Source organism: Pteropus vampyrus, unplaced genomic scaffold (genome assembly GCF_000151845.1).
Source record: "Pteropus vampyrus isolate Shadow unplaced genomic scaffold, Pvam_2.0 Scaffold22, whole genome shotgun sequence".
Lineage (NCBI taxonomy): Eukaryota > Metazoa > Chordata > Mammalia > Chiroptera > Pteropodidae > Pteropus > Pteropus vampyrus.
The window spans coordinates 2,012,826-2,136,012 of NW_011888803.1; the positions used below are offsets into that span (position 1 = coordinate 2,012,826).

Consider the following 123,187-nt stretch of genomic DNA (forward strand, 5'->3'; position numbering starts at 1 on the left):
CAGTATCTCTCCTTTCCCATAGGGGAGGCAGCCTCCCTTCCCCAGACCCTTCCGGGAGGTGGAGGCAAACCCAAGGTGAAGGGGTCAGCCCAGAGACCCAGAGACTGGCGACAGACACGTTCTGGCGGAAAGTTGGCAGCCACCGCCCCCCTCGCCCGCCTTCCTCCTGGACTCTCCACCCCTCGCTGAGCGATACGACAGAGTGTGTGTGTGTGTGTGTAAGGGCGGGGGGGGGGCGAGTTGGGGGACTGGCCTTGTGTTTTGGAACAGCTGCTGCCGGCGCTGGGCCCGCCTGGAATGCGGGAACAGGCTGCGCACCAGGACTTTTATGGAAACTTGCTGCTGGAGACGGCGACGGCGGCGACGGCAGCCAGAGGGCTCCCAGCGGCTGGAGCGGCAGCGGCGGAGGCGCCCAGACCCCTGCCCACACCCCAGTGCAGAACGCGCACAGCCGCTCTGCACGCCACGAGGACCCTCGCCTGTCTCCGGCTCCAGGCGGGTGAGAGGAGTCGGGGAGCGTGGGGGCGGGGGCGGGGGGCGGCGGAGGTGTCGGGTCTCTCGGAGGGGGCGGGGGCTGCAGGGAGATGCTCCCCGCGCCGCGGCTCCTGGCCCCGCTCCGCCGCGAAACCGGAGCGTGCCCGGCTCCCTCCAGCTGTGGCCACGCGCGGGGTCCGGGCCTCGGCTGAGTGCGGAGCAGGGCCAGCCTGGCCGTCCGGCTCCGGGGGCGATTTCCTTGCTTCGCTCCCCTACTTTGGCTACCCTTGCGTCCTGTCGGTTGAGTTTTGGGTGCTTTCTCTACTCCTGCAGGGGAAGAGCCCTCCGTGAGCGGAGGCGGTGCCAGTCCCTGTGCCCTACCCTTGGGGTCCAGGCAGATAAAGTTCAGGGTCGTCCCCCACCACGTGCCCCTGGCGCGGTCTCCGTCTCCGCCAGCTGTGTCTGTAATTTTTAAGAGAAATCGTTCCTGATCTGCCCCTGTGGAGGCTGAGGAGTGAAATGTGATTTAAACAACCTAACACCTACCCCGTCCCTCCAAACTATTCTTTCGCGGTTCTGTCCGAGGTGAGATGTTGGGGATTGTGCAGATAGAACTGGAAGTTGGAGTGAATCGTGTAGTTACTCCCTCTTGAAACCTTCCTATATATTTTTGCTACCGCCAAGCCATTCCAATTGTGTATAAACTGAGAAATGCTCTACAAATGCTAAAAATGTATTATTGGCATTTGTAAAGAAAATAACCAAGTTGAGAAGTGAGTTAATTATTGCAATGGCTTGGAGATCTTCATTTTATATTTATTAAAGGTCCATAACGTGAACAAAGACTTTGAGTTGGGCTTCGGAGAAGAGAGAGGTGGTGGGAGAGGGAGGGAGAAGGAAAGGGAGAGGGAGAGAGACAGAGAGAGAACAAGGTAAAAATAGCATTAGGCCATGTCCTAACAAAATGTCTGCCCTTGGGAAAGAGGCAGGTAGAGCATTATAAGAAAGCAGTAAGCCATTATAAGAAAGAAATTAGTTCCATGAGCAAAATAATGGGAGCATCATTCATCAGCTAAATTTTGTTAGTGAATTCATGTAACGGGCTTATTGGCTTGCGAGTCACAACATAACTATGTATTAGGTAGTGTGAATAAATAAGCTTAAATATTTATACCATCTTAGTCACCATCATTGAGTGAACCAGTTATTTCCCTCTAATCCTTTTACAGGTTAAATTGCTGTCATAAAACAATCTAACTACACTCCGAATACACATAAATCTCTGAAATTCTTTTGTTTTGAGATATGGTAAGGTGGGAAAATGTGTAATTAGTCAAACAAGGACAGGGTTTTGGGTGGGAGAGTATAGTGTAGTTAGTTGATATTCTTCCTCACAGTATTAGGCCCTTATTTTCGAAAATATTTTATATTTTGATTGAAATAATTTAAAATGTGTGCAATTCTGTAATTTATCTACAACTCCCTTTAAGAACCCTAAACAAAATCCACACATACAAAATTCGTTTTAACGCCAGTTTCCCCAAGTACAGTATTGGTGTGATTCAGTTTTAATTTCAGATTCATTTTCGAATTCATTTAAAACTGAAATGTAGTGAGTAGCAATTTTTCCTGCTCATCTTAAAATGGAATCTGTGCTATTTTTGAAAATCTGATATATGAGACTGATCATTGTCAAAATGTATGTCATCTTGAGATGGCTATATATAGTATCAATGAAGGAATGCATTATCTAGGTTTTTGAACAGTATTTTTCCCCTGAAATTACACTTGAAGTATTTAGGTTAGTGTTTCATTTGTGAATATGTATATTTGGGAGAGATTAATTAGGGATTTAGATTGCTTAGAACCTGAGCGGCCTGAAATGACATACTTCATTTAGGAAAAAAATACATAAAATCTACTATTACCTTCAAAACACTCCAAAGGCAAATAAAAATATTGTTTAAAATAAAAATACATGTTTAAAATAAAAGAATGCAGTAAATATAAAAAGTATGTAACAGATGGGCAGATGTCTAGAAGTTTTTATAGAGGAGAGGACTCAGTACATTTTATAGCATGTAGGCCATACACAAAAACATATTGGTAGTCTATAATTCAGAGGGAAAATGAACTAGGGGTTCTTGATTATTTCATATATTTCTGTTCTTATTTATTCATTATGTGGTCTATATCACCTGTGTAGTTTCTTCCATTGTTCTTGGTTTTATAATTGCAGAATTACATATTATTTATCTATACTTAGAATCGTTATATTTAAATATTCAGTACATAATTGGGCTTGACATATGGTAGTATACTTTCTACACTCTTGGATGGGGGGTGGATCTTTACCCAAAAATCCAATTTAAGTTTTTGTCACATTTGTTTTTTTATTATAAAGTTACTATAACTATATTATATTTGTGGTTAAAAATTATGAAGAATGGGAAAAGTGGCTCTCAAAATCTGACTTTTGGTATTTTGATATATTTCCCTCTTTTCCCTAAGTGTAAGAATTTTTTCCCCTTGCATTGTCAAATCTCAATGAAATTATGTATGTGAAAGCATCTGATGCAATATCTTCCATCTAATAAGTGTTCAGTAGCTGGTTCTTTTTCTCTCCCAACCCTTACTTTTTCCCCTTCTTGTTATCTCTTCCTTTTTGCTCTCAGATCAGAAGACAAGTAGATTGTGGTTCTCTAGGTCAGGTTTTGAGATTGGTGAAATTTGACTTCCACTCTCCTTTTTGTGCCTCTTTCCTGTTCTTTCCCTTTGAGTCTCCCTCCCTTTTTCTGGCTAAAATAGGCCTCCCCTGTGTCTCCATTTTCTCAATGCTGCCTGTTTATTTAGATCAGGGGCCACAAATTGGCAGCCAAAAAGCCACTTTCAGCCACAGACAGACATAAAAATCGGTGCATTTTATCTTAAAATATGAATTTCCAGCTTCTCTCGAAAAATTGGAAGATCTTGGCAAAACTGGGTCCACATTTCTGCATAGCAACAATACCCTGGAACTTAGTAGTGGCTCCTCCCTCAAACAAGACACACCCTCTTAGCTATTTTCTATTGTTTTACAGCTAGTCATCACTCAGTTACAGTACCTGTCAATTATAGTATGTAACAATAACTGACATAACCTGACCCTAGACACTTGAGCACACAATCCCCTGGTCTACGTATTAGGGCAAGTCTGAAGTCATGATAGGATGGCAAATCGCTGGACTTGGCATTAGGAACCTGAACTATAAATGTCGTAGATATATTTAGGTTAGCAATCCTTCCCTTAAACAACGTGATCATAGGAAAGGGAAGAAGAAAACATTCGTTGACATTAATTGCTAGTGTCAATTTGAACTGCAAGGGAATGTGTATTACTAATTAAAACAAATAAAATATTTTAACTGGTGGGATTTTAGAAAGCATGAACGAGATATTTCTGGGAAAGAAATTTTTACTAGGAACTCAAAAAATTCGACTCCCTCCTCATCCTAGATGTGTTTAGGAGAGTTTTTGCGACCCCTAGAGGTTGGCCAGAAAGATGAGTTAGCTACTATTCGGTCCCTCCACCCAACCAAATTGTTTGGAGCCGGAGGCCTGAGTCTTCCCTTTTCCCAGCTGTCTTTCATTGAAAAGCCATCTTCCATTTGCAAAGAGGGTGAGGAGGCCCAGTCTCCTCCAGAGATTACCACATCCATTTGCTTGGGAAGCCACCTTGCTGAAGCCCTAACTTTCTGGTTTTTCACGATATCTAGTTTAATGTAAACTCACTCCATTTTATTTTATTTTCTGTTATTTCATTCATTCATTCATTCATTTGTGCATCCTCATCATAGGCCTTCCTTTTGGAGATATCAATCATAAGTTTTATTCTGGCCGATTTTGGATCCGTTTTCCTTTTGTCTCCTTGTCATCCATCCACTTCTTCAAAAATGAATTGAGTTCACATTGTGTCCCAGTTGTTGTATGAGATGCTACGGATAATGAACAGAGAGTGGAGCACAGTTTTTACCTTTCAGGAGCTCATAGGATGGTGAATGCTCTTTGAAAAATATCACATACAGTTGTATAAATGCAAAGTATTACATATTATTGATACAGAAGAATGGCAAGACAGACTGAAAATAAAATTCTTGGTTATCAATAAGGAATTGAGTATCAGTATTTTACCTATTCCATATATCACTATATGGAATAGGTAAAATAAGACCTAGTTTCATATTTTTGAATTGTGATAAGGTTTATAATAGGTTTTATAATATAATTTTTAAAATATAAGGTTATAACTTTCATTAAATTAATGAAGTCACATTACATTTGTTTTTATTTCTTGTACAAGTGAAGAATGATAAAAATGTAGATTCATGTTTTATGACACTCAAAGCAATGTTTGTTCCAAAGACTTTAAAGAGATAGGTTTTAATATACTTGTGGTGTATAGTTAAGCGTTCTGTTCTAAAATCTCCTAAAAACTGAGACAGAGAATTTACTTGAGTTAAACAAAATGCAGATTTAAAGCTGTCACTGTCTTGACAGTTCTGTTCTCCTTGAGAAAGCAGATAATACATTAACATAGTGAAAGTTATTGTAAATGATAGGAAGCTATGATTTAAAATTCCTTTCTTGATTCCTGCATTTTTGTCTATCTTGAAATTTTTTAATTGCATATCTAAAAAAGTCAAGGAAAATTAATTAAATTTAGAAAATTTAGAGGTCAGACATAGGTCCAATGAAATTCTATAACAGGAACATCAGCATGCATATTTTAAGATAGATCTGCTATACTTAATATTATATCCTACTGTGAGACTTACATATTTTCTGATGGCTTGAGCTTCATACCTTAGTATTTATCTTGGAAATTATTTTATAACAGTCCCAAAGTATACTCTATCATTTTTTTATTTTCACATATTTATATATTGCACATTACTTTATAAAGCTTTAAGATGAACAATCCTCTTATCAAGAAGACTTCAACAACTAATGGCTAGAAATTAGTTTGGCACTGATTTAATGAAATACCAGGTTTACATATTATTTGAGCATTTTCACATTCAATGTCTTTATTTACTTATTTATTTTATTTGACATTCGATATTATTTTATATTAGTTTCAGATGTATAGTATAGTGGTTAGACATTTATATAATTTACAAAGTGATCCTCTCAATAAGTCTAGTACCTACCTGGCACCGTACATTAAGTATACTCTATTCTTGAAACATATTTCATCAGGCCATTAAGTCATTTTCAAAAACTTCTTGAAGCCTATCTCACTAATTGTTATGCCAGTTCATACCAATTAGTATTACAGTTGGAGATATATACATATATATATATATATACACATTATATATGTGTATATATATATAATATATACACATTATGTATATATATATAATATATATAATGTTTCATGTACTTAAAAATTAAGTAAAAATGGAGACTGGTAGAGTGAAATGAGTAGTTCACTAAAAGTCAAGTCTAGTACCCTGCTCTGCTACTGAACAGTCTGCAACCTTGGATAAGTCACTGAAACTCTCTGTGCCTCCCATTTTTTCTTATGGTAAATGAAGGGGTTGGACTAAGTGATCTTTAAGGTTCTTAGATAATGAGCTCTAAAAATCCATGATTCTTAATCCATGTATAACCAGACCCCAAATGTAATTGTGATAGGTAATTAAAACCTGTTTGAACTGAACTCATTTTCTGACACCTCAAACATGCTTTTAAGTTTAATTTTAATGGTAACCTTGTCCATCTATTTGCTCAAACTAGAAACTTTGAGTTAATTCTTGACAGTATTCTTCTCTTCATCTCTACGCCTCCAAATCTAATTGGCCAAAGTTCTTGTAATAGTGCCCTGACTGCAGTGTAAGTTCCCTGGAGACACAGATTTATCTTTTTGTTCACTTTCATCTCTCTACAACCTAGTGTCCTTGCCTGAATGTAGTAGGAGCTTAATAAATGCTTGTTAAATGTGAGTCACCGTGTCCTATCAAATCTTCTTCAAAGATGCCTCTTCCAAGTCGTCATTCTCAACGCTACTGTCGTAATTCAGGCCCTTATCTTCTCTTGTCAAGATATTGTACTTGTCTTCCTCCCTGTAGCCTTTCCCTGTTTCACGCTAGTTTTCTGCACTGCTATCAGTGTCTCTTTTCTTTCTAGAATGTATATATGATTAAGTCACATTCCTGTTTTTAAACAAATCTTTTGCTGGCTCTCCATTGCTTTTTGGGATCAAGTCTAAACATTTTCTTAATATTGCATTCAGGAATCTTCCTAGCCTGTCTTTCTGTTTTACCATAGATTCATTGGACAGCTTATGGTTCCCCAAATCTGCAGTGGTGTTTTTGTTCATGTTCCTTCTTTTACTGGATGCCTTTACCCTCTTTTCCACTTTGGGAAATCTTGCTTATCCTTCAAGGTCTAAATCAAATGTCACCATCTCTGTGTAACCTTCCTTGACCTCAGCCCCATCCTTAACCCCACGAACATCTTTTCCATATTTTTATAGCCCTATATAATACTATTATAGCACTTACTACTTTGTATTATAATTAGTTGTGGTCCCATCTATTTCTTCCAACAAAGTTACTTGATTTCAGAGGCTTTCTCATACATTTTGTATCCCATGGCCAGGCATAATGTCTGAAACATAGTTGGTTCTTTTCACAAAAACAGTATATTGTAAATACAGACCGTGAAAAAAACCACAACCTTTTTGATAAATTATGGACATGCTATAGCACCATTGCAGTATTCCTATAATGGCTACTTAAGTCTTCATTTAACATGAATGCTTAATGTGCTAGAATGGCACTATTGACTCTCTTTATTATCCCAGCCTTTTTTCTTATGACTAGACTATTGTTGATTCACACGTTCAACTTTATCCTTTTGTTAATGTTTTCTCTCTACTCATTCTTGATAACAATTCAGCTGGCTTGCCCGAGATCTTAGACCCTTAGAAAAGTGCAGTGGGCCGAGGTGCATTACCATTGCCTGCTCAGACAGAAAAATCACTTAAACTAGACTAAGACGAGTCTGTGGGATTTCAGTTATAAAATCTTTTGGCATTCAGGTTATTGAGTATAGGAATTAAGTTGTTAAACTAATCTTCATTTAGCATTCTAAAATACAGTGACAATGAGAACTGACATGATCTGATAGAATGTTCTTTACTATAATTCAGCATACTCAGAATGTGGTCTTAGAATCCCTGGGAGTCCCCAAGACTTTAGGGACCCATGAAGTCCTTCTTTTTCCAATTACATATCTCTGTGAGGCCATATTTCTTTATATATTTCAGTAGTTAAAATAACATATCAGAATAATTTTAATACAGATATGAGACTGTACCTATCTTTTATTAAGTCAGATATTAATGAGATATGCAAAAATGTCACCCTTCTCCTTTATTCAGCATGGAGACTGCAGTTCTTTCTTCTAATGTATTGTAGCTTTTTAAAAAATCCTGGCATTTTATTTATATATGTAGCTTAATTTTATTAATGACTTCATCAAGTGAGAACTTACCAATTTTCTTTGAATGATTTCTTTAAAGTCGTCCCGAGAGAAATAAAAGGCAAGAGTTATGGGGCCTGATTCTGGGCATAATTCCGAGAGGATAGAAGGATACATTGCATGGTGCCTAGGATGTCGTGGTTGCAGCTGTAATAGGACTTAAAACATCTATAAAGTATTTGTGTGTTATGCTGAAATAGATGTTACACAAAATAAATGAACAGACTTTGTATTTTTTTAAGGCAATGGAAAATGCTGATAATTGTCGAAGCTTGATAATAGGTATATGGGGTTAATTATATTAGTCTCTAATTTTACATATGTCTAAAATTTTCATAATAAAAAGTTAAAGAAGATAGATTAGGCTGATATGTCTGAGATGTTTAACAAGTTTAACAACATAAAATAACTTTAAAGTCTATGTCAGATACATCTAGAATCCTATGTTCATTTAGAGGCATCAGAGCCTGAAGGAGGAAAACATCCATGCTTACAGTGAAGTGGAGAAAACCACCATATCTATTATAATCTGTTTAGAGAAATACTTCAGTGGTAAACAAATGGCTTAACAATCATCTTGAAGGTGGAAAAAGGCTTTTGAATATATTTGTCTACGTGGGAGGTAGCAGGAATGGAAGGAGACAAGGGAAACCAGAGAGGCTGAGGGAACCTGAAACCAGAGGCCTCACAAGTCCAGATCAGAATTTTAATTCTGATTCATGATGCAATATGCAGTTACTATCCTCAGAACTGGAGTGTAGACTAGAGGGGTAGAGAGTGCAGTGGCCTGGTTAAAGGCAGAAAGAGTAGCAAACTCTTATCCTGTAATAAATTAAAAGAATCTTGGCCAAAAGATACTCTGGAACTTTTGAAACCTCATTTTACTAATAATGATTAAAATCATTATTCTCATGATATTTATCAGTTAAGAACTTTGAAGAAACTGCATTTAAAACAGCTTCCCTATAGCAACTGAAGTAACTTTATGTCCTCATCACACTTGGATTCTGGTACCTGTTGAAAAGATTTCATAATTTGAAAATGTTTACCAGTATTCTAAAGGAGAGAAAACTGTTAAAATGAATACTTTGAATTTCATAGCTTCTCATTTTGTTAGTTTGTTAATCAAAATGATAGTGATGCAGAGGAACACTAAATATATATGAGTATTTCTGGCAAGCATAATTATATGAAATTAGAGGAGGAGCTGGGCCTCTGTGTTAAATAAAGCAGCAAATTCCACATGAGACTAGTAAGTTAAATGTTTATTAATATAGATAAAAAGCATGCATGCGGGAGGGGATGCTAAAATGAGTCAAAGATTGAATGAATATTTGCAATTTGAGACTGTTTCCAAAAGATTAATTTTAAAATATTCTGTAAATGCCCAGTAGCAGGTTTAAAAATAGAGTACGGACAATTTTTTAAGGGAATAAAAGTTGAGTTAAAGGAGTGAAATCTTTCAGACATCTTAATTTTAATAATTATTACGTAGGTGTTAAAAATCTTTCCATGATGGCTTTTGGGGTTTGTTTGAAATTATAATTTATTATTTAACGAGCATTCAGCTAAGCACTGGAAAGGAACTGATCTCCTGTAATCTGGCAGGGAAGCATAAAGTCTACCAGATGTATAGATGAAAGTCTGAGTGGAAGTAAGAGAAGTGTGAAATATGGACTGAGAATGGAAGTCATTGATTCTAGGTCATCTAACTGGAAGGTTGAGGTATGATGTATGCTTCCTTTCACTTCTGTATCAGGTACGGTTGATGTTAGAACTCTACCTTTCTACAGCTGTGCCACCCTAAATATGCCTGATTTTGTCTGATCTTGGAAGCTAAGAAGAGTCTGGCCTTGCTAGTACTTGGATGGGAGACCACTTAGGAATACCAAGGGCTGCAGGTGATTAAAAAAAAGAAAGAAGAACCCTACCTGTGTTTCTAGATAGCAAAGCAGACTGGAACACTACAAATCCTGTTCCAAGGCTTTTGTTAAAAGTTGTTGCCAAGAGTCTGTTAACAGGAGAATAGCGATAACATCCATCTGTTTGGTGCTGTATTTCTCAGTGCCTAGCAGAGTGCCTGGCACATAGTAGAAGCTTAATAAATATTTGTGTAATGAATGTTGTATTCTGTTTATATCATAGTCCTACATAATGATAATCATAATGATGGTCATACATTATATCCGGACAATCCTTAACCATTTATGAAGTGCTTCACCTTGAAGCTGGTAGGATTTACTTATTCAGTAAACAGTTACTATATATGTCTTCTATATACCAGGCACATTAATAAGTGCTATGGATATAGATACGACAGTGTATAAAATACAATCTCTGCTCTCAAAGAGCTCACATTCTGGTAAAGGAAGTATCATCACCGTACATTACGGTAAATACTACGATCATCCAGGTAAGCACAGGGGTGCTATGGAAACACACGGGAGAAGCACCTAACCCAGTCTTGTGGAGTCAAAGAAGGCTGCCTGGAGAAAAGTGACAATTTATCTAAGAACTAAAGGATGAGTAGGAGTTAGCTAAGGGATTAAGGGAATGGGAAGGGCATTAAGCTGAGGGAGCTACCTGTGCGAAGGCTTCAGGTGTGCCAGTATTTCAGTATGGGTGGAAGAGTGGGAGTGATGTGTAGGGAGAGATGGGGCTAAAGAGGTCATTTAAAATACCAAAGTGCATTAGATCACTGAAGAAAAAGTGTAGAGTGAGAAGAAAGTGCAAAGACTGAAACTTGTGGCAAATGCATCTGAGAAGTGGAGAGAGGCAAAGAAGATCTTGTCCAAAGGAGATGGGAAGGTGTGGTCAGAGATGAAAGCAAAGGGAGCGAATGGAGCCAAGCAAGGAGGATTTCCCAGATGAAGGAGTGACCAAGAGTGTCAGATGTAGCAGTGAAATTCAGGAGGGAACTGTCCCTTGTATTTGGTAATATAATGAGAAAATCATTTAATATGCCTATTTTATACATAAAACTGAAGTTCACAGAAGTTACCTGTTTTGTCCAAGACCATACATCTAATAAACAACCTACACAGAAACTCTAATCCAAATTTTCTGGCTCTAACGCCAGTACTTCTACCATCATTGTCTTCAACAATTAATGGAGAGATTATTATTAGGATATATTTATAATTCTGAATATTTTGTTACAAAGGTCTTTAAGCAATAAAAGTTGTAATGGAATAATTTGGATGATTTCAAATTATTTTTAATTAGCTTTTTTATCAAATTGAAGAATGCATGGGTTTGTAAATTTTTGTATGAGAGAGGGTTTATGAAAAGTTATGACAAGATTGAACTTGTATATGCCATTTGTTCTGAATTTTTCATTTTATAATATACATTCCACCACATATAATTATGATCATTTACATATTGAGCAGCCGTTATTGAGTCCAAGGCATGGTCCCTACTTGGCTAATGTAAGAGAGGGAGGCACTTTTGGCAGAGTTGAAGATAATTGTGGCATTCTGGGAGGAACGACCTGAGTGTTTAGGGCATTAGAGTATTGTGGAATAAAGATGGAGAGAGTATGAGGAGAGGATTTAAGAAAACTGAAAAATTTCAGCTGCGGTTGAGAGCATTATAGCTTCATTCCTTGACTAAAGGTCAGTGTATGTGATTCCCTTCCACAGGAACTTCCATGATCCATTTATGATTTAGTGTTGAGGTTCAGTAAAATGTGTGACATTCAACTAAGTTTTGAATATTTCAGAGTCTATGTTATGACTTTGTTAGAAACAGTTAATATTTTAAAAAGCCTCTGTATAACCAAAATTCTCACTGACATTATACAACTAAAAGTGAATTTGGTTACTCTAGGAGTACTGAAGGTTAAATGTTTAATCATGTCCTATTAGATAAGAAATTCACAAACCTTCAGTACTTTTGGCAATTAACAGAATGATGAGATATATCAGTGTTTTCTTTAAGAGAATGACATATGTGTGAATACTTGATTCTTCACTATTATTAATTACAACAATAGGAGTGCTACTTGCATGTTGCTGACTTGGGCACTTTTTAAGGATCAGAGGCCAACACAGTCCCTTGACTTTTTCACACATGAATGAGTTCACTAAATGAATTCTAAACCACTACCAGCTGAGATAGCTGCATTTCATTTAGTACCAGAGAATTATTTAAAAACCTAACTGTGCTCTGCTTAATTCCAAGTAATTCTAAGAGACTAACTGCTAGCATGTATTAATTTAAAAAAGACATAGTGTTGCTTAAATAAAAAGCGCACCACTAACATGGGACCAGCTATCTATCTGTCTTTCACTTACCCAGCACCATGTTCTACTGCCAGTTGCCAGCTAAAGATTATGAATTCACTAAATGTAGAGAATACTGTTAATTATGTCTTTTTTGGCTTCCAAAATATTTATACTGCTCAGGATTATGGTTCTAAAATAATTGGATTAAAGGGTCTGTTGATTACACCAGTAGGTAAAACCTTATGTTAGTTGGTATTCCCCTCCCACCCCCATCCACACCACATACGGCAGTCGTACTGCCTTCTTTGGCATCAGCGTAATACAGTGGGTAAGAACGCAGACTCTGTAGTCAGACTGCCTGTTTACATCCTATGCCCACCACTCATTAATTGTGTGGTCTAGGGCAAGTCACTTGACTTTCCTAAGTCTCAGTTCTCACATCTGTAACAATTTATGAAAACTTCAAATTCTCTTAAATTCTAAGACTTTATTCTCGTACTAATATTATAAAAAAAATTTAAATTAATGGAGTTGGATACTTTTTTGAGAGATTTGTAATATAATTTATCTTAAAGGGTTATTGTGGGGAGTAAATGAAAATGCTTGTTAACCACATTACCTGGCACATAGTAAAGGCTCAGTAAATATTAGCTTGGATTATTTTCATCACAAATTTTACTCATACTGTGATCAAAGGTTGTGTTAGTGAGATAGTGGGTTTAGAGAAGACAATACAAATCAATGACTGTGGAGCAGAGTTCTTTCCTCTGAAGTTAGTACACTAAACATAGTCAAATTCATACCTTTAACGTTGGTTTAGCACAGAAACAATTGAGTTAGCAATTGAAATACACTGTTGTTTCTACCAGACAGAGTCACACCTTTATAAAATTATCTATAAAGGAATCCTATAAATATTTATCTGCTTGATTTTAAAATTATTTTCTCCCACATAAAACTATTTAAGAGATGTGAATCCTATTTGTTTGTAATCTACACCTTAAAAAACAATTCCATAATACAAAAAGCTAATAAACTTATTTCGCTAAAACTTTTTTATCCTCTAAATGCAAAAAAGAGGAAACTGTCAGCAAAGGATCACTTGCTTATATTTTAACCAAAAAAATAAAAAGCTTTAGTACTGTTCAAATTTTCACAGACTTTCAAAATGAGAGACTACTAAAATGACATTTAAAAAACTTAAGTGATTTTACTCATAGTAAATTTAAAAATCAATCTTATTTTATTCTGAATCTATAAGTCAAGATATAATTTGAAGATTTTTAAGAAAGTAGATGAAGAGTGGTAGCTGATTCACTTATTCTCCAGGACTACTCTTGACAGGTTAATTCTTCACTGTCACCAGGCCACACAATTTTCTTTCATTTCACCAGGAAGAAAAATCTTCTTGAAGTTCCAGCTGGCCAGTTAATTCAGCTAAAATGATAAATCCCTGTAATCCCATGTGAGATGGCTCCAATTTTCCTTATATGCTTTGGTATTACTTTTTTAAATTACACAAGTAATATGTTAATGTATGCTCACTGGCAGGGAAATGTAGATTTTTACTGAAGAAGGTGCATTGTAGTGAGGGAGACCATGAGTAATGAAATTAATCACAATTATTGATACCTACTAATGTTAGGTATTATTCTAGAGTTTTTCACATGTGTTATTTCACCTAATTCTAACTAGGAAGGAACAGAGTTAGAATTTAGATTTAGGTCTGATTATCAAATTGTAATCACAATGTAGGGTGAAGGCTTGTATTAGAATGGGGTCAGTGGAAATAGTGAAGTAATGTATAAGAACAAATTTGAAAGAAACATTCTCAAATCTTGACGATATTAAAATTTAAGAGATATAGAAGAATAAATCAGAAATAACTCTAAGGTTTGAGAAGCTATGAGAATGAAAGGTAGGTTTTGTTCCTTATGCAAGAATAAATATGTAATAAGTAACTCTAGATATGATAGGGCAAGAGAACCAGACTAGAGCTAGTTGTTATTTTTACCTCAGGCACATAGAATTAGATTACTCATAAACCTTGGTTAATGACACACTCACACCCATACATGGCCTGCTTTTATTAGGTAATTGTTGTTAACAATGTAATAACCACCCACAGATCCACTAAACAACAGTTAAGACCTTATTAATAATTACATGGAATCATGTCCCACCCACCCCCATCATATTGTCCCCTCCTGCAAAGAAAACTTTAGCCCCAGATGGCTTCATTGGGAAGGTCTTGCAAGCATTAAGGAAAAAAATAATACCAGTTCTACATGAACTCTTACAGAAAATTAAAGAGAAAATACTTCCCAACTCATTCTGTGAGAGGAGTGTTATTCTGTTAACAAAAGCAGGTATTACAAAAAAATAAAACTACAGACAATATCCCTCGTAAACATGGATGCAAAACTTAACATAATTTTATCAAAATGACTCTATCACTATGTAAACTTCATCATGACCAGATGAATATTATTCTAGGAATGTAAAGTTGATTTAACATTTGAAAATAAATTAATGTAATTCACCATAATAAAAATAAAAGCCATATGATTATCTTAATAAACAGAAAAAACATGATTAAGTCCAACATCCATTCCTGAAATTACTGCAGCACGATAGGAATAGAAAAGAACTTAATTTGATGGAGGGCATCTAAGAAAAATCGATAGCTAAAATCATACATAATGGTGAAAGACTGAACATTTTCCCCATAAGATCAGAAACAAAGCAAAGAGGTCTGCGCTCAGTACTTCTATTTAACATTGAATTGGAAATTCTAGCTAATACAGTCAGACCAGAAAGAGAGATAAAAGACATTCAGATTGGAAATAAAAAAGTTAAACTGTGTTCATGGATGATATAATCATCTATAGAAAAACTGATGGAATCTAAAAAAATAAACAATAGAACTAATAAGTTACTTTAGCAGGGTAGCAGGATATAAGATCAAAAAACAAAAATTATATTTCTATATACTAGCAACAAACAATTATCCATTGAAATCTAAAAACAGTAGCATCAACAAATATGAAATTATTTAGGGATAAATCTCACAGAAGATATGGAAGACCTGCATACTGAAAACTACAAAACATTTCTGAGAAAAAAATTGTAGAAAATGTAAATAAATGGAGAGATATACTGCATTCATGGATCAGAAGACGTAACATTATTAAGATGCCATTTCTCCCCAGTGGAATCTGTGGAATCCATCTACAGATTCAGTGCAATCCCAATCAAAATCTCAGCAGGCATTTTTACAGAAATCAACAATCTGATTCTAAAATTTATATGTGAATGCAAAGGACCTAAATAGCCAAAAACAACTTCGAAAAAGAATAAAGGGTTACACTACCTTTTTCAAGGCTCAATATGAAGTACACAAATCAGGGCTTCGTGATCATTATTAAAAAAAAGAAAGAAAGAAAAACACTGGTATCAAGGGAGACAGATTGATGGAACAGAATGGAGGGTCCAGAAATAGACCTACGCATGTATGGTCAGTTGATTTTGACAAAAGTGCAAAATCATTTGAGTGGAGAAAGGATATGTTTTTATCAGCAAAAAATCCTGGAAAAATCGTTATCCATATGAAAAAAACCTTGCACCATATACAAAAATTAACTTAAAATGAATCAAAGGCCTAAATGCAAAAACCAAAAACTATACAACTTCTAGAAGAAAACGTAGGATAAATTCTCTTTAATTGTAGAGTAGGTCAGTACAAAACCAAAAGGACAAATCATAAAAGTAAATATTGATAAAATGGACTTTATCAAAATGAAGAACTTATGCTCTTCAAAAAGAGCATAGGAGACTGTTAAGAAAATGACAAGACAAACCAAAAACTGGGAGAAAAATCTTTGCAAGTTATATATCTGACATAGGTCTTGTATTCAGAATATATAAAATATTCTCAAACCTGAAAATGGAAAAATAAACAATCCAGTGATAAAATGGACAAAAGATTTGAATAGATACTTCACCAAAGATCTTTTACAGATAGAAAAGAAACATACGAAAAGATGTTGCATTACCATTAGTTATAAAGAGAAATATAAATTAAAACTGTAATGTGATGTCACTACATACCTTTACAATGTCTCAAATTAAGAAGACTGTACCAAGTGTTGGTGAGGATGTAGAGAAAGTGTTACCCTCATATGCTATTGGTGGGAAGATAAATGGTACAACCACTTAGAAAACAACTTGGCATTTTCTTAAATGACCTAGCCATTACACTTTGTTTACCTATGAGAAATAAAAAAGCATATGTCCACAGAAAGACTTATCCATGAATATTCATAGCAGCTTTATTTGTAGTAGTATCTGGAAACAACCCTAATGCCCATCAACAGACGAATAGTTAATAAATTGTGATATATTTATACAGTGGAATAATATTCAGAAATAAAAAAGAATTAACTATTTACATATCAGCAACATGGATGAATATCAAAATAATTATGCTGGGTAAAAGAAGCCAGAGAATAAAGTGCATACTATATGATTCCATTTATAGAACATTTTTATTTTTTATTTTTTTTTACAGATTGCAAGGACCTTATCAGCTTATAGTCCCTTATTTTTTATTTTTTATGCCTATAGCACCTGGTCTTCCTAGGTGGTCTCCCATCCAAGTACTAACCAGGCCCAACCCTGCTTAGCTTCCGAGATCAGACGAGATCAGGCTTGTTCAGGGTGGCATGGCTATAGACCACTTATAGAAAATTTAATCTGCAGTGACAGCATATCTTCCTGGGGATGGGGTTAGGAGAGAGAAGAAGAGGAGTGAGGTAAGGGACCTGAGAAAACTTTTGGAAGTAATGTTTATATTCATTATATTGATTGTGGTGATGATGTCGGAACTTAGCAAATTTTTCACTTTAAAAAAGTGTAATTTATTGTATGTCAACTATACCTTAGTAAAGCTGTTTTAAAAAAAAAATTAAAGCCAGAGATAAAACTCAAATTTATTTCATTAATCCAGAAGTATGCAAGAAAAGGGTAATAGAAGAATAAAAAAAGAGGGGGCAAATAAGGAATGTATCAAAATGGTAGACATATACAGTCATATAAATATATTAAATGTTAATGGACTAAACACTGCAATTAAATGACTAATATTACCAGAACTGATTTTTTTTTTTTTTAAAAAGCAAGGTCCAATTTTTTTTTTTAAAAAGCAAGTGTCCAAGATATGTACTTCACATGTAAAGGCATAGATAGTTTGAAGTCAAATGGCTAGAAAAGTATATATCATGCAAACTAAATTTAAGAAAGTTGGTGTGGCTATTTTAATATCAGAAAAGTTCAAGACAATGTGGTAAGAAGAGGGAAATTTCATACTGACAGAAGGGTCGATTCAAAGAGAAGATATTATAATCAGTGTATATGCACATAAACGAGTTTGAAATTACATGAAACACAAATGACAAAATTAAAAGAAGAAATAGACAATTCCACATAGTCGAAGATGGATAGAACTAGGCAGAAAATAAATAAATGGTAAAGACAGAAATCTAAACACAATCAACCACCTTGACTGGTTGAATACTACACCCAATAACTGCAGAATACAAATCCTTTGCAAGTGCACTCGATACTTTCACCAAGCTATTGGGCCATAAATTTGCAAGGATCTTTTAATACTATGCACCCTGTACCTTCTATACCCTAAATCTTGGGAAAAGGAGCTGAGGGTATCAAGATTTATTACTTGCCTGGATCATGTCAATACTTCATAAGGAGCAATTAACATGCTCTTTCTGTTTACAAAAATGCATAACATATTTTAAAAGTTAAGTCATTAAAATTTTAATTTAATACTAATATATTTTTTTCAGGTGCAAAATTACACAAAACTTGACAATCACCCTAAGACCACATAGGGCGAACATGAACGATATTTCCCAAAAGGCTGAGGTAAGTCTCAGAAGTTAAAAAAAAATGGGGGAGACATAAGCTTGACTGTAGAACTGCTGAAATGGCAATTGTTTGCTGGAAAAGTCATATTCAGCAATTCATAAAAACAGCATCAAGATGTAAAACATAAAAAGAGGTACAATTCACAGGCTGGTCTTGGGCCTATTGTTTTAATCTACGAAGGACTCTAATCTACGAAGCACAACTATTTAATTTGTGAATGATAGTGAAGTGGATGTTTTGGCTAGCATCTTGAATAGAATTTTAATATCCTGATATGTCTTAGAAGTTGTTTTTTTTTTTTTTCAATATTAAAAAACAGATGATGTATATTCTTAGGAGAAAGCGATAATTCACTCTCAGGTGAGGATCTTTTTAGCACTTCCTCCAGCAGCTGCAAAAGAACTTCTCTTAGCCATTTTCTGGTTCTTGGCTGCAGTTGCTGAGAGTTGTAGCAGAAAAGCTCACCCCCAACTTCATTGATATCCCAAAATTATAAACTTTAAAAAAAAACCTTAAATGGTCACTGACACTATAAGTAGATAATAAAATAGAGACTGGGTATGCTACAGATTAATTAAGCACTTTGTCATCACTAGGAGAAAAGGTTTGGTGTTCTGAGGCACTGAAGTTTTATTTACTAAAACTTCTTTTAGAGATCAGCTTGATTTTCAAAAACAAAAATAATTTCCTTTCCTGGTTTTAGCGTGGAGGAAAATCTTTTTTCTAGTCTTTTATCAGATTCCTCTTACTTTAGGAAGCTCTTTTGCCATTTGAGACTTTCTCTCTTAGAACTCATCCTCCTTGGAATAATACAGCCTTCTTAACACATTTTTAACGTTAGTTTAAAGAAATTCTGTATGGGTAATGCAGTAGAAACAATATAAATCACTGCTCGTGAACAAAGATCCTGGCGTGCCTCAGCCACAAATGAGAAATAAAGACTGTCCTTCGGTTTTGCTATGTTAGATATGGAAACAAGCAAGAATGTTAACATGCGAATTAGGTTTCAAACTTTAAAATCTAAACTTTTGCCTTATTTTCATCTTCATCTAATTTATTGGAATTAGTCTTGGTACCTCGTAAGCAAGTGATGGAGTAGAATGATAAAATACAGATTGTTTTAACTTAGAACACCTTCTGTGAAAAGTACTTACAAAATGAGACTTCTTTACTATATCTTAATAAAATTTTTACTCTCGTATTTTCTGTAATTTCCTTTTTTTATACTTAGATTTTAGAAAGTATGTAATCAGATTTAATGATCAAAGTTTCAAACTCATTTCTATTTTCTGTTTCAATAACTAGTTCTTAAATTGCTTATTCTAATCTACCTTTACCTAATTTCTTCTTTTATTTTTTTAACTTTCCTCTCTTTATTTTCTTCTAATGAAGATTCTGCTTTCTTCATCTAAACCTGTCCCAAAAACCTATGTGCCAAAACTTGGCAAAGGTGATATAAAGGATAAGTTTGAAGCCATGCAGAGAGCGAGGGAAGAAAGAAATCAAAGGAGATCTAGAGACGAAAAGCAAAGAAGAAAAGAACAATATATTAGAGAGAGAGAATGGAACAGGAGAAAGCAGGAGGTTATTTTATTTTATTTTATTTTATTTTATTCTTGTGCAAATATTCATTTTCATCTTTTTAATTTACATTCATTTATTGTTCACATTAACCACATTTCATATTAACTAATTGAAATCATTTGCTGTATTTATATGCTAATTTCAAATTATGCATGTAATATGATTTTGTCTAAATTTGTGACATGTTCATATTAATTTATTTAACTGTCTAGATTAAAGAAATGCTTGCTTCTGATGATGAGGAAGAGGTATCTTCTAAAGTAGAAAAGGCTTATGTTCCAAAGCTAACAGGTAAGAAACTTGAAGGGTAAATTGTAAATGAAATTGCAAAAACGCAAACAGCAAAATATCAAGCATATTTCATATATTCTTAGGAACTGTTAAAGGTAAATTTGCTGAAATGGAGAAACAAAGACAAGAGGAACAAAGGAAGAGAACAGAGGAGGAACGAAAACGCAGAATTGAGCAGGATATGTTAGAAAAGAGGAAGATACAACGTGAATTAGCAAAAAGGGCTGAGCAGGTATACACTAAATATTAAGTTGGTATTTGCTTCAGAAACTAAATGTATAGAGTAAAATTAATCATTATGTTGCCTAATTAAAATATTTTAATATAACACGAACCTATTAAATAGCTAACTTGAAAACAAGATCTTAAGCAGAGATATTTAATATCAGATGCGTAGAAGAATAGGGCAGAGGTGTCCATGTTAAAGTTGAATACTGAGATGACTTTTGTTATATACCATCTTATCATTCTGTCCACATTCCTTACACCGTCCACATTCTTTGTTTTTCTTGACATATTAGAAGACTTTACAAAGACGTAAGGCAATTTCACGTATAAACTATCCACAAGCACCTAACAAAATGCTGGTCTTTATAAGAGCAATCAATAAATACTTTTTGTTTATTATCAAACGCTAAGGCATAATTAGCATATCTTCCTACTCAAGAATTTGAAACCAATTAAAACATATTTTGTTTAATAATGATATTATTAGATAACTTTTTCTTTTAAGTTGGGGATGGTAATAGGAGAGGGAAGCAAATATGTGACAGCCATTTCCTGATGCCCATAGCCACAGAGGACAAATTAGAATTAAAGTATTATTACTACAATTTTATAAAATCTCTTTATGAACTTCAGATTCCCATATATTTTATCTCAGAGCATGAGAACTAAGAGGCTGGTAAGTATTTTTAAAATGCTCAAGAATCTGATCTAATTTCCAGAAAAAGCTTACCTCACAAAATGATTAATGATTATAATGACATAGAAATTTGAAGTTCTAATATTCATAGTTATATTTTAAGTAAAGAACTGATCAAGTCCCAAAAATTTATTTAATATATTGATATTTGTTTTACATCATAAATTATCTGTAGTCATAGAGTTGAAAAGATGACAGAAGACTGTTATATTGTTTATATATTTCAACCTGATCTACATTGGAAGATCAAAAGAGATGATCAGTATTTTGAGCTTTATAATAAGATAATGTATTTATCTCCTAGAGTTGTAAATAAGATTATATGAGTTAATAAATGCAAAACACTTAGAACAGTGCTTGGTACAAAGTAAGTGGGTTATAAATTCTTAATGTTTCACCCAAATAATAATACATATAGATAAAATATCATAAAACGATTTTAGTTTTCCCTTCTTCTCTCATCAGTGTTTTAACAAATATCTTAACATAGTCTTCACAGTATATTATCTCTTTAAAAATCATTTTGATTGTGAGATTATACTTGCCTTTTTTTTTTTTTGCCTACTCTTAAGTGCCTTAAATCTGTTTGCTGTGCTCCTTTCAGCTTCTACTATCTTTCTAAAAAGTGACAAAGAAGGCAAAGCATATACCATACTTGTATGTCAAAGAAATTTATTTACGCAGACTTTGCAGATAACCACTTTTATGGCACAGATATGGTGGCAAATAATGACATATACCAGATGAATTATAGAAAATAATTGGAATTTCCAAATTTGTACCTCTGTAAGAAAGCATGGTATTATATACTTCATCTCTGCTACCTCCAGTCATCAAAGATTAGTATACCTTTTGCAATGAAATTTCACAGGGGAATACAATTATAATAAATGAGTATTATAAATTATATTTCAAAGATAAAATAACTATATGTAATTATATTTATAATATAAATTATAAAATAAAGTAATAAAATTATAATAAAATATATAATTGAAATTCATGGTATTAGGCAGCACATAGTGGATATGCACCTGGGCTTAGTCTGCTTCTTTTGTCTTCTGTCCTTTTTCAAAAAACACTGATTACTCACTAGACTGTACGACCCATCACAACCCCAAGAACTAAATGTGTAGATGGTGGTTTCTCAAAGGAAAACTGTATTGAAGAGGTGAATTTTAGTATGGTGAAGACATAGAATACTCAGAGAGCGATAAAAACAAAATATAATCATGAAAAAGAACCACTTTAGTAACCCTAGATACTACATGGCAGAGTGCCATAGATCCTGGTTAATGAAATTTTTGACCTATTAAATTATTTGAGACTATATAGGTAGAACAAAATAAACTATTAATAGCAATTTCATCTTGCAAATATAGCAAGTCTTTTAAAACCTAATTAAGTACATTTTCCATTCAAATCTAATAAAATTTCATCTACTTTTGAATATAAGTATGATATAGGTAGTCAAGAAGAGTCTTAATGTTAGTTTGAAAAATCCACTTGTACAAGTCCATTTTCAAGAATGCTATAGAATGGATTCCTGTGTCAGGAGGGTGGCTGAGTGACCTCCAAGAAATTACCAGTTCTAAGATTCTAAGATCTTATGATGAATTAAAAATGGGTATACTTTCATATACTGGATATTAGAATCAAAGATCAATACAATTTGGGGGAGAATCTTAACTTTGTATAATCTGGTTATCTTTAAGGCTACTCTGATGTGCAAGGTTAACTAACGTCTATCAATTTAGAAAAAGAGAAGTTATTGGTGGGGGATTAGGATGTTGAAAAGAAAGGGAAGAAAAGGAAGTTGGTTTGGGAAGGAACAAAAGGAGTTTTCTTTCCATAAATCAGAAGAAACAGTTGGGAAGCAGCTCTTCAGTGATGGCTTCTGAAAGTCAACACAATAAAGTTAATACGTGAATATACTAACAACATGGCCAGTTGGGAAAATTCATCTTTTTCTTTGTTTGTTGAAACCCAATGAAAAAAAAATCTTTCATTGTTTTGGTAATGGTTTAAAATGAAGAAAAGAAAAAAGAAAGAAAAAAACCTAAACAACCTAAGAAAAACCCCTCTAACCTCCAGATGTAGTTATTTAATCTTACAATAAGCTAATAAAAATCTGAGATGATTATAGCAGCAAGAAAAGAAATTTAGTGTTAAGAGATTCAGAAATTCTCTTCCCTATACTCTCAAAGTCTGGCTTCTCACGATATCTCTAGAACTTTTATTGAGAGATTAGTGTGATTTTAGAGGAATCGTTAACATTCTTTTGAAGGAAAAAATTTTGTAATTATTATAGATCCATTAAAATTTTTCTTAGTATAATACATCATTCAACAAAACTTTTATCATTTACACAGCAAATCAGTGTGATAAATAATTTTGTAACAAAGCAAATTATTCTGAACAACACAATTAAAAATAAACCATTGAAATATAAAATAGATTTATTATTAATGATTTGGTCAAAATAATTTACTTTTCAAGAAATTTGGTATCTTAATAAAATGTATAATTTCTTCCTTGGAAGAGAATATAGAAAAGTGGGAAGATGAGAGAACAGGGACTTAGCCAGCCCAGTTCACAGTATGAACCAAGGTACAGCAGAACTCCCTTAAGACTACGTGAGGAGCAAACTGCTTTCAGGCTATTACATTGGTTGTTAAACAGTAGAACAATAAACAATCTGAATTTTTACTTTCTAACTTTTCCCATTTTCCCATTGTTTATGTTTTCTTTTCCTGTGATCTCAAACATTGCATTATTTAACTCACCTATCTTCTTTTATGTACATTGGCCTGCCCCTTAAGCTAACATAATGATGTTTCTTATGAGTAATGGCCAAATTGAGCTTCCTCCTTTTGAATGAGAACCTTTCCTACTTAGCACTCATCAAAATATAAACAGTTATGACTTCTAGAATTGTTTTCCCCTACTAAACTAGTCTTGTGAAAGCCTACATCTTTCACTGCATTTTATTATTGTGTCAGCTATGTTTTTTCCATATATTGTAAAATATAGTCATGATGGTTATTTGATTATTTGATTACTAATGATAGGTTTTTCTTTGGCTGGGGCAGAGACAGAGATTGGAGAAATGTTTCTGTATCTTGGTTTAAATGGATAATTTAGCTAATAATCACTGTTTGTAACTCATAGACAGGTCATAAGATTTTAGTCCATTACCCAAATTCCAGAATTATGGACGTAGGCTTTATTTTAATTTTCTCTTAATATCATTCTCTAGATATTGATATCTATATCAAAATACAGAAAAAATGATGTAAGGTTTAATCTCCATTTAAAAAGATAGGCTAATTTGGAATAACCAAAATATTTCAAAAATTATATTAGAAAATTTACAAGTCAAAACAATTACTTTTCCATTGTATGTTTAAAAGCAAAAAGCAGAAATCTAATGAAATGTAATGATATGAAATTCTCATTCAATAGATTGAGGACATAAACAATACGGGAACTGAATCAGCATCAGAGGTAAATGGACATTTACTTTAATGAAACAGTCACCTAAAATTATCTGATTCACAAATAATCTTTTAATTAAAAAATTAAGTTTTTATTCTTCTTATAATAAGTACAGCAAACTGACAAAAAGGACAAAATTACTTTTCAAGGCAAGATCATATTTTTGCACTTTCTAACACTATAGATTAGTGTTTTTAAAGAAAAATATGTTTTTGCTTTCATGGTTACATTACAGACTCAGTCTCAGTTTGAGATACTCTGCCAAGACTATATATTTCTTGAACTGTTATCAGTAGTTGAGATTGTTGAAAGCAGACATTTTTAAAAGGCAGTTTTCTTTTCATCATTTGTCTTCTTTCCTCAGAATTCCTGATAGTTTATTTTGGTTATCATGAACTAGTAGAGTACAGTAGCTATTACCATGAAGGAATGTTCAACAACCACAAAAATTTTAGTTACTGCTTTTATCTAACAGAAAAGTTAAAAGTCAAATTGATGGTGTGCCTAAAACTACAGCCACAAAAATTGGAAGCAATTTTATTTTAGGAGCATGTGTTACATATTATAATTCTTCACTTTATGTTTGAAAAAAAATTCAGCAACAATAGATTGTGTAATAAATGAATTAAAATAAATTTTAGAAACAACAAATTTAAGAATATTTTAATAAAATCAAAAGCCAAAGTTTCACCTATAATATGTTTCATATCATTTGGAAATACTGTTTTTTTCTCACTAAATATTAGTTTTATTAAACATTTAAAAACTTACATGGAGAGAAAAATCATATGGAGAAGCGTTTTTACGTGTGTTTAAATTTAATCTATCCACCATCAAATTGATTTAAAGCACTCTCACGTGCACATGACTTTTTGTAGGATTAGTTCACAGATAGCTAAATTCTGATAGTATCATACACTTTTATCCAAACAGCTGTATTAACACCATCTTCTAGGGAAGAAGATATTCCTTGAACCTTGTCAGCAGTGGATTTCCATGAGAGTAACTCACATTGTACAATAAATTCAAAGAGCTCTTTGATAGAAATATGTAAAATATGTATAAGTTTTCATTCTTCAAAACATTGATGGCAATGTAATGACATTCACCAATGATGGAGATAAAAGTTCCATGAAACCTAAATTTTGATTAGGAATATGCTAATTATCTATTTTATAAATTAGGAAGGAGATGATTCACTACTTGTAACAGTGGTACCTGTCAAATCACATAAAACATCTGGAAAGATAAAAAAGAATTTTGAGGATCTAGAAAAAGAAAGAGAAGAAAAAGAAAGGGTCAAGTATGAAGAAGATAAAAGAATAAGATATGAAGAACAACAACAATCTCTCAAGGAAGCAAAGTGTCTTTCACTGGTCATGGTAATTTCTCTTTTTAAGGAACAAATCAGAGCAGTTAAGTTGGTTAGCATTTCCGTTTATTAAAAGATGGGTTTTATAATGTTTTCTTAGGATGATGAACTGGACAGTGAGGCAAAAAAATCAATTTCTCCTGGAAGACTAAAATTAACTTTTGAAGAATTAGAAAGACAAAGGCAAGAAAACCGAAGGAAGCAAGCTGAAGAAGAAGCAAGACAACGTTTAGAAGAAGAGAAGCGTGCTTTTGAAGAAGCAAGGCGGCAAATGGTAAAACAAACATATATATGTGTGTATATATATAAATCATTTTATAATGATATATGTAACATCTGTATATTGTGTAAGTTATATATAATTTTATATTATAATTTATAAATGTTATATATAAAACATTGAATATTAGGGAGGGTAGCTGGTTTTAGATAAGGTTCATTCCTATAAATTCAGGGAGATTTTTTATATAAAAGGGTCTGATTTGGAAACTGTATACATGTTCCATATATAATATGTATTTGCATTTTCCATTTTCCATTTTGGGATATTTTATCTAACATGGTTTAGTTTTTATAAATCGTTATAAATATGCAAAATAATTACTCAGTGAACCTGGTTTCTCATCATCTGTTAGTTCAGCTTGCAATGTATCTAATGGCAGGATGCAGCATACTTTCAAGTCTATTTATAAGCGTATGCTTAGTTTCAGTCCAGTTTTTAAAAGTTCGAGCATATCAAAATAATTTCAGTATATATATGTATATATATATCTGTAGTGTAGTGATTAAGAGCATAGATTTTGAAACCAGACTGCCTGGATTCAGATATCTACTATTTAAGCATGTAACCATGGAAAAGTCTTTGCTTCCTCATTTGTAAATGGTGAAAATAATTGTGCCTACTTCGTAAATGAGTTAATAGAAAGAGGTTAAAGTAGTGCCTGGCATATAATAAGTGCTTTAAATGTTAACTTATTATATTAATAGATTTATCAATGAAAAATAAAATTATAATAAGAAACACTGATTCCATATTTTATTATAAGAATTTAAAAGCAGAACACCTATAATTTTTTAAAGCTTTCAGAATTTCTTGTTTAACTTCATTAATAATGTTCTAAGGACTATATCTCCAAAATTAAAATTTTCTAGACATTTGTTTGAAAATGTTATTACTTTGGGGTAATTATAGTTGCATAATACCTGTACACTTTAGATATCACTGGTGGTCGGTCAATTTAGTGAAATGAAATAGAAATATCATTAATTAACCAAGTCATAAATTTTCATGAATAATTTAATATTAGAATTTTAATTACAAAATCATAAAATTTGAATTTTATATAAAATAGTTCCAAATAATAATCTTTGATCTGATTTGCATAAAGAAAAGTACCCTAGTTCATAGTAAAAAAAAAAAAAATCTATGAAATTTACAAAATGAGAACTTTATTTTACTGCCAGAGACTCTGTGTAGGTATATTTGAACCTCAATTTAAGTACACATGCACACACGTGTGTTATGTTTGTTCTGGGAGAGTTAATGTTTAGTAACTCTTAAATAGCCCCTTAAAAATTTTAAATGCTCCATCTGATCTATTTAAAAATTTGACTTGCTTGTGAAGTTTTATTTAACTTGAGTGTGTATTTATTTGGAATTTCTCCAAATTTGAATATTTTATCATATAAGACATAAAGGAAGAAGGGGATTTTGGTCAAGTATATTAAGGCAAAGAAACATTCCCGTGTGAGGTGGCTGATTCTGTGCCTTTTGATTGATAATTCATTCTTGTCTACAAATGAACCTCAGTTCTTAAGTATTGAGCCGTTTCTCGGTTAGGTAAATGAAGAGGAGGAAAACCAAGACACAGAAAAAATTTTTAAACGGTACCGACCTGGTAAACTCAAACTCAGTTTTGAAGAAATAGAAAGACAAAGGAGAGAAGACGAAAAAAGGAAAGCTGAAGAAGAAGCCAGAAGGCGAATAGAAGAAGAAAAGAAGGCATTTGCTGAAGCAAGGAGAAACATGGTAAGACAGAACATTCAATTTGGCGGGAGGAATACCCTATTATTCTGAAATTCGTGCTAAGAGTAGGGATGGCAAATAAGTGTTCAACTCTCTTGTGGCATAATACCAATCAGTTAAAGGTGTTTGCTTCAGTGTAGTACTGAGAAGGTTCTAATTAAATTGCTATGCCTAGCATAGAGGGAAGGTATGTTTTCCAGAACTCACAAAGTTATACTTCTTATACCATGTTAACGTTTGTAAAATGTGCAGTTATCTGACAAACTATTTTCAAGCAAGTTGACCTGTGAACACTACATCTCCGTCTTGAAACATTTTAATTGGTTTCATTAATATCAAAACCTAGTTTTCTTCCTATGTCTGGGCAAGCTTCCAAGTGTTTATTTGGCTTTACTACCCACCCAGATACTCAGATCAGAAACTTGGGAGCCTTAAAACACTTACACCTTCTCATTCATGCCTCGCATCCAGTTATTCACTGTTTCATTTATCCTACTTCCTATCACTCTAGAGATCTGTTTTCCACCATTTCCTACTTCCATTACTATAATCCAGGTCACCTTGCCTTAGGCCAAGCATGTCCCTCTCTCCTTTCCTTGTGCTCTGCTGTCTCCTATTCATATATTTCATTTACTCTGAGAAGCCTTCCCTGATAACACAAGTTCCAGAGAGCTGTTCCTTTTATGTACTGATAGCATTTGGTACTCCCCCAGCATAACACTAATGTTGTATTGTTGCTTGTAGCTGTCGTTCTTACTCAGTGAGGCTGTGACTGTTCATCAGCCATGTGGAACAATGCATTCTAGCGTAACCAACTTACTATACATGTTTTCGGAATAAGTGATATTAAAACTATATGATGTGTTTTATGAGGTAATCCTTGCTTCACAAATGGTTTCTACACAGAAACTCCACAAACACTGTGAAAGTATTTAATAATTTTTGGAGAATAAGCAGATTCAGAAGTGGTAGATGAGAAGTAGCTATGATCAGGAGATCTAATCCTGGGGGTAGATTTTTAGGTCAGAACTGTCTTTTTACCATGATTCACTAGTGGAAAAAGTACAGAGAAGGAAAAGGGTATTAAACTAAAAGTCTAGTTTCCTAGGGACATTTCTGTATCAGGAGAGGAAAGAGAGTTTTCTCTTAATTTATATTGTTTTCTTATCCAGGGCCAAGATTTAGGGTATTATAGCTTGATTAATTTGTGTGTGTGTGTGCATGTGTGTGTGTGTGTGTGTGTGTGTGTGTGTGTGTGTGTGTGAGAATTCATATATTAATAAAAAAGTTTTTGGCATTTTTTAGATTGTAAGATCAAATATTGTTTCTGAGTTTAACTGGTTCTGTGGTAAAGCCTGTCATATATAAATCTTGGAACAAATAATTACCCTCTGCCTTTCTCATACTCCTATGTTTATTTCAGACACAGGGTGACAATTCAGGCCAGAAGTTTATTTATATATTTTCAGAAGATAGAAAAAGATAACTGGGTAATTGTTTTTCATGGTAAACTATATTCCAAGTCAATGATTTCAAAGCAAAGTTTCTAATTGAAATTTAGAGATTGCCTATATACAAGGAATGATAAAGCTGCCATTTGGGAGCTTTACAGGGTGTCAGGCTCACTCCTAAGTGTTTCCAAATTTTAATTCTCATGACAACTCTATGAAAGTTGTCACAGATAAGTAAACTCAGACTTCATCTAGATAACTTGCCCAAGATCACATCTAAATGGCAGCTAAACATGTAATTCATGAAATTATAAAAAGGCAGTCTAAATCTTTATTTATTTTTTTGCTAGAAAGACTTTTAAGTTTTGAATCCCATCTTTGCCACTTAGTTATTTGTGCAACTTTGGACAAGTTACTTTTCAGTCCCTAAGTTTCTATAAAATGGAGATATTAATAATTCCTGCTTTGTAGGGTTAGAGGATAAAATAAGTCAGCACATATAAAGTGCTTAGAATTGTACCTGGCAGCTCTAAGTAGTAACTATTATTACTGATTTTTTAATTAGCCTAACAGTAAAGAAATAAGTGCAATAAAATCATAGCATTGATTTTCACCTGATTATAAGGGATCCTGATGGGTTATCTAATTCACTCAGACAAAACCATGATTGAATTGAAATGCTCTGTTTTAATTACAAGAATGAAGATTCATTTTAATGCAATTAAAAGTGTTCAATATTAGAAAATCTTAATGTTTAATTCAATTTGCTGAGAGTATAAAGTCAAAGTATTTCTTTGTGTTTATTAGAATGGAGAATAGATGGTTACCCGGTTCCTCTTGAATCACAAAATTCTTAGTCTTACATTTTCTAATAACCCATCCATTGTTTATTGTTTTATACATTTGAAGAGAAATTTAGGTCTCTTGGTTTTCAGTTCAGTGTGAAACCTTTCTATCAATTACACAGTTTCTACAAGAAATATTCCCTTCTTAGTATGTATAATTCTAGCAAGAGCGATAAAGGAATTATTTTCAATAGGCAGTAGATGACGACTCCCCAGAGATGTATAAAACAATCTCTCAAGAATCTCTTACACCGGGAAAACTGGAAATTAATTTTGAAGAATTATTAAAACAAAAAATGGAAGAAGAAAAACGACGAACAGAAGAGGAACGGAAGCATAAGTTAGAGATGGAAAAACAGGAATTTGAACAACTGAGACAAGAAATGGGAGAGGTAAGATTTTAAGAAATATCCATTTATAGTCCACAAATATTTATTAATCTAAATATTTTTCATATATTACCTTATAACAACTTTCTTACCATTATTATTTACATAAAGAACACACAACATACTTCAGCGAGGCACTTGGTACAAGTTTCAGCGTAGTTATGTGCATTTTCTATCCTACCATAACTCTACTCTCTTCCTTGCCAGTTTAAAAAATATATGATTGCAAGTGACTGAGATATTACTATAATATCTTAAGTAAATATGTCTTCCTATTTGTGTGTGGTTATGTCATGATTGAGAACTGTCGTTCTAGAGTACTTAATATACTCATTTATACTTTTTACTATCTATCTTTGAAACAAATAGAATTAAATTGATAAATTTAATCAAAATTAGATAGAACTACAGGAGTACCATGGATACTAATAGGAATATCTGTTTGTCAAGTCTTTGAATTATTTTATTAAATTATTCTTAGAACTTTGATGCTGTTACATATTTCAGTAGGATTGTTCTAGTATTGAAATGAAACACGCACACATACACACAGACCGTATAGGGCCATCTTCATGAGCATGCAACTTGTGCCCTCACAGAACCCCATGCTCAGAAGGGTCGTGCTTAGGGTTTAATGCTCTGAGGTTGTCATCTTGAAATGTTCAATAATTTTATCTTTGAATCTGTGTGTTGTTAATGAAAGCTGATTGGACAATGGAGCATGTGCTAGTCTTGGAGCTTCTGCTTACCCACACATTCTACTGTCTTCCTGCCTCCCTGGGTTCTCAGCAGCCTCTTCCTACCTCCTGATTTTCCCTTTTCTCCTTCCTGCCCCTGGATGCTGCAGCCCTCCATCTGGATGGCTAACCAGTTGCATAGGCAGAAGAGGGAAGAGGGATCCAGCATTCCACCATCATCCTTGGCCCTGGCAGCAACATGAACAGGGTTGGGGAAGAGTGTTCAGCCCTGACTTGGGGTGAGGGGAATAGTGGCTGTCCCAGCCTCGGACTGGCAGTGACACAGTATGTTGGGTAGGTGACTCGATGGGATCCTCTAGCCAGCTCTTGATCTAGGAACTGAGTGGGTTCCTACACAACAGTTGTAATCTCTTAGAAGTTTTCTCTTTGCCATGGTTTGAGGATTGGGCCTGTGGGGATATTTACCTCTGTGCCCTCACTAACCAGATTATAAATGCTATATAAATATATGGGTAATAATAAAATATAATGAATATGCTATAAGGAATTTTCCCAGGTCTAGCCTTAAAATAAAAATGGCATTTATTTTATAAGGGAAGCTGAAAATGAATTGTCTAGAAAAACTAACTTCTAAATTAGAATACTTTTCAGTATACTATTGAGATGTAATCTAATTACTATATGGCAGAATGTAACCGTCAGACATTTTGGTGCTGAGTGACTTACCCCACCTATGTCTGGGAGTTTTCAAGCAAGTAGCACACCAATTCCAAGATCAACTAGACTGTAGCTGATTAGTTCAATCATAAATTTTGATCAGAATGATTTGGACACTATTGTGATTTGGACACCATTGTGATATGTCGTCTATCATAAATTTATTAGTTTCTGGTATTTTAGGAGTTGTCTGTTTCCCACTAGACCAAAGAGTAGAGGAAGTATAAAGGAATAATTTTTTTTTCCCTTGGTTGAACCAAAAAATTATGCCTCTTGTCACATGATCCACTGTGACTCCTCTTCCTACCCGCTTTTTATTTTTGCCTTTTCTCCTCAGCCTAGAACTCTAGGTCTTTGGGAAAAGTATACCAGGAATAATTGCAATACTTTACCACTCCATATAGTGAGATTAGGGTTTAATGTTAAGAAGTATATGAAGAACTAGTAATAAAATAACAAGGGAAAGGAATCTGAATAAAAAGTATTCAGGATAAAATGGTATAAAAATTAGATCTCAAATTGGCTGACTTTCTTTCTTGGCAGAATATAAAATTGAGAGTACAAGTGATATGTAGCAAATGTAGGGATTTTACCAGACTGTATCTGTGGAACTGCTTATGCTTAATTCAGTTAACTTCAATATTGAATGATATTTAACTTTATTAAGACTATCATCAAATCAAAGGCAGGAAGAATTTTAGAGATATTTTAAATGAAAAAAACTCATGTCCAGCAGGTTAACTAGGCAAAGACCACACAGTATGAGAACTAGAACTTATATATGACTCCTAGCCCAGTGTTGTATTTCACCTTCCCCTAAACAAAGATCTTTCTACAATTCCTATTAAAAGCTAATCTTGATATGCATATTTGTTTTAGCAGATTATTATAAAATGTTAAATGAGATTTTGAGCCACATTCTCTGATGAAAAATTATTTTAAATAAGATGTTACCTGAAGTCTTAAATTTGCAGCACTACTTTTAATTAGTAAACTTAGGTATTGTGTTTAGGGAGGTTATTTAACCTAATTTTTGGCTTCGAATAGGAAATGGTAAACACTCGGGGATGATTTATTGCACAAACTAATTTTCTGGTACTTAATATATAAAATATTAATTTTTTGAAGGAAGAGGAAGAAATTGAGACCTTTGAACTGAGCAGGGAATATGAAGAATTAATCAAGTTGAAAAGGAGTGGCTCTATTCAAGCTAAAAATCTAAAAAGCAAGTTTGAAAAAATTGGACAACTGTCTGAAAAAGAAATACAGAAAAAGATAGAAGAAGAACGAGCAAGAAGGAGAGCAGTTGACCTTGAAATTAAAGAGCGAGAAGCAGAAAACTTTCATGAGGTATACTATTTTCTATTTAACATAGTTATGGTACAGACATGATGATGAACTCAGCAGAAATAACACTGACTTTGAAATGTGTTGGCACTTAAAGTTAGCCGTAGCTGTATATAATAATCTGGGAACCTAACAGCAAAAGCATATTAACATCTTTCAGACTATTACCAGAATTAGAGCCAATAGTGAACATCAAACATTCACTAGCAAAAAATAGTTCAAAAGTATTTATTGGCACAGTTTTAGTTTGAAATCAGTAGACACAGTGTATATTTGAGTTAAACTCCAGAGACCATTCATACTTATTTAAAGATAAGGCCAATAAACCCTACGTGACCTGTAATAATCCAGTGGCAGAGCCTACATCAAAATGCAGATAACATGAATTTGAAGTACTTCCAAATGTAAAATGAGGCAATCACTAAATGAACTGTAATGTCCCTTCCAGTTTAAGGACTAGTTCCATGGTTATGAATATTGGTTTAAACAGGATTTGGAAATCTTTTTCTGCCAGAATTTACCATGTTATATTTAACAGCATTTAACCAATATTCTTCTAAAAATGCATTTTCATCAAAAACAGGTGTGGGAAGTTGGGAGGGCCTTCAAAGACTGAATAAAAAGAAATTATGTGCAGATTCTCAGGACTATAAGCAAATTCATTATTATTAAGGCAAGGAGAGTGCAAGAACAGCAAAAGATGCAAGCACAAGGCAAGACAATGGAAGTTCTGAGATACCACGTTAAGGAACTTTTATTGGGGTACATTGAAGGGATTTTAAAAACATGGAGTGATGGTATCAAGTAAGCGTCTTCATAGCTAGATCATACTCAATCTAAAGATAACTGTTTTAGATTTATGCATTAAAAATTACTTGAATGCCTACTATGTCCCAGGGACTGTTTTGGACAATTGAGACATTGAGCTTTATTTGGATAAAGTAAAAGCAGTCTAAAATACAGGTACTGAGTTCAGGTGAGAGGCAGGAGCTATGGATTAACTTTTATGGATAGTATTTGGAAGTACAGAAGTAGATAAAAGCCATTTGAAAGAGTTAAAAGTTTGAAGGTGAATAAAACTCTGGAAAACACCAACATTTAATGAATGTTTGGCCACAAGACCAGCTGATTGTTCAGAGAGATAAATGTATCACAGAAGGTAAAGTTCCATCAGCATGCACTTGCTTCCCTTTTTTTGGTAAAGGTAGTGAAACCTCAAGGTAGTCATACTTAGCCATACAAAATATGTAGGTAGGAATAAATGAGGTTGTTGACTTTGTTTTATTGCTGTTACTGGCTCTCTTTCTTATAAAAGGATTTAAGATTAGGACATGCTGATCTCCCATAACCCATGAGGATGTCCTGAATGGTGTTTCCTGTGAATGACGTTGACATTCCTCCTATCATATCCCTCTAGATTAAGCGTCATTGAGACATCCTTTAAAAAACGTGCTTTAGCATAGTTCTGACATTGAGTACCACCAACTTTCATTCCAGAATAAGACACCCCACCCCCCTTTTGATCATATTAGTTCTCTCTTTAGAAAATGTCAGTGTTTAACATGTCTTCTGTTTATATGACAGACATCTTTCAATGCCTATCTCATTCCTGTAACCTTCCCTAACCAAAGAATTCCATCCCAGCTCCTGTAGCCCTTAACCTGTGCCATTCATTTGGTACTTAGATCACTTACTTGCCTTATAGGGTTTGACTTTGTAGTTCGATTTTCCAATAAATATACTCCAAAACCATTTCTTACACTCACTTTTGCCTCAAACTTACTGCCTAGTTCTACTGCCTTTAACATTCATGTGCTGAGGGTATCAATGCCCTATGAAGAATGCACCTCGAGGGAACAAGTTATTCCACTTACTATGACTCTTTTAGTGGAAGCATTTTTTAACCAGACTTTTCAGGGATTCCAGAAAAGATAATAGTTCTTAATAACAGAAAGACAGTTCACTTTTCCCATTTAGTCTATGAGGAATTCTTTGACATACCAAATTTATTTTCTAAAGGCAGGTTTAATGTAGCTAAATGAACAGGTTAGGAATTTGCACAAACTTTTATATTAAAATCCAGAAGGAAAAATAACAGGAATTCAATCAGAATAGCGGTTACTATACCTACTAAAATATCCTATCTTGAAGATATATTTGGTAAGCAAATAAAATTAACTGTAGTATGAAGAGGTCTTTTTCATTTAAACCTCATTAAAGCATGTTGAGATAAAACTGCACTAAGCAAATCATTGTGTATTTTTAAAGATACTAAAACTATCAGTATCATTTATTAGAAATAACTGTACTCATTGTTTACCAATATTTACCTGAAGGTAAATTATGGCACATAGTATTTACCCACTAGGTATCTAGTTGTGTCCGATCTTGGATTTTCCAACATCGAAGAACCAAAAACTATTAAAGTTACTCTAAGTCCTTCTTCTACATTCATTGGAACTAAACTATACCTCAAACTGATGTAAAACATTCATGAAAGTTTTCTTAGGCAAACATACTTTACAGATTGTTTCAGAATTTCATTTAGTTGCACGTGGTACTTTAAAGCAATTTCCTCAATTCTGTAGAATATAAATGACATCTCCAGATAGACGCATAAAAAACCCAAGTAGTTTTGAAACCTAATCAACTACCAAAAGTACTTGAGAAACCACAAATTAACTATCTACATGACCACACTTTACTAAACTGCAGAGGTCATCAGTGATCTCACCAAATTGATTTTGTAGATTTACACTATTTGAGTTAAAACTCTGCCTTAAATTACTCTCAATTTTAATTTCCATGGCTTCCAACTTTTACTTCTAGATAACTTACGACCATCCTTCATCTCAGTGATTTCCCCAAGTTCTAGTCATTGATTCTCAAGTTTTCCCACTTATTCTGCCTGCACTCTTCTAGGCCATTTGACCATTAATAATTTGTTGGAATTCAGATAGGTATTAAGGAAATCATAAAGTGGGAAATAAAAACAGAAATTGCATTTTCTGTATTATGTCGTAAGGTGAGGATATGGAAACTTATGAGAATATTTTAATTGTTACAATGTATAATATCCCCCCCACCCCCGCCTCTTTTGTTATTCAGTACTGCCAACAAGCACTGAGAATTGGTTGGGCAAATACACTGGGACTCCAGTGATGTGATCTTTACATTTGGAGAAGAGGATTCCAACTGTTAAGAAAATGTTTCACTAATAAAATTTTCACCTTTCTCACACTGAGGGATAGTGAAAAATGTGCAGCACACATTATTTGTGTCTATAAATGACACCTTCAGAACTATTAATGATTTAGTTTTTGGTGGTTTTTGGAAAATGAGTAGTTCTTATTCTCGGCCCACTTCTGTAAAGGAAGAAGATGTTGATATCAAGCCTGCAAAAAAAAGTGAGGCTCCATTTACTCATAAAGTGAATATGAAAGCTAGATTTGAACGAATGGCTAAGGCAAGAGAAGAAGAAGAACAAAGAAGAATTGAAGAACAAAAGTTACTCCGCATGCAGTTTGAACAAAAGGAAATTGATGCAGCACTACAAAAGGTACCAGGTTTACATATCCTTTATTTTCCAAAGCCACTCTTCAAAACCATAGTTTATATGAGGGGTAAAAACCATTTTAGTCACTGGAATGTTTTGTAAACATTTCATACCATATTTTTACCATATTTTTCCGTTTACATATACAAATTCAACTGTTAAAATGTCTAATTATTCAGTACAGTAACACGCTGTGCAAGCTTGCTGCTGAGGGGTGATAAGTTATACAATATAGCCTAGGTGTGTACTAGGCTATACCATCTAGGTTTGTATAAGTGCATTCTGTGATGGTCACACAGTGACACAATCATCTAATGATGCATTTCTTAGAACATGTCCCTGTCATTATGCAGCATGACTGTCCTTACATACTTACTTTGGGGAAAAAAGAAAACACTTCAAGATTCTATTATTAAACCACTGTCCTGAAACACTACTATAGTGTAAATGATAACTTATTTTAATATAGAAAAGAGAAGAGGAGGAGGAAGAGGAGGGTAGCATCATGAATGGCTCCACTATTGAAGATGAAGAGCAAACCAGATCAGGAGCTCCGTGGTTCAAGAAGCCTCTAAGAAACACATCGGTTGTAGACAGTGAACCAGTTAGATTTACTGTTAAAGTAACAGGAGAACCCAAACCAGAAATTACATGGTGGTTTGAAGGAGAAATATTGCAGGATGGAGAAGACTATCAATATATTGAAAGAGGAGAAACTTACTGCCTTTATTTACCAGAAACTTTCCCAGAAGATGAAGGAGAGTATATGTGTAAAGCTGTCAACAATAAAGGCTCTGCAGCTAGTACTTGTATTCTTACCATTGAAAGTAAGAATTAATCACTTTTAATCTAATACTTTTATTCTATTTTTTTTTCCTTTAGAAATTTAGAATTACTTTTCTTCTTCTCTTTTTTAGCTGACGACTACTAGCTCCCCTTCCCTCTCCCTGGAACTCTCTCTCTCTCCAACTTTCTTACTACATCATCTTTTCTGTGGCGGGGCCAAAAAAGGAAACCAGAAGTGCCACTATGCTGACTTACTCCTTTTCCTGTCTTCAAAACACAAGCTTGTCTAAAGAATATTTTCTTTCCAAATGAGCACCAGATTCATTGCCATATTATGCAACAGAAGTTAATGTGTATATAACAGGGAAAGTGGGAAATTTACTTATATCAGAACCTATTAAAAAGGCTGTGTATTCCCATAGTTTACAGCAATTTAAAACTATAACACATTATTTTGCATGAAATACCATTCATGAGCTGTTTACACCTAATATTAGTCTGAAATAGCTGAGACTTCATGAATTTGGGACCTGTCGATTGGAGTGAATTTTTTTTCTTTAGTACTACACATCATTTTGGTGGTTATACTTTCAGTCTTTCTGGAGCAGATGTATGAGGGGGAAGGGGTGTCATGCTTTTAATGAGAAAGGGGGAGCATGGAGAAAACAAAAAAAAATTAGACTTTTAAGAAGCAACTTCCGGAGAAAATTAGATGGAAACCACTGCCTAGAGTTCTGAGTGTTGAGAATACTAAATGTGTGTAATATATATTGAAGCTTATGAAGCAAATTTGTTGTGACCTTACCTGACAGATTATATTTTAATGAGAAACTCTGTATTAATAGTTCATACAGGAGAAAACACTTTCAATATGATTGAAGACCTCAAGATCTAAGAGGATTAAATTTAGGGAGGAAAATGGCAAATCTTCCATTTTAAATTCTGGTATTTAAAATAAGTTTGTAAATAATCAGCTACCATGTTCTATTATCAAGTTGTTTTATATTTTAATTTTCTGGAAGACAATTTTATTTTACAATGTAAACCCATAATAAAATAACTTCTATATTAAAAAGTCTTTCAATATTTTAGAAAAGAGACAAAACACTCCCTTAAAATATTCATCAACGTACATTTATTTTTTTATTGAGGAAACCATAATCAATACAAAATTACAGCAAACATGTGCCCTTTTACAATGTCATTAAAACAAACTCTAAACCACAGTTTGTAAAGTATTCAATTTACCTCAAGTCCAAGCTGCATCTCCCTAAGACACTGTTCCCATCACAGTAGCCATTTAAAGCCAATCTTCTTTTTACACACGGGTAGTTTCTGTAGAGAACACTTTTCTCAGGACGAAAATGCATCGAGCATGCATAAGAAAAAATATAGATATATGCGCAAATACATTTAAGAGTTTCTATAGGGGTATCAATGAAGAAAATAAAACCCTGGGATTTATTTGCTTCTTAGAAGCACCAATTTAAAAAATCCCTCAGAACTTTATACTGTGGCAAGAAAACTCAGAGACTAAACAAAAAATACGGTTATTTTCAGAGTCAGAATTATCTTTAACTAGGTATTGTTAAAATACATTTTAAAATGAGGCAGAACTTAGAAATTTAAAAATAAGACATCCTCATTGATTAGTAATTTCTACATCCCTATTCTAGACAACAGATAACTTTGCAGATAGAACTGATTTTTCTGGAAGAGTATTCACAAATGAAATGTAACTCTTTCTGCATATATTCCTATTTCCCTCTTAAGGTACTCAGCTACTCCTACCCAAACCCACCCTTATGAATTAACTACACGTCTAAGGATATATTCTACAATGTTTATAAACAACTACTAGTATTAACTCACTAGATTTAGTATTAAAAGCATTTTCATTAAAAATAAAAACATACTTCTCATTTCTAAAAGAAACATCAAACCATAAGAATTCTATCACCACACTAAGATATCTTAATAAAAAAAAAAAACATTGTCAAGTTTTTTAAGTGCGAAATAAATCAGTTCAATTTCAATCTAAACATTGTTTTTACCACTCCTAACATCCACTGCATTCAAATCAACTGGCTCACCTTTTCTGCTTTCCATTTATTTCAAGGTTAAGATTATCTCCATTTAAAAACGCTTGCAGTATCAGTGAAGGCTTATGGTAATGAATAAAAAATTCATGAGATAGAAACAATGCCTCAATATCTATTGGCATTCATCTATTATTTTTTATAAAAATGCAAACTACAGCTAACCCAAACTTGACAAGCTCTTTAGGTTCAAAGAGCTCCTTTATATTATAAATCTTAACAAACCTATCATCAACTATTAAAACATAAACACATAAATGTGGTGCAGTAACTACATATCTTATGAAATTCAACAGTTCATGGAACATTTAAGAGCAAAGTGAATAGCACTTTAAAATGAAAAGTGATCAAAAGCAGGTACATTACACCCTCTACCATATTATGTATGGGAATACATTTCATATTTCTCAATTATGATTTGCCAATTTTACCTTCTACATTGAGCCCTTCTATGGTCCATGCTCATCGGCTCACCAATGGCATACACTCAAAGGATTCCTCTTTATGGGTAACTATCTCAGGACCTGATTTTATGAGCTATGATTTGGTGCTTGCAGCATCTTCAGCACTGTGTGTGAAAATGAAGGCAGTATTTTTGAATATTTTTCTTTGTTGTAGAGATAAGCAGGAGTTTTAAAAGGATCAGCACATTTTAGAAATCGAATAAACAAAACTGATATGATGCTGCTTTAATACATCCATCTTAACTCAAAATATGTACCAGTTAAAATCATCTATAACAACACACAAACATTTTAAACTGGCAAAAAAAATGCAGTGTCAGTTATTAAATTGTAAATCAGAAAAATATTGGTTGCTATACAGATTATGAAAGGTTATTTGCTATACAGTTAACATTTCACTGATGCACATGCCTTTTATCAAAACACACTGCCAGTATTCTTTATAATTTTTTCCTTTTTCAGTGTATATAAAAGTTATAAAAACTGAATTGTCTAAAAAAAAGTCATAATAAAACTCTCACTCATAATGTCTTTACTGAATTACTATAGTTCAAGAATAAGAAAAAAATTAAGACTCCATAGCTTTGGAAGGCAAAGAAAATGTCCTGTCAATCTTAAACAGATTGTGAAGGCTGTTGAAGTTTCTGACCAAGTGATTTCCTAAATCTTGAAATCTATGTAATTGTCCTTTCTTTTACCAATTCTTCCATATTTGTGAAAAGATTACAAAAGTTTGGATGTAGTTCAATTATAGCAGCAATCTACTCATCATTTAATTAAAAAACTAAAATAAAAAAAACATTACCCAGAAATGTAAACAGTTGTTTGAACAACTTACAGACTTTCCACTGAAATGGTAGCATAAATAACAAAATACATTTGGGGGAAGCAGTAGCAGATTGCTTTTGAATACACAACCACAAAAACCTCACAGGGACAACATTAATGTACTGAAATATTTATTTATATATGTCCTTAGGTTGTGCTTACCTGTTGCTTTTTGCAGCAGAACCTAAGGTGGAAGGTCTGGGAAGGCACTGTGAAGTATAAATAATTGCACTGTTTGCAATTAATAAAGATTTTAAACTTTAAATGAATCAAAATCAACAGCCTCCAATTTGTGAGTTATGATACTGAATTCAACTGAACTACTTCTTTAGTTTAATTAATAAATGCACCACTTTCCTAAAGGTCATCTATAAAACAGTATCATGCAAAATACTGAAATCGTTCATGTCAAAACCCTACTCTTAACGATAACAGATAACTCCTTAACTATTAACTTCACACTAGAACTACATATTCACATCTAAATAAGGGTAAGGGAAGTCACTCTAAGTTCTATATAACAATCAAAACATTTCAAACTATCTATAATGAACTGTACTAATTTTCTACCCTATAGGTAATCTTGACATTTATGTTATTGTACGTCCTCCTTTATAGTATATTCAGAACAAATGGTGCTCCCCATCAATGAAAGAAATATATTTTATGAAATGGTGTTAAAACTGCTACAATGCTTAATATATTTGCAAACTAAAAACCACTTCTTTCTGATACATTTCAAGTCTTTCATTATTAATATAGGATATGCATATTTACAATGAAAAACAATGTATTTTAGGAGCACCAATTGAGTAATACTATTCAACTCAGTTAATGATCAGTTTTCTTTAGCTATAGCTAAAGCATATGAAAAATACTTACCCATTAAGCTCACTTAAAAAAAAATACAGACCTATGTATTACTCTATGTTAAATTAAGAAGCAGTTATGGTTTTCCAAGATATCAGCACTGTATTCCAACATAATATTCACACAAAGTATGGCATTTACATTATGTGGAACATTGACAAAAAGATACTGTTGCAGTTCATCAATTTGTCATTCCGATGTACTTACAGTGCAATGCTCCTTGAAGGAACACAATCAAGGATGATACACAGCACAGTCCTCCTCACCCCTACAGAGCTAGTTCTATACTGGCTGGATCAAACCTGCACTTCAACAGACAATGGCAAGACAGACTGTATTTGCATGTACTCTAATATATTAATATGCAAAGAGCCAACAAATATGCAAAGAGTAAAACAATGGATTTCAACAAAATATCAGAACTTCAGCATGAGTGTTATAGAGTAATAAAATGATTTCAAGTACATAAAAAATTAAGTTGATTCAATGATTGGACTTGTGCATTTACGAAACAAAGCTTATCTATACTGCAAAAAGAAAAAAAAGAAAAAAGCTTGAACATTTCCACACCCCAATAATGTTTCAATGGCAGATGCACTGTAGCTCTATTTTTTGCATACTATTCACTTTTCTACCCTAAATTTAGGAAAAAAACACACTAATATTGTATACATTAAAAGAGATGCTTTACATGAAAAAACTGTTCTTATTAGACTACTCATATTTACTATCTGAAAACTGTTTAAAATCAGTTACGCTGAAAGAGTCTTGGAAATCAAGTAATTATCAAATTAAGAACAGAAAGGTTAACTGTTATAGCAGCAATACAGGTCTGAAACAGTGGTCATGTATAAAAGGAAATTTCACTGTTAATGCAATGGAAGTATGCCAAAAGATCATTGTACACACATGCAGTTTTTCATCAAACAGAAGGAAAAAAAATGAAGATATCAGGATTACTTGTGCTGAAACAGCCAAATACAATGAATAGAAAAGATCCTCCAATCTACTACTATACTGCAAGGGGGAAAAAACATGCCAGTGTTTAAAAACTCAATATTTCATGGGGAAAGCTTATATATTTGTGTATATGTATCTTAATTTATCATTGCTAAGAAATCATGAATCTTTTAAATACCCACATATCCAACTTACCGACACAGGAGGTTTCATATCATTTATTGTAAAGCACAAAACAGGCATTTTAAAAGTGAAAGTATACATTGAAAAAGTACATTTATATCACAAAGCATTGACCACATAATAGTTGCAAATACATTTGCTGGAATGTGTACATCTACACTAAATACTAAAAACAAACCAATTTTCATTTCTACACAGAAATATTAACCTCCTATCAGTAGTGATAGATATTTTGTACATTTTCCAAAAAAAAAAAAGAAAAAAGAAAAAAAAAAAAAAACCACTATTATAAACCAAAAACAAAATTAAGATCTTCATCAAGTCGTCTGCATCCATATATTTAACAAAGGTATTTTTCCCCCACACAATGAAGCAAATACTGTATTGTCCACTTCTTATTATTGGCCCTGTGCAGAAGAGATACATAAGAAATACACAAAAAGTTAAAGAAAATCCTTTAAATGGAGCTAATTCAGGAGTGAATCCTTTAAGAAAGAAAAACTGGTTAATATAAATGATGGTGGCTTCTTGCATGATTTGCAAATCCCTGGGGGAAAAAAATTTATTTTTAAAATCAAAGGCATTACAGAAGTATTCAGCACTCAGATGCCAGAAAACATTATAAAAAACAAACAAACAAAAAACCCCAAACACACCACAGTCCTTCATTTAGTTATACTTTGCCAGATAAAAATAAAAAAAGGCAAACATAATCCCAAACAGACAAAACAGTAAACATGCAGAAAACATGATCAGAGTTTTCAACACATTAGCAAATTTATTATACCTGAGGTGCTGGAGGATGCTGTGGCATTCCCTGGGGACTTGTCTGGGCATAGTAGGCTGCTTGTTGTCTATAGTACTCAGCCCAGGCTGCACTATAATCTGGCTGACCACCTGGTGGAGCACCAGTAGGCGCAGGAACTGCTTGACCTTTGAGAAAAAAGAACAACTTTGTTGCTTGTAACCACAAGTAAAAGCCCAAAAGAATCTCATTTCTAATAAAGACAATACCTTGCTTCTTGTAATATTCATCCCAAGCCTTTGAATAATCCTGTGTCTGCCCTTGTTGACCTAAAAAAAACCCCCTCAATTTTAATACAAAATTATATCCACTGTAAGTACAGCTTATTAAAGACAAAAGCAGAGGATCAGAATTGCTCCTGTTTTAAGTATTCACCAGTGTCAGAAAATTAAATTTAAAAAATCAGACTATTCTTTATTTTTTTCCCTTAATCACTATTAACAAAAAAAGAAAAAAAAATCATACATATAGTTTTAGCTAAGGTAAAGATTTAGGCATAATGCTGATTCAACTACAGAATTTATAAACTATTAATGTTCTAAACTGAGTTTGGAAAGCACTTCATGGCCAACTGTAATAAAAAAATGAAAAAAGTGCTATATGTAAGTCTATGGTTCTCTGGCAGTGATGGGAGGGCGCACTATTTTTTGGGTCTCTTATCATTTGGATCTGTTACAGCGTAGGTTTTAAATAAAATGCATATTCTCAAGAGAAAATTTTTTTTTGAGAAATAAATCCACTTAAAAGCTATTACATAAAGGACTATTATTTTATGATCTGGCCAAAATTTCCTGCTTAGTGACCTATAAACTATGTACACATAAAGATCAGTTTTAAGAAACTCTTTAGTAAGATTTTAAAAGTTTTAATGTGTTCAAACTACAACATAATTTTACTAAAATAACCTGATGAAAGACATAAAGAACAATTACTGAAGAGGTTCTAAGCAATGGGATCAATAAAACGAAACTCAAGAGTTTTCATGAGCAGATCTTTTACTAAGCAAGGCAACTTTCCTGAGTTGAGACTAAAGAGACATAACCACCAAATACAATGCATGTACCTTGAATGGGCTCTGAACTAAAATAAAACATAAAAACAAAATTCCTACACACTAAAAGCCAAAAAAGACATTTTTCTTTCAACCGGGGAAATTTAAATATGTTGATATTATTAAAATAATTTACTTAAAGCAAACAATCTGCAACTTACTTTGAAATGCCTCAGGCACAAAAATGTATATGCACACAAAGTACATATGACAAATTTTTTTAAAAATGGTAAATCTGGGTGGGAAATATAAACACGGATATTTGCTGTACTAGTTCCACAAAATATGTTTTCTTATTTAGGTCCTTTATTTGAGCAAAATTTTATTTAGCTTGTAATTCACTTGGCTTTATAAAATTATAGCTAAAAAAACCCCAGACATATAGAAAGCTATGTTTTGCTAAATGTTGCCAATAAGGCAACTTTATATAGTTATGCACTACCTGACATATTGGACAATGGACTGCACATATGCTGGTGGTATAGCCATATAGCCTAGGTGTGTAATAGGCTATACATCTAGGATTGTGTAAATACACTCTATGATGTTCATACCACAATGAAATCCCCTAGTGATGAATTTTTCAGAAAGTAAGTGGTGCATGACTTAAGTTTCAGAAAGTAGTCTATCACCATCATAAAACTGGTCAACTAAAAGCAACTGAGTGAATAAACATTTAAGATTTATGACTAACTTTAAAAATGCAAGAACCCTCCTTCTCTGGGAAAAAGCACAGAGTAATCCCATATACTGTAAACAAAATTCTCCTATTTTTGTTTTCCATAACTCTTTTCAAAAAGGACACTGGTATAACATTTTGATCTTATGAGACACAATTCAAGCAAATTTGAAACAGCTGTCGATACTTAAAGACAACTGCCAAATACTCCGAGGTACCAAAGGTAATAAAACCACATAATGTCTCTTACAAACTGCACACTTGAAACCAAACCTGGTTAAAGAAGCAACAATTTCCACTTCAGGTTTACAGAAGGAAGTAGACCTCATTGCTAAGAGATACTCATTTTAGAGGCAAAATAACAATATAAGATGGCAAAAACAGGGAGATGCATGAAGAAAATTCCTCAAACTCAAATGTTACCTAAAAAAAACAACCCTCCCAAACACAAATATCCCTGTGAGAAAACACTTGGTAAGTCGTCAACATTTGACATTCTAATCCTAAAGGCATCTAAGAAAAACTCATTCCACTCCTCCAATATGAAGGGTTTAAATGTGATTCATTTTGCCCAGCTGAAAGTAGGGAAAAACTCTTCCTATCTAATCCACTTATGACTTGGCTCTCCCCTAGCCCCTTGTGCCTCTCTCTCCCTTTTAGATATGCCCTTAACTTGCTCTCTTTATTATTTTCCTCAGTTCAAAAACCATTTTGATGCTGGTTTAGCAGAGCATTACTAATATTCACATATGGCTTTATAATGTATAAAGTTTTAATTTCATTTCATCTAAGAGACTGACTTGCTTTTGAACACTCAATAGAAATGAAAAAACTCTAGAATACTGCAAAAAAAAAGGAAAAAGAGATTGAGACTTGCTCTATAGTTCACATGTAACATTCTATTTACAGTCCATGAGTTAGCTTTGCTTAAGTAAGAGTTTCACTGTTATCTCTATACACTGACATCTTTCCTACAACCACTCTCTCCCTGCTCTTTAGGCTTAAAGTATCATATGCTAAAGGTTAAGAGTCTACCATATCGGTGCTTAACATTACAAGGGACTTCCTCAAGTCACAGTTTTCCCAAAATGCCTTCACTTCCCCTCTTCCAAATAAAATTCGCCATCCCTATTTTGTAAACCTATTTGTTCTCTTTAGGGTGTTTACTTATTTACAAGTTTCCTGTCATTCTTTATACGATTTAAAATTTCCTTCTTTAACCTTCTAGAATATCATCTTTAAGAATTTCCTAAATTCTCTTAGTAGTAACCCTAGGAAATTTACAATTGAGAAAACAAAACTAATTTAAAAAATTAACCCACATCTGTTAACAGTTTATTTACTAATAAACAAACAATGAGAAATTTATTTAGTGTCAGTGGGGATTTTCTGTTCTTATCAGGAAAAGCTATCAGGCTCCAAAAGTTGAAAGAGCCTTCCTCATTTGAAGAGAAAACTGAATTGGGAATCAGGATATCCAGAATCTCAGGAAATCCTAGCTCTGCCACTGGAAGAGTAAAACTTAGCCTTTCCAAATTAGAGAGTTAGACTTGAATATAAAGACCTTTGTTTTGTCTCCCTGATATTTTATTACTCCTTTCTTTCCATTTAAAAATCTTAAAGACTGAACTATTTTAGTTTTATGCTATAAGGTCTCTTATTTGTGGTTATCTTATTAAAAAGATAGTAAGGATGAGTAATGCACCTAGAAAAAATCAGAGTAGTGAAGCAACCAATCATTTACAAAAAGAACATTGATAGGAAAAAGTAAATTGACCTAGTAGCTATCATTAAAGACCTGACAACTTAATATTGTTTTGTTTAAGATTTACACATAAGAGGGTATCACTCAACTGGTACACTGCTCATAAATTAACAGCTAATCATTGTAGTGCTACAGAAAAATACACAACTGAAAAGAAAGTGGGATTGAAGGGGTTAAGGAAGACCTTCAGTCAAACAGTGTTATAAAACAAATCATACTCATTCCCCAGTAATTACCTAAGTCCACCAAGACACCTGAGGCCTTTGTTTTTACCCACTTTTAATAATGTAGGGAACATCTCTGGCATATTATCCATTGAGAAAATACAAATTGGACCTAATGATTTTTAACCTAGACATGCACTAATCTTTAAAATATTGTTGCTATTTCATTAAAGTTAAGGTGATCAGAGGTCTTGACTACTATATTGTCACAAAAGGATTATTAAGAGCATTCACAATTACTCCAAAAAGCATTCCAGTCTGGACAATAGATTATGTGATCACGCTAATTAGAGTATACTGTTTCAAGGTTAAAGGGTCTTTAAAATGTTTCTTTTTACAGAATTTCGGCTGTTGTAGACCTGCCTAAAATAAGCCAGGTCACAAAAACATAAATGCACTAATCTGTTACAGCCTCTAGAATAACATACAGCATGACTTTTCTAGAAAGTCATTCTAACAGGAAAAATTTTTCTTTAAATAGAAATCAGCTGTATAAAACATCCTTATCCGCATATATATGTACTTTTATGTAAAAAATGATTAATGTAATTACCCTTCTGGAAATTTTCTTTCTGTGGAAAAGTACAGTCTTTGACAAAGAAAACATTAAAATTCACGTCGAGAATCTCAAGTAGGCTGACAAAATTCTACCATCTATATACTTTCTATGCCGGCAAGGATAGGCAAGTTTATCTACTTAGCTTTTTCATTTATGACAACTGTCTATGGTATAAATTGTGTTATCTATAACTATGAGTATAAGCATCTTAAAACAAAACGAACAAAAAAAAATTACTTGTACAGAAGTATAACATCAAGTTCCAAATGGTCCCTGAGAAAAGCAAATCATGGAGCCAAGTTTGGGACTTAAGCTCTCTTAGAGTTCAAATTATGGCTCTACCACTTAGTTGTGTGACCTGGTTTTCAATCTGTACATGTGAAATGTCAGTGAAGACGATTCTTTTCATTCACAGCAGTGTTAACATATTTACAAAGTACTTGATTAATAACTGTACCCATTAGAATATAATAACCAGAAGGGCAGGACTCCTAGCTGTTATGCCCGTAATCACATTATTAGCATCTATCACTATGATTGGCATATAGTATATCCTCTATAGTTACTAAATGAAAATGGTCTTTCTGGATATTTTTCCTCTTTCATATATGCAAATGTTAAGTGTTTAACTTCCTGTCATTATAAGTTACTTATCTGCTTATTTTGCAGCAAAAATACAGTAGTCTCTCCTTATCTGCAGTCAAACATGGTCAGAAATAATGGAAAGTTCCTGAAATAAACAGTTCCCATTCTAAATTGCACACTATTCTGAGTAGCATGATGAAATCTGGAGATATCCCAACTCCATCCCATCCAGGATGTGAACCATTCCTTCGTCCAGTGTATCCACACACTGTACATGCTACTGCCAGTCACTCAGTAGCTGTCTTTGTTATGAGAGTAATACACAGTACTGTAAGTGCTTGTGTTTAAGTAATCCTTATTTATACTGTTGTAATAGTTCCATTATGTAATTATTGTTGTTGACCTCTGTGCCGAATTTATAAATTAAACGATATCACGTGTATGTATATATAGGAAAAATCAGTTGTATCTTCAGTTACAGGTATCCACTGGGGGGGCAGAGGGGGAGGGGTCTTAGAATGCATACCCTGAAGGAGGACACTAACACAATACTAACAAACAATTTTTACTTGGAATTCTAGAATTTCACCTATTCCATTTAGGCTACTAACATATATAAAACTGTCTTTGGCAAAAGTGTAGATTCAATATCATAGGTGCAGAAATTTTTAGTTTCAATTAGTAAGTGGTTGGCAAATGAATTTAGAAAGTTTCCTTGTTTTATAACCACAAATTTAAGAATTATTATTTGTTAACGACCTTGATACATCTGAAAGTTCAGTGATTTTGGAATGCATTCCTGCTCAATTATTCTCTTCCTTACGATTTTAAAAATAACCAATAAAACAAATCCAAGGTAAAAAAACATGGTACAAACATGCTTTTATCGAAATCTTCAACCTTTTACTGTGATATTTACTACATGTATTTGATTACATGTATAAAAAAAGAAAGGTAGAACATACCCATTTTCTTGTAGTATTCTTCCCAAGCCTTGGTATAATCAACCTGTCCAGCTGGAGCTGGATTCTGCTGATCTCCTTGTTCAAAAAAAAAAAAAAAAAATAAGATTAAGGTCTTTAAAAGGCAATTTTGGCTCTTTCCTTCTGTGAGTGCAGGAGTTGGAAGTGGCCTGCCCTAGGGAGTGAAGAAGTGGTGTGACAGTGGCATCCCTGCTGGTGCCAAAGATATAGGACACTGGGATACAGAGTTGGTAGACAGAGAAAATGATCTATGTATTTGGAAGAGCAGTCACATTGAGTAAGTGAATTCACTTGTCAAATCAGGAAACACACCAAGGATACCAGGTCCTTCCCTATTTATAAATTTAAAAAGGGAAAAAGCTAGGAAGAAGCTTAAAGTGTAAGAAAAGTAACTGCAAGCGATATAAATACATAGTTTAAAAGTAAAAAAGTACTTTAAGAATGACTGGAATGTCAAAAAAGAGAGAGGAGCCATCTTGAAGGTACTCCTGACTGGCCAAATCTAGGACAATCTGATAATTAAAATAATATAGTCTAAAATACAACCTAGTGAATAAAACAAGAATCTGTATTGATGGGAAAAAAGCTCTTCCATTTAATAAAATACTAAATAATAAATGTAAAGTAAAATGATGGAAATATAAATTACCATAATTATAGCTGTACTGGATAGGTGTTAATCGATGAAGGCTAAAGCCAATGGGTAGTTCAATGACACAGTAGTATAGTTTAGCTCTCCAAAAAATATTAATTTCAAAGAAGAAAATGGCGTTTTTCTATATAGAAACCTGGCAGACACCAACATGACCAAGTCACCATGTTTACCATCTCCAGGTATAAAATAGGTCAGCACTGTTACTACCCCTGATTTATCACACTAAGAAGAGCATATCATCATTTCTGAGGTATTCTTGCCATACAGAAAGCAGGCCCTCATGATAATGACCTCATCTTCATGACAAAGGTTAAAGGAACCTAGACTGACTGATAATCATCCCACAAAACAAAAGGTCTGTACTCTTTATGACCTGAAGACTTGAGGATTTTTCCTGAATGGTGGGATAAACAGTAAAATTAAGGGCTGTGCACTGGATAATGATGTATCAATGTTAATTAACGGATGTGGAGGGCTATATGATGGTGAGGGATTTTTGGAGTAATACAGAAAGGAGTATTCAAAGGTAGTGGGGCATCATTTCTACAGCTTGGTCATAAATGGCTCTGACAAAGACTAATGACAATGGACACAGACACATAAGATGGTGATGGAGCAAATGGGGTTGAGGGGATAAAACCCTGACAGCTAGGTTATATAGGTGTTCTTGTTCTCTAATGTATCTTAAAACTTTTATGAAAGTTTGCAATTACGCTGAAGTAACTTATTTTTATAAAGAAAGTTTGCTTCCTGAAGCTATAACTAAGTATTAGGATTTTTTAGGTATTACACATTAATGTATTTCACATATAATTCCAACTTTTCAGTTTTATATAGAAAAGAAATTCTTTAGTTACCATAGTTACCTTGTCCATTGGTTTGGGTTGTAGTTGGTGCACCAGCCGGAGCTGCAGGTGGTGGCTGTGCTTGCTGTTGATAATAGTGAGCATAATATGCAGCCCAAGCTGCTGAATTTGGATCCGTTCCTGCCTTAGCTAGAATAAACACAAGTTCAGTGTTTACATCTAGTCCATAATCTCTCTCTCATGCATGCAGACACACACACATATACCCTTACCACATCCAGCACTATACGGACTCAAAATTTAACTGGACATCAAAAGCTGTAAGTGAAAACCTTCAAATTCTATTCATTTCATTGTCATCCTTAGCTTTTATTATAGAAAACCAAGGCTCAGAGATGAAGTGACTTTCCTAGGTCCTAGAAAACTAGTGGGTGGCAGAACTGGGATAAGAATAAAGATCTTCTGGCTTCAAATCCAGGGCTTTATATTAAATCATCTTGTGCATTTGCTCTAAATCAGTTTTGCCTCAAGCACAGCAGTTCTATGCGGCAGATGACTAAAGGAAAGGATTTCTAGGGACTAACCTGTACAAAAAACCCCACAATTATTTTAGAACTATGAACCCTGTCCTGTCTTGTTTCCATAAAAAGACAAATTAAAATTCTTGGAAAAAGGAATAAATTAACCACACTTCATCATATCTCAGTGATTATCCTAAAACATACACTTGATGTCATATCTCTACTTGAAAGTCTTCATTTATTCCCTGTCTTTAGGACTGTCAAAACTTTTAAGAACAGCTTATCATTCCATTTCTTTAATGATCTGGACTCCCTGAGTTCATCCTTTCCATTCCAGCCTCATCTTCCCTCATTGTCAATATTTTCCAACACTCATGTTCTGGTCACAGAAAAACAGCTTGTACTTTTCAAAAGTTACCATGCTCATATGTGGGCCTTGGAGCGTGTTATGCTTCCTCTGCACTCAGCTCACTCCCACTCATCCTTCATAAGAATCAACTGATGCATTAACAGTGTGAGATCTCTCAGTCAGAAACAGAAATTCTTATTGATTCTGTCCTTTACACTAGAAGTTATCATTTGATATTATATCTTTACTAGTTTATATCCTCAAGAAAAATGCAATTTCCTTAGCCAAAGTCCATATTATCTGTTTATAGCCTTAGTCTCAAATAGGTAGCAGTTCTCAGCTGCTTAATAAAGGTTAATGAAATTTTGAGAAAAAGAGCAAAGATTTCTAGTGACACAATTTCTAAGCTGACAGAATTATAAGGCATTATGCCACTCTCCTAACTTTTCTCAAGTAATAAAAGTATTGCTATTCTATGTTGAATATTTGTCTTAATAGTGTATTTAGTGTAATAGTGTATTACCTGTATTCTAATTAATGAAAATATGTTCACGTGATATCACGTTTGGATAGAGCAAGTGAGATAAGACTTTAGGAAGTGATATTTGTACTCCTGAATGAACCTTGTACAAAAAACCAGTCTTAAAAATGCATTAAAGCAACAATTAAAAAAAAAAAAAAAAAGACTGTACAAAAGAAAACAAGCTTCATATTTACATATAACACACAAAACTTACTAATATTTAACATAATATTTGTGAATGAGTTTTATATATAAAAAAGATTTAGAGGGGTTCAAAACTTGCTTGCTATAGCACAATTAGTAAGTTGTAGGACTACTATTTCTCTAGGTATATTTCGCTTTGAGGTCTAAGTTCTTGACTATGAACTAGAAATCCTTAGGTTCAGAGAATATGACTTGTCAATATAGGGCCATATTTAAATACCACAGTGTTTAATCAAATTCACTAAAACTGTTTTAAGTCAATTACTTGGTTTTAACATAATGCTAAATCTAATATAAGGAATATCTAACCCAAGCTGCTATCTTTTAGCTAAATGGGTTTTCCTTCCTAAAGGCAATGCTGGAAACCATATTTATTAAAAAATTCTTACAGTGGTGACTTCACTACTACTATAAGTGGAAAAATGAGATTGATAGACTTCATTCCCATAATTTTTCTCAATCATGCTCCCTACCCAACAGTTCTCATAGGTGCAATCCTGCAGATCTAAGTTACTCAATATAAATCTATCCCTTGCACAAATTCTTCAATCTCTTGAATGGTGATTTCTCCGCTTAATCACACCATCCCAATTAGCTTACAAGAGAGAGGGAAAAAAGGTCTTTTCACTCTTAAAAGACTAACTTTTGACTACTATATAATAAACCATATTTGATCCTTCTTCTGTAAGTCTTTCTACTGTGGTGCTGCCAATACTTGGAGTTGGCTACAGAATGTAAACTCATCTTTGCATACCCAGATCCTAGCACACTCAAGTTGTTTCTTGAATGAGCAGAAGTTGTGGTTATTTGGTGACTGCCATATTGTGCCATCATATTCCAAAGAACACACTACCTAAGAAATTAAAGTATGTTATAATATAGGGCCACATTTAAATACCAGAATGTTTAATAAAGTTCATTAAAACAATCTCATTTAAATCACTTATTTTAGTTTAAAATATACTAGTGTGGAAAGGAATCCATATATTCAGTACCTTCCTTGAAACTACTCCAGTGAAAGAGGCCTAAAAGGTAGGTAGTAGGTGAGAAAAAAGGATCATAAACAAATGTTAATTGGTGTCAGTAAATGCCCCTTTGACTACGGTGGAAAGAAAAATACATTGTGGGAGAAGATGCGAGAATAGAATATATTTAAAATCCGTATCTGGGCAAGAAAACGTTTAACTGTTTTTTTTTTAGAGTTCTAACATGCAGATGTTAAATATAGGCTAGGTTTTAACTAACATATAAAGTTATCATCTCAGGAATACTAAAACAGATAACTTATACATGTTATCTGAGAACTTAGGAATTTAATGCTCAAGGGTTAAACGCTCTGTTAGACTTGTATACTACATTTGATGAGACTGGTACCTAAAACCTAAGAAAGACATTGTATTTCTTCCTATAGCATTTGGCTTTTGGCACTCTGACGCAGAACTTCAAAGGCAGAGAAAGCCAAAGAGGAGTCGAATAAAGTTCTATGAAAACAGACCACATTCACGAGTCTTATACAATGTGGTAGAACCAGAACCTAATATTCATGAGAGAGTGAAACAAGTGTAGAAAGTGCAAACAAAATAGAAACACTAGAAAATTTAAGAATGTAACAGAAGTGACAATACAGATCACACACAGAAGATACCCATCTTTTTACCTGGATCAGGAGGAGCCTGTTGCTGCCAGTGTGGATATGCATTTCCCCACCCCTGGGGAGCATAAGGGGCTGGAGGACCACTGAGAAGATAGAAATCAATATCAAAATACAATTTACCAAAAGCTAGAATCTTTGGGGAAAAGCACAAAACCAAACTCAATACTTACTGAGGAGCAGGACCAGGTGGTCCTGGATTATAAGGTGCAGGGTTGTATGGTCCCATTGGAGTTCCAGGCCCTGGAGGCCCAGGAGGCCCATGGGGGCCTGGGACACCATGGGGCCCATGGGGTACAGGAGGCCCTAAAGGATTTACTGGGCCCTGCAAGAAAGCAAAAAGTCATTAAAAAACCAGAAAATCAGTAATGGTTGAACAATTCAAAACCAAATAACCTTCCATTTCTACCCTCTTTATATAGACGCAAGCAGTAAATTTTTGATTTTCCTTCATTTCTTCACTCATGTTGCAAAAACTATCTTAACTCTACAATATTAATGAAATGTAAAATTCATTAAAATCAATAGCACTAACAAATAATTGAAGTGTTTCCTTTACTCCTATTTTCTTCAGACTATCCCCTTTTCCACTATTTCTTCTTTTAGAATTCCTACTTTTACTAGTATTCCTTTATCATCTCAACCACGGCAGCTTATCAAATACCAGGTCTCTTTTCTAGCTCATCTCTGTATCTACTTTTTACCTACTCTAACAATAATCAACCACCTTGACAATATATACCCCCAAATTACTTGTCTTATTGTCTTATATTGTGAACGATTTACTGAATACTTTACCAACAATATAACTAGTTCCACTCAATAAACTGAAGTCCACCTCACAGCCTGTCACTGAATGCCATCTAGAGCAATAATTTGCATTCATTTCCTACTGTGGCCTTTACAACTTTCTAAATACTATGAAAGGAGTAAAAGCCAAAGTAGGAAATGAAAAGGAGTAAATTCCCTTTATAATTGATTTCACAAATCAGGATATTTCGTATCTGTATCATGCCACATTATAATTAATAAAGCTTAGTTTATGTCTCTTTTCATTAATTCATCTTGTAAAGGCCACTAGATTTAACTGTTCTAAAAACACTCCTTTGGTGCAGTTAATACTGACCTTGTGACATTTTGGATAATAATGCTTAAACTACATTTGGTTGTCAATTTTTTCAGTACTAAAAAATGAAACTAAACTTCATGATTTTTAAAGTCCTTTTTATTAACCTAAGTCTAATTTGTCATTTTCTCTCATTTCTATTATCCATAATCTATCCTTTCCAAGTAGTAAGAGGATTACTGAAAAAGGAGCAAAATTTTTATAGGGCTACGTGCTAGGCACTCTTTTAAGTAACACATACACACTTCAATCATTTAATCCCTACAACCCTATAATGCAGACACTATTATTCTCATTTTTAGAGGAAGAAACTGAAGCAAAGTAAAACAACCCCCAAGGTCACAGTCAGTAAATGATTCAACTGCTTCTTTAGAACAATCTATATCTTGTTTGCCCATCAATCCAGATTTAAATACTGATCTATGCATGCTAAGAATAGTAAAATTCAAAAACAAGCTGTGATACTCATTTTTGTCATCAATCTTTGCCATATTGAGTCCACAATCATTTTCTTCGTGTCTCTGTACAATTACATTTTATTGTCCACATGATGTTTGTGTATACTTTATAAGACAGTATTTTTTGTACCCTTATTTTTGTCTTCCTAAGCAGAAAAATGTGTTAAACTGTTTTGCACCCCATTTACAGAATGGCAAACATCAAGAATTTTCCTAAAAAATTCTAATTATTATTAATAACGTAAGATGCTCCCTCATATCCTATGTTAATTCTTTATAGTAAAAGAATACAGTAAAGCACTTTTTATTTATCTATTTAGAAGAAAGAACAATTAAGACTTCATACTTTTTGTACTACCACCAGCAAACTTTTTCAGTTGAAAAATTTCCAAGTTTGGCCATGCATCAGAATCACCTGGAACATCTATCTAAAATTAGATGCTGCACTCTATTCCAGACATTCTGATCAAAACTGTGTGTCTTACGTGTAGAGGTGGAAAGCACTCAAGTAGTCTACACTTAAAATTCCCCCAGATGACTGTCAGCCAATCTAAGAATGAGGATTTGCAAATTTCTACTTTAAAGTAGGGATGCATCAGATTCATCTTTGCTCATCTGGGTTACGTAGGGTAAGCCCTTAATACTGAATTCCCATTAACTACATCCTTCAAGTATGTTTTACAACCCTCCACCAACCCTAACGTATCTACAAGTAATGCTATTCTCTTATTTAGCCACGCCCAAATATAAGGTCTTGTAATGCAGGAGTCCCAGGCCTCGAACTTGCATCTGGGTTTGGATATTCCAGAAAAACCACCAGGAGGACCAGAGGGGTGTTCTGAGTTAACCTGAGAGGTTTGAACACCCATAACTGTATTTAATTAGGTTACTTTTCTTACTGGAAAATCTTTTCATTGTTTATGTATCTATTACATGATGAGGCCTATAATTTTAGACTAGAAATTGACATTTTTCTACATGGCACTTATAGAAGGCATACGAATTAATGTCTTATTTAACCAACAGCGTCTATCCTATAAATTCAAGTTTAAAGCACACTCACACCAATCTTTTCTTCTATGAGTTGCCGAGCATAGTCTATTTGCTGAGGAGTGCCACGAATCGTAAATAACTTCATATTAGGATCTGCATTAGGTGGAGGATTTCTCTGAAGTTCTATTCTTGCACCAGACTGTTGGCTTATGCTTTTTATGGTTTCGCCTCCTAAAATCAAAAGAAAGATATTTCTCTAAAAATTCAAAGGATACAAGAGGAACTACTAAAAAGAAAATGAAAGTAACAAATTTAAAAAATGAAAACTCAAAGATACAAACAGAATGACAGTTATCAGAGGGGAAGTGAGGAGGGTGAATTGGACAAAGGGGGTAAAATACAGTAACGGAGGGAAACTGGGTACAGCGAATGCGGTACACAGAATCTAAATTGTAATTTTATATACCTGAAATTTACATGTTACTGTTACCTCAATAAACTTAACAAAAGGAAAATGGTCGCAATTAAATGGGTCACTATTAGTTTTGACCAGTATTCCGTCTGCCAATATTCTATTAGGATTTTCTTCTTATTCTACACTTTAAATCAAATTATATTAAGCATTCATGCTTCTCAAAATATTTTCAAGGCATAACTTAGTATATCTGTATCCAACCTTAAAATGGATTGTAACTTATCAAAATACTTGGTTTAATTTCTTTTACAAGTAATGTAAATATAAACTAACACTTATTTAAAAATCTGAAAATTAAAAAATGTGAGTCAGGACAAAGCAAAATCAACAAAAACACTCAAACTACATTTTGGGTTAAAAGAAAAGTTTCTTACACTAATACTGAAACTGTTGGTCCCTTTCTCTAGAATCCAATGTGATTCAAATCCCACTTTTTATTTAAGTATATATGAAGTCCTTCATTTATGTTTTAGTTGTTACACATCAACATAAGAACACTTTTCTACTAAAATATAGCCCACAAAATCATTGCTACTTATTTATAACAGCAGCGGAAATAGCATCCAGAAAAATTAGATAATTATGTTAAATTTTTAATCCTATAGTATAAGAGTTTAAAATACATTGCCTTTTCCTATTATTAATCCAGTTTTCCCAGTTGGTACAATGAAATTAAATTCCTGTAGTCCACCAGGTGGTCCCATATTCCAGTTGCCTTGACCTCTACCTCTTCCTCGACCACCAGGTCCAGGTCCACCAGGATTACCAGCCTATAGAGAGAAAAGAAAAAAGAAACAGTCAGCATAGACATATACTCTTCTTTCCATAATAAAATTATTACATGTCTGGTTTCCTCAACTTTCATTTCCTAAATCAGAAATTTAGATAAGTTAGGACATAACTTGGCCCAAATTATCTCAGCCAATAATAACCATCATTTATTCATTTTATACTGGAGCGAATAAGGTTGCACACGTATATAGCTGCCTTTCTGCTCGCTCCAGTGTCTACCTCAAAACAATTTAAACTTTCTAGTTATTAATAAAGTATCGTCAAACAGCTTCTGATATAAAAAAAAGGGGGTACACTAAGATTTGAACAGAAAATTGTTAAATGAAAACAAAACAAAGAAAATGTTAGCATTCTATCAAACCTGAACACTTCGAAGAAGGTCTGTAATTATTTCTGCAGCATGCTGACACCGGTCTGGAGGTCCTGTTATTTGTGCTATTCTATCAGGTGTTGTTCCATCATCTAAAAAAAAGAAATAAATTGGATTAGTTTAGCATTAACTGTGTCAATATCAAAAGTAATTGCTACCAACACTTAGAAAATTAAATGCACTTACTCACCTGGCTTAAACTGAATTCGAACACCAGCATCATTTTGTATTTTTTTAATCATCTCTCCATTTCTTCCTATTACAATGCCAACAGCAAATCTTGGAATGGGGACCTTATGCAAAGAAAACGAAGTATTAAGAAAGTTATTTCCTGAAAATCAATCTGCCTCAAATCATAAAAGTATATATAGCACTGTTTTATATCAAATAGGATAAGAAGATACAAAACAGGATTATATTCTAAGATGGGAAGTGGAAGGAAAAAAAGAGAATACAAAATTGAAAAAGGCTATGACACAAAACAAGAAAAAAACGATTATACTTATGGATTAGCATACAACCATTTGAGTATTTTTACTTACATCTATCCCTTCATTTCCTCCTATTCTTGACCCATACTCATTTCGAACTTCTCTGAAACCACCTTGGTCACGAATTAACTCTAACACCATTTCCTTGGCTTGCTGAAGTAGAAAAAGTTACCCAATTTAGAAAGCATGTCTCAAAACATTGTAATTATTCATGAATACTTTGCTCATTCTGCCACCCACACCAAATCCTTCTTTGTAAAATACAAACTTAAGTTTACTTGAACTTTGTAGGGGTCTCCTGTAATTCTAAGAGGTTTGTCAGCACCAGTGTTCTGAGGTCCATCTTGAATCATAACCATTTTAACTCCAGCCCGCTCCTGTTAATTGTAAAAACCATATGTATTAACCGAAGGGGTACGGAAGGAAACTAGCTTTAAAACAGATGAAAAGTAATAATTTTACAAATAATAATACCTGAAGTTGTTTAATAGTCTCTCCCCCCTTTCCAATAACTAATCCTGCCTTGCTAGCCGGAATCATTATTTCTTGAACTGCATTTCCTGGTCCATCACCATGATGAAAGCCAGGGGCTGGTCTTCCTTTTTCAACAATCTGGTCCAGTAACCGTTTTGCTGATCTGTTAAAAAATTAATAGTCACATAAGTTGTAGCATACCCAAAAGCTTATCCAAATAGAGAAATACAAAATATTATCAGGTACTCCTTCCAATTCTAGTTTAGGTGGCTTCAAACTAAATTGTCACAATTTTAATTAAAAGAAAATGCCATCAGGGCCAAAGATTGAAATTATTCAATTTTCTAGGTATACAATTTTCAGTATTTTTAAGAACCTAAAATTTCTAAGTAGTAGAGTTATATTTCAAGAAATATATTTCTAAAATGAAGCTGATTCCTTCAAGAACTAAATGGATTCATGCTTTTAAATCATCCTTTTGATCACTCAATTGTTAAAATTTATTCATTCAACGAATACTTAAAAATGTCAACTATCTGCCAGGTATTCTATATAATGGGGTTAGGGCACCAAACAGAACAGAAAGAGTTTCCGCTGGCATGGCTTAACTTCATTAAATATGTAAAAATAACACGTTAAATAATATGGATGCTATTTGGGAAGTGCTATAAAGCAAATCAAAGCAGAATAAGGATGACAGAATGTGTGTGAAGGGATGCTATTTAATGGAAAATAGATATGGGAGAGTTTACTGATAAAAACATTTGAGAACCAAGACCTAAAGTGGGGGTAGAATACATAAATATCTAAGGGAAATGTTCCGGAGAGAATAGGATGTGCAAAGGACTCAAACGAGAAGCATGCTTGGTGTGCTGAAAGAAAAGACGCTATCTGAGGCTAGAACAGAGTAAGTTGTGAGAAGAATGGTAAAAATGAAGTGATAATGGTGGCAGGTAACTAGGCCATGATAAAAACACTGACTTTTAACCTAAATGAGGAAGCATTAGAAGATTTTGAGTAAAATGGTGTAACAAATTGATTCACATTTTAAAAGGATCACATGGCTATACTTTTATGAGAATAGACTATTGTTGAACGAGGCTAAAAAGAAAGGAGATGTTGCAATATAAGCAAATGGCATCACAGATAAGTTAATAGTCTAGAAAGTGGCAAGAGGAGGCTAGATTCCAAATAAATTATGAAGAAAAAAATGACCAAGACTTTTTATGGATAAATGAGGCACAAGAGGAAGTATTAAAACAGTTGTCATACACTGAGATGTGATTTAAAAAAACAAAAACAAAAACAAGCAAGCTGGGAATAGTGTGAAAAACAATTTTGTTTTTAACAAGCTAAAGTTTGAGATGTCTAATAGACATTCAAGTGGAGGTACTGAGCAGCTGGATATGAATCTGGAATTTAGGAAAAGAGATCAAGGCTGAATATAAAAATATAAGAGCATATGATATCTATGGCATATAAAACCATATATTAAATGAAGTTTAACAGAATAAATGAAATGTTCTAAGGAGTATGTGTAGATATATCATAGGAAGACTGAATTTCACATTCAAATTGAGAGACCAGAAAGATAAGCTGGACAACCAAGACAGACTGAAAAAGAGGAACCATGAAGTTGGGTATCTCTAGGCAAGTGGTCCACTGTCTAAAAATGCTGACAGGCTGAGTGATGTGGAGGCCAGTTGTGATCTTGAAGACCAGTATCAGTGAAACAGTGAGAATAAAAGCCTGATTGGTGCAAGTTCGAGACAAAATAAAAACAGGCAGATGATACAGCAAGTCAAGTAAAGCTACCTCTTTTCAAAAAGTTGTTGTAAAAGGGAAGAGAGAAACAGAAATGTGGGTTTCAGGTATGGTTTTGGTTAAGATGGATCTATTTCCAAGCATGTTTGTATACTATTAGAAATTATCTTGAAAAGAGAGGAAATAGTGCAGGAGAAAGTCGGTTCAATTGCAGCAGCAACATACTGCAGTAGGAAGAATGGGCTAATCTTAGGCACATGATTTTCATACTTACTGGACAGACTCAGGTGTTCCAGTTAACATGCAAGACCTCTCTGGAAGGCCACCACTGTCTACAATTTAAAACAAACAAACAAAAAAAAAACAAAGTTTAAGGCCAAGAAAAAATTAATAGATGGCATCATTTTCACTAGGAACTTAAAAAATACGTTAGTTTTTTAGTTAGTATGAAAATAGCAAGAATAACATTACCAGGAGCGATCTGTATCTTGCATCCAGATTCCTGCTGTATGCGTGAGATCTGCTCACCTCCTCTGCCAATTACTAGTAAGAAAAAAGAAAATTATTTGCTGAAAGACTGTAAGTTATGTTTTGATTGTTTTCAAAGCTTTAAAAATTAGGTTACTCACTAAATCCAACCATTCCATCTGGAACTTTGTATTCTTCTGTCATTACAGACCTGCTAAGAAAGAACAGAAACTAACATTTTCCTTCAAAGAAAAATAATTTCTTTACATATAAAAGGTATTCTATTGATAACGATGGAAGTCTAGTGGCTCCTAATAGCTTACATTAGGTTTCCAAGCACATGTTTATAGTCAAAATATAGCCTGAGTAGTCAGAATCTTAATTAAAGTACACATCAAGTAAGCAGAGTATGATGGATGGAACAGTCTGTAAACATGAACTGCAAAGAAGTTGAAGTGGAGGTTCAGAGAATGTCATTTTAAGTTATTTTACTCCATATTAGTTATTCTAAAATGTGCTAATTCTACCCATCCTTCCCAATTACAAATGTATCTTACTCAAAAAGGAAAATGGTCATTCTGTATCACACCTTCTTAAGTCGAAGGAAATGAACTATATATACAAAAAAAAGGCAGACACATATTCACCATACACTACTTGGGTGTGGTTTTACATAAATACAGTTCAACTAAAACTTTCAAAGTACTCTTCGACAAGCATTTGACTATACCTTTGCTGCTGATGCATCGGTGGTAACTGTGTCCCAAAAGCTACCAAAAAATTAGATAAAAATAAAAAGAAAATTTTAAGGTCACATATATTTAACAATACAATATCATCAAGCAATTCTAAAGTCTTTTGCTGACACACAAACAACACCTTGAGAATAAGAATACTTAAACCAACATTGACACTGGGCAAAAGGGTCAGTAAAAGGGCAGACTTTTACTGATAAAGGAAAAATGATATATGATATAGAAAAAATTCATTTTTCAAGTGGTAGTAGCATAGATTAAGAAATGGATTTACAGAATAAACTGAGTATCTAAAACAATTTAGCAGCCAAATCTTATTAATACATATCTGGTCATCATTGAAGTGGGAGATCATATAAAGATAGGAGGTGAATATTTACAAAGAAATTCATTCTAAAAGAATATTCATGGCATTCAACTAACTTCGGAGATACCCAATAAAGGATGGGAACAAAATCTTGATCAAAATCCAGTTACTTTAAGTTTTAATCCAATTTTAAATACTTACAGTCATTTTGAGGAGCAACTTTCTTAGCATCTGGCTGATCTGCAAAATTAAGAGTCTTTTAATTTTTTTCCAAAGAGTACAAATATAAGACTTAGTTCCCCCTGCCCAAGCAAAAATAAATATCGGTATAAACATTTATGGAAATAGCTGAGGGTATGGTTTGGCATGTGAACCAAAAGTGCCAAAACTCAGCCCAAACTTAGTAACCAAAAGAAGAAAAATTAAGTCTTTCATTCTCTTCACATTTTAAAGATGCACAGACATTTAAAAAATTTCTTTTTGACTGTATCAAATCACTGACCTTAATGTATGTTAAGCACTTTATAATGATACAAGACAAAGTATTTAGGTCCATTACTAGCAAAATATCACATGCTAAAGGCTAATGATGCTTCCCACTGCAGAAACTGAAGACTGAAAGAAAAAAAAAAAAACCTATCAAAATGGGAAAATTTGACATATCAAAAGTTGAGTGTATCTGAGAGTGACCACAAAGCTATGCAAAATAAATTTAAAAATCACATTACAAGGCAATCTCAATCTAAACTGTTCTACTGTTCCTCACCAAACATTTCAAGGCATAAACTTCAGCAGAAAAACTCAAAGCAACTACATGACTACCTTCATCTACATCCTTTACACAGATGAATACAATGCATACCTTAGAATAGACAACCGACAGCTGAATGTACTACATTCTCCTCCCCCCATCAAACTTAAACGATTAAACATCAGAATGTGGTGCAGCAAAAATTCAGACACATACTCCAAGAAATATTTGTGTCCATATAAGAATCCACTGGTTTATTTCACGTTTACATACTAAACACAGGTAATAAATAAAAATTCCTGCCTTTAAAAGGAGAGGGCATTCCCTCCCAGTGTGTTGTACTGCTCGGACTTGTCCAAGAGCCATCTACACATAAAATAAAAAGAATACATTACATACAACATCTGAAGCATCATTAGCTCATTTTTTTTTTTTTTTTTGGTATATTAAAACCTCACTATAAATGTGAAAGTCACTTAAATAAAACCAAGTACTCCTGGTCGAAAGCTACAAATACATTCTACAGGCTCATTCAGAAACCTCCTTAAAAAAAAAAAATAAAAGGGCAAAAGAAATTTTATCAAAATTCATACATCAAATCTAAAGCAAAAATACTCATGGACTTCTAAGTTCAGAAGCTTCAACAATTTTTTTTTTTAAAGTACAAGGCACTGTAAGTCTACTGCTTTAAGCCACATTGAGTTAAACCTGAAACACAAAACAAGGTACTAAAACAAACAAAAAAGTAACAAAAAAAGGTATAACCTACAACACACTAGAGTAGCAAACTATAGCAACTTCAACCTTTAAAATGAAATTTGAAATAACAAAATGACAAAAATATAGCATATAAAGATTAATTCATGTATGGTAAGAAAAACCTGTGAAATGTGAAATGTCTCCTAAATATTTATGTTTTCGTTCCCCTCACCCCCCACAGTATATTAACAAGTCGTCTGTGCAAACTGTCATTCTGACATAAGTCTAAAAGAAAATGATATTTTCTAATTAAGACAAGACTGGCTGGTTGATTTAAATTTTACCTACCTTGTCTAGGTCTCTTTTTCCCCCTTTTCTTTTGAGGCCAATATAAACCTTACAATTTTAGGAACCTTATGATAAAAGTATGTTTCAATAAAAGAACATTCGAAAAATACTGAAAATTACTTCAACTAAGCTGCATAAAACAATTAAAATACTTATGGCTATAACTTACCTCCATCTTCCAAAGGTCTTTTTTGTCCCCCATAACCATAGTCATTTGAATTCAGTGACGTACCAGCATCACCTCCAATTTTTGCTGCAATCTTTCAAAAACAAAAACACCATCATTAAGGATAGCATCATAACTACTATATACTATTCAGTACTCAATTTCCTCACATAGTTACTAATACATGTATATATGCCAAATATCTGACATAACAAAATGAAAGTAAAATTTTAGTTCATTATTACTATTAATAACTTCAGAAAGTTAAGAAATAATCATCATCTGGAATAAAGCTTCTGCTATATATCTCTGTAAGAACAAAGAGATAATCAATTAGGAATCTTTAGAAAACTGTCCAAACAACTTTGAAGAAAATCTGGATCCTAATTCTCTCTTTTTCATGGCTCTCTCCCATGACTCTTCAAGATGTGTATAGGAACAAAGAATGTGAACACCTTGTGGGACTCTAAGGTTGTGCTGTCTAATAGGGTACACAATAGCTACAGTGATTACTGAGTACTTAAAATGTGGCTAGTCCAAACTGGAGATGTACTTTGAATATAAAATACACATTGAAAATCTGGAATTAATATAAACAATGTAAAGCACCTCAAAATTTTTTATACTGAACATATTAAAATGGTAATATTTTGGATATGTTGGATTAAAAGTGACTTGCATTTAATTTCTGTTGGATAATCTTGTTCTAAAGAAACATGGGGGCGAGGGGAGCCTGGCAAGCTGTATCTCCAAGAATGCTTCAACTACAGAGTCACAAGTCGTTTTATCCTTTAAGACTTAACTTTAGAGTGGGGCAAATAATTGCCTTCACTTGACTATATAAACATCACATAAGAAATATCAGCCACAACCACTGGACATTTACTACATCACTGAAGCTGGGTGAATGGCTTATCAAAGTTCATTTCGTTATTCTTTCGATTTTGAGTATGTTTGAAATTTTCCATAAAAAATTAAATGGAATATTAAACTCTTGGTGATTGGAATTCCCCCAAGATGTCCTGATATGAAACTAAATCAACTACCTTGAGCTTCATAACTAGGAAAACTAGAGACAGAATATATTCAGTGACTTGTTTTAAATCCAATATGTACCACTTAAGTCTTACACACACACACACACACACACACACGAGTATGCATGTATCAGTTCCTACATATCACTGTACTTCCTAAGGTTCTTAAGATTTCCATTTTCCTCATTTGTACATGCCAACACCTATAGCAAAGCATATTAGGATTAAGTATAAAAATGCTTGTTTAAAAAAAAGGTATAAAATTTTATTTTCCTGTCTATGGCCATGCTACCCTGAACAAGCCCAATCCCGTCTGATCTCGGAAGCTGTGCAGGGTCGGGCCTGGTTAGTACTTGGATGAGAGACCACCTAGGAAGACCAGGTGCTGTAGGCATAAAAAATAAAAAAAAATAAGGGACTGTAAACCAACAAAGTCCTTGCAATCTGTGAGGTCAACCAAGGGTTGCCTCGCCTAAAAAAAAAAAAAAAAAAAAAAATTTATTTTCCTTACTCTATACTCTATATGGTCAATTTAACCTTCCTTAATCATCTTTCACTTTCTCAAAAGCCTGTTCATACCTTTGAGCATCTAATTAAAATCTTATTTCTTTTCTGAAAGTTTTCCTCACAATTTTTCTACTCTTAAGTTTTAAAACACTTAGCACTGAATTGTTCCTTACGAACTTAAATACACCGCCAGGCACTAATAGGCATATTGATATTAAAATTATTTCAGGCCAGAGAAAACAGTAGTACTAATGATAAGAAAATGGTTTAGATTGAATATCTTCTGCAATTAGCTTTTAGAAAAGCTCTATGAATCTGCAAAGCAGCAATCTTCGAACTCCAAGAAACTTCTGCACAAAGAAAGGATACTTATTTATACCTATTTCTTGAACAGTTCTAAAAACTATCCAAATAAACATGAAAGTTGATACTTGATTCAGTCAAAAGAACCAGTATCATCTCAAAAATTCAAAACTATTACAAAGACATTTGGGAAGCGCTTTTAGTAAAAATACTAACAGATTGGACTACTTCTCAAAGATTTATAGAAAATACACATTTCCTATGTCACTACAAGGAGAATTTAAGAGAAAGTCATTCCTAAAATTCAATCTCCAACTAAAAAAAATTCTTAATAGACTAGAAAAATTAAAAGTAAGCAATTTCTTTGATTTTAATTTACAGTAACTCAAGCTTTCCATTTGGACCTTGCTCTACTGCTCAAATGAGTAAATTTTTTTATGCTTTGTTTTAGCATTTTCCGCCTTCTTCAATGACTATTCTTACAACCTAAGAATTCTGGAATTGAAAGGAAATTTAAGAGATTACTTAGTCATACCACCTGATTCTAGAGTAAAACCAACCAACCAACCCACCCTAAAACTGAGAGCAGATTCTCAGAAGTAAGTTACCTAAGTTGACTAGCTCCTAATTTTCAATCCAATACATGCTTCCTTAGGCTGTAGAGTACAACTGTGATTTGGGATGGGTTATAAATCTGGTTCAATTGCTTTGGGTCCTTGCCAAATTTTCCTACATTCTGTACCTTATTTACCTTATCTACACAAAGGAAATAATAATTTCTATACATATCTTGTAGGATGGTTGTGAGAATTAAATGAATATCAGGTAAGTTTAGCACAGAGCCTAATATGTAGCATATAAAATTGCCAGTTATTACAAACAAATCAGCATCTTATAATTCAACTACAAGCAGGGTCCACATGACTTCAAATATTTGATTTTATAAATTTAACCAATTTTTATTGGTCCTGGCCAAAGATATAGTTGCATTCTGCTTGTAAAAACTGTGCCTGTGGGACAATAAGGTATACTATTTTTCTTTCTATCTCCAAGATCTAACATAGCCATAGGCATTTGAGAAATGAAAGAATTTTCAAAACACAATTTTATTGCTACTTTAATCCATTAAAGATTTTTCTTGATTCAATTCAATAAATATTGAGTATATACTATGAGCAAGGTCCTGATGGGATTCTGTTCCCATGCAACAAACATATGAAGAGGCTTAATGGACACTAGAAATATCACTAGGTTACCACATTAACACTGTCCCCTTCAAACACAAGAATTTTTGCTTATATTCAAACTTTGCTATTCTGCACTGAAGGGAGGAGTGGTAACTAAAAAGTCAAGAATTCTATTTTATAAAATTTTCACCGCATTCAAACAACATAATGCAGTCTGAATCACTTTTACAATGATCAAGGAAGAGATTTCAAGAATAATTGAGTATTTAATGGCTAATTTATTAATTTTTTAGAAATGAAATGAAGTTTGATATTCTTAATTTGTGATCCACCATTCCAGTCACCTAGTCTTAGCCTCTGATTCACTTCAATCTTCATATAACCTTAAGAAAAAGTAGATATTTTAATTTTCCAATTTTCGGAAACAGAATTTTAGTGTGATCATCAAAGAATCTCAACTTCACCCTATGGAGTCACTACCTGAAATACAAAAATATAAATTTCTAAAGTGTACAGGTTGGAAACCTGAAACTAGAGAATCAATCTGGAGCTCCTGTACTGGATTTAGCTGACAGTATTATAAAAATCTGCAAATTTCACATTGAAAATAAGCTATTAAGATTCTCTGAAATAAAAGATTTAGCAACTTGGCCTAAATTACCAGATGGCAACAATCAGCTAGAGTAAATGTTACAAGCATTTACTAGGTAGAGAGCAGGGCTATCCTGCTTTCCTTCATAACAAATAACTGTCCAGCCAAAAACGCCTATAGCATCCCCAATGGTACATAGTGCTTTGAGGGCCAAGAAGCTGTTCTTATACCTCTTCCTTCTAAAGAACATAGCATAATACTCTGGACAAAGAAAAGAAACAAAGTTAGATGAGGATTTTTAAACATAATTCATTATTCTTTGGGAAAAAGTATTAACCTAACTTGTTTCTTCAGTCCTAATACTCTTTCCTATGTTCCACTTATGTAAGACAAGCAGCTACAACTGATAGAGGCATCCTCAAAAGTAATCAGAAGGGTTAATTCGACTCAAAAGCTAAATTTGGGAATCTTAGATTTAAGAACAATTCTGTAAAGAAACAATCAAATCATTACAGTCAAAATCATCTGTAAAGAATTATTATTACAGCAAGGGCATGGGGCAGCTGATCTACTGGCATATAAAAGAGTATGAGAAATTCCACAGTTTAAGAGTATGAGAAATTCCACAGTTTGAGGACTATTTCTATTAAAAAAGCAATCTAACTTAATCAAGAAATTATAGCTTAGTCAAATAATGAAGTCCAATTTTTAATTAAAGCATGGCAACCCAAAGTCTTTGAGATGCTGTATTCACCTTTTCTTAACTCATTTTCTACCCTCTTTCCCCCACCCAACGTTACCCCTCCAGTGACTTCACTCTTGGGTTCCTGTTATTGCAAAAAGCCCATACCTTTGCACATGTGCTTCTTTTCTCCACTGGTCAGACTCTCAGTCATTTTTTAATGCCTTAAAATACCAGTCCTTTACTTTGGCAGTTAGGCACCCTGCTCCTTGGTGTTGTGTACAGTGACTAACTCAAAGTAGGAACTCTATAAATGTTTACAGAACAAGTAGATTAGCAGTATACATATTTTGTCCACTCCTCTCTGAAAGCATTCATCAAATACAATTCATTTGCATTTAGTTCCTTTAACCATAGCATAGCTTCTTAGAAGGCAGAAATCCAATTCACACAACTAAAAATTCTCCAGTATCTAAGTACAGTGTGTGGCACATATTAATTCAATATGCTGGCTGATTAAAAATAATTCAGGTTGAATTTTCCAAACCAATCTAAAATCGCACTAAGAGTTCCTGCCACTATAAAAGTTTCAATCACCATTATAAATGTTCAAAAGTAATAAAAAGTAGGTAAAAAACCCACAGAATATTAATGACTTTTGTTGACTTCTCTGAATATAAACAAGTCCAGGTACATTTTTGTTTATAACGTGTTTACATTATTTAAAAAGGAGTGATTTGTTACACCACTACAGATTTTATGAATTTTGACTCAAATAATCTTTTAACAGAACTGAAGAAAAAAATAAGTGAACTCCTAATGCAATCAAAGCATTTCACAAAATCTCTTTCTCATTACCATTCGCTTAACACTATGTCTAAATATGTCTAGCACTTATTATGCATAGTGTCATAACAAGAATGAGATTACTTTTGCTTATATCCAAGTCCATACCAAAAGCAAACATCTTAAAGTTACAATTTTATGAAGGGACTACCTAATAAAGATTAAGTTAAAATTAAGATATCTTTAAATCTCCTGGAGTACATGTATTTCTTTCACAGCCTTCGTTTGTGAAAGAAGTGCCTTCAGGGCAAATGTACGCACCTACGTAATACAAAGAGGCCTGGTCAGTTTGCGACTGTGAACAGAGAGGCAGATTCAAATAGAAACTTGGGGGTATAATGGGCCTGAAGCCATTTTGAGAAATAAGGGGGAAGGGCTGTTATTACACACTGACACGTAAATCCCGCCCTGAGGAAGAATTCCAATCCGGGATGTCTGTGCTCTTAAATCTCTTCCTTGTAGGTGAGAGAGCTTGAATGAGCTGGAAGCTGTGAAGACTTTTAATGACATATCCCTTATCTTACCATGGCTCCTGTGGACAGATCTTAGTTCTTTCCCAAACTCATTACCAGAACCTTCCATACTATTGTGTAAAACTACGCGCGCTTTATCCCATGGGAAAAAAATGTTCATTCTGAGGAAGAGGAAATGCTCAGCTAACTCCTAGGAAAAAGCAGCTTGAGTGCCGCAGAAACAGGAGAAGGTCCTAAAGCCATTTTTACGTAGCACGCGTTGAGGTCCCAAGTGGCTTAGACAGTAAGAATACAAAACCGAGTTCCAGCCTCTAATCGGTATTACTTGGGAAAATGTGAGCCTCCTCACATTTCAGAGCCCGGAAGGACACTTCTTTCCTCTTCCTCACGCGCGAAGAAGTAGCGGCCTACTGAGCCAGTGGCCAATTACCGTGAGCTGTTGGGATCCCGCCGCGCGGTCCAGACTTACCTGCCGGGCTCTCTGCAGCGCATCTTTGAAAGCATCGTTAACTCCTCCACCACCACCGCCGCCTCCTCCACCACCAGCTGAGCCAGAGGAGGGTGGAGGCACTGTTGAATAGTCTGCCATGTCTACCCTACCGTGGCCGCTACCGCTTCTTCGCAGAGACCTTCTCTTCAGCCAACTGCTAAGAAAGAAAGAAAATGGCGGCCGTTGAGACTGTATCACATTCTTGTGCGACCATCGTGCCGTAAAGGGGCGGAGACTGAAAGAAATCTCGCGAGGTTTTAAAGCAAGGCGCTCTGGAGGTGGGGCAAAAAAAAAAAAAAAAGGAAAGACAGAAAGATGTCGCGAGATTTGTGTTTAAGCTTTCGCGAGAAAATGGTTTATTTTGGCGCCTCCTCTCCGCGCGGTCTTGAGTTTCCGCTGTGTGGCTGTTCCTCCCGGGTGATGGGTGAAATAGGCAAGGTGACCGCGGTAGCCTTGAGTTTCTGAAAACCTGAAAAAACAGTAGTGTTCTTTAACGGTCGCCGCCTAAGGGACGTAGTGTCAGTGAATTTTCCGCCAAGGATAATTCTTTGTATCCATGGGGAAGAGAGTGGCGTCACGAGTTTAACGACCCTACAGTGTCTGAAGAGTGCGGCAACCAGAAGTGCGCCTGGGAGAAGCGCGCCCTGCACGCCGCTCTGCTATGCTCCCGAAAACGTCCGCCCGGTCTAGCCGGAAGTCGGCATGATTTTCAGGGTAGTAAAGTGTCCCAGTATTTTATTTCTAGATTGTCAGAATTTTGAGTTTTATCACAAGCGGGGATGAATTCAGGCTGGAAGCTTCTTAGTTCTGGAGCTGATTTCCGAAGTTTTTGTGTAAATGTGGATGAAACTGTAACAATATGACTGCCGTAATTGTTGCTAAAATTGTTTTAACCAGACTTAATAACCTAGTATTGTATGTGTCCGTGACCAGTTTTATTGAGGTACTTGTAATTAAGAACATCCAATTTTTAACCTAAATTGACTTTATAGGTTAGAAATAATTTCTACCTGTGAGAACTCAAATGTAAGGTGATATTCTGAGTTGTCATTTTTAGACCGTTTAGTATTTTCTGTTATTTCCCTAAGTTACTAAATTTCAGACCTTCCCAAGTGTATCGTGGCATATAAGTTACTGCATAAATAGTTCCAGACATACCAGGAAGATGCTTTAGGAGACAATTACAGTGACTTTTTCCAAATTATTTTCTTTTTGATGACAATGAGGTAAAATTAACTTTACCAACTTTGGCATTTTGTGTTTTATTAATTGGGTCTAAAAGAGTACTTTTCTCATGGTTAGTCTTTGAGTAATTGAGAGAAATGCGTGCTGCAGTCTTCCGATACCTAAAACTAATGTATCCACTTGTTCAAGGCCCAATCAGTCAGATAACTAAGTTACATGCACATAGATAAAAGCGGGTTATTTTCCTTGAGCTATTCCTACCATCGTATCCATTTATATCTTTTTCACTGATTTTGGGGTAATTTGTATTTGGAAAAGCAGTGACTGTTGGAGTACAGGTTTAAGAAAGCTGGTAAAAAGGAAAATTAAAAGCAATGTTGGTATTGCTAACTGGAAGTATTTAAGTTGCATTTTAAGAAAGTTAAAAAAATGGCACTTATTAATTGGTAATTGATTTTCATATTTTGTTAGACTGACTTAAACAATCAGACCTTCTGATCAACGATATTAACCAGAGTTGTATAATTTATCTCCAAACAAATAAACTTTATTTCATGTATACAACAATTTTTGTTTCTCTAAATATTGAAAATAAATGACCCCCATTTCTAGGTTTTTTTGGTTTTTCTGTTTTTTTTGTTTTGTTTTGTTTTGTTTTTTTTGGTGGGGTTCTTTGTTTTGGTAGATTCTCCTGGAAGTGTGGGTCTTCTAGGATGGGAACCAGTTAGAATCTGTCTAGATCAGGATTTCTCAACCTCTGCACTATTAGCACTTTTTAGCCATACAATTCGTTGTTTTGCTGTACTGCTATGTATTGTGGTATGTTTAGCAACATCCTTGGCTTCTACCCATAAAGGCCAGTAGCAACCCCTTCCTCCCCAGTTGTGACAACCAAAAATGTTTCCAGGCATTATAGATATCCCCTGGGATGCAAAATCGTTCCACGTTGGGAACCACTGGTTGCCTTGATTCCTGTCCTTGCCTCCATCAGGAAGACCTATTTACCATACTTCTGAAGTATATTCCAAATTGCATTATTTCATACCTCTACTACTCCCAAGTTACCACCACCTCACTCCTGGACTGTTAGCGTAACATTCTAGTGGTTTTTCTGCTTCCATCCTTACCTCTCTACAATTTACTCTAAAAAATTATGAAATTATGTAAAGTGTATTAACTACATGTTAAGTCTCAGAGGTAACAACCACCCACTCTCTAGAAATGTTACCCGAAGCATAGACTGTTAATAGTACTTTTGCAGCTCAAGGTGCTGCTACCTGATTGTATTATAGTTGTTTCATTTTGTGGCTGCTTGAATGATTTCTTTAAAATGTAAATCAGATCATCTCACCATGTCTTTTCACTTTAAATCCTGTCTCCTGGAGTGAGTGGCCTAAGGGCTCCTGTAACCAGGTCACTGTGACTATACACTCCTCCCTCTCAACACTCCTCCCTCTCATTCCACTTCCAGCTATTTGGCCACCTTGCTGTCCAAGATCTTTCCTACCTCTAGGAGTATGCTTTTTCCTCTGCTTGGATGCCTTTATAGACCTTCACATGGGTGATTTGTCCTCATTCAGGCCTCAGTTCAGATGTAATCTCCTTAGACCATCTCTGACCTCTGGTTGTGCCATTCTGCAACCACTCTATCCCATGCCATGTTCTCTTTATAGCATTTATCTAAAATTTTATTCCGTGTTTACTTATTCTCTCTTCCATTAGAATGTAAACTGGAGAGCAAGGATCTTATCTAACTCTATCATTGACCAGACCCAAACATAGTCTTAGCATTCTAAATATTTGTTCCATGAATGAATATTGAAAACATCTGCCTCAACATTTTAGTTGGTTTTGTGACATTGGGCGAGTGACTTAGTCTCTGTGTGTCAGATATCTACATTATGTTCATGACCTGCCTTGCTATCTTTGGGTGAGATATCTCTGAACATTTCAGAAACCGTAAAGTGCTATGCAAATGGAAATTGTCAGTATTAAACATATAATTTGGCTTCTGGTATATCATAATTGGGAAATGCTATGTTGAAATTTGGGATTTTGAAAGCATCTGTCTCAAAAAACTGGCCTCTACCCAGTTCTTGAGTGTTTAGCTAATTCTACAGCATATATTCCAGTAATTTACAGTAAAGCTAATAGTAATTCTTCAGAATATAATATAAAATGAAACTGCAGAATATACATATAATATATATGGTTTCATAATTTACTTTAAATTGGTCCATACTTATTCCAAATGTGTTTCCAAAGCTGTGTCAGCAGCTACCTCCAAAACTAATTTTGCATGTTTCCTCAAAACCAAAATGTCTAAAATAAATTAATATATTTACAGTCTTCTCCCTTTATTTCGTGTTTAAAAAATGTTTATTTTTTCCTTCCTTCCTTGGATTATATATTTATGCATCAATTCTTTTACTTCTATTACATTTATCTTTTTTCATGAAATTTTTAGTCAACTATAGATCCAGATTAAAAATAATCTTTTTCCATTAAACTTAACCTGAACAATTCCATTGATATCTTATTTAATTTCAGTGGTTGTCTGCATCAGTTACAGAGAGCTTTTTTAAAAAATAAAGGCTGAGCTCTAACCCCTACTCTCTGAGATGAGTTTAAATATCTAAAAACTTTCTAAATTGATTCATACTTGAGAACCATTGAAATATAACAAGTCTACATGCACTCTTGCTTATTTTTAATGCCTTGCAATTTTTCTCTAGTTATTATGGGCAGATGATCTTGAGAACTCAAGGTCTAGAAATATTTTCTATTTTTGGACCCATTCAGGTTTTCGTTGATCTAGGCTAGAACAGTATTTCTTAAACAAGAGCCACCAGCATCATCTTGGGTGCTCTTTTAAAATGTGGATACCTACCATCCGATGAATCATGTTTTGACATATCTGTATTTCTTTTTATTTTTTCCCTAATAAGCATCGTAGTTGATTCTTATGCTCATCAAAATTTGAAAACTGCCCTTTTATGCAAAAAGAATTTATAAATGTTTGCAGGATTAAACAATTAAATTTTATTTCCCTAGACTGTAGTAAGTTCTAAATATAGAGATCTGTCCTCTCCACTTTCCCCTCTTTATAAGAGAAGGCTGGTCAAAGACTTAATCTTATTCTTTGGTTTGCCTAGTATGGCTTAGTGCTTTTATGTTGGTAAAAGTTTAATAAATATCACATTGAATTCTTTTTTATTATACTTACACTTTTCCCGCAAAGCTAGAGCTCAACAAATTGTTGAATATGTGGTTATGAACGTTGAGGGCCTTTGAGGCTAGATGGCACGGAGGAGTAGCTTCACTTAAACTTTTCTTAGAACGTAAGACTTAGAAAGACCTTGAAGATCTCTAATCTGTTTCATCTTATGGTAGAGGAAGTTGTGACCCAGATTGCTTGAGTAGCATATAAAAGTGACAAGGTTAGTTACAGAGCCAGGATTAGAATCCTAATCTAATGCTCTTTAATGAAATAACCTCTATGAAGCAGCAGTGATGGGGTCAAGTTTCAGATGGAGGTTTTCTGCTTCTTAGGTAGAAGGGAAGAAGAATCTGCAGAACCAAGAACATCTTGATTTTTGTAATCAGGACATCTACCTTTACTCACAACGTTTACTTTTTGAAATAGATTATTAGAGATGGAGGATCTGTCAAATGAATTCCTTGACTGAAGATGAGTGGGTATGAGATGTAAAACTCACTTGGCATACAGTTTTGTTGTTGTTTTTTGTGGAACTTCTCTGTCCTGACATTTCCATGTCTCTATTTATAGCAGTGATCTCTTTGGAATTTGCCTTCTAATTCTGTTCTTTTATGTTGCTTCTTATTAACTTCTCATTTCATTTTTAAAAAATGTATTTGAAAGGACTTGGGAAGGAAAAGAAGGAATTAAAATTTTTAGAAGAAGCATCTGAAATTACTATTTTCCTATGAATTAATCATTGTTTATAACAGGTTATCTAATTGTAGTACCTAATAATACACATACTAATTTTTCAAGATAGAATGGTAATCTATTTTTTAAATTTAAAAGCATATAAAGCATAAATTAAATTTCTTTGATTCAGGACAGACACTACATTTAGATTAATAACCTTGTTCCTTAACTATATATTTTGATGTAAGTGAAGATCAAGAGATTTTAGTTATAGAATCTTTAAAAATGGTAAATTTAAGGGCAAGGACTATCTTATTTACCTTTGATATTAACAATACCTGGCATCCAGTAGTTGCTTTTTTACGTATTCATTCAATTCAGTAAAAATGCCAGGCATTATTCTAGATATACAGTAGTGCTAGATATACAGTAGTGAACAAAATTAGACGGTATCCTTACCCTTGTGGAGCTTATTTGAGTGAACGAATGTTGAATGAAACCATGAATCACTTTGCAAATACTCCATATTTGTTTTTAGGTAGTTATTTGTATCAGACTAAAAAAGAATAATCTGTAGTTGATTAAGCAATGGGTTGAAGAGTTGAAATGGGAGAAGCTTAATAATCAGATCATTCATTAAACATTTATTTCCTAGTGTGAGTATGTAAAATTATTTGGAATAATCACATAATTGCTAGTCATTGTCATCCCTATTGTCATTCAACTCTCATGTTCTGTTTGTAACCCTGAGTAAAGTCTTCAGTTGCTATCCAGAGAACTTCATCTCAAATCAGATACCTCTGAGTGCCTCTGACTGTGCTGGCCCAAAACTTCATACACACTAAAGTTCTAATTGTTACTATTTATTGTCCTTCACACCAGAGTATGAACTCTATAGGACACCTTGTCTATTTTAGTTACCATTGTATACCAAGTACATAAAATAACGTGCCACATAGTAGGTGTTAGTAAATATTAACGAAATCAATCATCGATCACTCAAAATGCAATTCCTTCCCTGCTCATGGCTACGGCCTACATCTATCTAGTCTTCATCCGGACTACTTAAACAGAGAAAATCTTCAACTCCAATATTATTCTCTCAGGAATACCTATTACCACTTTAGCTTGTCTATTAATCTACTCCATCTGTTGTAGTCTTTTGACTCTTCTTTTTTCTTTCAATATCTGTTATTTCCTGGCCTTACTTTGCCAATCACTTCAAGAATTCTAAATTCCCATTCTCCTTTGTCTTTCAGCTGTGTCCACTCTTTAAATTCACTACTCTTAATCTCTTCAAATAGTCTTTGGAGTTGGATGAGCTTCAGCTCACTATTTGGTACCTAAGTGCACTATTTAACTTTGCCAAGTTTAACCTCTTTAGAGTCTCAGTTTGCTCTTTGGTGCCTGAAACAGTATTACAAAAATAAAATGAAATGCTTGTCACCAGATTCTGTTGCCTGTATGTAATGAAAACCTTTATTAAATAATAACCGAAAAATTCAGATGCAGAGTGGCTCTAGGGTTGGTTGATTTAGCAGTTCAACAATATATGAGGTATGGTGTTATTTTCATCTTTGTCCTCTCCTATCCTTAATGTATGATGTGGCTTAGTGCCCCTAATGATCGCATAATGGTTGCCACAGTTCCCAGTATTATGCAGTCATGATTATAAAGTGGAAGAAGTAAGTTCTTTCTCTTTAAAAGCAAGGAAATCTTTCGACTACCCCCTTCCCCTGGATACCAATCAGACTCAGAGCTGAATCACACAAGCTTACTCTAGCAAGTATCATACTTGGTTTGAATAATTACGATTCATTTCTTGGGGCTCAGGGAGAAGCTCCATTTTCCTGGTAATAGCTATTATTACTAGTACATTTGTGACTCAGGATTCTGTCCTTCAAACCTTTTTCTTTTTTTTTTTCTGTTTACTCATTGTAATATAATCTTTAGTCTCAGGGTTTTAAAGATTACTTCTACTCCCAATTTTTTATTTTCCCTTTGGACTGCTTCTATGAATACATGACTCATATCCAATTGCTTATTAGACACTACTATTTGTAAATTTAATATGTCCATTTCCAATTTACCCCTCCAGCTCTTCTATCTTCCAATTTTAGTAAATAGCAATTTGTTCTTTCAATGGAGTCATCGATTTCTCTCATATTCCACAACTGATTCATCTGGAAATCATATTGACTCTACCTTTAAAATAAAATAGCACTTCCACTTCCTAAATCCTATACTTTAATCTGACCAGTCTTTTGCTGTATCAAATACATTTTATGTTTTTTTGCCTCTAGACTGTGTTCTTGGTCCAAATTGCAGACCCTCGCTTTACTCTTTTTCTTTCTAAATTTTATCAATCTTGCAAGACCCTACTCACATTTTTCTTTTCGAATCCTTTCCCATCCCCATCCTCCAGCCCAAGATGAGCATATAATTAACATTTATGTATTATTTTACTTTATGTAACGCCATTTCACATACTTTCTCATTATATCAGTCAAATTAGGTAGTTGATATTATCCATTTTGTAGAATAAGGGAATTGAGACCGAGATGTGATTTTTTCAAAACTCTATAGATACTAAGTAGTGAAGCTAAATGTAGTGGAACCAAATCCTCTTGTTTCAAGTGTCATGCTCTTTCCTCTATGCCTCGATGGTCCCTTAACTCCTATAGTAGTTACATAACACTTATTTGGCCATTAAATGATATTTACTGTCTTTGTATCAAACTAGTTTGATTGTCAGCTGTAGACTATAAGGGATGTGTACAATTAATAGGGAAAGAGAATAAATAGGAGCGTTGAATACATTTCTTCTTGATAATAGAATCAAAGAGGTCATTAAGAGCTCTTTACAAACCCATTTACTTTTCTGAAGACATTAACCTTTTAAAAAGTATGATTCCCACACTTGCTTCTTCTAGCCAAAATAATAAGCTTCCTTAAGTGCCATATTTTTACTATAATTTTTAAAGCAGAGCTAAACAAAGAGGCCTTCCCTGACCACCTTGGCTAAAGTAGCTCCTGTCCATCAATCTCTGTTGTAGGAACATTTAAAATTTTTCTTTAAAACATTTTAATCTATTTGAAATTATTTCTTTATTACCTTGTTTATTGCATATCTCCTACTAGAATGAGTTGAATAAGAGCAAGGATGTTGTTTAGTTTATAACACAAAATATTTACTGAGTAGTAAATATTTGTTGAATGATTGAGATACTTTATTCATGAAGAATGCTCAGTATAACACTCATCTTTAAAAACAAGTTTTTGTACCCATCAAATACTATACAATGGGCAGGCAAATGCTATTGACTGCTTAATTCTAAATATGAGTCCAAATTACTGTAATTACCTAAAAAAGGACATTTATTGTTAAGAAAAAAATAGGATTTCTAGAACAATTTAAATAGATGGGGGTTTAAACTCTTAAAGACACTTGCCTTAAATTTACTTCTTGTAACATAGATGGAGTAAGAAATGAATCTTTTCAAAATTTTCCTATATATTTTCCTGAAAGATAAAATTGCATTCGTAATGATGAAAAATTTTTTAGCTATTGTAACTCATCCTTAAAGCCTGAAGCTTTTCCACAGAAATGAGAATTTAAAGTCTGCGTTCCAAACTTAAAAATCAAGAAATTTGCTCTAAGTAGTCTATGATAATGATGCCTCTTAGTGTTTGAAGGCATTTTAGGAAAGTATAGTTTGTCCCTCGGTATCTGCAGGGAATACCAAGGATACCCCCTTGGAAACCCAAATCCGCAGATGTTTAAGTCCCTCATATAAAATGGCATAGAATTTCCATATTATCTCCACATATCCTCCTGTATACTTTAAATCATATCTAGATTACTTAATACCAAATATAATGTAAATGCTATGTACATTGTTGTTACACTGTATTATTTAGGGAATAATGACAAGAAAAAGTATGTACATGTTTAGTACAGATGCAACCATTATAGACCTAATTACATAGTACACATCAGCAACAACATAATGTTTTTTTCCCAAATATTTTTGATCCACCGTTGGTTGAATCTGCAGATACGGAACCCACAGATACGGAGGGCTGACTGTATAACACGTAGAGGTAAGATATACTATTATTAGATGGCCAATAGTTTGACAATATGTTATTACTTAGATATTATCTAAAAAGCAGGCCAAATATTAGAACAGACACAGCCTCATACTCCTTAAGTTTATGTTAATATTGTTAAGAATATCATAGTTTACTAGTAGATTGCTAGCTATAGAAAAGCTCTTCGAAATCTCATCACTAGTTTCAGTATCAGATATGTATACATATATAGATTACATGTGAAAAAGCATATGGAATTGATAAACTAAAATATTGTATAAATGGGGAAGACATAGAACAGTTATTTTTTTTTAACATTAAGGGACTAAAATTCAAAGATAAAGGTCTGAAAAGAGAACATGGTAAGGGGCAAGATCTTGGAGGATGCCTGAGTCCTTTGGGGCTGATTCTAGTAGTCACTTTAGTGCTTTATACCAAGTAAAACTTGAGTAAAGGGAGATGATTTGTCAATAGACCTCCAAGTGGTAGTGAAATGTATGTAGAGCTTAAAATAATAAAAACAGCTTATATGTGTATGTCATTATATAAATTTTATTGCTTTCATATATATTATCTGATTCTCACAATAGCCTTTATAAGTTAGGAATTCAGAGAAATTAAGTGATTTATGTAAATTATTTACATATTAAGTAGCAGACCTGAAATTGGAAATCAAGCATTCAAATTCTTAGGTCTTTATTCTTTAATCTATTTTTTAGACATTTGTAGCCCTTTATGCTAGTCCACTAACAGGAATTTAAGATACTATGATAAACAATAGTTTTCCCTAAGCAACTTTTAAGTAGTATGAGGTATATGAGGCAGCAGCAGAAACTAAGTCTGGAAAGATTTGCTGGTTCTAAAACCAAAGATACACATTTTAAGAATATAAACATTGCACTTTTTTTCATTTATTTTTAATTTCAAAATTTTAAATAGACTTTACAGCAGTTTCAGGTTCACAGCAAATTGAGTGGAAGGTATAGAAATTTCCCAAATAGCTCCTGCCTCCACACATTCATAGCCCTCCTCCCCTACTATCAACATCTCCCACCAGATGGAACATTTGTTTACAACTGATGAACCTATATTGATACATCGTCATCCAGAGTTCATAATTTACCTTAGGGTTCACTGTTGGTGTTGAATATTCTGTGGGTTTGGACAAATGTATAATGACATATACCCACTGTTTTAGTATCATATAGAGTAGTTTCACTGCCCTAAAAATCATCTTTTCCTTCCCACTGACCCCTGGCAACCACTGATCTTTTCACTGTCTCCATAGCTTTGCTTTTTCCAGAACTAAGCCTTTTCAGATTGGCTTCTCACTTATTTAACAACATGCATTTAGGCTGGCTTGAAAGCTGATTTCTTTTTAGTGCTGAATAATATTCTATTGTCTGCATGTACTACAGTTGATCTTTTCACCTACTGAAGGACATCTGGTTGCTTCTGAGGTTTGGCAGTTATGAACAAAGCTGTTATAAGCATTCATATACAGGTTTTTGTGTGGACAAAGGTTTTCAACTCCTTTGGGTAAATAAATACCAAGGTGTGCAACTGTTGAATGATATAAGTGTATGTTTATTTTTGTAAGAAAGCACCAAACTATCTTCCAGAGAGGCTATATGTACCATTTTGCATTCCCACCAGCAATGAATGAGAGTTCCAGTTGCTCTGCATCCTCATCAGCATTTGGTGTTGTCCTTGTTCTGGATTTTGGCCATTCTGATAGGTGTGTAGTGATATCTCGTTCTTTAAATTTGCATTTCCCTGATGACATATGATATGGGTCATCTTTTCATATGCTTATTTGCTATCTGTACACCTTCTTTGGTGATATGTCTATCAACATCTTTGGCCCACTTTTTAGTTTGGTTATTTGTTTTTTATTGTTGAGTTCTAAGTGTTCTTTATATTTTTTGGATAACAGTCCTTTATCAGATATGTCTTTTGAATTATTTTCTCCCAGTCTGTGGCTTGTCTTTTCACTCTGTTGACAATGCCTTTCTCAGCAGAAAATTTTAATTTTCATAAAGTCCAGCTTATCAATTCTTTCATGAATTATGCCTTTGGTATTGTGTTTAAAAAGTCATTGCCAAGCCCAAGGTCATCTAGATTTTTTCTTATGTCCTAGGAATTTTATAATTTTACATTTTACCTTAAGGTCTAATCCATTTTGAGTTATTTTTATGAAGAATATAAGGCCTGTGTCTAGATTCATTTCTGTGCAAGTAGATATCCAGTTATTCCAGCACTAGTTAGCCTTTGCTCATTTGTCAAAGATCAGTTGACTTTATTTATGCATCTATTTCTGGGCTCCATATTCTGTTCCCTTGATCTATTTGCCTATTCTTTCACCAGTACCCCATTGTCTTGATTACTGTATTTGAATACAATACACTTGAGATACAATGAATGCATTTAAAATACGAACATGCATTTGAAATAAAGTGAATGCTACCTATATGAAGTTTTAATGATAAAATTTTAACAGATTCAAGATGAGTAAGTAGCAAATATTAACTGGAATATTTGGTAGGGGCCATTCTTAGTTGGATAGTTTTTTGTATGTGTAGATATGAATGCTTGCAAATAAGGACATTTTGTTATACATATGGTATAGTAATTTTCTAAAAAAAATTCTTCTAGTTTGTATGAGGAGATCATTGTTATCATAATAGTAAATAAAACACTTCCATAGTCCTCACTCTCTGCCAATCACATTTAAGTGAATCACATATTACTCTCATTTAATCCTCACAATATCCCTATGAAGTTGGTATTCATATTAATCTCATTTGACAGATGAAAAACTGAGGCACAGAGAGGTTACATCTAAGCCCACACAGATGTAGGTGGTGTTGCCAGGATTCTAACCCAGGTAGTCTGGCTCCAAAATCTGTGCTTTTAATCACTACACTATGAACATTCCCTTGTGCAACCTCAGCAAAGAATTAAAGTTATAATTTACTAATATCAATCACCAGATGAAAAATTTCAGGACTAGATGTGCCCATTTAAAGATTAAATATTGAAAGAAAGTTTTCAACAGGTAAAACATTGGAAGTCATTTGTCTTCAAGTATTTAAGTGTTATATGAATTTTAATAGTAATTTTTTCTGAGATTCTAGAAGACATAATGTCTTTATATTAATTTATTGTAAAATGAGAAATGATTGTGAATTGGAGAAAGCTTACATATTTAATATTTGCTTTTTTCTTTTCATATTTAATATTTGAACTGTGATTATAAAATTAAAAATCCCATATTTTTATAAAAATAATTTCTTTATAGTTATTATTGAAGCATAATATCCCAAATAAGGAAACTTTTTAAAGTTATTGAGGACAAAATATAAAATCATCAGAATTTTGTCTTAATCTTGGCCCGTCTCCCTAAAATAGAGCGACACATTTCCCCCAAATATATTATTAAGCACAAAAACTTAAGTTTTCTGATTTGGTTGAAAAAATGAAAATCATTTCTTTAAAATACATTGTAATTTGCCTTCAGTTAAAGATGAACTGCCCCTCCCCTAGAATAATAACTTGATTTCATAAACTGTAAACATTGAGAATTATCTCTCTGTAATTTTCTTTTAGTAAAGGAAAGATTTGTATTTTCATGGAATAATCTTATCAATGTTTGAGTAGTAAAAATTTTAAAATGCAAATAAAAACACAACAGCCTTAAAGAAATTTAAGGAAGAAAATGTGTTCCTAACTCTAGCTAGTTTTTGTTCTCTTCAAACTTTCTGTCACACACATACCTGTAACATCAAATAAGTAGAGATTTGTGTGATTGTTAAATGATGTTTCAAATAGACTATTATATACTTTTTTGGTTTTGTTTTTATTTTTCTTTTGAAAACATTTATTAAATGAACTTTATTCACATCTTTTCTCTGCTTCATTTTTCCTAAAGATTGCCACTACTGTTTCCTCTACATACTCTATTTTTGTCATTATAATTATTTACAGGGATGACAATCCTGTAAAAAACAAACCCACATTCATCTCATACAAACTTGGATGATGAAAATTTAATGCAAAGTGATTGTGTAATGGATTTTCAACCCTTAAGTTGTAGAAGAGACAGCTCAGTCAGAAAAAGTGAATGTAAGAGTAAAATATCTCTAAAATACTATGTAGTGTAATAATGATCATATTGATACATTACCCTATTGCATCTAATTGTAATGAGTATATTTGTATATATAATATTATTTTTTGAATATTTCCTAAGAACAAATTTCCATATATGGTATTTACAGGGCTTTTAAAATCACTTTTAATAACTGCAAATGTTTGAAAAAATTATTTACAAAGCTATAAGTGTACAAGTACCTGCTCATTTTATCAAAGGCTAGCTAGATTGTTTTATTATTTAAAGTCTTAAAATTATAATTTCTTCCTTATAACTTGAAATTTCCAAGTTGAGGTGAATCCTGGCCTTTCAACTTTATCACTGTAATTTTTTTTGTCTTTAAGATACTTGGAAAACTATAAAAATCCTTTTATCACCCTTCTCTATGTGTGAAGAACCAGATTTCTCTCCATTTGATTTCTCAAAAATGTGAAAATCTTAGTCTTTGGGTTTAAAATCATTTAATATGTCAAGTCCTTATAATATTATTAGCTTTCTGAAAATGATTAAATCAGATAAGAATCTACTTTTCTCCCCGACAGCATTACCCACCAGAACTTAAGTTTTACATAGGTAGTAATGTCAGTGTTCCTTTGGTAATGAATATTTGAAGGAACTCTCTTGAAAATTAATTCTATAATAGATGGTTTTTATAATATTTTCCCCTACTCTAGATGCTGATCCCTGCACTGGACTACAACTTGGAATGTGATTTTATTTTTAAGTAGGAATCTTAAAGTGACTTCTCATATTAATATTTTTCCCTAAGTTTTTTGGATTTGAAAGTTTATCTTTTTGATATTGAGTATTCTTTGAGGGGACTAAAAATTTTACCAAAAGGCTGACAAACTTCTATAACTTGTAAGTTGAGTAGATAGATGTTATAAATTTCTAATACCGAGGTATTTTTAAAGTAGAGAGTTCTGAGAAATAAGAAATCCTACCTGTCAAAAAGAACAAAGATGAACATTCTGAAAGAATTGCTGAATCATTAAAGCTGCTTGGCATATTGAGTAGGTGTTCACTTATTATTAGAAGTTAACACAGATCACCACCTTTTCATTATACTCTAAACATGTGTGTACATTTATGTTTCCTCATAAATATTCGTTTTTAAGTTTACAGACTTAAGATACTTAAGTATAAAGCTCTATGCAATTCTTTCGACATCTTCTTATTCATCTTTTCAATATTATATTTGAAATGGGAACGTTTTTGAAAAGATAAGGAAACCATGTAAGAGATTTAAAAGATTAGTTACATACATTGAAAATATTTCCCATAAATATCCAAAAATATATATTAAAAAGCAGGCATCAAAAAGATATATAAATGCTATAAAATTTGTTGGTAAAAGGTAGAAAACTCTCCAAAAGTAACCATAAATAGGAAAAAAAGAATTGGAAGGAAATATACTAATATTTAGCAGAGATTACCTGAAATGGTATGATAGGGAGATTTTTGTTTTTTTTTTCTTCGTTTTCTAAAACCTTTGACAGTAATTTATATTTCTAATTGGGCAAAATGTGTTTTTAAAAGAAAAAATATTTCTTATATTACTGCCCTGTAAATAGCATATCCAGATTTTTAGATGATCCAGTTAAGATCTTATAAGAAACATGAGTATTTACTGTCTGTAACCTGATGCTTTTCTCCTATCTTTCCTGCAGCACAAAAGTTCTTTAAATAGTGACCCTAGGAATGGGGGTATCTTTTTGTTGAAGTAACTAAAATCAGATATGAAGATTTCACAAATATTAGTTTGCCAGAGCTATTAACTCATGTATACTATAAAAAACTAGTTAAAATCATTAGCTAAAATCATATTTAAGTCCTTATTTTAAAATATTGCTTTCAAAGTTTATGATAGTCTTTTTACAAAGTGAAATTGGTATATTGACTTCCTGGCATATTTGATTGATGACCCCAGGAATTTTGAAAATGACACAAATTATTTGAAAATTTAAACAAACCATATTTTAGTATTGTATGTCTTACATTTGAATAACTTGAAATTGAAATGAAAATACCTAAAATAAGTTCAAGGGTACTTTTATTTGAATAATAAATAACTAATTTTAACATAGGATGCTTAATGGCTGTAATTATTTTAGTTGCTTTTTCACCTAGAATGGAGAAATAATATGTAGTTATGACATTCTATGCTGCAATAATAAGTTTCTCAATCTACCTGGCCATTTAAAAAGGAAATAAAAATGGTAGAGCCAAAAGGAAAATGAATAGTTAATCATGGAGGTGGAGAAAACCTAGCTCTGTACTTTGACTAGAGGCAGCTGGGGAAGTGACGTCCTGTAGCATTTGCTGTTCTAGAAAGTACAGAGACACGTAGTGAAAATGGGAGGATCTAGAAGGAGGCCGTCTCTTGTGTAGTGTATATTTATCTGTAAGTGAGCTGTTGGGGAAGGAATTAAATACGGAGACGCTGTCTGCTTACTGCCGTAAGACGCGAAGCTGAACTGCTGATTTGTTTTAACTTTTAAAATACCCAGCTTGGTTTATTTTTCTTAGAATCTTTGTATTGCTAAGACTGGGGACGCTGTTTTTTTGTTTTTTGTTTTTGTTTTTTTCCACAAAGGGAAACCTAAGTTCATTTCAAGGCATTCGAAATGGGGAAAGACTATTATTTCATTTTGGGAATTGAAAAAGGAGCTTCAGATGAAGATATTAAAAAGGCTTACCGAAAACAAGCCCTCAAATTTCATCCGGACAAGAACAAATCTCCTCAAGCAGAGGAAAAATTTAAAGAGGTCGCAGAAGCTTATGAAGTGTTGAGTGATCCTAAAAAGAGAGAAATATATGATCAGTTTGGGGAGGAAGGTAAGTATTCTCTATGTACCTTTCTGTCTCTCCAGCTGTCTTTCTTTTTTTCCCCCTTTATCTCTCAGCCTTCTGGTTATCATTAAATTCTCAGACATATGAAAAGTAGAAAGACATAATGGATAAAAGCAAGATTTCATCTCTGATGATATGAATGAATAATTACATAGCTGTGAATGAAATGTACTTGTTTGCCTTTTTTAGATTTTGGCATTTTGTAATATTCATATTATACCATTAGATTTATAATGTTAACGTATATTTGTAAAAAACCTTAAATTCTCATACATGTTAATGAATTGTGTCAAAAGTCTTATGCAACTTGTTTTATTTTTTAATGAATGTTCTGCCAGAACCAGAAAAGATCCTTCAGTCACTTAAAATCTTAAGATTGGCAGTTCAGATTCTGGGTAGTTTATATTTTATTCACAAAATCAAAAGAAGTTTTTGCCTTTCTTATAGCAAAGGTAGTTTAGACTGAACAAGACACAGTCGTCTCTCTGAGAAGCAGAAGGCCCAGGCATTTAGCTGTAGTTGTTTTTGGCATTCCGCCTGGAGAGGAAAGAATTTTCCTGATGTCATAAAATACCAGAACAAGTTTTTAGCTTAATTGTAAACAGCAATTGTGTGCCAAGAAAATGAGATCTCAGAAATACAATTTTTGACCTAAAATGGATACCAGTTAGCACAATTATTAATTCACTTTTAGGTAATATTATTTCTTCTGAAAATTTACTAAGTACAGAGGAAAGCGTGACAACTTCCCTTTCCTCTCCCTACCTTTCCCTGCCTTACTTTTGTTTCTTGCACTGTGAGATCTGAAACTAGTTGACTAGTAAATGAGGTATTTTAAGATTATCCTTTTATTCTGGATTTTAAGTTTCGTCTATCATCTCCATATAAATGTAGCTATAAAGTAAGTGTTTTAAATTGCTAATTAACAACAACAAAAATAATTCCTACAGGTTCTGGTATTTTCAATTTTTTACAAGACTATAATTTTATTATTTTCTCCCAAAATATTCTTTTTTAAATCATTGTAGATATGAAAACTTTTTTGTTATTTCTTTGCTTCCTTTATTGCATTTAGTGTTATGTTTTCCTAATTAGAGATATATCCAGTTCTGGGGATGTAGAGTACAGCACAGGGAATGTAGTCAATAATATTGTCATTGACTTTGACTATGTCTGGTGCTGGGTGGTTACTGGACTAATCGGAGGGATCACTTCTTAAATTGTTTGGATGTCTAACCATTAAGCTGTACACTTGAAACTAATATAAAATAATATTGAATGTCAACTCTAATTGAAAAACAAAAATTTAAAAAGAAATATATCCTAAAATTACAATAAAACAATGACTGCTCATTTTGAGTTAAAAAATTAAATATAGATAAGCAGGGGGACTGTGTGTTGAGGGTTTTTTTCTTGTTTTGTTTTCCTTTTTGATGTGAGCTGCCAAAAATTGAAGTTTTTGCTGCTGGTTTTAGTGTGATGAGGACCTGCAGTATCAAGTTCTTATAAACGTTGAAAAAGGCAGTTCAATCCTGTTTGCTCTTTATGACCATACTACTCAAAATACTATGATTTGCTTCATTTTAAAAGCTAAACAGGATTCTCAGATATTACTAACAGTACACTGTTCTTTCTGAACTTATTTTGTAATTTTATAAAGAAATTCACAAATATAAATTCCCATAGAAAAGCAGATACTGCTTTAATCTACACCTCTCGCTGATAGCTCAAGTTTATGACTAAGCCATAGGATTCAGTGTTTACTGAAAACATGTGTCTTCAGAATTTTCAAATCACCAAATGATACATTTTTCATTACCTTTTAATAGGATTTTTCTTGAGTGATACTTCTCGAGTTTGATTTTTACTGATTATTATCAGTGAGTGGATTTTTAAAAAACCTAATGCAGGATCATCTCTGTTCCCTGAATCTTTTTTTTTATTCTTGACTCAGGTAATTGATTTAAGCAATAGAGAGAGTAGTGAGGGGAGAATAAGTTTTTTAAAGTTTTTTAATAATATATTTCAGAGTATTAAAATATATTGTTCAGAAATGTCATTCTCTAGTTATGTTACTTGAAAATGCAGTTAAAGTTATTGTATTTGATTCTTTTTTAGAAATTATTCTTTATAGAAAAGCGTATATTTATTTGCCCTTTATTCAGAATGTCTCATTAATTCTTTTTTTTTTTTTTTTAAATCATCTTTAGGTATACTGTGAAAATTTGGGAAAACATTTTTTCTCTTTGCCTTTCATAGATCTGTTTGTGCCTACAAGTCTGGTTCCATATCCCTATGGGTTTCTCTAGCAGTAACAAAACACTGTTTTATGAGTGGAGCCATTACTAATTTACCTGATATACTTTTTTTTTCAATTGTTACACTCTGTTTCAAGGCCTGAGACAGTGGGAATAAGGAACCATGAACTGAGAAGTGTATGAGTTGAACATGCTAAATTATGTATTTAGGAACTAAGAACTAATGACCAATTTATTCATGTTTTGAAAATATCCAATATACACAGTTTTAAATGCTGAGTGTTTCAAAAGTTAGATAAAAATAGAGATGTTTTAAATTTACTGTATGACCCAACAACTCCACTCCTAGGAATCTATAAATGAGAAATGAAAATATAGATCCACACCAAGACATGTACATGTGTGTTCACAGCAGCATTATTTGTAATGGTTCCAAACTGGAGACAATCCAGAAGTACTATCATTTGGTGAACAAAACATGCTATATATGTATGTACATGCACACACACATGTTCATGTGCGCATGCAATGGATTCTACTTAGCAACTAAAAAGATCTGTTTAATGAAATATGCTACCTCATGGATACACTTCAAAAACCTTGCTAAATAGGGAGGGGGAGTTAGATAGGGGTAAAAGGGGTCAAATATTTGGTGAGGGAAGGAAATCTAACTTTGGGTGGTGAACACGCAATGCAATATATATACAACATACTGTCGAATCGTACATGTGAAACTTATTTGATTTTATTAATGTCACCCAAATAATTTTTATTAAAAAATGGTAAATAAAATGAGTCAGATGTAAAATACTATATATTTTATGATTACATTTCTATGAAATGCATGGAAAGGGCAAATGTGTAAAGAAAGAAAGATCAGTGGTTGCCTAGGGCTAGGAGTAGGAACATGGATTAGCTACAAATAGAAATTGGAGAACTCCTTGGGTTGTAAATGTTCTACAACTGGACTGTGATGGTCACGCAACTCTACAACTTCATCACTAAAATCATTGAATTGTATATTTTCAATGGGTTAATTTTATTATAATATGTAATAATAGTTTAAACAATTGAGAAATTTTATCCATAGTTGAATCATTTGAAAACAACAGAGAACTACAGAAATTTAAAATGGGACTTTGAACCAGTCTCTCCCAAAAAGCCTTAGGTAAAGTTCTGAGTTGTTCAGTGGATGTCAACACAAGTTTGTTTTAAAGGACTAAAAAAATTTTTTCAATAACTCATTTTTATATAGTATTCCAGTTATTTAACATTTCTTTATACCTTCTTTTTTGTTTACTTAATCAGTGACTTACTTTAAATCCTGAAAGATAGTATTTATATGATTAGACTTACTTCTTCAGTTTTTTATTTTTTTTTTAATCAACTGGATCTTTTTATTTACTATGTATTTCTAAAAATAAGTAAATTGGACTTTTGTGAATCAAAACTGTTTAAAGGATCTCATTATGCTAAGTCTAAATCTTGCTATAAACATGGATTTTTACATATTAGATCTTTTTTTATGGTGACATTAACAAAATCCAATAAGTTACAACAGTAAGTTATGTATGTATTGCATTGTGTGCTCACCACCCATAGATTTCTTTCACCACATAGTTAACATCTGATACCCCGTCTACCTCCCGTCTCCCTCTTACATATTAGATCTTAAAGTAAGAGTTATTAAAGTCTTAAAATTTTGTCTTTAAAGCCCTGATTTTTCTCCAATGCTGCTTTTTTTGATAAGCTTTTAGTCAAGAAGCTAGTGGAAGTCATTCTTATGGATAGTATCCCAAACACCTATTTATTTTTGAATTGCAAATTGGTTGGTTGTTTTTTAAATAATAGCAGCCTTAATAAAGCATAGGCACATGTTGATTCTAGAGTGCATTCCTTGATCACACAAAGTGATGGTGTCTAGGAAACATTTTGAATAGCAGAATAAATCCAGTTGAATATTAAAACTTTCCATGAGAAGTTGAAATGTACATAGTGAAAGAGTTGACTGAATAGTTTATGACATGCATGTTACAATTCAAATGCTAGGCAGTGCAAGTGATACTTGCATAATAATTCATGTTATATAGTAGCAGTGTGAATTTTGGCAGTATTTTCTCAGTCATTATAGTAGCCTTGACCTTTATCTGAGCAATGTACTTGACTAATGTCAAGGAAAACCTCAAAGCTCCGTTGGAGGTTTTTTGTCAGCTTTGATAAACATCACTTTACACTATGTGAATCTTCTCAGGGACTCTGTAATCCTGATTTACCATTTTTGTCAGAAGAGGAAAGAGATTTTAGGGAAAAGCCAAACCCATGATGTAATAATGTAAAATGTTATTCTTTCTTTTTATGAATTCATTATGGGTTGAAACATTTAGATTTTGCCTTGTAGAGGGTTAGATTGGGCAAGCTAATTTACTCAATTTATTTTATTAACTGTTAAATTATTATACTGTATCATTTTTGGGATGAAAGATGAAATGATTGAAACAATTTAATGGTTTAGTCACATTGGTCATGACTGAGTTATATACATAGCCTAGCATTTAAAAATATCTGTCACTAGCTTTTCTTTTCTTTTTTTTTTTAACATTTGGAATTATATCCATACCACCAAAATTTAACTAGAAGAACTTTTGGATGAACTGCAGGTTAAAAGTTCTTGTCCTGCTTATACTTGTCATTCTGTTTCTACAAAGAATATCCCAAACTGCTATTTGGATATATCATTCAATACACCTTTTGATGATTTTCAGATTATTATATTTCTCTCGTTCTCTTCAGATTTCTATTCATGGATGAGGGTAAAAATTTAATCATCAGCTAAGACTGTTCGATGAAGTAAAGTACATGGATACTTTTTAATGGAAGAAGCCAAGTAGAATAAGACATGCAATAAGTCTCTTTGAAAGCATGCTGAGTGATTCCAGTTGAATTTTTTATTTTTAAATCTCTCACAAATGTGTATGTGTGATTATACATTATATTGCTCTTACATCTGCTTCTTCTCTATCCTGACACTCAAGACACCTTTTAAAGTTTATATTTAGGAGATTTTAAGAATTAGTTCATTCCCTTTATTCAATAAATATGAGCATCTATCATTTTCAGCTCTGTATGCATGGGCAGTGCAGAAATTAATAAAACATATTTCCTGTCCTCAAATTACTCATTGTTTGAACATATTGGGATTCCTTAGTTTAATTTCTTGAGTTTTTCACAGTTTTATAGTTTTTAGATTTTGTTCCTTTTGTTTCCTTGGTCAGCAATGCCCATAAGTTTTAAGCAGAAAGTTTGTTGATGCTGTAATGATATAAATCCTTGCCAGTATTAGTTCTTAAAAGATCACTATACTGTTGTTTTGTGAGTTTTAGTAGAATCTTTCTTTGGTATGTAGCGGAAAGTGATGCTTCAAATATGTAACCTCTTGTGAGCTACATATTACTTAGTTGAGCCTTAGAGAACAGGGTCAGAGGGTCACTGACTGGGTATCTGAAGCAGTTGTCTACAGTAGACAGAATTAACCAGTCCAAAGTTCTTACATGTCAAGAGAGTTTACAACTCTTGATTTCAGTCTCTTTTTACATGCTACTGAAATTATGCTATCACATGGTATGCCTAGATAAAAAAATTTTGTTATCTGGGATAATGGTAACAATAGTAGTGTCTAAAAATACATTTTTCATATTATTAGAATTTTTCAGCCACAGAAAGAGTTCTGTCTTAATTCTTAAATATAAAAGATGATCTGAAATAAAATTTGTTAGTATGAATATGATGTTTTATATTATTGATTGTTGTGCTCATTGATGATAATGGTATTTAAAGATTTAGGTTATGTATTTTGCATTGATTACTGAAGACCTTTCAATTGACATCTTTTAAAAACTTAAGTTTATATACTTCAGCTTGTCAGACTAGTAGCTCATGAGATAAGAAGTTCCTGATTTTTATTTTCTTATGTACCCATGGACAGAGATTCAGGAATAAATTATCATTAGAGAATGGGGATTTGGAGGAAGAATGTGAGGCTGAAATTTTAACTTAGAAGGATCAAACATTATATAGCTGTTCTATATTTAGTTATAATGGCATTTCTGGACAATATTAATAAATTACAACTTAAGTTGGCCAAAGTTTTTAATAATACAATTTTTAAATGTTTAACTTTCAAGAGTTGCAAGCTTTGTTCTAATCATGCTTATCTCTTCATTTAGGATTGAAAGGAGGAGCAGGAGGTACTGATGGACAAGGAGGTACCTTCCGGTACACCTTTCATGGCGATCCTCATGCCACATTTGCAGCATTTTTTGGAGGTTCCAACCCCTTTGAAATTTTCTTTGGAAGACGGATGGCTGGTGGTAGAGATCCTGAAGAAATGGAAATAGATGGAGATCCTTTTAGTGCCTTTGGATTCAGCATGAATGGATATCCAAGAGACAGGAATTCTGTGGGGCCATCCCGCCTCAAACAAGATCCTCCAGTTATTCATGAACTTAGAGTATCACTTGAAGAAATATATAATGGTTGTACCAAACGGATGAAGATTTCTCGAAAAAGGTTAAACCCTGATGGAAGGAGTTATAGATCTGAGGACAAAATTCTCACCATTGAGATTAAAAAAGGGTGGAAAGAAGGCACCAAAATTACTTTTCCAAGGGAAGGAGATGAAACACCAACTAGTATTCCAGCAGACATTGTTTTTATCATTAAAGATAAAGATCACCCAAAATTTAAAAGGGATGGATCAAATATAATTTATACTGCTAAAATTAGTTTACGAGAGGTAAGTAAGACCTAGGATTCTGAAACCAAGCAATTATGTATCTGATCTTAGGGAACTTAAATAATAGCTAACATTTATTTAATACTTTCCACACATTATTTTTTTAAATTTTCATAAGAACTCCCTGAGGTGGTAGTACTATTATACCTCTCTTATGGATAGGATTATATTTTCTAAGTTTAGTTACCTATACTAACAATTTAAATGCCAGTTTTAAATGCTAACTGGATTTTGTACTATGAGGCCTAATAGTGAGTTAACTCTACTCACAAGTGTGATTTGTGAGATCTGCATTATAATCTCATCTCCTTAGTCCATGTATAATATTTTTGCCAAAATTGTTAATTTGGAGTAATAATTATATAACAAAAAAAGGTATTAAATCACAAATTAGTTGATGAGAGTTCATTAAATTGCATTAATACACGAGTTCTTATTTTTAGGTGCTATTTCTCAAATTGGATTATAATCCTGAAGATAATGTCATGTCAGTACCCTGCTTAAAATTCTTAAATGATTCCACATAATATCTGCTACAAAGTCTAGACTCTCTAGCTTAAGAGAAAAGGTCATCTTAAATCTGATTTCTACCCAAAATGTATATGTATTTCCCTAAGTTTGCTCTATTATCAACTTGTCTGTGTCATCATCATCTGAGCTCTACTCTCTGGAACACTATTGTTCTTCACTTGGCCTTGATACTGGCTACTGGTCTAACGCTTAGCTATAGCATTCAGTACTCCCAGAAACTAAGGGGGGATGCTGGGTACCCTTTCTCTCACAAAAGACTTCTGCACATTATACTGTATTATAATTACTAGTTCGCTTCTGTATTCCTTATGCATTCCTTGAGGTCTGCATCAAGGAGGAATGTGGCATATAGTAGGCACTCAGTAAACATGTGTTGAGAAAAACAATTATTTTTCATCCTAACGTTTTCCCTCAGAGAAGTAGGTAGTTACTCCTATCCTATTCTTTCCGGTCCTGAATTTCTCCCTCTTCTCTTTTCCCATTCCATCCTTGCATCTTGAATATTGTAATAGCCTCAGACTACTCATTTCACTCCAGGGCAGTGTGGAAGACATCTTTTACTTCTCTCTTCCTTCTCCTTTTCCTTTTCCTTTCCTTCTCCTTCTCCTTTTCTTCTTTCGTAGCATCTCATTATACATGTCCTAAAGGGATTTTCTAACGGGAAATAGTCTTATAATTATTGATACTCTTTTGGAGGTTAAAATTTTGTCATAGTGGTATCATCTTTTACACCTAGTAATATTTTTGTTTAGACTTTTAAGTTTCGAAGATTGTTGATTTAATTTTGTTCATTTTAGGCATTGTGTGGCTGCTCAGTTAATGTGCCAACAATGGATGGAAGAACCATACCTATGTCAATAAATGATATTGTGAAACCTGGAATGAGGAGAAGAATTATTGGATATGGGCTGCCGTTTCCAAAAAATCCTGACCAACGTGGTGACCTTCTAATAGAATTTGAGGTGTCCTTCCCAGATTCTATATCCTCATCATCCAAAGAAGTACTTAGGAAACATCTTCCTGCCTCATAGAATGAAAAACTTTGTTATCCATATTTTGATAAGGCACTGAAAATATAAAAGGACTGGCAGTTTACTGATGTAGATGTGAATTCTGTATAAAGATGTGTAAATTATTTTGAGGGTTCATTAAATTGCATGAACTGAGACGGGTAAAATAAATAGGCAAAAGGGATTTTTACAGTTAGAGATGAAGAGAAAACCATTCATTCTATTTTATTTCTCCCAAATCAGGAATTTTTAGTATTTTGCTTACATGTAATATTTGTTTTTGTGAAGTTACTAAATATATTTCTAATAAAGTACTAGACTATCCAAGTACTTTATTTCTTATATCTTTACATTATTAGAATAATAGCTTCTCATAATGGAAATTTAGATTCCTAACTGAACCATACATATGGTATGTATTTTCTAGAAAATAAAAACCCAGATCATTTGGAAATATGGTTAACTAGATTTAAATCACCATCAGAAATGACGCTATAGGGCTGATTCCCATAAAATAATATCCTAATGCATAGGTTTCACCATTTTAATTTTTAAAATATGCTGTAGCATTTCTTAATAACATAGTTATAATGTTCTTAAGGCAGACCTTTTCATAAAAAGAAAATTAATGGCAATTTATCTCCTGTGGAAATCCCAATTGCCCGAATTACTGATATTTTAGAAATAGGCTGTTTTTAAAATGCCATATGTAATTTTATGCAAGTTGAGTATATATCTTAGACTTAATAAATTATAGGCACATTTTATTGTCCATTAGTTTAAAATAGTTTGTTTAATAATAAATGTGTTTTTAGAGGAAATGTTGTTACTTGGAATTAATTTTCCAATTACACAGTCTTCTATAACTTACTCATAATATGCTCTATGTACCTTATGAAATTTCCCTAAAAAGAATAAACTACCACTATGGTGTTAAACCAAAATATGGGGAAAATAAACACTAATTGCTGCTTATGAATGATGTTGCTACTACTTGTTATGCATATATATAAATATTTTACTTTTTCATATGCATAGATTGCATTTCTTAGCTGTTTTAATATTTTAAATACATTTACGTTTAAAAAATTTCGTTTTCTATTTTATAACTATAGTGAGAATGATGTTATGAAATAGTATTTGGTTCAAAAGTAATTTTCAGGATGATATGCAAGGTATACTGGATCCTATCAAATTCTATTTTAGCAAAATATGAAATCTTTTAAAAATTCAATAAATAGGTTGCAGTCATCATATACTTTACAGATTGAGATAAAATTCACATGCCATAGAGTTTACCATTTTAAAGTGTAGAATTCAGTGGTTTTAGTATACTCACAGAGTTGTGCGACCATTTTCCAATTGCAGAACATTTTTATCACCCCAAAAAGAAATCTCATATCCATCAGCACTCCCTCCCCACTCCTCCAGCTGCTGACAAACACTAATCTAGTTCTATCTCTTTGGATTTATCTATTCTGGACATTTCATAAAAATGGGAGCAAATGATATGTGGCTTTTTTGGTTCAGCTTCTTTTACTTAGCATAATGTTTTCAAGATATATAGATGTTTCATTATGTATCAGTACTTCATTCTTTTTCTATGGCCAAAAAATATTCCATTTTATGGGTATACCACAATCTGTTTAACCATTCATTAGTTGATGGACATTTAGGTTATTTCCCCTTTTGGGCTATTATGAATAATGTTATGAACATTTTTGTTCAAGTTTTTGTGTACTTAAATTTTCAATTCCATTGGGTATACACCTAAAATAAAATTGCTGGGAATAATCATACACTTTAGTTGCAAATGGAAACTACTCGAAAATGCCAGAGAATTCAGCTAATCATACTTATTCCATCTTATTTCAAAGTGATTTCTTTATAACTTTGTTTCTCTGAATAACAGTTAAAACTCCTGAGCGGGGGAGTTTGTGAACATGGAAATTTTCTCACAGGTCTAAAGACAGCTGAAAAGCAACAGAGTGGTGGGTGTGGTGTCTATTTTAAAACCACTGTCATTTATTGTAATTTTCTTGATTAAGCATTTTCTTCTAAGTTAAAGGACTTATAGGTTGTATAGATAAATAACCTTTAGATTAAAAAATATTTTTAAAAAGTATAGAACTTTAGTAATAAAAAATTTCTATTGGTATATGAAAATAGTATACCAATATCTTTCTTGTCTTAAAGGATACTGATAATGCCTTAGCATCAATTAAATGCCCAGTTTTTATTTGTTGAATGTCAAATTAATGTAAAAGTTTTAAACTTTTTTATTTATTTAAATTATGAAAGTACTTTTCATTTTAAAATGTTCTCTTTAAATTCAACCAGGTTCTTGGATACCTGGATTAGTTTTGAAGTACTGTAGATCCCAGTAAACTAATTGATAAAGATGTTTATCTCCCCTACAAGAAGAACCCAAGTTGCTTGTGTTTTTAATTAGGATGTTTTTATGCAAGGTGTGCCCTACTCTGTTGCCACCGACCTACCATTCTCTATTGTGTTACATAAAGCTACTTTACCCATTTAGTTCATTTGCCTCACTGCCTCTGAAAACATCTGAGTTTGTGACTCCTACTTTACTTTTTAGCTTTCACTCCTGCCTATTATTAGCCTTTTGAGGGGGCAAAGAGTTGAAAATGCTTTTGCCTGTTTATTTTTAAGAAACTATCATTTGACTAGTTATGATGGATAAAATAAAATTAATACACGTGATTGATGAGGTGACTGTCCGCATATTTTAAGGACTTCTCACAGAGCTAAGGTTAAACATCATTCTTAATCTAATAATACAATGTTTATCCAATAATGTGTAATGTAGTGTACTGCCTACAAATCTGGCTTTTCAGATGTATATTCTACTCCCTCTTATGGAGAATGTTAGAAAGAAAAGATGACTTATTAATTTTATATAGTAGCTTAATCAATATTGATTTAAATAGATGTTTTATAGATTAAATATTTCAGCCTTTTAAACATTTTTTTTTCCTGTGCTATTTTTAGTTCATAAAATTCATAAAACTGTTGGAGCTGGAAAGAATTTTAGAGATCACATTTTCTAGAAAAGGAAGTAAACCCAGAGTGACTTGCCAGTGGTTAAAGAGCAAGATTATAAGGAAATGCTAAGACTTCTTGTCTCTTGTTCTCAGTACCATTTTGCTCTGGTATGCCATGATGTACCCTGTTGCGAAGTTTCCAAGACAAGGTCAAATTCTGTTAAAGTACATATGCCTGTTTCCTCATGTAGTCTGTGTAACTTAGCATATTTAAAATATTTTTAGTCATTTATGAGCATGTGGAATATAAACTTATAATTTAATGGTATTAACTAGAAAACTTTTAAAACGTTTATTATAAAAACTGGCTTTTTTTAAAAAAAAAACAGGGAACTAATGGCCTGAAATTAAAATGTATCCATCATTAATTTAAAAAATGTTCTCCAATGTTATTTTAAAAATACTGTAAGGCCACAACTGAGCTTTTAGATAAACTATAAATTAAGATTTATAGTTTTTCAAGTAAAAAAAATACTGAATTGATACTGTAAAAAAAGGGAGAGAGTGAGTGATATGAAAGGAAGGAGAAAGGGAAGAAAGATAGGAATAAGAAAATCCTGCAGATTTTATTGAGAAAAATTTGTAACAAGTAATAACAGAAGTTTTACAATCATTTGCAAATGTAGTAATCAAACTAAAAATTGGCACATCTTCTCTGTAGTTTTAGAATTTTGGTTTATGTGAAAGTAGTTCTTGAGCCATTCTTATAGAGATAATTTTTAAAAAAAGAAACGAGTTTAGGATAAGAAAAGGAGAATAAAGTGAAGAGCAGAGGAAAATGAGAAGTTTTGGATGTAGCTGTAACCATGAGAAAGAAAACCAGAGGCAAAGAACTCCACTCTTGTTTCTGTTAAAGGAATGGTACTGAGACAAATATAAAAAAATCTAGACAGGAAGTACTACTGTGACATTAAGTTATAATAGGAAGTCTATATTAGAGAAGAGCTTGAGAAATAGTTTTGTTATATAGGTTACAAGTTGCACAATCTCAAATATACAGGTTACAAGTTGCACAATCTCAAATATTTTTAATCTCAAAAATACATTTTGCATCTCTAGGATTGAGAATGGTGGAGTTCAAGAGCTGGGTTTAACAAATCATAAGTTATGAAAAGTTTGAAACATTTGGAATGTGGTTAGACCAATTTTTTTCTTAATTGCCTTATTATTACTATTATGTGTCTAACAAAGCAAAAATAAATTTGCAAGTATCTTACTGAAGCGATGAAAATGGGAGATCCTGAAAAGTTTCTAGTGATCAAGGAACGGTAAATCATAATATTATTACTTATTAAAGGAATAGACTATCATTCTTTATTTAAAACAATCTTCGTTTTAATGAACCTAAAAACTGACTTCTTAGAGTTCTGCCTAAAACTATTTTTTTAGCATAAAAACTTAAATTCCTTAGCTGATTTTTCTACTACAATGCTTTCAGAAACATAACCCTCTTACATAGGAAAATTATATCTTACTGTAGCTTTTATAAATTATACTCCCTTATTGATGCAGCCTTGAAAATTGCACATTCAACTTCAGAGTACTAGTTACACAGCAGGAATAGTTACATATTTTATGTCTTTTATTCCAGAATATTTGATGCATAAATTTTGGAGGAAATGATTCAGAAGTTAAATTTGGAACCCTGAACTGATAATGGGGCCTTAGTAGAATTTAAAGTTGCTGGATTATATAGGTTTATTTTTATTAATTTGAAGAGGGTAACTGATCAAGTGAGATTTATTCTAGGTGTGCGAGGCTGATTTAGTATTTGTAATTTCTCCAGGATAGTATTGTTCTCACCTCCTTTGTTCTGTTTTTGGCAAATATACTAAATACCTATATGTCGTAGTAATAACAAATATACATATTGTTTTATATAATAGTTTTTTAAGTCAGTTAAGAAAGGAGAAAAAATATACATTTACACTGTCTTTTATAATTACATAAATACCTTCGCCAGTGCTCTTTGTTCATGTGGATTTGAATTAATGTCTGGGGCCACTTGCTTTCAGTGTGAAGAACTTCTTTTAGTATTTCTTGTAAGGCAGGTCTGCTATCAACAAATTCTCAGCTTTCTTCTGAGAATGTCTTTATTTTGCCTTCAATTTTTAAAGATAGCTTTGCTGGATACAGGATTCTTGGTTAGCAGGTATTTTTTCTTTGGGCACTTTGAATGTGTTGTCCCACTGTCTGTGGCCTCCATCATTTCTGGTTATGTCAGCTGAGCTTATTGAGGTTCCTTTGTAAGTGATGAGTCATTAATCTCTTGCTGCTTTCGAGATTTTCTGCCTGTTTTTGGCTTTCAGCATTTTTACTATGATGTCTGTGGATCTCCGCACTTATCCTATGTGGAGTTTGTTAAGCTTTATGGATATATAGATTAATGTTCTTCAATAAATTTGGAAAGTTTCCAGCTATTATTTCTTCAAATATTTTTTCTACTTCTTTCTTTCCCGTATTTCTGGTACTTTACTCTCCTTCTGGTACTCCAGTTTTACACATATCGGTGTGTTTAATGGTATTCCACATTTCTCTTGGGCTCTGTTCATGTTCATTTTTTTCCTCTTCTTTGGATTGCATAATCATAAATCTGTCTTCAAGTTTGCTCATTCTCTTTTCTGCCAGTTCAAATATATTGTTGAGCTCCTGTAGTGAATTTATCATTTTGGTTATTGTCCTTTCAGCTCTAGAATATCCATTTTAAAAAAATATTTTCTCTTTATCGATATTCTCTATTTGATGAGATGTTATCATATCATCCCTTACTTAGTTTATCATGGTCTCCTTTTGTTTTTCAAACATATCTATAATGGCTACTTTGAAGGTTTTGTCAGTCAAATCCAACATCCAGTTGCTTCACAGGCAGTTTTTTTGTCTTCTTTTTTTCTAGTGTATGGATCATACTTTTCATTTCGTTGCATGTCTTGTGATTTGTTTTGAGGCGATATTAGGCATTTAATAATATAGCAACTTGGGATACTGGTCCCTACCCTCATTTAGGACTTGTTGCTATTACTTGTTTAGTGACTAGCTGAACTATTTCAGCAAAGTCTATTTTACCCCTATAATATGAAGCCCCAGATATTGCTCTTCAGAGGTTGCAGACTTGGATATGCTTACAGTCACCCTGGGATGACAGTGGTTTTTCCAAGGCTCTCTCATTGATAGTCTCTTTCCCTAACCACACCCATCTGTTAAGCTACACTGATTGTTGACTGATAATCTTATTTTCAACAATGCCTTTGGCCACAAATTACTCCACAAACCGATCAAATCAAATTAGGACTCCTTGGAGTGGATAATTCTGAAATTTTGTTTGAGATTTGTTCTGACCCCAGGAGGGCTCTTTCTACAGGTCTCTTTCCTCTTATCTCTCTGGAAAACTAGTGCTGGGGGTGGTGGTGGCAGGGGCAATGTTGCTCTTTTTTTCTGAGTGACACTCCTGCTTTAGGAGCTGAGTGCTGGGTAGGTGGGAGACAATTCAAGAATAGCCCCAGGTCTCCTCGTCTATTCTCATAACATGAGACTCCAACCCCATGAACCAGTCAGTATAAGGGCACTAAGGGCCCCAATATTTTCAGCAGTGTTGTGCCCAAGGAAGACGCTCCATCCCAGTAGAGAGGGCTGGAAGATGGAGTCCCCAAAGTCTCCCTCATACTCACCAGAACTTAGCCCCAGCAGCAGATGGCTGGGGCAGGATGAGAAATGGTGAGGTTCTATCCTTTCCAGGAAGATAACCCTCTGATTGGATTATAATTCCTCCAATTGGAGGAACAGGGATATTCTGGGCTGTGGCATCTGGAGTTGAGTTTCCACCTCACTGAACTGAAAGCTGGAGACATAGAATGGGGTCTTGGTTCAAATACCACAGACTCTCACCATTCTTATCAAATTTTAATAGATTTTTCTCAAATAGGTGTTTCTTCATTTGCTGTATGCCCTTAGAAACATTTCCAGAGACCTAAAATAGTTGTTTTAAAAAATAATTTTAACCAGTTACACTGGGGAGTGGGTCTGCAGAGCTTCTCATGCTGTCTCACACCTGAGCCTCATAGTTCACATCCTAACAGGTAAAAAAAAAAAAAAATTTCTTAAAAGGATGGTAGGTAAGCTGCTTGTAATATTTTTTACTAAACTAGCAATAATGTGTCTTAACAAATGTGTTTGGAGAAAGAGAATCAGTATATCTTTATTCTTTTTTAATGAGTAATGTTTTTACTCACTTCTGAAGCATAAGCTGAAGTAATTAAAGTACATAATAATGTAGTACTAGAGGGCGGTCTATTAAAATATGACCCTCTGAAGAAGGAAGGCAAAGTGGTAGTGGAAAGAATATGACTAGGCATTAGGTTTTTTCAATAAGGAACATTTGTAACTCTGGGCAGGCTAGCTATTTAACCTCTCTGCCTTTTCCTCGATGGTAAAAGAAAAGAAAATAAGACAATTTCTATGTCCTAGATAGTCTGAAAATGTTGTATTTTTAACAAGGAATATTATAGAATGATGACTTTTTAAATTTTCTTATTTTTCTTACTTTTTAATTTATTTTAAAGCAAGTCGAAATTTTTTAATTAGGATACAATGCTAGCTATAGAAAAAAGACTGGAAGAAAACAAGCCAGAATGTTTAACAGTGATGATCTTGAGATGGTGGGGTTAAGGGTTACTGTTGCTTTACTTTTTATATCCTTTCCCATTATTTAAAAAAATGTTCTGCAAAGAGCAATGGTACATTTATTGCCATATTATTTTATAATGATCCCTGTTTAAAGTCAAATTGCATTAGACAAATGAGGGGACCAATGTCTTCAGAAGTTCATTTGCTTGTGCTGTCACACAGCCAATATTCATTCAACAGATTTTTGGCCGGTACCTACCCAGATGCCAGGTGCTGTTATGGGCATGGGGGAGGCAGCAGTGGACACAGACAGCTAGACCACTTCTTCCCAACCTCCTTTGCAGTTAGGTGTGGCCACATGAGGAAATCTCACTCAGGCAATGTAAACAGTGTGTTGCTTTCTAGGGCACTTAGAATCCAACTTATTTTTCTTCCCAAGATAAGAATTAGAACATTGCTAGGCCCCAGAAGCATCCTGTGTGTCCTTCCCCATCTTAATCTCTTCCCTCCCTCTTTTACATGTAACCACTGGGATTTTTCGATAAATAGAAACTCTAAATTTTTAATGTAATCTAGTTTCTCAATCTTTTATAGTTTGGACATTTTATGCCTTTAGAAATTTTTGCCTACCTGAAAGTCCAAAAGATATTCTTTATCATTTTCTAAAAGTATTTAAGATTTTTACAAATTTCACTTAAAAGAATTTAAACCATTTAGAAATGCTTTTCCTTTATGGTGTGAGGCAGGGCTCTAATTTCATTGTTTCCACCTGGATAAACAATTGTCTCAGTACCATTTGCTCAACAAGCCATTCTTGCTCAGCTGTGCCACCTCATGTATTTCATCTTTTAGAAATCCAGGAATCTGGGAATGAACATTGTAGTTTCCTTGGTCCCTGGAGACCTCAGATTAGAAGCCACTAGCCTTTGACTTTGTAATTTTGGTGACTGCTGTTAGATGACAATGACACTAGATGAGGTCTATCCTCCTGTAGATGAAACTGCCTTTAGTGAGCATACCATACATTTAATTCATAAGTATGTGTATATATATATACTTAAAAACCATGGGTTTATTTGTACTCTTAACAACTCTGGAAAGTCTTACAGGTTTCTTTTTTTTCTTTTTTTTAAGTACTAATAGTGTTAGGGTAGAAAAGAATAATGCATTCTCTTTATAATTATAACAAATCACAGTAAATAATGTATGGAACTTAAATTAGGTAGTGTTGCTGTTTCATAATGCTTTGAAATTTAAACTAATAGGAATATGATTTTGGAAAATTGGTACAGGGAACAAAATTAGTTTGTCTATGTCTCTTGATTATTCTTCATTTAACCTTAACCATTTTTTTCTAAAATGTGTTATTAGAGATAATAAAAATTATAGAAGCTTGGAAACTTAAAAATATCTATATATTAAAGAGCTTGTTAGAGTTTATTTTTAATAACCCATTTTATAATAAAAACTATAAAAATTTCATAAATAAGTAAAACTACTGTGTAATTGAATAGAAAAAAATTCTTTATTTTCTAGAACTATGTAATGTGTAATAGTGTTCTGTTTTGTTTTATTTTTTACTCTTTGCCAGTAAGAATACATATTATGCTATCATCTAATTGGTTACATTTATATATGAATGTTTATGTGTATTAATTTGAACAATATGAAACCGTATATATTCAGCTTTTTTATCTATAAAAATAGCAATATAAAATTATCTGATTTTTTGACCAATGAAAAGAATCTCATACACGTGTACAAATCTATATCTATATCTATATGTACATACACACACACATACATGTAGATGAAACTAAAGTTTCATAAAATATTACCTACCCTTCTTAGATGGAAAGACCCAGATATTTTCTATTTCACTCTAGTTCATTACATTTTTTTCTGGTTGTATTCCACTACATTTCTTTCACGATCTACACTTGTGAAATAGTTCTACATTTAATTGTCAGTTTGAATAACATTCCTAGGTGTTCACATAAGGATATAAATATAGTGATTGCCAAAATTTAAAATTTAATTGTCAATTTGTTTAAATTCACTTTTAAACTATTGTTTGGAAAGTTTTAACTTATTTGTTTGTTGGAACAGCAGTAGTATAGCTAGCTGTTCCTAGTCATGAGACAAATTCTAATAAAAGACCGTTACTATTTCAATTAATTTATAGATAGAGTTCATTCCTCTCTCTGTAGATAACTGTAGATAAGAACGTAAACTTATATTAAAGTTACCATGTTAAAGGCTTATATCAGCTGCGGCAATAACATTCAGATTTCTTTCAATATCTGTTTATACATTAACAAACAAATCAGTTGGTAACATTTTTAAAAATTAAATTTACAAACCGAAGGCTTTATGACAATCTTACAAAAAGAGGTGGATGTTTCAGTAAGAAACATAGAAATGTCTTAAATTTCTCATTTATTTAGATTTATTTAGAATATTAGTTCAGAATGGTTGTTTTTTTTTTTTTCGGAATGGATTTGAATGAGCTTAATTTTGATGTGTTGCTTTACCCTAATTGCAGGGAAGACAACTTTTAAATGAAGAACACTTTTACTTTAAAATAATTTTATTCTATTTGCCAGCATCGCAACCATTCCTCTCAGAATTATATATGAGGAAACAAAATATCATCAAAAGTGTCTAATAGAATTCTATTTTCACATTATTTCTTAATTTTATGGTTATCATAGTGACTACAAAAATAATGTAGAAAAAATATGTTTCCTAAATTGTTATATTGAATGGCTTTCATTTATAAGCATTAGGCATAATCTTGATGTTTTAGGAGAGTGTATTTATTTATAGTCTATCAGAATTCATAGACTTTTGGGTAAGTGTCCTCTTTATTACTGCTATTTCAGTCCAAGGTGTGCTTCTGGGATATAATTAAATGGGCCACATACATATATATCTAAGGCAGCACCAGGAAATTGTCTAATAATTGTCCTTATAGAAAATAGAAATTATTAGAAAATTAATTTGCATTAAAGGATGTGTGTGTATGTGTGTGTAATTTCCAAAGTCATGAAAATATATTTTCAGAAAAGCTAAAGCTGCTTTTTCCTAGAAAAAAGAAATCTTAGTGCTGCTCGATTAAATGTGTTTGGAAAATATTAGCCCTATTAGGTATATTATTATACATAGTATTTCAGACAGGATTTTCCAGAGCAACAGAAAAAATTATATATATATATACATTTATAATAGGAATTGGCTCAAGTAGTTATGGAGGCTGAGAAGTTCCACAATCTGCCATAAGCCAGCTGAAGAACCAGGAAAGCTGGTGGTATAATTCACTTCAAGTCAAATGGCCCAAGAAGTCAGAGGGCCCCTGGTTTAAGTCTCAGAGTCTGAAGGCCCTAGAACTGGGAGCTCTGATGTCCTGAGGGCAGGAAAAGATGAATGTCCAAACTCAAGAAGAGAGAGAGCGATTTGCCCCTTCTTCCCCTTTTTGTTGCATCGTACCCAGGGGATTGATTGGATGACACTCACCACATCTGAGGGCAGATTTCTTTTCTCAGTCTACTCAAGCAAAATTTAATCTCTTCCAGAAATTCTCTCATAGACACACCTAGAAATAATGTTTTCCCAGTTATCTAGGCATCTCTTAGCCTAGTCATGTTGAGACAAATTAACCATCACACATAGTAAACACTTAAATCATATGTAATTATCGTAAAAAAAGTATGCTTATTTCCCACTTAGAACACAAAAGGAAATCATAGTTGTTTCATTTATTAAATAAATGTATTACCTCACTTACATAAGCACTTATAATAGTGTTTAGCTCAATAGTAAATATTAGCTATTATTAGTCATAACATCTTTTCCATTGAAAAATATAGATTCCTAGTTTTGGGCCTCAGTGCTAGGATTTATTCATTCAATATTAATTAAACTTTTAAGAGCAAACTATATGCCAGGCATTAGATTCATGAGAATGTGAGGGTTTCTGTTTCCTGGCCAACATAGGAAAGCAGCAGGAGCTACATGCTCCTTTTCTGATAAATCAACCCTAGGAAAACTATTGATGGAAACAGGAGGAACCCTATAGAGATTTAAGTTGTTTTGAACTAGTTTGTCAGGGTTAATGGTTGGCACTGAAGAGACAGCAGTGAGAGAATTAGTTGGAGGAAAGCTTAAGTCTGCTTTTGACTTTTTCCTGCGTTACCTTGTAACATTGCAGGCAACTTTACTTCTGAAATTGAAAGCAACAGCCCAGGTTACAGATGCTAGTAACTTCCAAGTATTACTGGGGCAACACAAAGCCTTGGTGTTGGGCAGTGTTGATGAAAACAAATGTAGATTGACTGGTAGTCCTTGGCTATTTATTCCTCCTCCTTTTCTTTAAAACCCTTGACATGGTGAATTAGTTCTCCCAATGAGCTTCTCATGAAGGATTTAAAGGGAAAACTTTGACGAAGGAGTTGTCTAATGGATAGCAGCAAACCAGAATGATTAATAGTGTTTAGGCAGCGCCTTGGGTTCTGTGCTCTTGGGCTCCTCCCAAGGCCTTAAACACACTGATTCTTGGTCAATTTACATTATCAGCTAGAGTAGCTAGCGGAATGTGGCCAAAGTCAATAGATATTTTTTTCCATGCAAAGTGGATAATCAAGTGTGCTGCCCAAAGTTCTGCACCCTGAGGGGATTTCCCCTCATCATGTGCTTCAAGGCCTCTCCAAGTGGGATGTAATGCAGTCACTCTCTATTTCTGGCTGATGCCAGCATACTGCACAGATCCAGTCCTGCGTTTTTCTCCCTTTATAACTAGTCTTTTCTTGGTGCCAGTCTTGCCATATAATTTCTTTTTAATGGAGTATGTTATTTATCAATTCCATTAATAATGGAATACTGTTTCAACTTTATGATTTGGTTGATCAAGTAACAGTCAACTCACTAGGTGCAGCTCAGGTCGCATAATTACTTGGTGTCCCACCCTCAAGTGGTGAGTCTCTACCAGCACCCATCAGCAAGTCAGGAGCTTTTCAAAGGGAAAATGGTTGTTGGCAGCAAAGGACATGCCCTTACTCCAAAATTCTAGGGCTTTGCACTATCGTTTTCCTATTGGGACTTATCAGATACTCCATGTATCTATATATCTGCTACAATACTTCAGATACCCTTGAGCTGAATTTTGAAAAGTGAGCAGGGGGCTATCAGGCTGCCATGTTAGGAAAGTGCTTTCTATGAGTACCATGAGCAAAGGTTAGTAGTACTTAGGGTACTGCTAGCACTTTAACAGAGCTAAAAGATAGGGTTTAATTAAGGAGAGAAGCAAGGAAATAAATGGGGAGCTGGTACTAGATATATGCTATCAGATATTTATATTTTATGCTATAAGCCAGTGGTTCCCAAATTTAGGGTACATCAGAGTTACCTGGAGAGGTTGTTAAAACATAGCTTATGGGTTTCAGGTGGGATCTGCAAATCTATATTTATAAAAAGTTCCTGGGTGATGCCGATGCTGCTTGTCTGGGGACCGCACTTGGAGAACTAATGTTGTAAGCAACGGAAAGCAAGCAGTTTTAAACAGGGAAGTAATACAATCAGATTTAAGTTTACGAAGATCACTCCTAGGTAAAGGCAGATGGATAGAAAAGATAAAGCACTGGAGAAGTGTAAGCAGTCAGAAGACAATCAAAATGATTGTGTTAAGAGATTATGAAGGCTCAAGTTAAAGTTAGCAATAGAAATGGGAAGGAAGGAGAAAACTAATTTCAGCAAATATTTAGCACTTATCAAATGCCAGATACTGTATTTTTCCTTGAAATTTTACAGCACCCCAGATCTTTTCAAAACATTTGAGATTCTGGCAGAGAAGGAAGTGCTATAATGGCAGAGGATAAAATAAACTTTCTTTGGGGGAATATATTTTAATTCCCAGAAAGAAAATGTCTGTTACAAACTTAGAACCAGATATCAGCAAAACTAAACCATCTTTTATTTTAACAACCTCAGGATGGTAAAATTTAAATATTCTATATTTAAGTGGGAATAATACATTTTTGCCTTCTAAATGACACATTAATAAAAAGTTGAAGTAGAATTAGTCCTCCTCCCTAGACTTGGTCTTCTTGAAAACAGAATTTTCTTCCCTAGCATTTGGGCCAGGTTGTATATAAAACAATTTCTCAGTAACTGTTGGATGGAATTTATGCTGGATAATTTATAATAGTAGACATTTTGTGGAATTTATTTGTTGATCTTTTTATTTAAGAAAGATGTCCAAAGAGGCAGATAATGCAAAATGTTTTGAAATATAATAAATAAATGATTTGGAAGTAGACTATTCTGAATTTAAGAAATATTAAATACAATGTATTACAAAGATTATTTATTTTCTGGTTTAGTTTAAAACTTGAAATACTCATTTGCTAAGTAAATGTACTTCAGGATTTGACTTAATGAGCAGATAAAAATGTGATTAACATAAGCGATTGTTGAAATTTCCTATTATACTTTAAAATGATTGGATTGGAAGTGTTTTTAAAATTTCTCATAACTTACATTTACTATTTAAACCAACTTTTCTTGATCAAAAATGTTTTCAATTGGGCATGGTTCCATAGTATAGCGTTTAGCACATCTGCTTTACACACAGAAGGTCCTGTGTTCATGTCCCAGTGGTGCCACAGTCCATGGTCTACAGCCATGCCACACTGAATAAGCCCCTTTGTTTGGTCTCAGAAGCTAAGCAGAGTCGGGCCTGGTTAGTACTTGGATGGGAGACCCACCTGGGAAGACAAGATGCTGTAGGGATAAAAAAAAGTTTAGAATAAAATGTTCTGATTCATTATTTTGAATAATTAAATATATAACATGTTGAGATAGCCTATTTTCAAAGTTTAAGAGTATAATGAAATATGCCACAGGAAAATTATCAAACACAGAACACGTACTTGATTCAGAAAATACTATAGGATCTTTTAGTATTTCATTCATTTTCATTATGAATACCTATTGTTCAATAATAACTAAAATTTCTTAATCATTTACTATGTGCTAGGTACTATGCCATCTGATCCACAAATGTTATTTTACGTAATCCTCATAAGAAGTAAATATCTTTAACTATAAAAAAATTGGCCGAGAGGTTAAAGATTTGCCTGAAATCATAGTCAACTACTATTATGTAGTAGCCTGATAACGTGAATCAAGTCTATTAAATCAAAACTCATGTACTTAATCGGTATCCTGAACAGCTTCCCTCATGCATAACAGTTGTGGAAAGCATAGGAAGTGATGCCGACTCTGTCATTCCCTTGTGTCTGATATTTTCTTTTTTCTTCTTTTTATATGCATAAACTCACCATTTCTATTTGTTTACTTGACTTCTAAAAGGAAAGTGGAAGGCAAGATGCCTTCCACTTTAAAATTCCATTCAGAACTTCTTGTAAATCAACATTCCCTGCATTCTGTTTAGCAGGTATAAACTTTAGCCATTTCTCTGCTAAAATTATAGCAAAACCTGAATTATGTTATCTTCAATTACTGAAGTTATATTATAATGATTAGTTTTTAGATTTAAAAAAAAATCCTAATTTTAAAAACTTTCTGAGTAACTTGTTTTCTAATTTTAATTACCAAATGTGGCAAAATATTTTTGGATAACATTTACTAGTATAATTTTTCCAATAAAACTAAGGAACATAAGAAAAATATTTGGCCATGCATGAGAAACTATTTGTATGTATTTCAAGCTCAAAATGAAAGAATTGGAGACAATTATTTCCAGCTAATGACTCTCAGGTGCTGACAATCTTTTACCTTTTCCCCCAGCAAATGTATAGAATGACCCCAGATTTTATATCTTTGATATGTAATATCATTACTCCAGAATTTCTATTCTTATGTGAGATATTTGTCCATAGAGAAATTACATTTCTTTTTGTCTTTGCTATATCTTGACCTTAAAATCACCATGATTGTCTTCAAAAGGTTATTGAGGTTATGGTTTTCATTGAAAATATTTGTTTTACTCTATCTACTATTTTGGGTTCTGTGTAAATTATCAGCCCAACTCTGAAAGAGTAATCAAAATCTTACATGTGAACTAATTACTATTACTGTTTTCAGTTTTGTATACAGTTCTTGAATAATTGAAATATGTGACTTTTGAATGTGGCTGCCTTCTAAATCACATGCAGCCCTTCTGTATTTGCTATTGCAGAAGAACTAGTGTTAAATTAGCTTATTGTTCACATCTGATCTCTCTTCTTTACTGTTTTATTTACCATAACATTGGAGATGCAGAGTAATTTGGACTCTTTGTCAGATGGTTTCTTCCAAGTGTCCATGGATGAGATAATGCATGTAAAATGCAGAAAGCCAGAAACACAGTAGGTGTTTGGTGAACACCACTTGTTATTATTGATTGTTAACTTTATTCTTCTCACTGCTTTACCATTGCATTTTCCAGTTCTCTATTTTCAGTTATTCCTAAAATAATTTATTTGAATTTTGGCTAAATAAGCATTATTTCCTTGCCCACTTATCATCTTTAGTTGTTTATTGTTGCCACGCAACAATATTTTTATTGTTTATTTTTTTCCTAGTATTTATTTTCTCCCTAGTATTTGCTTACTGGATACATACATAACTGGGGAGAGGGAGGAAAAAGGTGTTGAGAGGGGTGGGCAATATGTGTTTTTTCAAAAGTCCTAATGTTACATGTTGTAATTAAAGGTTATATTTGCTTGGAAAAACAAGTTAGTAAAATTATCTTATGATTCATTTGATGACTACATATTTTCTTATAAATTAGTATTATATTAGCATTAATATTGCCTTTGACAGACATATAAGGTTACATTAATTCAATCTTAGTATTTTTTTATGATTCATCATATTTGATTTTATAGTTGATACTTTTAGACTGATAGAAACATTAAATATTACTGAATGGAAATACTGTAGATCAATAATCTGGGTTGAACTGTAAACCTAAAATGAAGACAATACTTTTGACTAATTGTAATTAATTCATTTATCGTAGGTAGTAACGAAGGTCATTTTACTTTATCCAAACATATTTACTGATATCTATTACATACATGACAGTACGTGAGAATCTGGAAAGGATATCCAAGAAGAATATGAAACATGATTTCCACTGTAGGAGTTCAGAATGAGTCACCCCAAGATGTGCCTCTGTGGGGTGGATTGTTCTGAGCTAAGGCAACCAAAACCCCGCAGGCTCAAGCAAAACTTCTGCACTCCCCCACTTCCTTAACTACCTAGAAGAATTTAAATTAGGAGCCTTGCCCATATTAAGAGATTATCACAGATAACCATTTTTTTGACCCATCCATAGCACAAGACGAACTTCTACTTACTGAAAATCTCTTCTCATTGTCCTGCAATGACCTTCCTTCCTTCTGAAGCCCCAAGATGATCGTTGGCTCAGAATGTCATATATACATCATTTTCCCTTGCTGTCTTTGAACCTCTCATGTATGTAGTGTCTCTGACTCTCTCATGTCTGTAGGGTTCCCATGGGTACCTGTGTATTAAATTTGGTTATTTTCTTTGTTAATCTGTCTCATGTCTATTTGATTATTAGACCAGCTGAAAAGAACCTTCTCTACATCAAGGAACTGTGCAGTTCAGTAGACAATTTACCACATGGAGAAAAATGTCAGCATATATGCAAATAAAAAACTCTGTGGTAAAGAACAATTCCTAGTACAGTAGATATGGATTAGTAATTCAAGAAAATTAGAGATTAGGTGGGTTGCTGTAGCCCACCTTCACCTTTTTCAGGTGAAAGAGGCATCTGCAACCTAAGTGTATCAGTAGAGACTCTCTTCCCCCTAGCACCTGATTTAGTTCAATGTCGCGTTTGGGTATGTGATCTGAGGAGAATGAGGTCATTCTCATTTGTGGTACCTGGGGCAAGAGTACAAATGGAGGCCCAGATACCATATCCTGACTACTGAAAACTGACTGCTTAAAAACTAACTGTTAAATATATGTTCTATTCTCCTATTTTAACCAATGTGTTTTCATAATGATCTGAAAGGCCAAGTTCAAATTTACAGTTCATCAGAGTTTCACACTGGAATGTAGTGACATGGGGAGAAACAAGTTTCTGCCCACAGCCTACATTTTTTTTCCCACCCAGCTCTGCTCTGTGGCCCATGCCCCCACTGTGGCAAAAACTGCTCCTTGGCCACCCCCAACACATACGGTTGTGAACACTAGTGGTGCTGGCTGCTTGGACCCTGAGAAAGCCTATGCAGCTTCTGGAAGCAGATTTGGGGGCACTTGGGCAGGGAAATTCAGGATCCTGTGCATCCAGAGCATGGTCTAGAAGGATGGGCATGAGTTCTGGGTGGCCATGCCCTCTTGACCCTGTGGATTCCACATCTTTTAGGGTTTTGCGCAGCTGAAGGAGGGCCACAAAAGGAGCTCTTTTTGCTTGGGTCTAAGGGTAATAGTCAGGCTATGTTATGATTATACCTTGATCACAACCTGCCCAATCCCTTTATCAAATCATCACCCAATATTTTTAATTTGAATATCATTTGTTTCCTTCTGTGACTATGGCTCATACAGCTGATTCCTTAAGTGAGATTCACAGTATAGGTAAACTTGATGTAGGCCTCGAGGGAAGCTTTCACTTTCTAAACAACAATAACAAAAAAATAGGATTTAGAAATGGAAGAGAATTGAAAGGCTATAGAATTTAACTGTCCCCACCCTACGCCAATATGTTTGCCCAATTTGGTATTTTATTTGATACAGCTTAAAGGCATTCTCTTCCTTGAAATTTTTCTTAATTTCACATCCTGTTGTGTTCCCTCATTGTTTAGGTATTGATAATGTACCTGCCATATACCCTAAGATGACTCCTCTTCCTATTTTTCTTTTATCAAACTTCAGTAAGATTTTTATTCATACACTATATTGTCAAGTTATTTGGCTTTCACTCGATGGGACTGCATCCCTTACTTATTAGATTTTCTCTACTTTTTTCTTATTAGCCCAAGACAATTAAAATAATACTATTCGGTGCTATAGCAATCATAAACACAATAGCAAATTTAAGCCCTGAGACTCCATAACAGTGTTCTATCTTCAGGGAGTATGAACCAGAATACAAACCAGAATATGTTCATATTAAAATTTTAACTCACAGAAACATAAAACAAAAATTTTAAAATAACTTTAAATAGACTCCCCTCCTCTCTGCCATCTAACCTTAATTTAAGAAATTTGGGTTTTTAGGACTGAATTGATGTTAGAGGTGAGAGAAAAGGAAGAAACTTGGTCAGGGCCACTGGGTACATGATTCAGTTTACAGAAATCAGGAGTTAAAAAAAAAAAAAGATGCTTTCAAGAGAAAGGATGAGTTTGTACAATCTCAACTTGAGTCTCCTGCAGTACATTCCCTTTCTGGTAGACTGAACTACAGATATAAATTTGGAGGTCAACAACACAAATCAAGGTCAACTACTGAAACCAAGAGACTAGATGGGGTCATTCAGGGAGAGCATGCAGAGTAAGAATAGATGGCCAAGGTAAACAGCCTTGGAGAACACAGTTCCTGGAGAGTAGCAGTTAGCAAAGAGACGAGAGAGGTAAGGAAGTCAAAACAGGCTTGATTTAAGAATAAAGAGGTCAGTGTAGTCAGATACTCTAAAAGGTCAATATACTTTAAAGAGTTAATCATGTCGGATGATTAAGAAGTGCTTACCAGAGCAAGAGCAATTTCAGTGAAGCATAGGGGCAAAGTCTGATCACAGTGAGTCTAAGAGGAAAGAGAGAAATGAGGAAATGCAGTTAATAATTCAAGACTACATTGAGAAAATGTAGCGAAAGGCAATTGTAGAGAGGGAATACTTGAAGACAGTATATGAGATTTGGGCTTTCCACTATCAATGAGTGACACCAGGTGGAGAGGAGAAGGACGAAAACAGGGGGCAGCTTAAAAACAGAGATCCTTAAGAAGAGATCAGATCAAGAGTCAAACGAAAGGTTTCTTTGGAGTTTGGAGAATGGAGGTGGGTGGAGTGACAAAGGGTGGAGAATTAAGGGAGCTCACAGGTCACACCAATGGCCTTGGTTTTCTCCGTAGAATAAAAGAGGGAGAGTCCTCTGCGAAGACCGAGAAGGGAGAAGGTGGGGCAAATGACTTGAGAGAGTGCTGAACGTTTGAGAGAGAAAGCTGCCCAGGACAAAGTATAAAGGATTACTGAGAGGTGCTGAGGGTGTTTGAAAATGAATTTAATGTGGCACCCATCTCAAAACTCCCCCCCTCCCCCCAGTTCTGCCCCGCAGGGTGTAAGGCACAGAGAAGGCAGATGAAGGTAGACTGCTAACTGAAATTCGTATCCCAATGGCTCAGACGTACGGACACGAAGGCGTGTGTCCCAGTGGTGTGAGTGCTTACCACACGTTTGTGAAAGGCACCACAAAGGCCGGCGTGTTTGTATCGTAAGACGTGTTATTCTGTAGCTTTGGCATCTCAGGCTTCTAAGGAAATCGAGCCATTTTTAAAAGAAGCGAGGTTGCCATGAGAGGCTCGGAGATGAGATGCGGGAATGGGTACTTTTCTTTTTACTGGATTCATCCGGAGGGAGAAGGGCAGGTGGCTGCTCCGGGTCCAGACGCCTCTCCTCTGGGTGGAGGAGGGGGCCCTGCCCAGGAGCGACCAGGCGGAAGCGCCACAGCCATTGGTCCAGCGGCGGCTTTTACCTGCGCGAAGCCCCGGGGCCCTGAGCGCAAAGTCCGCGACACCAGGCCAAGGAGGCGGCGGTCCGCAGCGCAGGTGGGCGCCCGCTGTAGGCTAGGCAAGATGCCCCTGGGGCTAAGGGTAAAGAAGAAAGCCAAGTCCAAGGAGGCCGCCCGGCTGGTGGAGGGCGAGCAGGCGTGCGCCGGCGGCGGCAGCCTCGAGACGTCCGAGGAACCCCCACGCAGGCTGGTCTTTCACACGCAGCTGGCGCACGGCAGCGCCACAGGCCGAGTGGAGGGTTTTTCCAGCGTCCAGGAGCTCTACACCAAGATCGCGGGCGTGTTTGAGATCTCGCCGTCCGAGGTAAGGGCCAGGTGCTCGGGCTCAGCCCCTCTCGCCCTCTCACTGCCTCTCCCAGGCGCAGCGCCGGCGGGAATTGGCCCTGGCTGGTTGAGTGGCGCTGCCTTGAGCCCCTCGTTGGATGCGGCGGGGAGCCGGCCGGGAGCGCCCCAGGGGAGGTGAGAGGGCCTTACTGGGAAGGGAAAAGGTAAGCTAAGGACCGGAGAAAATCTTATTCCCTATGCTTGAAGATCCGGCTTTTGAGAAACCCGGGGTGACCTTTTTTCCTTCCTAACGCGAATCTATATGCGTTAGTATTCCCAGATTCAGCTTTTCCGGGCCAGAGCGCCTTTCCCAGAGTCAAGATCTGGCTGGGCTAATGAATACTCAGGACTTCATCAGGACTTTACTCTCCTATTTCCTCTGCAGGGGTGAGACAGCCACTCTGAGCATCTCCGAGATAGAGGGTAGGGAGGGAGCGAGAACGAAGTGCCTTCTGGGGCATACCACACCGAGATCCGCTTTGCTGCTTATGTGTCCTGGTCCAGCACCAACACTGCAAATCCTTTGTGGTATTTCCAAGAAGTTCATTCTACCAAGGGCGGGGCGGCGGTAACTTACGAAGTTTTAACTACATGGGCTTAGTTACCAAAATTTTCACAGGGGGAAATCTCCAAATTTTACACCGTAACCTTGAAAAGGGGACCGAAATTTGCCTTAAATTGACTACATTCGTCCCGAAACTGAAGTTCGATATTGGCGTGATTTAGAAAGCACTAGTTTATGTGGACATTTATGTGACCACTTCCTTTACGCTTACCCAAGGGAATTGCAAATGTGAGTGTAAGAAGTTAGCCCAAGAAAGTGTTTTGTCCACATTTCAAGGTAAAGCACGACATCATGTTGCCTTGGACTCCCCAGGGCAGGGAGCTGACTTTGAGTGGCATAGAGCGGCATTTGGATATCTGTCCTTTAATGTTGTTTATCAGGTCTGTTCAAGTGAAATTGAGGTCAAGGCAAAATTCCAAGAGGAGATGAAAGAGAGCTTGAAGTGTAACCTTTTGTTCTTTCAAGGTTCCCAGGCACCAAAGGGGCAAATCACAAACCTATTTTGTGAATTATTTATATTGCTATAGAGTAGTAACAAAACTTCATGTTTGTAACAGGACATTCCAATTCAAAAAGCACTTTTACAGAAATAATGTCCTTTGATCCTCTCTAGGACAGGTAGGTGGCAGGTTGTTCACTAGGTCCTTAAGAACAGGATTTGGATACTGGTAAACCTGGATGTGGAGCCAGGTTCTACCACATATTAGCTGTGTGGCTTTTAATAAATTTAACTTGCCTCAGTTTCAGCCATCTATAAAATAGAGATAAGAACATCTATTGTGAAGGGTTATTATAAAGACTGGAGTTCATATATAAACTGTAGGGGTTCAGAACGAGTCACTCCAAGATCTGCCTCTGTAGTATGTGGATTGTTTTGAGCTAAAGGCAACCAAGACCTTTTGGGCTCAAGAGAAACTCTTGCCCCCCTTAACTACCTAGAAGAATTTCAATTAGGGACTTGCCTGTAATGAGAGATGGCCAGAGAGAACCATTTTAGACTCATCTATAGGGTAGGACAATTGTTGAACATCTCTTATTGTCCTGCAATGACCTTCTTCCCCTCTCAAGCCCCAAGATGATCCTTAGCTCAGAATGTCATATATATACCTCATTTTCTCTTTCTGTCTTTGAACCTCTCATGTATGTAGGGTAGGGTCTCTGACTCTTATGTATGTGGGGTCCCCATAGGCATCTATGTATTAAATTTGGTTATTTTCTCTTGTTAATCTATCTTGTGTCTATTTGATTAGTAGACCAGCTGAAAGAACTTTGAGGATAGAGGAGTTTATTCCTCCCCCACAAAAACTATCAAATTGCATGGGAGATGGTCAGTGCTTAACAAATTGTAACTAATATTAATATCTAACAGTTAAATGAGGGAGCTGAGGTACAAAGCCAAGGTCACATAGCTAGAAAAAAAAAAAGCTAGCTGTTATTTAAACTTGGATCTTCTGGTTTCTAAGTGAGATTGTTAGCGTACTTAACTGACAGCCAATGTCCCTCTTGTAACCGAAGACTCCAGATTTATTTACTTTGCATTAACAGTCTTCCTGATCATAATATAACATTATTTTGAGCTCGAGATGTATGACTTTATTCAATCTACTTAACCCTTGAGAAGTCTTGTTATTAATATCCCTGCTTCACAAAGAGGAAACTAAGGCTTTGAGGTTTAGAAATTTTTCATAATTACACATAATAAGTGGCAGAGCCTGTATTTAAACCTTGAGAAGCTATATTGCTTCCTAAGTTTTCAATGGTGTCCCAGCAATAAATTTACAGCCATGTTCAACGTTTTCAGTTTTCAAGGCACTCATTTGCAAGATAAAATTTCAACATAATATAAACAAGGTGTTTTGATGTGCTATATCAAAGTCTATAAATTCGTATAACCCCAAATGTATATGCTTATTAGTATGTTTATGGACATAATCAACATTAATGCAAGTTTTCCATTTGGATTAAAAAGAGTTAAGTATATCTAGGATAAACTATTGCTTATCACAGTATAATATGTTTTAAGTATCTCAATAGTTAATTTTGAAACAAATTTATTAAAATAAAATGCACATCAATGAGATCCCATTTCACATCCCATTCCTCTAGCAAGAGTAATAGTGATATAAACTTTTGAGATGTCAGTGGGGACAAAAAAAATTTCCACTTAATAGGCTAAATAGATGATTAACTCAGAAGTTCTGCCTTTTCTCTAGAGAGGTGGCTATAAGGATATAAATAGCACTGTATGAAGAGCTGTACTCTCTTTACTGAATAAAAAAGGGGAAGGACTTGGCTTGACTTGGTATCTGATGCAGCCAGTTCAGGCAAATTTACTGGTTGTCCATGATGTGCCCATGTAAGTCTCCAATGTGATCATTCCGTCTTCATCATAGCAGAGATGTAAGGATTCCTTTCGTTTTACAGTTGAGCTAAATGAAGCTTTGAGCAGCTTGCCCAGTGTCACTGAGCTGGTATGGGGCAGAGGCAGGATTTGAATCCAGGTTTTCTGGTTCCAAGTCCATTATATAGCAGCTGTGAGATTCTTGGTAACAGTATTCAAATTCCAATACAAATCAGGAAAACCTTTTTTAGACAAATGGCTTTTTCAGTTAAAGCCTCAGACTCAACCACAGAAATATTTGTGGCCTCAAAAAGATGCTATTGTGAAACTGACAATTGTGGATTTTACCTATTTCCCCGTACCTGAAGGAGGAAGCTTATGAAACCTTTGAATCTTGCTGGGTGCAGTCTGTGATCATTGCCTTGAAACAGATGGCCAGTTATGCAAAAAAAATCCGTTCCAGCTGACATTGATTTTCCTAAACAACTAAGTGAGCAACTCAGTAAGAAGAAGAAAGAAAGTAAATTAATCTTGTCTAAAAGAACAGTTAACTCATAATAAAAATGCAAGGACACTTTTATAAAAGTTTAATGCTATCTTTTAAAATATTTAGGTTCTATAAATGGGTCGATCATTAAACTCGAGCTATAGTCATAAAATTTGTCGTAGGGGCATTTTGAATAAGTGACTACTGTAGTTGTTTAGCAAGTAGTTTGTGCCATGACATGTTTTCTTAATTCTCTATTATGTGGAAAGATTGTAAGAAAAGAAAATGAAATTGAAAGAGCTTTTTAAGAAATCAATTTTGTAAATAGGTATTTTACATGTCCAGAAACTGAAAACTCAAGTTTCTTTATAAATTTCAGAAATTATTTCCTTTGACTTGGTTATACTAAATAGTTCATTGAATAAATGGATCAAGCAAATATAATCCCTTTTCTCTCAATACATAAAAGCAGTCAAATAAATAAGTGCACTTGAAAAGCAGAAAAGGTAAGAATTGTGATTTTATTATTTTATTTTTTTCTATTTATTTATCTTTAATTTCTCTCAATGGTTTTTTTATTAAGATTATTGGGGTAACATTGGTTAATACAACTATATAATTTTCAGGTGTACATTATAATTTGACATCTATATATTCTATTGTGTGTTTACCACCAAAGTCCAGTTTCCTTCAGCTACCATATATTTGATCCCCTTTACCCACTTCGCCCTCCCCCAACCCCCTATATTTCACCCCCTTTACCCTGTTTACCTCTCCACTCCCTACTCTCTGGTAACCACTAGTCCATTGTCCAAGTTCCTGAGTCTCCGTTTGTCCTGTTCATTTGTTGCTTTTAGGTTTATATCCCACATATAAGTGATATCATGTGATTTTCAACTTTTTCAGTCTGGCTTATTTCGCTTAGCATGATTATCTTGAGGTCTATCCATGTTGTCGCAAATGGCAGTATTTCATCTCTTCTTATGGATGAGTAATATTCCATTGTATATATGTACCACAGCTTCTTTAGCCAATCATCTAGCATAGGACACTTCAGTTGCTTCCATGTCCTGGCCATTGTGAATAATGCTGCTATAAACATCGGTGTGCAAATATCTTTTCAGATATGGGTTTTCAAGTCTTTGGGGTAAATACCCAGTAGAGGGATTGCTGGATCATATGGTAGATCAATTTTTAGTTTTTTGAGGAACCTCCATACTGTTTTCCATAGTGGCTGCACCAATTTGCAGTCCCACCAGCAGTGTATGAGGGTTCCTTTTTCTCCGCATCCTCTCCAACATTTGTTATTACTTGTCCTGTTGATTATAGCTATTCTAACAGGTGTGAGATGTATCTCATTGTGGTTTTGATTTGCATTTCCCTAATAGCTAGAGATATTGAGCATCTTTTCATATATTTGTTGGCCATTTGTATGTCCTCTAGGGAGAAATTTAAGAAACGTGATTTTAATTTCAAGTCCTACTTTATTCAACATAAAATCATACTATTATTTTTCTTAAAAACAAAACAAACCTTCTCCTGTCACCTGCCTTCATCCCTTCTGCTGTTATTCCATTTCTCCCTTGTAGCAAACTCAAAAGTTCCTGTCTCCAGTGAGATACATTCTGTATCTCATCTTGGCTCGGAAACTCTCTAATAGCTCCCCATCTCACCTGGAGCAAAAGCCAAAATCCTATGATGGGCTACATAGGTCCTGTGACCTAACATCATTGTTTTTTCTGCTCAGTCTGGTGTCCTGGCTATTCCTTGAACTCTGGAGCCTAAGGGCTTTTACACTGGCTGTAGTCTCACCAGCACCTTTTCCTGCAGATTGCTCTTCTTTGTCTGCTCAAATATCACCTTTTCAATGCAACTGGCAGTGATTGTCCTATTTAAAATTATAGCACCCCTATTCCCTTCCTCACTTAATATTCCTCCATAGTGCACAAATATCCTGTGTACATTTAACTTATTTTGTTTAGTTTTTTCCTTCCTTGTACTAGAACGTAAGCTACATAAAGTCAAGGATTTTGTCTGTTTTGTTGGCTGATGTAGCCCCAAGGGCCTAGATCCAAAATAGTTACAGCTCAAAAATATCTGTTGAATAAAAGAATCCTTACAAATACAGCACAGAAAATCCAGTAGCTTTAGCACAAAGCGTTAGTACCAGTTACAATACTGATATCTTATGTAGGTATTAATTTTTTTATATTGTAATGTGAACAAAGAGACTAGCCTGTGATGGGGGTAGGAGTGAGGAGCATCATTTATGTCTTGAAGTGGGAAGAGTAAGAGGGAGAAGCTAAGTAAGAAGTATTTGTATCAAAAGTGTACATCTCTACAAATTCAAGAAATTATGAAGTTGGAAGCAAGCAAAATTGCCTCAGATCAATTACAGTGTATGTGGAGCTGCCTTGTGAAGGTTCCGAGAAACTGCTTTCCTTTCCCAACTTGCTGGCACCAGTACTGAGCTCTCATGAAAGTCAATATTCTGTATTTGTGTGGCACTTCTGGAGAACATGAACAGCACTGCATACTTTATTGTTCTCAGCAATGCAGATAATTGGCAAGTGGAACTGTGTCTTTTCTCCTTCATAAATGGGAATCTGGGAAGAACAGCAAAATGGGGTTCACTACTTACATAGAGGTCCCTAAGCAAAAACAAAACAAAACAAAACAAAACAAAACAAACGAACAAAACCAAAAGTGAAGGAATTGAGAATTCAGTGTGAATTTTACCATCGAGCTCTGAGGACTATGAAGCAAGCTCAATCAGAGTAGAGTATTTATGAGAAAAGCAGCCTCTGACAACTGAGAATTGGCCTGACACTCACAGGCCTTGGCATTCTCCTGTTGGACACAAATGATTTCACAGAACATCGATAAGACCACTCTGTGACTGTGATGGATCAAGACAAAAATAAGACTACTCTGGAATCATGTCTGAACAGAAACACAATCATCTCTGATCATTGTCCAAACCACAAAGATGACCAGGCGTCCCCTGCCTTGCCACATATAACTGCTGCTTCTTTATCAGTCACAACTTTAGCTTTGATGATTTTGTCTACCTTATAGATAGATTTACTAAGATAGTCATAAAACTGCCCCCATTTCCTGACTGTACCCTATCCAGACAAACCAGGGTTTCCTTGGACCTGCCCCCAAATCATCTAACACAGCCCAAGTCCTTTCGAACTCCCTCTTACTGAGACCCTCACCATTCCCCATGGTGTGCTGTCTCCCCTTGTTGCAAGGAGCAAGAAACT

General features: G+C 34.0%; 4 protein-coding genes, 1 non-coding gene and 1 pseudogene across 26 annotated transcripts in view; 4 read left to right on the plus strand and 2 right to left on the minus strand.

Annotated features, from left to right (window-relative positions):
• The first annotated feature begins 247 nt into the window (after positions 1-247).
• NEXN (nexilin F-actin binding protein) lies at positions 248-38,590 on the plus strand. 6 transcript variants are annotated; one of them, XM_023528045.1, is made up of 12 exons: positions 249-495; positions 18,098-18,176; positions 19,976-20,054; positions 20,138-20,286; positions 24,445-24,486; positions 25,662-25,859; positions 25,950-26,123; positions 27,690-27,878; positions 30,366-30,563; positions 33,104-33,325; positions 36,696-36,881; positions 37,348-38,590. In XM_023528045.1, exons 1-12 carry the CDS (start codon positions 329-331, stop codon positions 37,714-37,716), a joined length of 2,052 nt encoding a protein of 683 aa, XP_023383813.1. In that variant the 5' UTR covers positions 249-328; the 3' UTR covers positions 37,717-38,590. The 6 variants fall into 6 exon arrangements, with proteins under 6 accessions (XP_023383814.1, XP_023383816.1, XP_023383813.1 ...); XM_011355536.2 differs by having other exon boundaries at positions 302-499; positions 37,348-37,731; XM_023528047.1 differs by lacking the exon at positions 249-495 and adding an exon at positions 962-1,059 and having other exon boundaries at positions 37,348-37,731.
• On the minus strand, positions 16,851-16,969 carry LOC111736797. The gene has a single exon (XR_002779265.1). It is a non-coding gene; the product is annotated as a 5S ribosomal RNA (ribosomal RNA).
• Positions 38,591-38,776: 186 nt separating the features above from the next.
• On the minus strand, positions 38,777-71,249 carry FUBP1 (far upstream element binding protein 1). Of its 17 annotated transcripts, XR_002779243.1 has the most exons (23): positions 70,962-71,210; positions 64,869-64,959; positions 63,956-64,018; positions 63,103-63,141; positions 62,570-62,609; positions 62,001-62,053; positions 61,843-61,914; positions 61,646-61,703; positions 59,608-59,770; positions 59,412-59,510; positions 59,185-59,286; positions 58,833-58,935; positions 58,634-58,734; positions 58,109-58,250; positions 57,076-57,236; positions 54,602-54,753; positions 54,435-54,514; positions 51,232-51,369; positions 49,702-49,776; positions 44,083-44,142; positions 43,856-44,001; positions 41,218-43,475; positions 38,777-40,331 (listed from the first exon to the last, which is right to left on the minus strand). XR_002779243.1 is itself a non-coding variant. In XM_011355538.2 (22 exons), exons 1-22 carry the CDS (start codon positions 71,079-71,081, stop codon positions 43,467-43,469), a joined length of 2,067 nt encoding a protein of 688 aa, XP_011353840.1. In that variant the 5' UTR covers positions 71,082-71,210; the 3' UTR covers positions 38,777-43,466. The 17 variants fall into 17 exon arrangements, 16 of the variants coding, with proteins under 16 accessions (XP_011353840.1, XP_011353846.1, XP_023383804.1 ...); XM_011355538.2 differs by having other exon boundaries at positions 38,777-43,475; XM_023528034.1 differs by lacking the exon at positions 38,777-40,331 and having other exon boundaries at positions 43,475-43,615; positions 62,001-62,050; positions 70,962-71,211.
• Positions 66,178-66,296, plus strand: LOC111736808 (annotated as a pseudogene).
• Positions 71,250-86,627: 15,378 nt separating the features above from the next.
• DNAJB4 (DnaJ heat shock protein family (Hsp40) member B4) lies at positions 86,628-96,837 on the plus strand. The gene is made up of 3 exons (XM_011355549.2): positions 86,628-87,148; positions 93,645-94,213; positions 95,542-96,837. The coding sequence occupies exons 1-3, from the start codon at positions 86,938-86,940 to the stop codon at positions 95,773-95,775; spliced, it is 1,014 nt and encodes a 337-aa protein (XP_011353851.1). The 5' UTR covers positions 86,628-86,937; the 3' UTR covers positions 95,776-96,837.
• A 19,210-nt stretch (positions 96,838-116,047) lies between these two features.
• Positions 116,048-123,187, plus strand: part of GIPC2 (GIPC PDZ domain containing family member 2) — an 81,196-nt gene continuing 74,056 nt past the window's right edge. The window contains exon 1 of the mRNA XM_011355550.2: positions 116,048-116,505. Coding sequence (XP_011353852.1) covers positions 116,266-116,505 — 240 coding nt within the window. The 5' untranslated portion in view covers positions 116,048-116,265. The remainder of the gene's footprint in view (positions 116,506-123,187) is intronic.

What these genes read in the sequence shown, in the direction of transcription:
- NEXN (XM_023528045.1), top strand. Translation starts at nt 329, where the DNA reads ATGGAAACTTGCTGCTGGAGACGGCGACGGCGGCGACGGCAGCCAGAG. An exon ending in AGTGTCTTTCACTGGTCATG is followed by an intron (nt 25,860 to 25,949) that starts GTAATTTCTCTT and finishes ATGTTTTCTTAG; the next exon opens with GATGATGAACTGGACAGTGA. An exon ending in TGAGACAAGAAATGGGAGAG is followed by an intron (nt 30,564 to 33,103) that starts GTAAGATTTTAA and finishes AATTTTTTGAAG; the next exon opens with GAAGAGGAAGAAATTGAGAC.
- FUBP1 (XM_023528033.1), bottom strand. Translation starts at nt 71,081, where the DNA reads ATGGCAGACTATTCAACAGTGCCTCCACCCTCCTCTGGCTCAGCTGGT. An exon ending in TCATAGAAGAAAAGATTGGT is followed by an intron (nt 54,754 to 57,075) that starts GTGAGTGTGCTT and finishes GCTTTCTTGCAG; the next exon opens with GGCCCAGTAAATCCTTTAGG. An exon ending in CAATGGACAAGGTAACTATG is followed by an intron (nt 49,777 to 51,231) that starts GTAACTAAAGAA and finishes TTTTTGAACAAG; the next exon opens with GAGATCAGCAGAATCCAGCT.
- DNAJB4 (XM_011355549.2), top strand. Translation starts at nt 86,938, where the DNA reads ATGGGGAAAGACTATTATTTCATTTTGGGAATTGAAAAAGGAGCTTCA. An exon ending in TGATCAGTTTGGGGAGGAAG is followed by an intron (nt 87,149 to 93,644) that starts GTAAGTATTCTC and finishes CTCTTCATTTAG; the next exon opens with GATTGAAAGGAGGAGCAGGA. An exon ending in CTAAAATTAGTTTACGAGAG is followed by an intron (nt 94,214 to 95,541) that starts GTAAGTAAGACC and finishes TGTTCATTTTAG; the next exon opens with GCATTGTGTGGCTGCTCAGT.